Below are 131,839 nucleotides of genomic sequence, written 5' to 3'. Positions count from 1 at the left end.
AAAATCTATTAGCTCTGTCTCCATGCTCTAAGAAACGAACTATGCGCCTTTTTTAGATAATCGCTACTAATTTGGGGTTTGTCACGGACCCTCTTAATTAACTCTTTGATTAAGTAAAGCGTGGCTGGTGGCAGCGTGGTGTGTGCGGCTGGCTAGGCTAGCTGGCAGTACAGACGGGTCTTACATGCTGAATGAGGGGCTGCGGCCACAGCATTGATAATTCCCTTACTGCAGTAGTCTAGTGGCCCGTGCACAACAAGCAGCCCGTCCGGCTACTAATTATCCTAGGTGCAGTTCCCTGACTGACCAGAGGGTAAGGGGGGCGCCAGAGAGCTGCGAGTTCCAAAGTGGAACTGAGTAAGTGGGATATACATAAATCCCCACAGTTCTTGGAAGGTTGTTAGCAGTGGTGGGGCATCCAAAATACCCCCTGCAATAAATTGTTAGAGCAAGATTAGCTTGCTGTATTTTTGTCACGTGGTGCCGGTGGTGGAATAACTAAGATAAGCCCCCACTGTGCCTGTGATAGCCATGTGTTGGCAGTGCGTTACGTCCTTCCGTCCGCTGACAAACCCGTGTCGGTGGTGGGATCGTGACCTATTGGTGGCACCGGGTCCGCTGTCCATCACAATTTGGAGACGGCGGTCCGCTGTTCATCACATATTGGTGGCAGAGCGGTGGGATAATCCTAGGGTCTTAGTGATTTGGTTTGAGCAATCATTCCTCTCACTAAAAACCTGCACGGTTCCTGCGGGAATCCTGAATCATAGGTTTTGGAGGAGAACAGACTCAATGGTTACTAGTCCTGAGACATTTTTGTGTACTTGCAAGTATTCCCTCCCTCCTTCTTCGTTTTCTTTTCTATCTTTTATTTGGCAACCATGGCGGCAAAAGAACACTGGTACAGACAGCAGAGAAAGGAAAACCTTACTGCAGTATGCACGTACCGAGGCATTGATGCCACAAACAAAACCAGAGAACAACTGATCGCGGCTCTGGTGCAGCTGGACAACGACCAGAGCCCAGCGGACGCAGAAGCTGGCCCAAGTGACCATGGGGCTGCAGCAGAGGCTCCACTCCTGAGCGCTGGCCCCACATCCAACCAGAGGGCGCTGGACCCCTACCTGCAAGCGGCCTTGGACGCGATCCCTGCTGAAGACCGTGATGGACGTCTGACACTGATCCAGCAAGCTCGGGAGAGAGCGGAGCAGCGAGCCGAGCGGGAGGCAGAGAGAGCTGAGCGCCAAGCAGAAGCTCTGAGAGCCCATGAACTGGAGCTGCTCCGACAAGGGGGATGGAATGCCCCCACAGCCCGAAGCAGTGGGCCCAGCAGCGTCCAGAGTCCTAAAACCTCGGCCAGAGCATTTTCCCATGATGGAAAAGGACGGGGACTTGGACACGTTTCTGCGAGCCTTTGAGAAATCCTGCCGACAATACCGGCTGGATAAGGTCCAATGGGCCAGGTACTTGATCCCAGGGCTAAAAGTCAAAGCTCTGGAGGCGTTTGCTTCTCTTCCGTCAGAAGACGACGATGACTATGATGCCATAAAGCAGGCTCTGATCGCCAAATACCGGCTGACACCTGAGGTATACCGAAAAAAGTTCCGGAACCTCCAACGTGGCCCACACGATAGCTATAGTGATGTGGTGCAAGGACTCAGGACCCACTTTGACCAGTGGATCCATGGACTGTCCGTTGATTCCTTTCAGCAGCTACGGGACCTGATGATCAAAGACCAGTTCCTGCATCTCTGCCCAGCTGAGGTCCGACAGTTCATCCTGGACCGCGAACCACCGAATGCGGACAAAGCGGCGCAGATCGCCGACAACTATGAGACCAACCAGAAGCCAGAGACGCGGAGGCCAGTCACCGCCAGCTGGAGAGGAGGTAAGCCTGCAACCAACCCCAGTGCCCCAGCTAGCTGTCTCTCCGGAGGCCCTGTCCCTGTTGCCAAAACCAGGCCTACTACTGACAGTTGCCTGTGTTTCAACTGCAATCGGACTGGTTACTTCCATCACGCCTGGCCGGAAAAGCCGAAGAATTCCCCAGCCAAGGCCCCTGGGCCCAATGCCTCTGTTCTTTTGGTGGGAGGTGTGGTTAGGAGGATTGACGACAACGTTCAACCTGTTCAGGTGGGGGCCCGTCTTGCTACAGGCCTCAAGGACACCGGGGCTGAACAAACCCTCATCCGTCCTGGACTGGCGGCCGCTGAAGAGTTTGTTGAGGGGAAAACCCTGACTGTCATCGGGATCGGGGGTACCCGCTGTCCCTTGCCAGTGGCCCGGGTATTCCTTGATTGGGGTGCTGGGAGCGGGTTGAGGAAGGTGGGAGTGTCTGCAAACCTGCCCACTGATGTTTTATTGGGGACTGACTTGGGGCGGATGGTTGCATACTACGTCCCTGACACCCTTCCCCAGTCTGATAATAAGGGTAATGTTAACCCTGATGATGATGATGATGATGATGGGAAACTGAATGTGTTACCTGCTAATGCCTTGATGAGTAATGATGCAACTAACAACCATTCTCTCCCCAGGAATGATGCTGATGGTGATGTAAATGTACCAAAGAAACCTGATAACCATTCTTTTCCTAGGAATGATGATGTATCTGTGCTGATTGAACCTGTTAACCATTTCTTTGAAACGGTAGATGTGTCCACAGGTACCGAAGTGCTCAGCCCCGTCACTCTGCGGAGTGAGACAGCTGAGGAACCCCTGGAAGGAGTAAGCAACGGTGCTCAAGGAAATGGGGAGGTGCATGGGGACCATGAGGAAGGTAATGCCATGCAACTGACCAGTGCAACCGAGGAAGGTAACTGGCCCATAAGTAGCACTGCTCCTGAAATGTTGGGGGTGGATGGGGAGGTAGGGCCCATAGCAGCGCCGATTGGTGGGTCTGTGGAAATCCCCAGGGAGATAGCATACATAGCTGTCACACGCAGTCAGAGTGCCCAGATCGCAGGTAGCGCCCTGTCTTCTGGACCCTCTTCTGCTACAGGAGAGACTGAACCAGAAGTGACCCCAGAGCCGATTCCAGAGGGTCCCAGTAAGGAAGGAACCCTGACGTCACTTCTGGCAGCCTCCAGCAAGGAGTTCCAGGCTGCTCTGCACTCAGATGCCAGTCTGGAGAAATTGAGACACCTCGCTGAGACGCCCACCTCCGAGCCTGATAAGGAGAGGGTGTTCTGGGAACGAGGAAGGTTGTACCGGGAGACAGTACCCGGAGATTCCCAAAAGGAGTGGTTGAGGGAAAGACAGCTAGTCGTCCCCCTACTGTTCAGAACCAAGTTGTTGCGGATTGCCCATGAGATTCCACTCGCTGGACACTTGGGGATCAGCAAAACAAAGGCACGGCTGTCTCAACACTTCTATTGGCCCAAGATGGGGACAGATGTCACGACCTACTGCCGCTCCTGTGCCACCTGTCAAAAGGTGGGTAAGGCGGGGCCTGCTCTTAAGGCTCCCCTTATTCCTTTGCCGGTGATAGAGGAGCCTTTTCCAGAGGATCGCGGTGGTCATTGTAGGCCCTCTGGCCGTCCCCACCAGCTCTGGAAAGTGATACATTCTCACCGTGGTAGACTACGCTACCCGGTACCCAGAGGCAGTAGCTCTGTCTTCAACCAGGGCAGATAAGGTGGCTGACACACTGGTGACCATCTTTTCAAGGGTAGGATTTCCAAGGGAGATGCTTACCGACCAAGGGACCCAATTCATGTCTCGCCTAATGGATGCTCTCTGTGAGAAAATGCAGGTGAAGCACCTGGTATCGAGTGCGTATCACCCACAGACTAATGGATTGTGTGAACGCTTCAACGGTACCCTCAAACAGATGCTCCGCATGCTGGTTGAGACCCAAGGGCGCGACTGGGTGCGGTACCTCCCACACCTGCTGTTCGCTTACAGAGAAGTTCCGCAGGCCTCGACCGGGTTCTCCACCTTCGAGCTCCTGTATGGCAGGCGAGTCCGGGGCCCCCTTGGGTTGATAAGAGAATCCTGGGAAGATGAGACAAACCCCACAGAAGTGTCCATCGTGGATTATGTCATGCGCTTCCGTGACAAGATGCAGACCTTGACGTAGTTGGTGCATGACAACATGACGCAGGCTCAGGCTGACCAGAAGCGCTGGTACGACCAGAACGCCAGGGAGCGGACCTACCAGGTGGGTCAAAAGGTGTGGGTGCTGGTCCCCGTACCAACGGATAAGCTTCAGGCAGCCTGGAAAGGCCCATACGTCGTCCACCAACAGCTCAACCCAGTCACCTACGTGGTCACGCTTGACCATGCTCGGGGTAAGCGCAAGGTCTTTCACGTCAATATGCTGAAGGCGCACCACGAGTGTGAAGCTTGCATCCTACTGGTCTGCAACCTGCCCGAGGATGGGGAGGAAGATCCCCTCCTGGACATGCTGGCCCAAGCCAAGGCCGATGGGTCCATTGAGGACATGGAGATAAGTGGTTTGCTAACCGTATCCCAGCGGTCGCAGTTGGTGGAAACCCTGGAACTCTTCCGGACCGTGTTCACCAACCGACCTGGGAGGACGGAGTTAGCGGTTCATGAGGTGGACACCGGGAATCACGCCCCACTATGGCGAATACCTTATCGGATCTCTAAGGCGGTGCAACACGTCATGCGCCAAGAGATCGAGGAGATGTTAAGGCTGGGGGTGATTCGACGGTCAAAAAGCGCGTGGGCCTCACCTGTAGTCCTCGTGCCTAAAAAGGATCGAACCACCCAGTTCTGCGTGGACTACAGGGGGCTCAACACCATCACAACCTCTGATGCCCACCCGATGCCGCGCATCGAGGATCTGCTTGAGCGGTTGGCAAAAGCAAGGTACATATCAATCATGGATTTGAGTCGGGGATACTGGCAGATTCCCCTGAGCCCTGAGGCGCAGGAGAAATTCGCCTTTATTACCCCCTTTGAACTGTACGAGTCGACAGTAATGCCCTTCAGAATGAAAAATGCCCCTGCCACTTTCCAGCGGATGGTCAACCACCTGCTTCAGGGACTGGAGGAGTACGCGGTGGTGTACTTGGACGACATCGCCATCTTCAGTTCCACCTGGGAGGAACACCTTCAGCATCTCCAGGAGGTGCTCAAGCGTCTTCACCAGGCAGGCCTGACTATCAAGCCGGGAAAGTGCCAGATGGGCATGAGCGATGTCCACTACCTGGGGCACCGGGTAGGCGGGGGTTCCATGAGTCCGGAGCCAGAAAAGGTGGACGCAATCGTGTCCTGGCCCACCCCCAGGACCAAGAAACAGGTGAAGTCCTTCTTGGGCACTGCAGGGTACTATAGGCGATTGTTCAAGACTATAGCGCCCTTGCAAAACCCTTGACTGACCTCAAACAGAGGCTACCCCAAACAGTCAACTGGACAGATGACTGTGAGGTGGCCTTCCAACCTTTGAAAGCAGCCCTGTGCAGCTCTCCAGTGTTGAGAGCAGTCGACAGCAGTCGCCCGTTTCTGGTACAGACTGACGCCAGCGAGTTTGGCCTTGGTGCAGTGCTCAGCCACGTTGACTCGGGGAACCAGGAGCACCCCGTGTTGTACCTGAGCCTGAAATTTTTGCCGAGGGAAGTGGCATACTCGACCATCGAGATGGAGTGTCTGGCCATGGTGTGGGCACTGCAATGTCTGCAGCCCTACCTGTACGGGCGCACATTCACAGTGGTAACCGACCACAACTCTCTGAGCTGGTTGCACACAGTGTCCGGAACCAATGGAAGGTTGCTCCGCTGGAGCCATTCCCTTCAACAGTGCGACTTTACTGTACAGCACAAAAAGGGCAGTGAACATGGTAATGCCGATGGGTTGTCCCGCCGGGGCGAACCCACTGAGGTGCGCATGGCCGATTACCGAGAGGTAATGCCTCCGTAGCGCCCTCTAAAGGGGGAAGGTGTAATGTAAAATGTCTGTAAGGTAGAACTTTCTAGAATCCTCAATTCTTTCCAGAAAATCGCCTTGTCACACAGCAGCATCCCCCCTCCTTATCTCCTCTGTGCATTTGGGAACATGAAACCGTCCATTTCCTCTCGAAGTCCCTCCATCCCCCCTCCCTGCTGCAGCTTAGTGGAAAAGATGTTCCTTTGTTTAAAGCCAGGGGCTTGAATGCAGCTATGGGAAGTATTAAAACAAGTCATATCGTGGAAACCATACACAGCCAAGATATAATAAACATATCACTGTGTAGGCAATGAAGCCAGCTGTCTAAACCCCTAAGTTTCACGATTCTTGGACTTCTAGAAATTGAGATATGCATTGCTCCCAAATGGAGTGTCCTATCTAGTGCATTATTGATGTTTTCTTGTTGGGTTCGTTACACTGGGAAACATGATACCCTTGGTGAGTTCACACGAGCTTCACCCAGTAAGATATGGTTATCATAACTTTTTTAGTTACGTTGTAACTGAGAGAGAAAGGGGGTTGGACCTCACCAGATCGCCCATTTCGGGAGGTTACAGACCCTAGGCTATAAGGTATTCCCCACCAGATTTCGTCAGTGGAAGCTGAGTTCTGATGCTGGCAAGATGTGCAGATGTTTTGGGATGTCTGATTGGCTGCCCATCCCTCTCCAATCCACATGGGATGCCTGAAGAGTCATAAGCAACTGTGAGTGTTACTTTCTGTTCTTTCATCATCTTTGTTTTATACTTGTATTTGTACATATGTAATGTCTCAACTTTATAGCAACTTTATCTATGTAATCACTGCCCTTTTGGGAATAAATGATAAAAAATCTATTAGCTCTGTCTCCATGCTCTAAGAAACGAACTATGCGTGTTTTTTAGATAATCGCTACTAATTTGGGGTTTGTCACGGACCCTCTTAATTAACTCTTTGATTAAGTAAAGCGTGGCTGGTGGCAGCGAGACCTGTGCAGCTGGCTAGGCTAGCTGGCAGTACAGACGGGTCTTACATGCTGAATGAGGGGCTGCGGCCACAGCATTGATAATTCCCTTACTGCAGCAGTCTAGTGGACCGTGCACAACAAGCAGCCCGTCCGGTGACTAATTATCCTAGGTGCAGTTCCCTGACTGACCTGAGGGTAAGGGGGGCGCCGGAGAACTGCGAGTTCCAAAGTGGAACTGAGTAAGTGGGATATAAAGTACATTAATCCCCGCAGTTCTTGGAAGGTTGTTAGCAGTGGTGGGGCACCCAAAATACCCCCCTGCAATAAATTGTAGAGCGAGATTAGCTTGCTGTGTTTTTGTCACATGGTGCCAGTGGTGGGATAACTAAGATAAGCCCCCAGTGTGCCTGTGATAGCCGTGTGCCGGCAGTGTGTCGCGTCCCTCCGTCCGTGACAAACCCGTGTCGGTGGTGGGATCGTGACATATTGGTGGCACAGGGTCCGCTGTCCGTCACAATTTGGCGACGGTGGTCTGTTGTTCCTCACATATTGGTGGCAGCGGTGGGCTGTTCGTCACAAGCCTAGCCTGCTAGCGCCCCGGCTTAGGCGTAGGTAGGTCTGAGGTTGAGTCAGGCATCTGGCCTCACCAGGGACTCGGCACGCCTCAGTGCACGTGCTCCATAGCCAGCGTCTATAGCGGCACTCGCGGCAGCGACGCCGCGCGTTCAGTGGGCCTAGAAGGACTCTAACCCCGTGTCCTTGGGGTAGCGTTCTGTGGCCGTACACTGTGCGCTCTTTTGGCCGGGCTCTGTGAGTGATCAGGCTCCGGCATCTACTTTTAGTAGTGGTGCGGCTCTGTGCAGTAACAGTGTTCGCCCTGTTCACATTGGGTGACGTAACCCGCCATTACCTAGCAGCAGTGTACCACCTCTGCACGGTGGACCCCGGGCTGCGAACGCACCGACTATTATTACAATTGGTGCGTTCCGCCAGCCCTAACACTCGCACACTGGCTCCATTCTTTGGGGAATAAGTTATGTAAATTGACAGATCTTACACCGATCATCCTCGCACCCTGTGACATGGCGTCCGTCCACAGTGCTGTCTGAGGACAGGCGTGCACGTGCCAGGCGCGGGGACAGAGCGCCTCCAACCTTTGTTCTATTGAGAGTTGGCACAAATACGTCTGATGATGCACGACAGCCCCGGCCAGCAAATCTGTGGCATCATTTCATGTCATGGGAAATGGACATTCAGCAAACTTTCCATAACATGATAATACAGGAGAATACGAGAAACCTGACAGAATTCTGCCTCCTTCTCCACTCATGAGCCACTTCTGCTTCCTGATCTTGTCAGTTACCACAGCTCAATCTCTCTCAGAACCATCCGGACTCACTGAGGGGTCGGATTACACCTCTTATTATATTCTCTGGAGGAGGGCAGAGGATCGAGCAGAAGAGGAAGAACGCAAAGAAAGACACAGAAAAACTGTCCTGAGCTTTTATCTTCCTGGGTGCTGGAATCACATCTACTCTGCTCAGTACTGCTGGTAATTGTGCTCCATCCATGCTTCTGTCTGAGTAATGTCTGCGTATGCTGCGCATGAGAGACATCAGAGCACCATGTCTCCTGACACCGGCTCAGAGGGAACCACACATCAAAAGACTGAGTCTGCAGATGAGAAGAGTGTAGAATAATGCAGGATGCACGTGCTGCTGATGTGGCGCCCCTGAGGCTCAGTCGCCACAGAGGTACTGCACCTTCTCCTGAGGTGTGGTGCCCCACCATCCAGGTAAGGTGGGAACTCCCTGCCACACTCCAACACCTGCATCCCACACACAGGATAGTTCAGTAGGTCCGCCTAGCGGCTTCAGGCTGGGGGTAGCAGAGCACCCCTCGTGGAACCCTGCTTCAGAACACGAGATGTGCTGGGAGGTGGGTGGAGTTAGTATAAAGAGACTGGGAAAGGTAGAATTACAGGTCAGTCCCTTAGGCCTCTTTCACACTTCCGTTTTTGACCATCAGTCAAAATCTGCCAGTTTATGAAAAAATGGATCCGCCATTTTTTGTGGCGGATCCGTTTTTTTGCCCATTGAGTTGCATTACCGGCGGATCCTGACGGATGGCCATCCGTTGGATCCGTTTTTTTGTGGATCCGCCAAAATGTTTGCGTCCGCCGATATGCCTGGACGGACCCTGCAACGTTTTTTTTGCTGTAGGATCCGCATTTTTCAGTGCGCATGCCCGGAGAAAGGAAGTCAGCCGGGAATTTAACCCTGAAATCCTTTCTGGCGGTGGAAAAAAAAATTCTCTCTCTCTCTCGAAAATTCTGCATTCAACGGATCCGTCGAAAAAACGGTATGGTGGCATGCGCTTGCATCACTTACAAACGGATCCGCTTTCCGCCATTTTGGCGGATTTTAACTGACAAGCAAAACCGGAAGTGTGAAAGAGGCCTTAGGGGGCCGTCAGAGAGAGAGTTAGGAGAGGCTGACAGGTCAGTCGGGACGGAAGCCACTCAGACAGGAGTGAGGGTCCCTGGAAGAAAGAAAGAGAGACGTAGAACTGTAACCTGCATTTCCAAAAGAGAGAGAAAGACAAGTACGGAACGAAGTGGAAGGAGAACAGAGAGGAGTTGTGGGTTGGATAGGAACCCTGCCTATAGGTTCTCAGCGCACGGCCGGGGCCCGGTCCCCGAGGTTGTATGGACACTTATGGTTCTGCAGCAGACACCGGTGGAGTAGTTGGCTGTAAATTCACTACTCCCATCCAAGACTTGGGACACAACAGCGAAACGGATAGAGAGCCGGGACTCAGGAGAGAGGAGTCCCCGAGAGAGGCTACAGCTGTCTGCCATACGAGTAGAGTTGTTAGGGACATCTGACAGGAGGAACTCCAGAGAACCACGGTACTGGAACGCTTCACACCAATAGGCGCTATAGAGGAGTCGTTCAGCAGAGGCACATGTTGGCGGGGTGCTGGCGGCGAGAGCCCTATCTTGCCTGGAGGTCGGCTGGGCCTCTGTCCCGGAGGACACGGTACCAAAGCGGGCACCTGTGTGCACTGCGAACTGTGAGTAAAGCTTTGAAACTGCAAGCCCTGGTGTCCTCCTTTCATTCCCGCATCAGCACCGCTACATTGGGGGTATCAACATCTACACCATCCTGTGCCCCAACTCCTCCATCGCCCCTATACACTGCCCTGGGAATACAGCTCAACCTGTGGGGAGCTATACCATCTATGCTGCATCACACCATCAGCCCCAGAGGATCTGCACGCAGCGTTGGCTTAACATCTTACTTGCCAAATTCCACGGGTGGCGTCACGAAACTATATTACAACCAAACACCACCGCCATTGATATTGGGGCCCAGGGTCAAGGACCGTGTCACCGCTGCTGTGACACACCATCCCCCTGACACCGGCCCGATACCGAGAACCCCACAGCCCTGGGTGAAGCCAGCAACGGGCTACCCACTGACAACCAGGCTGTGCACCATGTCAGCAGTTGTCAATCCCGCCCCGGTGACGACATCAATGATATCACGTCCTGGCTGCTCCCGCTCGCTCAGGGTCGCGCTTTCTTCCTGCCCCTTATCTGTAGTAAATACTTACATTTTTCAGTTAATTATAAAAAGCCGGTCAAGGTCCAGATCTGATCTGACCGTGTCTCGCAGTCACACGGCCTCCGGCTCGCTGCATGGTGAGTAGATCTGCTCCTCAATAATCGGGGACATCGGGGGATCCTGGGCAGATTACAGAGCAGAGATTAGGGGTCACATCGCCGGTAATGAGAGGATCAAACAGTGAATCACTACTCCCATCATCCCTGACCCCGGAGCTCACAATCTAATCTCCTATCACACAGTGTATCACTACTCCCATCATCCCTGACCCCGGAGCTCACAATCTAATCTCCTATCACACAGAGTATCACTACTCCCATCATCCCTGACCCCGGAGCTCACAATCTAATCTCCTATCACACAGAGTATCACTACTCCCATCATCCCTGACCCCGGAGCTCACAATCTAATCTCCTATCACACAGAGTATCACTACTCCCATCATCCCTGACCCCGGAGCTCACAATCTAATCTCCTATCACACAGTGTATCACTACTCCCATCATCCCTGACCCCAGAGCTCACAATCTAATCTCCTATCACACAGAGTATCACTACTCCCATCATCCCTGACCCCGGAGCTCACAATCTAATCTCCTATCACACAGTGTATCACTACTCCCATCATCCCCGACCCCGGAGCTCACAATCTAATCTCCTATCACACAGTGTATCACTACTCCCATCATCCCCGACCCCGGAGCTCACAATCTAATCTCCTATCACACAGTGTATCACTACTCCCATCATCCCCGACCCCAGAGCTCACAATCTAATCTCCTATCACACAGTGTATCACTACTCCCATCATCCCCGACCCCGGAGCTCACAATCTAATCTCCTATCACACAGTGTATCACTACTCCCATCATCCCCGACCCCAGAGCTCACAATCTAATCTCCTATCACACAGTGTATCACTACTCCCATCATCCCTGACCCCAGAGCTCACAATCTAATCTCCTATCACACAGTGTATCACTACTCCCATCATCCCTGCCCCCAGAGCTCACAATCTAATCTCCTATCACACAGTGTATCACTACTCCCATCATCCCCGACCCCAGAGCTCACAATCTAATCTCCTATCACACAGTGTATCACTACTCCCATCATCCCTGACCCCAGAGCTCACAATCTAATCTCCTATCACACAGTGTATCACTACTCCCATCATCCCTGACCCCGGAGCTCACAATCTAATCTCCTATCACACAGTGTATCACTACTCCCATCATCCCCGACCCCGGAGCTCACAATCTAATCTCCTATCACACAGTGTATCACTACTCCCATCATCCCTGACCCCGGAGCTCACAATCTAATCTCCTATCACACAGTGTATCACTACTCCCATCATCCCTGACCCCAGAGCTCACAATCTAATCTCCTATCACACAGTGTATCACTACTCCCATCATCCCTGACCCCAGAGCTCACAATCTAATCTCCTATCACACAGTGTATCACTACTCCCATCATCCCCGACCCCAGAGCTCACAATCTAATCTCCTATCACACAGTGTATCACTACTCCCATCATCCCCGACCCCAGAGCTCACAATCTAATCTCCTATCACACAGTGTATCACTACCCCCATCATCCCTGACCCCAGAGCTCACAATCTAATCTCCTATCACACAGTGTATCACTACTCCCATCATCCCCGACCCCGGAGCTCACAATCTAATCTCCTATCACACAGTGTATCACTACTCCCATCATCCCTGACCCCGGAGCTCACAATCTAATCTCCTATCACACAGTGTATCACTACCCCCATCATCCCTGACCCCAGAGCTCACAATCTAATCTCCTATCACACAGTGTATCACTACTCCCATCATCCCCGACCCCAGAGCTCACAATCCAATCTCCTATCACACAGTGTATCACTACTCCCATCATCCCTGACCCCAGAGCTCACAATCTAATCTCCTATCACACAGTGTATCACTACTCCCATCATCCCTGACCCCGGAGCTCACAATCTAATCTCCTATCACACAGTGTATCACTACTCCCATCATCCCTGACCCCAGAGCTCACAATCTAATCTCCTATCACACAGTGTATCACTACTCCCATCATCCCTGACCCCAGAGCTCACAATCTAATCTCCTATCACACAGTGTATCACTACTCCCATCATCCCTGACCCCAGAGCTCACAATCTAATCTCCTATCACACAGTGTATCACTACTCCCATCATCCCTGACCCCAGAGCTCACAATCTAATCTCCTATCACACAGAGTATCACTACTCCCATCATCCCTGACCCCGGAGCTCACAATCTAATCTCCTATCACACAGTGTATCACTACTCCCATCATCCCCGACCCCGGAGCTCACAATCTAATCTCCTATCACACAGTGTATCACTACTCCCATCATCCCCGACCCCAGAGCTCACAATCTAATCTCCTATCACACAGTGTATCACTACTCCCATCATCCCCGACCCCGGAGCTCACAATCTAATCTCCTATCACACAGTGTATCACTACTCCCATCATCCCTGACCCGAGCTCACAATCTAATCTCCTATCACACAGTGTATCACTACTCCCATCATCCCTGACCCGAGCTCACAATCTAATCTCCTATCACACAGTGTATCACTACTCCCATCATCCCCGACCCCGGAGCTCACAATCTAATCTCCTATCACACAGTGTATCACTACTCCCATCATCCCCGACCCCAGAGCTCACAATCTAATCTCCTATCACACAGTGTATCACTACTCCCATCATCCCTGACCCCAGAGCTCACAATCTAATCTCCTATCACACAGTGTATCACTACTCCCATCATCCCTGCCCCCAGAGCTCACAATCTAATCTCCTATCACACAGTGTATCACTACTCCCATCATCCCCGACCCCAGAGCTCACAATCTAATCTCCTATCACACAGTGTATCACTACTCCCATCATCCCTGACCCCGGAGCTCACAATCTAATCTCCTATCACACAGTGTATCACTACTCCCATCATCCCTGACCCCGGAGCTCACAATCTAATCTCCTATCACACAGTGTATCACTACTCCCATCATCCCTGACCCCGGAGCTCACAATCTAATCTCCTATCACACAGTGTATCACTACTCCCATCATCCCTGACCCCAGAGCTCACAATCTAATCTCCTATCACACAGTGTATCACTACTCCCATCATCCCTGACCCCAGAGCTCACAATCTAATCTCCTATCACACAGTGTATCACTACTCCCATCATCCCCGACCCCAGAGCTCACAATCTAATCTCCTATCACACAGTGTATCACTACTCCCATCATCCCCGACCCCAGAGCTCACAATCTAATCTCCTATCACACAGTGTATCACTACCCCCATCATCCCTGACCCCAGAGCTCACAATCTAATCTCCTATCACACAGTGTATCACTACTCCCATCATCCCCGACCCCGGAGCTCACAATCTAATCTCCTATCACACAGTGTATCACTACTCCCATCATCCCCGACCCCAGAGCTCACAATCCAATCTCCTATCACACAGTGTATCACTACTCCCATCATCCCTGACCCCAGAGCTCACAATCTAATCTCCTATCACACAGTGTATCACTACTCCCATCATCCCTGACCCCGGAGCTCACAATCTAATCTCCTATCACACAGTGTATCACTACTCCCATCATCCCTGACCCCAGAGCTCACAATCTAATCTCCTATCACACAGTGTATCACTACTCCCATCATCCCTGACCCCAGAGCTCACAATCTAATCTCCTATCACACAGTGTATCACTACTCCCATCATCCCTGACCCCAGAGCTCACAATCTAATCTCCTATCACACAGTGTATCACTACTCCCATCATCCCCGACCCCGGAGCTCACAATCTAATCTCCCATCACACAGTGTATCACTACTCCCATCATCCCCGACCCCAGAGCTCACAATCTAATCTCCCATCACACAGTGTATCACTACTCCCATCATCCCTGACCCCGGAGCTCACAATCTAATCTCCTATCACACAGTGTATCACTACTCCCATCATCCCCGACCCCAGAGCTCACAATCCAATCTCCTATCACACAGTGTATCACTACTCCCATCATCCCGGACCCCAGAGCTCACAATCTAATCTCCTATCACACAGTGTATCACTACTCCCATCATCCCCGACCCCAGAGCTCACAATCTAATCTCCTATCACACAGTGTATCACTACTCCCATCATCCCTGACCCCGGAGCTCACAATCTAATCTCCTATCACACAGTGTATCACTACTCCCATCATCCCTGACCCCGGAGCTCACAATCTAATCTCCTATCACACAGTGTATCACTACTCCCATCATCCCTGACCCCGGAGCTCACAATCTAATCTCCTATCACACAGTGTATCACTACTCCCATCATCCCTGACCCCGGAGCTCACAATCTAATCTCCTATCACACAGTGTATCACTACTCCCATCATCCCTGACCCCAGAGCTCACAATCTAATCTCCTATCACACAGTGTATCACTACTCCCATCATCCCTGACCCCGGAGCTCACAATCTAATCTCCTATCACACAGTGTATCACTACTCCCATCATCCCTGACCCCGGAGCTCACAATCTAATCTCCTATCACACAGTGTATCACTACTCCCATCATCCCTGACCCCAGAGCTCACAATCTAATCTCCTATCACACAATGTATCACTACTCCCATCATCCCTGACCCCGGAGCTCACAATCTAATCTCCTATCACACAGTGTATCACTACTCCCATCATCCCTGACCCCAGACCTCACAATCTAATCTCCTATCACACAGTGTATCACTACTCCCATCATCCCTGACCCCAGAGCTCACAATCTAATCTCCTATCACACAGTGTATCACTACTCCCATCATCCCTGACCCCGGAGCTCACAATCTAATCTCCTATCACACAGTGTATCACTACTCCCATCATCCCTGACCCCGGAGCTCACAATCTAATCTCCTATCACACAGTGTATCACTACTCCCATCATCCCCGACCCCAGAGCTCACAATCTAATCTCCTATCACACAGTGTATCACTACTCCCATCATCCCTGACCCCAGAGCTCACAATCTAATCTCCTATCACACAGTGTATCACTACTCCCATCATCCCCGACCCCGGAGCTCACAATCTAATCTCCTATCACACAGTGTATCACTACTCCCATCATCCCCGACCCCAGAGCTCACAATCTAATCTCCTATCACACAGTGTATCACTACTCCCATCATCCCTGACCCCAGACCTCACAATCTAATCTCCTATCACACAGTGTATCACTACTCCCATCATCCCTGACCCCAGAGCTCACAATCTAATCTCCTATCACACAGTGTATCACTACTCCCATCATCCCTGACCCCGGAGCTCACAATCTAATCTCCTATCACACAGTGTATCACTACTCCCATCATCCCTGACCCCGGAGCTCACAATCTAATCTCCTATCACACAGTGTATCACTACTCCCATCATCCCCGACCCCAGAGCTCACAATCTAATCTCCTATCACACAGTGTATCACTACTCCCATCATCCCTGACCCCAGAGCTCACAATCTAATCTCCTATCACACAGTGTATCACTACTCCCATCATCCCCGACCCCGGAGCTCACAATCTAATCTCCTATCACACAGTGTATCACTACTCCCATCATCCCCGACCCCAGAGCTCACAATCTAATCTCCTATCACACAGTGTATCACTACTCCCATCATCCCTGACCCCAGAGCTCACAATCTAATCTCCTATCACACGGTGTATCACTACTCCCATCATCCCTGACCCCAGAGCTCACAATCTAATCTCCTATCACACAGTGTATCACTACTCCCATCATCCCTGACCCCGGAGCTCACAATCTAATCTCCTATCACACAGTGTATCACTACTCCCATCATCCCTGACCCCAGAGCTCACAATCTAATCTCCTATCACACAGTGTATCACTACTCCCATCATCCCTGACCCTGGAGCTCACAATCTAATCTCCTATCACACAGTGTATCACTACTCCCATCATCCCTGACCCCAGAGCTCACAATCTAATCTCCTATCACACAGTGTATCACTACTCCCATCATCCCCGACCCCGGAGCTCACAATCTAATCTCCTATCACACAGTGTATCACTACTCCCATCATCCCTGACCCCAGAGCTCACAATCTAATCTCCTATCACACAGTGTATCACTACTCCCATCATCCCCGACCCCGGAGCTCACAATCTAATCTCCTATCACACAGTGTATCACTACTCCCATCATCCCCGACCCCAGAGCTCACAATCTAATCTCCTATCACACAGTGTATCACTACTCCCATCATCCCTGACCCCGGAGCTCACAATCTAATCTCCTATCACACAGTGTATCACTACTCCCATCATCCCCGACCCCGGAGCTCACAATCTAATCTCCTATCACACAGTGTATCACTACTCCCATCATCCCCGACCCCAGAGCTCACAATCTAATCTCCTATCACACAGTGTATCACTACTCCCATCATCCCCGACCCCAGAGCTCACAATCTAATCTCCTATCACACAGTGTATCACTACTCCCATCATCCCCGACCCCGGAGATCACAATCTAATCTCTTATCACACAGTGTATCACTACTCCCATCATCCCTGACCCCAGAGCTCACAATCTAATCTCCTATCACACAGTGTATCACTACTTCCATCATCCCCGACCCCAGAGCTCACAATCTAATCTCCTATCACACAGTGTATCACTACTCCCATCATCCCTGACCCCAGAGCTCACAATCTAATCTCCTATCACACAGTGTATCACTACTCCCATCATCCCCGACCCCAGAGCTCACAATCTAATCTCCTATCACACAGTGTATCACTACTCCCATCATCCCTGACCCCAGAGCTCACAATCTAATCTCCTATCACACAGTGTATCACTACTCCCATCATCCCCGACCCCAGAGCTCACAATCTAATCTCCTATCACACAGTGTATCACTACTCCCATCATCCCCGATCCCGGAGCTCACAATCTAATCTCCTATCACACAGTGTATCACTACTCCCATCATCCCCGACCCCAGAGCTCACAATCTAATCTCCTATCACACAGTGTATCACTACTCCCATCATCCCTGACCCCAGAGCTCACAATCTAATCTCCTATCACACAGTGTATCACTACTCCCATCATCCCTGACCCCAGAGCTCACAATCTAATCTCCTATCACACAGTGTATCACTACTCCCATCATCCCTGACCCCGGAGCTCACAATCTAATCTCCTATCACACAGTGTATCACTACTCCCATCATCCCTGACCCCGGAGCTCACAATCTAATCTCCTATCACACAGTGTATCACTACTCCCATCATCCCTGACCCCAGAGCTCACAATCTAATCTCCTATCACACAGTGTATCACTACTCCCATCATCCCTGACCCCGGAGCTCACAATCTAATCTCCTATCACACAGTGTATCACTACTCCCATCATCCCTGACCCCGGAGCTCACAATCTAATCTCCTATCACACAGTGTATCACTACTCCCATCATCCCTGACCCCGGAGCTCACAATCTAATCTCCTATCACACAGTGTATCACTACTCCCATCATCCCTGACCCCAGAGCTCACAATCTAATCTCCTATCACACAGTGTATCACTACTCCCATCATCCCTGACCCCAGAGCTCACAATCTAATCTCCTATCACACAGTGTATCACTACTCCCATCATCCCTGACCCCAGAGCTCACAATCTAATCTCCTATCACACAGTGTATCACTACTCCCATCATCCCTGACCCCAGAGCTCACAATCTAATCTCCTATCACACAGTGTATCACTACTCCCATCATCCCTGACCCCAGAGCTCACAATCTAATCTCCTATCACACAGTGTATCACTACTCCCATCATCCCTGACCCCGGAGCTCACAATCTAATCTCCTATCACACAGTGTATCACTACTCCCATCATCCCCGACCCCGGAGCTCACAATCTAATCTCCTATCACACAGTGTATCACTACTCCCATCATCCCCGACCCCAGAGCTCACAATCTAATCTCCTATCACACAGTGTATCACTACTCCCATCATCCCTGACCCCAGAGCTCACAATCTAATCTCCTATCACACAGTGTATCACAACTCCCATCATCCCTGACCCCGGAGCTCACAATCTAATCTCCTATCACACAGTGTATCACTACTCCCATCATCCCTGACCCCGGAGCTCACAATCTAATCTCCTATCACACAGTGTATCACTACTCCCATCATCCCTGACCCCAGAGCTCACAATCTAATCTCCTATCACACAGTGTATCACTACTCCCATCATCCCTGACCCCAGAGCTCACAATCTAATCTCCTATCACACAGTGTATCACTACTCCCATCATCCCTGACCCCGGAGCTCACAATCTAATCTCCTATCACACAGTGTATCACTACTCCCATCATCCCTGACCCCAGAGCTCACAATCTAATCTCCTATCACACAGTGTATCACTACTCCCATCATCCCTGACCCCAGAGCTCACAATCTAATCTCCTATCACACAGTGTATCACTACTCCCATCATCCCTGACCCCAGAGCTCACAATCTAATCTCCTATCACACAGTGTATCACTACTCCCATCATCCCTGACCCCGGAGCTCACAATCTAATCTCCTATCACACAGTGTATCACTACTCCCATCATCCCTGACCCCAGAGCTCACAATCTAATCTCCTATCACACAGTGTATCACTACTCCCATCATCCCTGACCCCGGAGCTCACAATCTAATCTCCTATCACACAGTGTATCACTACTCCCATCATCCCCGACCCCAGAGCTCACAATCTAATCTCCTATCACACAGTGTATCACTACTCCCATCATCCCTGACCCCAGAGCTCACAATCTAATCTCCTATCACACAGTGTATCACTACTCCCATCATCCCTGACCCCGGAGCTCACAATCTAATCTCCTATCACACAGTGTATCACTACTCCCATCATCCCTGACCCCAGAGCTCACAATCTAATCTCCTATCACACAGTGTATCACTACTCCCATCATCCCTGACCCCAGAGCTCACAATCTAATCTCCTATCACACAGTGTATCACTACTCCCATCATCCCTGACCCCAGAGCTCACAATCTAATCTCCTATCACACAGTGTATCACTACTCCCATCATCCCTGACCCCGGAGCTCACAATCTAATCTCCTATCACACAGTGTATCACTACTCCCATCATCCCTGACCCCGGAGCTCACAATCTAATCTCCTATCACACAGTGTATCACTACTCCCATCATCCCCGACCCCAGAGCTCACAATCTAATCTCCTATCACACAGTGTATCACTACTCCCATCATCCCTGACCCCAGAGCTCACAATCTAATCTCCTATCACACAGTGTATCACTACTCCCATCATCCCTGACCCCGGAGCTCACAATCTAATCTCCTATCACACAGTGTATCACTACTCCCATCATCCCCGACCCCGGAGCTCACAATCTAATCTCCTATCACACAGTGTATCACTACTCCCATCATCCCTGACCCCACAATCTAATTTATCACACAGTGTATCACTACTCCCATCATCCCTGACCCCAGAGCTCACAATCTAATCTCCTATCACACAGTGTATCACTACTCCCATCATCCCTGACCCCAGAGCTCACAATCTAATCTCCTATCACACAGTGTATCACTACTCCCATCATCCCTGACCCCAGAGCTCACAATCTAATCTCCTATCACACAGTGTATCACTACTCCCATCATCCCTGACCCCGGAGCTCACAATCTAATCTCCTATCACACAGTGTATCACTACTCCCATCATCCCTGACCCCGGAGCTCACAATCTAATCTCCTATCACACAGTGTATCACTACTCCCATCATCCCCGACCCCAGAGCTCACAATCTAATCTCCTATCACACAGTGTATCACTACTCCCATCATCCCCGACCCCGGAGCTCACAATCTAATCTCCTATCACACAGTGTATCACTACTCCCATCATCCCTGACCCCGGAGCTCACAATCTAATCTCCTATCACACAGTGTATCACTACTCCCATCATCCCTGACCCCGGAGCTCACAATCTAATCTCCTATCACACAGTGTATCACTACTCCCATCATCCCCGACCCCAGAGTTCACAATCTAATCTCCTATCACACAGTGCATCACTACTCCCATCATCCCTGACCCCGGAGCTCACAATTTAATCTCCTATCACACAGTGTATCACTACTCCCATCATCCCCGACCCCGGAGCTCACAATCTAATCTCCTATCACACAGTGTATCACTACTCCCATCATCCCTGACCCCGGAGCTCACAATCTAATCTCCTATCACACAGTGTATCACTACTCCCATCATCCCTGACCCCGGAGCTCACAATCTAATCTCCTATCACACAGTGCATCACTACTCCCATCATCCCTGACCCCGGAGCTCACAATCTAATCTCCTATCACACAGTGTATCACTACTCCCATCATCCCTGACCCCGGAGCTCACAATCTAATCTCCTATCACACAGTGTATCACTACTCCCATCATCCCTGACCCCAGAGTTCACAATCTAATCTCCTATCACACAGTGTATCACTACTCCCATCATCCCTGACCCCAGAGCTCACAATCTAATCTCCTATCACACAGTGTATCACTACTCCCATCATCCCTGACCCCAGAGCTCACAATCTAATCTCCTATCACACAGTGTATCACTACTCCCATCATCCCCGACCCCAGAGCTCACAATCTAATCTCCTATCACACAGTGTATCACTACTCCCATCATCCCTGACCCCAGAGCTCACAATCTAATCTCCTATCACACAGTGCATCACTACTCCCATCATCCCTGACCCCGGAGCTCACAATCTAATCTCCTATCACACAGTGTATCACTACTCCCATCATCCCTGACCCCAGAGCTCACAATCTAATCTCCTATCACACAGTGTATCACTACTCCCATCATCCCTGACCCCAGAGCTCACAATCTAATCTCCTATCACACAGTGTATCACTACTCCCATCATCCCTGACCCCAGAGCTCACAATCTAATCTCCTATCACACAGTGTATCACTACTCCCATCATCCCTGACCCCGGAGCTCACAATCTAATCTCCTATCACACAGTGTATCACTACTCCCATCATCCCTGACCCCAGAGCTCACAATCTAATCTCCTATCACACAATGTATCACTACTCCCATCATCCCTGACCCCGGAGCTCACAATCTAATCTCCTATCACACAGCGTATCACTACTCCCATCATCCCTGACCCCGGAGCTCACAATCTAATCTCCTATCACACAGTGTATCACTACTCCCATCATCCCTGACCCCAGAGCTCACAATCTAATCTCCTATCACACAGTGTATCACTACTCCCATCATCCCTGACCCCGGAGCTCACAATCTAATCTCCTATCACACAGTGTATCACTACTCCCATCATCCCTGACCTCAGAGCTCACAATCTAATCTCCTATCACACAATGTATCACTACTCCCATCATCCCCGACCCCAGAGCTCACAATCTAATCTCCTATCACACAGTGTATCACTACTCCCATCATCCCCGACCCCAGAGCTCACAATCTAATCTCCTATCACACAATGTATCACTACTCCCATCATCCCTGACCCCAGAGCTCACAATCTAATCTCCTATCACACAGTGTATCACTACTCCCATCATCCCTGACCCCGGAGCTCACAATCTATCTTCCTATCACACAGTGCATCACTACTCCCATCATCCCTGACCCCAGAGCTCACAATCTAATCTCCTATCACACAGTGTATCACTACTCCCATCATCCCTGACCCCAGAGCTCACAATCTAATCTCCTATCACACAGTGTATCACTACTCCCATCATCCCTGACCCCAGAGCTCACAATCTAATCTCCTATCACACAATGTATCACTACTCCCATCATCCCTGACCCCAGAGCTCACAATCTAATCTCCTATCACACAGTGTATCACTACTCCCATCATCCCTGACCCCAGAGCTCACAATCTAATCTCCTATCACACAATGTATCACTACTCCCATCATCCCTGACCCCGGAGCTCACAATCTAATCTCCTATCACACAGTGTATCACTACTCCCATCATCCCTGACCCCGGAGCTCACAATCTATCTTCCTATCACACAGTGTATCACTACTCCCATCATCCCTGACCCCAGAGCTCACAATCTAATCTCCTATCACACAGTGTATCACTACTCCCATCATCCCTGACCCCGGAGCTCACAATCTAATCTCCTATCACACAGTGTATCACTACTCCCATCATCCCTGACCCCAGAGCTCACAATCTAATCTCCTATCACACAATGTATCACTACTCCCATCATCCCTGACCCCAGAGCTCACAATCTAATCTCCTATCACACAGTGTATCACTACTCCCATCATCCCCGACCCCGGAGCTCACAATCTAATCTCCTATCACACAGTGTATCACTACTCCCATCATCCCTGACCCCGGAGCTCACAATCTAATCTCCTATCACACAGTGTATCACTACTCCCATCATCCCTGACCCCAGAGCTCACAATCTAATCTCCTATCGCACAGTGTATCACTGCTCCCATCATCCCTGACCCAGGAGCTCACAATCTAATGTCCTATCACACAGTGTATCACTACTCCCATCATCCCTGACCCCAGAGCTCACAATCTAATCTCCTATCACACAATGTATCACTGCTCCCATCATCCCTGACCCCAGAGCTCACAATCTAATCTCCTATCGCACAGTGTATCACTGCTCCCATCATCCCTGACCCCGGAGCTCACAATCTAATCTCCTATCACACAGTGTATCACTACTCCCATCATCCCCGACCCCAGAGCTCACAATCTAATCTCCTATCACACAGTGTATCACTACTCCCATCATCCCTGACCCCGGAGCTCACAATCTAATCTCCTATCACACAGTGTATCACTACTCCCATCATCCCTGACCCCGGAGCTCACAATCTAATCTCCTATCACACAGTGTATCACTACTCCCATCATCCCTGACCCCGGAGCTCACAATCTAATCTCCTATCACACAGTGTATCACTACTCCCATCATCCCCGACCCCAGAGCTCACAATCTAATCTCCTATCACACAGTGTATCACTACTCCCATCATCCCCGACCCCAGAGCTCACAATCTAATCTCCTATCACACAGTGTATCACTACTCCCATCATCCCTGACCCCGGAGCTCACAATCTAATCTCCTATCACACAGTGTATCACTACTCCCATCATCCCCGATCCCGGAGCTCACAATCTAATCTCCTATCACACAGTGTATCACTACTCCCATCATCCCCGACCCCGGAGCTCACAATCTAATCTCCTATCACACAGTGTATCACTACTCCCATCATCCCTGACCCCAGATCTCACAATCTAATCTCCTATCACACAGTGTATCACTACTCCCATCATCCCTGACCCCAGAGCTCACAATCTAATCTCCTATCACACAGTGTATCACTACTCCCATCATCCCTGACCCCGGAGCTCACAATCTAATCTCCTATCACACAGTGTATCACTACTCCCATCATCCCTGACCCCAGAGCTCACAATCTAATCTCCTATCACACAGTGTATCACTACTCCCATCATCCCCGACCCCGGAGCTCACAATCTAATCTCCTATCACACAGTGTATCACTACTCCCATCATCCCTGACCCCGGAGCTCACAATCTAATCTCCTATCACACAGTGTATCACTACTCCCATCATCCCTGACCCCAGAGCTCACAATCTAATCTCCTATCACACAGTGTATCACTACTCCCATCATCCCCGATCCCGGAGCTCACAATCTAATCTCCTATCACACAGTGTATCACTACTCCCATCATCCCCGACCCCGGAGCTCACAATCTAATCTCCTATCACACAGTGTATCACTACTCCCATCATCCCTGACCCCAGATCTCACAATCTAATCTCCTATCACACAGTGTATCACTACTCCCATCATCCCTGACCCCAGAGCTCACAATCTAATCTCCTATCACACAGTGTATCACTACTCCCATCATCCCTGACCCCGGAGCTCACAATCTAATCTCCTATCACACAGTGTATCACTACTCCCATCATCCCTGACCCCAGAGCTCACAATCTAATCTCCTATCACACAGTGTATCACTACTCCCATCATCCCTGACCCCGGAGCTCACAATCTAATCTCCTATCACACAGTGTATCACTACTCCCATCATCCCTGACCCCAGAGCTCACAATCTAATCTCCTATCACACAGTGTATCACTACTCCCATCATCCCTGACCCCAGAGCTCACAATCTAATCTCCTATCACACAGTGTATCACTACTCCCATCATCCCTGACCCCAGAGCTCACAATCTAATCTCCTATCACACAGTGTATCACTACTCCCATCATCCCTGACCCCAGAGTTCACAATCTAATCTCCTATCACACAGTGTATCACTACTCCCATCATCCCTGACCCCAGAGCTCACAATCTAATCTCCTATCACACAGTGTATCACTACTCCCATCATCCCTGACCCCAGAGCTCACAATCTAATCTCCTATCACACAGTGTATCACTACTCCCATCATCCCTGACCCCAGAGCTCACAATCTAATCTCCTATCACACAGTGTATCACTACTCCCATCATCCCCGACCCCAGAGCTCACAATCTAATCTCCCATCACACAGTGTATCACTACTCCCATCATCCCCGACCCCAGATCTCACAATCTAATCTCCTATCACACAGTGTATCACTACTCCCATCATCCCTGACCCCGGAGCTCACAATCTAATCTCCTATCACACAGTGTATCACTACTCCCATCATCCCTGACCCCAGATCTCACAATCTAATCTCCTATCACACAGTGTATCACTACTCCCATCATCCCTGACCCCAGAGCTCACAATCTAATCTCCTATCACACAGTGTATCACTACTCCCATCATCCCTGACCCCAGAGTTCACAATCTAATCTCCTATCACACAGTGTATCACTACTCCCATCATCCCCGACCCCAGATCTCACAATCTAATCTCCTATCACACAGTGTATCACTACTCCCATCATCCCTGACCCCGGAGCTCACAATCTAATCTCCTATCACACAGTGTATCACTACTCCCATCATCCCTGACCCCAGATCTCACAATCTAATCTCCTATCACACAGTGTATCACTACTCCCATCATCCCCGACCCCAGATCTCACAATCTAATCTCCTATCACACAGTGTATCACTACTCCCATCATCCCTGACCCCGGAGCTCACAATCTATCTTCCTATCACACAGTGTATCACTACTCCCATCATCCCTGACCCCGGAGCTCACAATCTAATCTCCTATCACACAGTGTATCACTACTCCCATCATCCCCGACCCCAGAGCTCACAATCTAATCTCCCATCACACAGTGTATCACTACTCCCATCATCCCTGACCCCAGAGCTCACAATCTAATGTCCTATCACACAGTGTATCACTACTCCCATCATCCCTGACCCCAGAGCTCACAATCTAATCTCCTATCACACAGTGTATCACTACTCCCATCATCCCTGACCCCAGAGCTCACAATCTAATCTCCTATCACACAGTGTATCACTACTCCCATCATCCCTGACCCCAGAGCTCACAATCTAATCTCCTATCACACAGTGTATCACTACTCCCATCATCCCTGACCCCAGAGCTCACAATCTAATCTCCTATCACACAGTGTATCACTACTCCCATCATCCCTGACCCCATAGCTCACAATCTAATCTCCTATCACACAGTGTATCACTACTCCCATCATCCCTGACCCCAGAGCTCACAATCTAATCTCCTATCGCACAGTGTATCACTACTCCCATCATCCCTGACCCCAGAGCTCACAATCTAATCTCCTATCGCACAGTGTATCACTACTCCCATCATCCCTGACCCCAGAGCTCACAATCTAATCTCCTATCGCACAGTGTATCACTACTCCCATCATCCCTGACCCCAGAGCTCACAATCTAATCTCCTATCACACAGTGTATCACTACTCCCATCATCCCTGACCCCAGAGCTCACAATCTAATCTCCTATCACACAGTGTATCACTACTCCCATCATCCCTGACCCCAGAGCTCACAATCTAATCTCCTATCACACAATGTATCACTACTCCCATCATCCCTGACCCCGGAGCTCACAATCTAATCTCCTATCACACAGTGTATCACTACTCCCATCATCCCTGACCCCAGAGCTCACAATCTAATCTCCTATCACACAATGTATCACTACTCCCATCATCCCTGACCCCAGAGCTCACAATCTAATCTCCTATCGCACAGTGTATCACTACTCTCATCATCCCTGACCCCAGAGCTCACAATCTAATCTCCTATCACACAATGTATCACTACTCCCATCATCCCTGACCCCGGAGCTCACAATCTAATCTCCTATCACACAGTGTATCACTACTCCCATCATCCCTGACCCCAGAGCTCACAATCTAATCTCCTATCACACAATGTATCACTACTCCCATCATCCCTGACCCCAGAGCTCACAATCTAATCTCCTATCACACAGTGTATCACTACTCCCATCATCCCCGACCCCAGAGCTCACAATCTAATCTCCTATCACACAGTGTATCACTACTCCCATCATCCCCGACCCCAGAGCTCACAATCTAATCTCCTATCACACAGTGTATCACTACTCCCATCATCCCTGACCCCGGAGATCACAATCTAATCTCCTATCACACAGTGTATCACTACTCCCATCATCCCTGACCCCAGAGCTCACAATCTAATCTACTATCACACAGTGTATCACTACTCCCATCATCTCTGACCCCAGAGCTCACAATCTAATCTATCACACAGTTTATCACTACTCCCATCATCCCTGACCCCAGATCTCACAATCTAATCTCCTATCACACAGTGTATCACTGCTCCCATCATCCCTGACCCCAGAGCTCACAATCTAATCTCCTATCACACAGTGTATCACTACTCCCATCATCCCTGACCCCAGAGCTCACAATCTAATCTCCTATCACACAGTGTATCACTACTCCCATCATCCCCGACCCCAGAGCTCACAATCTAATCTCCTATCACACAGTGTATCACTACTCCCATCATCCCCGACCCCGGAGCTCACAATCTAATCTCCTATCACACAGTGTATCACTACTCCCATCATCCCTGACCCCAGAGCTCACAATCTAATCTCCTATCACACAGTGTATCACTACTCCCATCATCCCCGACCCCAGAGCTCACAATCTAATCTCCTATCACACAATGTATCACTACTCCCATCATCCCTGACCCCGGAGCTCACAATCTAATCTCCTATCACACAGTGTATCACTACTCCCATCATCCCTGACCCCGGAGCTCACAATCTAATCTCCTATCACACAGTGTATCACTACTCCCATCATCTCTGACCCCAGAGCTCACAATCTAATCTATCACACAGTTTATCACTACTCCCATCATCCCTGACCCCAGATCTCACAATCTAATCTCCTATCACACAGTGTATCACTGCTCCCATCATCCCTGACCCCAGAGCTCACAATCTAATCTCCTATCACACAGTGTATCACTACTCCCATCATCCCTGACCCCAGAGCTCACAATCTAATCTCCTATCACACAGTGTATCACTACTCCCATCATCCCCGACCCCAGAGCTCACAATCTAATCTCCTATCACACAGTGTATCACTACTCCCATCATCCCCGACCCCGGAGCTCACAATCTAATCTCCTATCACACAGTGTATCACTACTCCCATCATCCCCGACCCCAGAGCTCACAATCTAATCTCCTATCACACAGTGTATCACTACTCCCATCATCCCTGACCCCGGAGCTCACAATCTAATCTCCTATCACACAGTGTATCACTACTCCCATCATCCCTGACCCCGGAGCTCACAATCTAATCTCCTATCACACAGTGTATCACTACTCCCATCATCCCTGACCCCAGAGCTCACAATCTAATCTCCTATCACACAGTGTATCACTACTCCCATCATCCCTGACCCCAGAGCTCACAATCTAATCTCCTATCACACAGTGTATCACTACTCCCATCATCCCTGACCCCAGAGCTCACAATCTAATCTCCTATCACACAGTGTTTCACTACTCCCATCATCCCTGACCCCGGAACTCACAATCTAATCTCCTATCACACAGTGTATCACTACTCCCATCATCCCTGACCCCAGAGCTCACAATCTAATCTCCTATCACACAGTGTATCACTACTCCCATCATCCCTGACCCCAGAGCTCACAATCTAATCTCCTATCACACAGTGTATCACTACTCCCATCATCCCTGACCCCGGAGCTCACAATCTAATCTCCTATCACACAGTGTATCACTACTCCCATCATCCCTGACCCCAGAGCTCACAATCTAATCTCCTATCACACAGTGTATCACTACTCCCATCATCCCCGACCCCAGAGCTCACAATCTAATCTCCTATCACACAGTGTATCACTACTCCCATCATCCCTGACTCCGGAGCTCACAATCTAATCTCCTATCACACAGTGTATCACTACTCCCATCATCCCTGACCGCAGAGCTCACAATCTAATCTCCTATCACACAGTGTATCACTACTCCCATCATCCCTGACCCCAGAGCTCACAATCTAATCTCCTATCACACAGTGTTTCACTACTCCCATCATCCCTGACCCCGGAGCTCACAATCTAATCTCCTATCACACAGTGTATCACTACTCCCATCATCCCTGACCCCGGAGCTCACAATCTAATCTCCTATCACACAGTGTATCACTACTCTCATCATCCCTGACCCCGGAGCTCACAATCTAATCTCCTATCACACAGTGTATCACTACTCCCATCATCCCTGACCCCGGAGCTCACAATCTAATCTCCTATCACACAGTGTATCACTACTCCCATCATCCCTGACCCCGGAGCTCACAATCTAATCTCCTATCACACAGTGTATCACTACTCCCATCATCCCTGACCCCGGAGCTCACAATCTAATCTCCTATCACACAGTGTATCACTACTCCCATCATCCCTGACCCCGGAGCTCACAATCTAATCTCCTATCACACAGTGTATCACTACTCCCATCATCCCTGACCCCAGAGCTCACAATCTAATCTCCTATCACACAGTGTATCACTACTCCCATCATCCCTGACCCCGGAGCTCACAATCTAATCTCCTATCACATAGTGTATCACTACTCCCATCATCCCTGACCCCAGAGCTCACAATCTAATCTCCTATCACACAGTGTATCACTACTCCCATCATCCCTGACCCCAGAGCTCACAATCTAATCTCCTATCACACAGTGTATCACTACTCCCATCATCCCTGACCCCAGAGCTCACAATCTAATCTCCTATCACACAGTGTATCACTACTCCCATCATCCCTGACCCCGGAGCTCACAATCTAATCTCCTATCACACAGTGTATCACTACTCCCATCATCCCTGACCCCGGAGCTCACAATCTAATCTCCTATCACACAGTGTATCACTACTCCCATCATCCCTGAACCCGGAGCTCACAATCTAATCTCCTATCACACAGTGTATCACTACTCCCATCATCCCTGACCCCGGAGCTCACAATCTAATCTCCTATCACACAGTGTATCACTACTCCCATCATCCCTGAACCCGGAGCTCACAATCTAATCTCCTATCACACAGTGTATCACTACTCCCATCATCCCTGACCCCGGAGCTCACAATCTAATCTCCTATCACACAGTGTATCACTACTCCCATCATCCCTGACCCCGGAGCTCACAATCTAATCTCCTATCACACAGTGTATCACTACTCCCATCATCCCTGACCCCGGAGCTCACAATCTAATCTCCTATCACACAGTGTATCACTACTCCCATCATCCCTGACCCCAGAGCTCACAATCTAATCTCCTATCACACAGTGTATCACTACTCCCATCATCCCCAACCCCGGAGCTCACAATCTAATCTCCTATCACACAGTGTATCACTACTCCCATCATCCCTGACCCCAGAGCTCACAATCTAATCTCCTATCACACAGTGTATCACTACTCCCATCATCCCCGACCCCGGAGCTCACAATCTAATCTCCTATCACACAGTGTATCACTACTCCCATCATCCCTGACCCCAGAGCTCACAATCTAATCTCCTATCACACAGTGTATCACTACTCCCATCATCCCCGACCCCAGAGCTCACAATCTAATCTCCTATCACACAGTGTATCACTACTCCCATCATCCCCGACCCCGGAGCTCACAATCTAATCTCCTATCACACAGTGTATCACTACTCCCATCATCCCTGACCCCAGAGCTCACAATCTAATCTCCTATCACACAGTGTATCACTACTCCCATCATCCCCGACCCCAGAGCTCACAATCTAATCTCCTATCACACAGTGTATCACTACTCCCATCATCCCTGACCCCAGGTGCCCCTCTCTTGCCCAGCGTACCCCTTCCCCTCGTCACATTGTGTCAGCACCTCCATCTGTTCTGTCACATTTAATCTAAATGTTTTCTTCTATTACATCCCGTCGTTCATCCGCAGCACTGAACATGTCACCAAATGCAACTCCGACTGCACGGAATACTAGTCAAGGGTCCAGGCTGAAGGTGAGAACCTATAATGCTAGATCTGCTGACAACCAGCCTGTGTACAGGTGTCAGGATGTCAGCCCCACCCCCACTGATGACGTCACTGATATATCTGACAACCAGCCTGTGTAAAGGTGTGAGGTTGTCGGCGCTACCCTTGCTGATGACGTCACTGTCGCTCCCTCCCTACCTCCAGGTCTTCCTCTTTGCGCTCTCTTTTGCGTACATCACCAAGTCTCTCGCTCTCATGTACTCGCGGAGTATGATCACTCAGATTGAGAGAAGATTCAACATCCCGTCCTCTCTGGTCGGAGTCATCGACGGCAGCTTTGATATTGGTAATGATGGAATGTCCTGTGTGATACAATGTATCAGTGACAGATGTGGGAAGTGTCACAGGGGATTGGTGTATGCAAATTATCTGATGGAATCACATTAACCCTTTAATGTGTCTAAGGCAACTTATTGGTCATCATATTCGTCAGTTACTTTGGGGCAAAGCTTCATCGTCCAAGAATGATTTCCATCGGATGTCTGATCATGTTCCTGGGAAGCTGCCTGACCGCAACACCACACTTCATCATGAAACGGTGAGAAAGAGAATAATGAGCAGGAAATGTGGATATTCTCCCACCTCAGCTAAGTACAGACCTCACTGTATATATATATATATATATATCTGGTAACACTCTGCTGCCTGAGAAACCACTAGGGATAGGAACCTGTATACAGAGGTATATGATAAGATCCTGTCTGAAGCCACCACTAGGGGGAGCTCCCTGTATACAGAGATGCATGATAGGATCCTGTCTGCAGTTACCACTAGGGGGAGCTCCCTGTATACAGAGATACAAGATAAGATCCTGTCTGCAGCCACCACTAGGGGGAGTTCCCTGTATACAGAGATACATGATAAGATCCTGTCTGCAGCCACCACTAGGGGGAGCTCCCTGTATACAGAGATACATGGTAAGATCCTGTCTGCAGCCAACACTAGGGGGAGCTCCCTGTATACATAGATACATGGTAAGATCCTGTCTGTAGCCACCACTAGGGGGAGCTCTCTGTATACAGAGATACATGATAAGATCCTGTCTGCAGTCACCACTAGGGGGAGCTCCCTATACACAAAGATACATAAGATCCTGTCTGCAGCCACCACTAGGGGGAGCTCCCTGTATACAGAGATTCATGATAAGATCCTGTCTGCAGCCACCACTAGGGGGAGCTCCCTGTATACAGAGATACACGATAAGATCCTGTCTGCAGTCACCACTAGGGGGAGCTCCCTGTATACAGAGATACATGATAAGATCCTGTCTGCAGCCACCACTAGGGGGAGCTCCCTGTATACAGAGATACATGATAAGATCCTGTCTGCAGCCACCACTAGGGGGAGCTCCCAGTAAGCAGAGATACATGATAAGGTCCTGTCTGTAGCCACCACTAGGGGGAGCTCCCTGTATACAGAGATACATGATAAGATCCTGTCTCCAGCCACCACTAGGGGGAGCTCCCTGTATACAGAGATACATAAGATCCTGTCTGCAGCCACCAGTAGGGGGAGCTCCCTGTATACAGAGATACATGATAAGGTCCTGTCTGCAGCCACCACTAGGGGGAGCTCCCTGTATACAGAGATACACGATAAGATCCAGTCTGCAGCCACCACTTGGGGGGAGCTCCCTGTATACAGAGATACATGATAAGGTCCTGTCTGCAGCCACCACTAGGGGGAGCTCCCTGTATACAGAGATACATGATAAGATCCTGTCTCCAGCCACCACTAGGGGGAGCTCCCTGTATACAGAGATACATAAGATCCTGTCTGCAGCCACCAGTAGGGGGAGCTCCCTGTATACAGAGATACATGATAAGGTCCTGTCTGCAGCCACCACTATGGGGAGCTCTCTGTATACAGAGATACATGATAAGATCCTGTCTGCAGCCACCACTAGGGGGAGCTCCCTGTATACAGAGATACATGATAAGATCCAGTCTGCAGCCACCACTACGGGGAGCTCCCTGTATACAGAGATATATGATAAGATCCTGTCTGCAGTCACCACTAGGGGGAGCTCCATGTATACAGAGATATGTGATAAGATTCTGTCTGCAGCCACCACTAGGGGGAGCTCCCTGTATACAGAGATGCATGATAAGGTCCTGTCTGCAGTCACCACTAGGGGGAGCTCCCTGTATACTGATCTGCACTGTATACTCTGACATATACACATAATGATGTGATGCTGTTGTGTGATGATGATGACTATTTGCAGGTATCAGTATGAAGGATTGGTCTCGCGCTCCTCAGAGAACTCCTCGTCTTATGTTAACCTTTGTCTGGCCAATCACAGCCGAGCTCCAGCCCCCGAGGTTCCTGAAGGTTCATTTTTAACTGTTTTTTGGGGGCTTTCCTCTTATTCTGTCAATGTCTCCCAGACATCATGCTCATCGACATATACGGATGATATTTAGACGTTACAGCCGCCGTCCACGCATCGGGTCAGGACGCAGTGATCACTGCACTTGGGGGGGGGCTGCGAACCCAGTGCGGAGGGTCAGGGCCACACACAGGTGACAGGGCTGAGAGCAGCTGGAGGGTCAGGGACGCAGGGGTTGAGCATCACAGAGCCCTGCCGAAAATTCTGCGCCCCTGGGGATACAATGTGTCCGTATGCATGAAACCTGGCCATGTGAATGCGGCCTAAGAGGAGCAAAACTCAGAAGGTGTCAGGGAGGACAGCGTAAACCATGAGGGCGCAAACAGGACAAGAGAGGGACTGACCGCTCCTGGGGACTCATTCACCCAAAATCCTGAAGTGGAAACAGGCGCCAATAACCCAACAAACTAAGACACTCGATCATTGGGGGAAATCATTTTTAAGCATGTTAACCCTGTGCGACCAGCATGTGCTGATGAGAAGCGCCGCTGTAGGTGACGCGCCCCAGAGGCCGTGGGGTACTCGGCGCCGGGCCCGTTAACCTCAATGGGAGATGCCACAGTGGCGGCGACCCGGTCCGTGGCCCCAGGCGGTCATGTAAAAGGGGGAGAATTGGATGGGGAAAAAGTTTATGTAGTGTTCGACTGTAGTATATCCGGCACTGCAGATGACCCCTGGGGGGTAGATGGTGACGGCACTGCAGATGACCCCTGGGGGGTAGATGGTGACGGCAGTGCAGATGATCCCTGGGGGGTAGATGGTGACGGCAGTGCAGATGACCCCTGGGGGGTAGATGGTGACGGCACTGCAGATGATCCCTGGGGGGTAGATGGTGACGGCAGTGCAGATGACCCCTGGGGGGTAGATGGTGATGGCAGTGCAGATGATCCCTGGGGGGGTAGATGGTGACGGCAGTGCAGATGACCCCTGGGGGGTAGATGGTGACGGCAGTGCAGATGACCCCTGGGGGGTAGATGGTGACGGCAGTGCAGATGACCCCTGGGGGGTAGATGGTGATGGCAGTGCAGATGACCCCTGGGGGGTAGATGGTGACGGCACTGCAGATGACCCCTGGGGGGTAGATGGTGACGGCAGTGCAGATGACCCCTGGGGGGTAGATGGTGACGGCAGTGCAGATGACCCCTGGGGGGTAGATGGTGACGGCAGTGCAGATGATCCCTGGGGGGTAGATGGTGACGGCAGTGCAGATGACCCCTGGGGGGTAGATGGTGACGGCAGTGCAGATGACCCCTGGGGGGTAGATGGTGACGGCAATGCAGATGATCCCTGGGGGGTTAGATGGTGACGGCAGTGCAGATGACCCCTGGGGGGTAGATGGTGATGGCAGTGCAGATGACCCCTGGGGGGGAAGATGGTGACGGCACTGCAGATGATCCCTGGGGGGGGTAGATGGTGACGGCAGTGCAGATGATCCATGGGGGGTAGATGGTGACGGCAGTGCAGATGTTTAAACCCCTCCAACCAGGGCCGACCCCCAGAGGTTGTGATGGAAGTAGAAGGCCCGGAGTCATAAGGCAGGAGGCAAGTAACGTCACATTATCATTTTCTGTAGTTCAGAGGAGATGTTACAACTCTCACCCGGTTACAGTCGGCTCTGGAGAGTGGGAGTCCTCCTTCGCTCTGCTGCTGTGACTCGGTATAAGCTTCCTGCTAGTCTGATCCCTTCTGGGACCACGGCTTCCCGCAGCCTAAAACTTCCAGTATTGCTTCTACTCACTGTGTATTTCTGAGTGAAAACACTTCTCTGCTGGTTGTATAGTCCCACACAGCCTCTCAGCTTACCACCCTGCTCTGAAAGCTTGGATGGTCTAGGGGCCGACACCCTGATGCTTCTTAGCTCTCATTCCTGGATTGAGCACCTGTCTAATGGCTCCCAAGAGCGTTCTTCTTCTCTTCCTTCTTCTCTTCCTTCTTCTTCTCTTCCTTCTTCTTCACACTGAAAACAACAGCTCTCGACTCCTCCCCCTCTAAGCTTCAGACAAGTGAGGGAGGGAGGTAAATTGTGTGTGTGTTGTGGTCTGTAGCAGAGAAAGTATAACTCCCATTGCTCACAAAACACATACAAAACAGTACATATTTAACCCTTTTGTGGCGGTAAAGAGGCAGGGCGCCACATAGCCATGTCTGAGACCCCACCGTGCTCCATTGCAGGCATGTCTGAAACCCCTCCGTGCTCCACTGTAGACATCACCAAGCTCCTGCTGTGCTTCGCCATAGACAGGCTCCCACCATGCTCCACTGTAGACATCACCAGGCTCCTGCTGTGCTTCACTGTAGACATCACCAGGCTCCTGCTGTGCTTCACTGTAGACATCACCAGGCTCCTGCTGTGCTTCACTGTAGACATCACCAGGCTCCCACCTTGCTCAATTGTAGACATCACCAGGCTTCTGCCTTGCTTCACTGTAGACATCACTGAGCTCCTGTCGTACTCCACTGGAGACATCACCGAGCCCCTGCGATGCCTCACTATAGACATCCCTAAGTTCCTGCCATGCTTCACTGTAGACATCACCGAGCTCCCGCCGTACCTCATTGTAAGTATTGCCAAGCCCCCGCCATGCTTCACTGTAGGTATTGCCGAGCCCCCGCCATGCTTCACTGTAGGTATCGCTGAGCACCCACCTTGCTGCACTGTAGGTATTGCCAAGCCCCTGCCATGCTTCACTGTAGACATTGAGCCTCCGCTGTGCCCCCGCCATTACAGCCTCTTATGGTCTGCATTACACAATCTGATTGCTCTAATTGTAAAAAAAAAAAAACAAAAAAAAAACTTTCTTATTTAGCTGCCAGAAACGCCTTTCTTCCCCCTGTAATGAGCGTCACCTGGTCCTTAGTGCGGTCTTTGGAAGGAGTTAGTCCTGTGCCGTCCTTTGTACTGAACACATGTATATTATACATGTCAATGAGGTCTCCTCTGAGGTGTCTGTATTCTAAGCTAAACAGCCCAACTGCTCCAAAATCACATGAGGTCTCCATCCCGTGTAATATAGGAGAGGTCTCCATCCCGTGTAATATAGGAGAGGCCTCCATCCTGTGTAATATAGGAGAGGCCTCCATCCTGTGTAATATAGGAGAGACCTCCATCCTGTGTAATATAGGAGAGACCTCCATCCCGTGTAATATAGGAGAGGTCTCCATCCTGTGTAATATAGGAGAGGCCTCCATCCCGTGTAATATAGGAGAGGCCTCCATCCCGTGTAATATAGGAGAGACCTCCATCCCGTGTAATATAGGAGAGGCCTCCATCCTGTGTAATATAGGAGAGGTCTCCATCCCGTGTAATATAGGAGAGGCCTCCATCCTGTGTAATATAGGAGAGGCCTCCATCCCTTCTAATATAGGAGAGGCATCCATCCTGTGTAATATAGGAGAGGCCTCCATCCTGTGTAATATAGGAGAGGTCTCCATCCTGTGTAATATAGGAGAGACCTCCATCCTGTGTAATATAGGAGAGGTCTCCATCCAGTGTAATATAGGAGAGACCTCCATCCAGTGTAATATAGGAGAGGCCTCCATCCTGTGTAATATAGGAGAGGCCTCCATCCTGTGTAATATAGGAGAGGCCTCCATCCCTTCTAATATAGGAGAGGCATCCATCCTGTGTAATATAGGAGAGACCTCCATCCTGTGTAATATAGGAGAGGTCTCCATCCTGTGTAATATAGGAGAGACCTCCATCCTGTGTAATATAGGAGAGGTCTCCATCCAGTGTAATATAGGAGAGACCTCCATCCAGTGTAATATAGGAGAGGCCTCCATCCTGTGTAATATAGGAGAGACCTCCATCCTGTGTAATATAGGAGAGACCTTCTTCCTGTGTAATATAGGAGAGGTCTCCATCCAGTGTAATATAGGAGAGGCCTCCATCCAGTGTAATGTAGGAGAGGCCTCCATCCCGTGTAATGTAGGAGAGGCCTCCATCCCGTGTAATATAGGAGAGGCCTCCATCCCATGTAATATAGGAGAGACCTCCATCCTGTGTAATATAGGAGAGACCTCCATCCTGTGTAATATAGGAGAGATCTCCATCCTGTGTAATATAGGAGAGGCCTCCATCCCGTGTAATATAGGAGAGGCCTCCATCCCGTGTAATATAGGAGAGGCCTCCATCTTGTGTAATATAGGAGAGACCTCCATCCTGTGTAATATAGGAGAGACCTCCATCCTGTGTAATATAGGAGAGACCTCTATCCCGTGTAATATAGGAGAGGCCTCCATCCCGTGTAATATAGGAGAGGCCTCCATCCCGTGTAATATAGGAGAGGCCTCCATCCCGTGTAATATAGGAGAGGCCTCCATCCAGTGTAATATAGGAGAGGCCTCCATCCAGTGTAATATAGGAGAGGCCTCCATCCCGTGTAATATAGGAGAGACCTCCATCCCATGTAATATAGGAGAGACCTCCATCCCATGTAATATAGGAGAGACCTCCATCACGTGTAATATAGGAGAGGCCTCCATCCCGTGTAATATAGGAGAGGCCTCCATCCCGTGTAATATAGGAGAGACCTCCATCCCATGTAATATAGGAGAGACCTCCATCCAGTGTAATATAGGAGAGGCCTCCATCCTGTGTAATATAGGAGAGATCTCCATCCTGTGTAATATAGGAGAGATCTCCATCCCGTGTAATATAGGAGAGGCCTCCATCCAGTGTAATATAGGAGAGGCCTCCATCCCGTGTAATATAGGAGAGGCCTCCATCCCCTGTAATATAGGAGAGGCCTCCATCCCGTGTAATATAGGAGAGACCTCATCCCATGTAATATAGGAGAGGCCTCCATCCTGTGTAATATAGGAGAGGCCTCCATCCCTTGTAATATAGGAGAGACCTCCATCCTGTGTAATATAGGAGAGGCCTCCATCCAGTGTAATATAGGAGAGACCTCCATCCAGTGTAATATAGGAGAGACCTCCATCCTGTGTAATATAGGAGAGACCTCCATCCAGTGTAATATAGGAGAGACCTCCATCCAGTGTAATATAGGAGAGACCTCCATCCAGTGTAATATAGGAGAGGCCTCCATCCAGTGTAATATAGGAGAGACCTCCATCCAGTGTAATATAGGAGAGACCTCCATCCTGTGTAATATAGGAGAGACCTCCATCCCCTGTAATATAGGAGAGACCTCCATCCCTTGTAATATAGGAGAGGCCTCCATCCAGTGTAATATAGGAGAGGCCTCCATCCCGTGTAATATAGGAGAGACCTCCATCCTGTGTAATATAGGAGAGGCCTCCATCCCGTGTAATATAGGAGAGACCTCCATCCAGTGTAATATAGGAGAGACCTCCATCCCCTGTAATATAGGAGAGACCTCCATCCCATGTAATATAGGAGAGGCCTCCATCCTGTGTAATATAGGAGAGACCTCCATCCTGTGTAATATAGGAGAGGCCTCCATCCCATGTAATATAGGAGAGACCTCCATCCTGTGTAATATAGGAGAGGCCTCCATCCCGTGTAATATAGGAGAGACCTCCATCCAGTGTAATATAGGAGAGACCTCCATCCCCTGTAATATAGGAGAGACCTCCATCCCATGTAATATAGGAGAGGCCTCCATCCTGTGTAATATAGGAGAGACCTCCATCCTGTGTAATATAGGAGAGGCCTCCATCCCATGTAATATAGGAGAGACCTCTATCCCTTGTAATATAGGAGAGACCTCCATCCCGTGTAATATAGGAGAGACCTCCATCCCCTGTAATATAGGAGAGACCTCCATCCCATGTAATATAGGAGAGACCTCCATCCAGTGTAATATAGGAGAGGCCTCCATCCTGTGTAATATAGGAGAGACCTCCATCCTGTGTAATATAGGAGAGGCCTCCATCCCATGTAATATAGGAGAGACCTCTATCCCTTGTAATATAGGAGAGACCTCCATCCAGTGTAATATAGGAGAGACCTCCATCCCCTGTAATATAGGAGAGACCTCCATCCCATGTAATATAGGAGAGACCTCCATCCAGTGTAATATAGGAGAGGCCTCCATCCTGTGTAATATAGGAGAGACCTCCATCCTGTGTAATATAGGAGAGGCCTCCATCCCATGTAATATAGGAGAGGCCTCTATCCCGTGTAATATAGGAGAGACCTCCATCCTGTGTAATATAGGAGAGACCTCCATCCTGTGTAATATAGGAGAGGCCTCCATCCTGTGTAATATAGGAGAGGCCTCCATCCTGTGTAATATAGGAGAGGCCTCCATCCAGTGTAATATAGGAGAGACCTCCATCCTGTGTAATATAGGAGAGGTCTCCATCCTGTGTAATATAGGAGAGGCCTCCATCCTGTGTAATATAGGAGAGGCCTCCATCCCGTGTAATATAAGGAGAGACCTCCATCCAGTGTAATATAGGAGAGGCCTCCATCCCGTGTAATATAGGAGAGACCTCATCCCATGTAATATAGGAGAGACCTCATCCCATGTAATATAGGAGAGGCCTCTATCCCGTGTAATATAGGAGAGACCTCCATCCCATGTAATATAGGAGAGACCTCCATCCTGTGTAATATAGGAGAGACCTCCATCCAGTGTAATATAGGAGAGACCTCCATCCAGTGTAATATAGGAGATGCCTCCATCCAGTGTAATATAGGAGAGGCCTCCATCCCGTGTAATATAGGAGAGACCTCATCCCATGTAATATAGGAGAGGCCTCTATCCCGTGTAATATAGGAGAGACCTCCATCCTGTGTAATATAGGAGAGGCCTCCATCCCGTGTAATATAGGAGAGACCTCCATCCCATGTAATATAGGAGAGACCTCCATCCAGTGTAATATAGGAGAGGCCTCCATCCCGTGTAATATAGGAGAGACCTCCATCCTGTGTAATATAGGAGAGGCCTCCATCCCGTGTAATATAAGGAGAGACCTCCATCCAGTGTAATATAGGAGAGGCCTCCATCCCGTGTAATATAGGAGAGACCTCATCCCATGTAATATAGGAGAGACCTCATCCCATGTAATATAGGAGAGGCCTCCATCCAGTGTAATATAGGAGAGGCCTCCATCCTGTGTAATATAGGAGAGGCCTCCATCCCCTGTAATATAGGAGAGGCCTCCATCCCATATAATATAGGAGAGACCTCCATCCCATGTAATATAGGAGAGACCTCCATCCCGTGTAATATAGGAGAGACCTCCATCCCATGTAATATAGGAGAGACCTCTATCCCGTGTAATATAGGAGAGACCTCCATCCAGTGTAATATAGGAGAGGCCTCCATCCCGTGTAATATAGGAGAGACCTCCATCCTGTGTAATATAGGAGAGGCCTCCATCCCGTGTAATATAGGAGAGACCTCCATCCAGTGTAATATAGGAGAGACCTCCATCCCCTGTAATATAGGAGAGACCTCCATCCCATGTAATATAGGAGAGGCCTCCATCCTGTGTAATATAGGAGAGACCTCCATCCTGTGTAATATAGGAGAGGCCTCCATCCCATGTAATATAGGAGAGACCTCCATCCTGTGTAATATAGGAGAGGCCTCCATCCCGTGTAATATAGGAGAGACCTCCATCCAGTGTAATATAGGAGAGACCTCCATCCCCTGTAATATAGGAGAGACCTCCATCCCATGTAATATAGGAGAGGCCTCCATCCTGTGTAATATAGGAGAGACCTCCATCCTGTGTAATATAGGAGAGGCCTCCATCCCATGTAATATAGGAGAGACCTCTATCCCTTGTAATATAGGAGAGACCTCCATCCCGTGTAATATAGGAGAGACCTCCATCCCCTGTAATATAGGAGAGACCTCCATCCCATGTAATATAGGAGAGACCTCCATCCAGTGTAATATAGGAGAGGCCTCCATCCTGTGTAATATAGGAGAGACCTCCATCCTGTGTAATATAGGAGAGGCCTCCATCCCATGTAATATAGGAGAGACCTCTATCCCTTGTAATATAGGAGAGACCTCCATCCAGTGTAATATAGGAGAGACCTCCATCCCCTGTAATATAGGAGAGACCTCCATCCCATGTAATATAGGAGAGACCTCCATCCAGTGTAATATAGGAGAGGCCTCCATCCTGTGTAATATAGGAGAGACCTCCATCCTGTGTAATATAGGAGAGGCCTCCATCCCATGTAATATAGGAGAGGCCTCTATCCCGTGTAATATAGGAGAGACCTCCATCCTGTGTAATATAGGAGAGACCTCCATCCTGTGTAATATAGGAGAGGCCTCCATCCTGTGTAATATAGGAGAGGCCTCCATCCTGTGTAATATAGGAGAGGCCTCCATCCAGTGTAATATAGGAGAGACCTCCATCCTGTGTAATATAGGAGAGGTCTCCATCCTGTGTAATATAGGAGAGGCCTCCATCCTGTGTAATATAGGAGAGGCCTCCATCTCGTGTAATATAAGGAGAGACCTCCATCCAGTGTAATATAGGAGAGGCCTCCATCCCGTGTAATATAGGAGAGACCTCATCCCATGTAATATAGGAGAGACCTCATCCCATGTAATATAGGAGAGGCCTCTATCCCGTGTAATATAGGAGAGACCTCCATCCCATGTAATATAGGAGAGACCTCCATCCTGTGTAATATAGGAGAGACCTCCATCCAGTGTAATATAGGAGAGACCTCCATCCAGTGTAATATAGGAGATGCCTCCATCCAGTGTAATATAGGAGAGGCCTCCATCCCGTGTAATATAGGAGAGACCTCATCCCATGTAATATAGGAGAGGCCTCTATCCCGTGTAATATAGGAGAGACCTCCATCCTGTGTAATATAGGAGAGGCCTCCATCCCGTGTAATATAGGAGAGACCTCCATCCCATGTAATATAGGAGAGACCTCCATCCAGTGTAATATAGGAGAGGCCTCCATCCCGTGTAATATAGGAGAGACCTCCATCCTGTGTAATATAGGAGAGGCCTCCATCCCGTGTAATATAAGGAGAGACCTCCATCCAGTGTAATATAGGAGAGGCCTCCATCCCGTGTAATATAGGAGAGACCTCATCCCATGTAATATAGGAGAGACCTCATCCCATGTAATATAGGAGAGGCCTCCATCCAGTGTAATATAGGAGAGGCCTCCATCCTGTGTAATATAGGAGAGGCCTCCATCCCCTGTAATATAGGAGAGGCCTCCATCCCATATAATATAGGAGAGACCTCCATCCCATGTAATATAGGAGAGACCTCCATCCCGTGTAATATAGGAGAGACCTCCATCCCATGTAATATAGGAGAGACCTCTATCCCGTGTAATATAGGAGAGACCTCCATCATGTGTAATATAGGAGAGGCCTCCATCCCATGTAATATAGGAGAGACCTCTATCCCGTGTAATATAGGAGAGACCTCCATCCTGTGTAATATAGGAGAGGCCTCCATCCCATGTAATATAGGAGAGACCTCCATCCCGTGTAATATAGGAGAGACCTCCATCCCATGTAATATAGGAGAGACCTCTATCCCGTGTAATATAGGAGAGACCTCCATCCTGTGTAATATAGGAGAGGCCTCCATCCCATGTAATATAGGAGAGGCCTCTATCCCGTGTAATATAGGAGAGACCTCCATCCTGTGTAATATAGGAGAGACCTCCATCCTGTGTAATATAGGAGAGGCCTCCATCCTGTGTAATATAGGAGAGGCCTCCATCCTGTGTAATATAGGAGAGGCCTCCATCCTGTGTAATATAGGAGAGGTCTCCATCCTGTGTAATATAGGAGAGGCCTCCATCCCGTGTAATATAGGAGAGACCTCATCCCATGTAATATAGGAGAGACCTCATCCCATGTCATATAGGAGAGGCCTCCATCCCAAGTAATATAGGAGAGACCTCATCCCATGTCATATAGGAGAGGCCTCCATCCCAAGTAATATAGGAGAGGCCTCTATCCCGTGTAATATAGGAGAGACCTCCATCCTGTGTAATATAGGAGAGGTCTCCATCCTGTGTAATATAGGAGAGGTCTCCATCCTGTGTAATATAGGAGAGGCCTCCATCCTGTGTAATATAGGAGAGACCTCCATCCTGTGTAATATAGGAGAGGTCTCCATCCTGTGTAATATAGGAGAGGCCTCCATCCCGTGTAATATAGGAGAGACCTCATCCCATGTAATATAGGAGAGACCTCATCCCATGTAATATAGGAGAGGCCTCCATCCCAAGTAATATAGGAGAGGCCTCTATCCCGTGTAATATAGGAGAGACCTCCATCCTGTGTAATATAGGAGAGGTCTCCATCCTGTGTAATATAGGAGAGGTCTCCATCCTGTGTAATATAGGAGAGGCCTCCATCCTGTGTAATATAGGAGAGACCTCCATCCTGTGTAATATATACGTATTGGCAGGGGAGGGGACTGTGGTGTAATATCATATAATATGTATCTGCGAGGGAGGGGCGCCAGGACCGTCTCATGCACCGACTGCGCTCTGTTGATATCTTGACCTCTTACCACCAGTCTGCCAGGCCGGATCCTCCGAGTCTATGATGTGGATATTTGTTTTCATCGGGAATATTCTGCAAGGAATTGGAGAGACCCCAATAGAGCCGCTCGGACTGTCCTACGTGGACGACTACGCTCGAGAGGAAAACTCTCCATTCTATATCGGTAACTAATGACCAACAACATCTTGTACTCCAGAGCTGCACTCACTATTCTGCTGTTACATCATGTGTTATCCACCAGAGCTGCACTCGCTATTCTGCTGTTACATCATGTCTTATCCTCCAACTCTTTTATTTTACAAAATTATCAAAATTACACTCAGAAACAAACCACAATACATAAACTAAAGAAAACCAACATAGACAGACATAAAATGTGCAAAACATGCGCAAACAACTGAAAGTCCAAATCCTTTCCTTGTCCCCCACTGAGCTCGGCAGCTTAGGGTCCCCCAGCAGGAATCCACTGAAAAGAGAATACAAAGAAACATAAACCCCTCTCCCCATTCTCACTCCATTCACCCCCATTCACCCCCATTCACACCTCACCGATTTTACTAGTTTACTATTTACAATTTTACTATTTACAAAAACCAAACGAAAATAACCCTTTCCTGGCCCTCCGCCTTGAAAAAAACAAGAACTCTGCCACTTTGGCCGACAAACCTTACCTCCTATTACACAGCAAAGATTTTTTTTTTTTTTTTTTTTTTTTTTCCTCTCCCACACATGGCAACAAGTTCGCAGCCTTTTTTCCCACCACCTTGCACCGCAGGTCCTACAAGTTTGTAGCCTTGTCACTGCAAAATCTGGTCCACGAAAGTTTATGGCCTTTTGATTCCACACGAAAATTATTTCCAGGGTCCGCAGAGTCTACTTCTCCTGCCCTGCTCCTCTGCTCCTTCATGTTGCTCTTGGCATCTGGTCATCCATCCACCACCCCCCATGCACCCCCCTCCCAACCTGACTACACCCCATCCACACATTCTAACTAAAAAAAAAACAAAAAAAAACGTGTGTTATATGTTTTTCCTTTTACCAAAGCACAACCAAAAGACATTTTCCAAAACTCTCAATACCATCCCATCTACTTACGCATTAATATACAAACTAAACACAGCATTTACATACCCAAGGCCCAAGTTTGGCACCTGTAAGCCCAATATCCATTATATGTCCTGTTTTTAAAACAAAAAGCTAAGGTGGCATGCACCAGCCCACCACCAGGAAAACGGGGTTCTAGAGGCTCCATCCCTCACTAACACATTCATCCTATCCCTCAAGAACTAAGACTGTCCCTACTTCTGTCCCTAAAAAAAAGAAACCTGTCCCTATCTGTCCCTACTCTACCTAACTTATCATAACTAACTCTCTATCTGTCCCTCAGTGCCTGTCCCTCCCTGTCCCTATCTGCCCCTACTTCTGTCCCTAACACACCCAGTGAAACTTATGCTATCCCTACCCTCATTCACACGGAGCTAGCTCTCCCTTGAGTGCGTTTTTAAAAGGAGAGGCCTCTCCAAAGCCAAGAGGCCTTCCTCACACCCAACCTTTCGAACTCCAAAGAACGGACCTTCACCAGGTCACCCAAGATGTTTCCTACCACCTCATCCCTTGGGAGGGTTTTTTTCCGCGTCGTAACTAGGCACCGTGCATTCCAAGTGTGGAACCTAACCGCTGCACTGACTAGGAATAAAGTGCACGGGTCCCGGCCACCCAGGGATCTGAACGCTCCATAGGCCCATTCAGCGTAGGAGAGGGACGCCAGCCGCGGCCAACGTATGGAGGCACCCACCCTGTTGTAAACCTCTGCATTAAAGGGACAATGAAGCAGGAAGTGCTCCATGCTTTCCAGCACGTCGCCACACTCCTCACGAGGGCAACCCCGGTCATCGGAGTTCCTGCACTTCAAGTTGTCCCTTACATACAGCCTCCCGTGGAAGCAACGCCAGGTCAAGTCCCAAAACTTCATGGGGATCCGCTTAGAATTTAAAAGCCCCAGCCCGACCTCCAGATCCCGGCCTGGGCAATCCTTAAGGGCCAGGGGCTTCTGGAAATGGGTCAACAGGACCCTCCTGTCAAGGCACTGCCTCGACATGGTCCTGATTTCCCACATTCCCAGACCCCACCGGCGGATCACCTTCAGAACCGGGGTAGCGTAAGCCGGAAGATGCCCATGAGGTGTGCGTAGGTCCTTCACCCGCCCTCCTGTCTCCCATTCCTGGAAGAAAGGCCAAAGCCAACCCTTGCAGGAGACTACCCACGGAGGAGCCCTCTCTAGCCAGAGGTTAGAGATGTTAGTCTTAAGAAAGGTGTTTACTAGAAACACCACCGGGTTGACCATACCCAACCCGCCTAGTCTCCTCGTACGGTATGTAACCTCCCTCTTGATTAGGTTAAGCCTATTCCCCCATAACAATTGGAAGAACAGGCTATAGACCCGCGTCCAGAGAGGTTCCGGCAAGATGCACACACTGCCCAGGTATATCAATAAAGGTAGCAGATAGCCTTTAGCCAGGGCAACCCTTTCCCTCAGGGTTAAAGACCAACCCTTCCATTGGTCCACCTTTTGGGCGGCGATCTTAAGTCTGCCCTCCCAATTTTGCTGGGGGTAGTCCCCGGGGCCAAATTCGATGCCTAGAATTTTGGCGGTGGCCTGGGGCCCTGGAAGGGTGTCCGGGAGATCAAAACTAGGATCTCCCCCTCCCAGCCAGAGACTTTCACACTTATCCCGGTTGATCATGGACCCGGATGCCTCCGAGTAGCGCACTACCTCCGACATGACCCAGTCCGCCTCCCCTCTCGAGGATACGAACAGGGAAACATCATCGGCGTACGCCACCACCCTCAGAGAGGAGCCAGAGCCCGCCCGGTCCATCCCGACTTCCGCCAACGGTCCACGATCTACCCTCCTTAAGAAGGGATCGATCGCGAACACGTATAAAAGCGGGCTCAGCGGACAGCCCTGACGGACCCCAGAACCCACCTCAAAAGGACGACCTGACCAACCGTTAACCAGCGGAAAAGTCTCAGCCCCTTGGTACAAGATCTCTAACCATTTTACAAACCTCCCAGGCAGACCATACCTCAAAAGGACGGACCAGAGGTACTCGTGGTTGACCCGGTCAAAGGCTTTCGCTTGATCTAATGACAGCAAGTACCCCTTCCAGTGACCTGCCCTACCCTGCTCCACTGCCTCTCGGACACCGAGCACAGCACTAAAAGTACTGCGGCCTGGAACAGAGCAATGCTGGGCCCCTGAAAGGAGCCGGGGTGCAAACTTCACCAGCCGATTAAACAGCACCTTGGCCAGAACCTTCCGGTCCGTATCGAGAAGCGCTATGGGACGCCAGTTCTCGATTCGGGACGGATCCTTACCCTTTGACAGAATAATGAGGGCTGACTTCCTCATTGAGCCGGGAAGAGTGCCCGAGGAGAGACACTCATTAAAGACCCCTGTCAAGAGGGGGACCAAGGAGTCCCTAAAAGTCTTATAGAACTCAGATGTTAAGCCATCCGGACCTGGCGATTTCTTGAGCCGAAGCCCATCAATGGCCAGTCTCACTTCCTCTTCCCTGATTTCTTCTGCCAAAACACCAAGAGAGGGATCACCCCCTGGCTCAGGGACGGCTTCAGCCAGGAAAGCCGACATCCTGTCCCGATCCAGATCCTTCTTTTCCAAGAGGTGTGAGTAGAAGGATCTGACTACCTCCAGGATCCCTGATTTGGATCTGTTCAGGGACCCCGTACTGTCGATCAGTCCTGTCACCATCTTACAATTCACTGACATCTTACAGTTTCTGTAAGGGTCGGGCGAGCGGTACTTCCCGAAGTCCCTCTCAAAAACCAAAGATGTGTGCCTATCATACTGACACCTCTTGAGCAAAGATTTCACTCTGGAGATTACCTCTCGGTCACCTCCAGTCGAGACAAGCTGCTCGAGTTTCCTCCCCAGAGCCTGGTACAAGCGGTGCCTGTTCAGACTCCTGAGGCTCGAGAGCTGACGGAAGAACCCCGCCACCCGCTTTTTGAAGATCTCCCACCACTCTGACTTACTACTACAGAGATCCAACAGCGGTACCTGGCTCTGAAGAAAATCCTCGAAGGATTGTCTCACCTCCGCTTCTTCCAGCAGGGACGAATTGAGCTTCCACAGCCCTCTTCCCATCCGAGGAGTCTCTGCAACATTCAGAGAAAAGAAAATTAGACAGTGATCGGAGAACTCCACCTCAACGGCGGACACAGCAGAAAAGATGGTGTCCTCCTTCAAAAAAAACCTGTCTATTCTAGACCTACAGCTACCCCTATGGTAGGTGAAACCTCCGTGACCTGGGGTGTGCCGGATGTGGGCATCCACCAGGCGAGCTTCACTGGCTATGCTATTCAACGCGACGCTATCATAAGCCAGGCGATCTCCGGGACCCCCCCGGTCACGGGACCTCGTAATGGTGTTGAAGTCCCCACCGAAGACCACCTGTCGGCTCGTAAAAAGAAAGGGCTTGATCCTCAGGAAGAGACATTTGCGGTCCCACTTGGACTGCGGGCCGTAGATGTTGATGAGCCGGAGCTCTTGTCCCCTCATGAAGACATCTAGGATCAGGCACCTCCCCATTTCCAACTCAGTAACCCGTCGGCATTCAACTGCTGCAGTCTTAAAAAGGACTGCCACCCCGCTATACGGCTCGGCCGCAAGAGACCAGTATGAGGGCCCGCACCTCCACTCCCTCCGTGCTTTATAGATGGCCCCCATGTCTGTTAGTCTGGTCTCTTGCAAGAATAAAATTTCTGCCTCAATCCGGGAGAAAAAATCAAAGGCCGTGAAGCGAGCCGCATCTGACTTAATGCTGGCGACATTAATAGACGCCAGCGTCAACGGGGCGAGTTCAGCCATCATGGGTGATCGAGTTGGATGGCTAATTTCTTCCCTACCCCGCTATTACCTCCTCCTGGGGAGGGGTCAGACACCTTCCTTTTCAGGGAAGCTCCCGACGTGTCCATCCCACCCCCCCCGGTGTCCTCGCCCCCGGGTTCCAGGTCTGTCCCCCCCTCAGGAGGAGCAATGCCCCCTGAGGGACGGACTCCGCCATCCCCTGAAGGACCCTCCGGTGTTGCCCCGGGCCCAGTACCCTCGTCTTGCGGTTCATCATCTGAACCCCCGAGGGCGCTGAACCGGTTGGAGAGTCTGATCAGAGGGGGGTCAGCGGGCCCTTCCGTATGCACCCTTGTGGTCGGGGGCGGGGGGGACTTTGAAGGCTTGTCAGCCTTCCTCCCCACCGCTTTGCGCTTGGCACGCCTGGTTTTGCCACCTGGTGCTGTAGGCTGCTCTTGGACATCCTCATCAACACTTTCATACTGAGAGGAATTGTCCGAGTCAGCCGCTTTCTCCTCTCTCTCCATCCTCCTGATCTCCTCACTCACCGCACTCTCCCCCAGGGCCTCAGAGGCTTTGGCCACGGGCCTGGAGGGAGGAGCAGGCATCACCCCGGTTGCCCGAGGCTCCACCTGTCCCTTACCTCCCTGGCGCTTTTCCTGCCTCCGCTGGTACGCGGGGCCCCTTGCAGCATTGCCCTTCCTCACTGGCCCCTCAGCCCTTCCCCCTTCGCCACCACCTGCCACAGCAGAAGCAGCGCCACCGGGGGTTGCCCCCCCGCGGTCTCCCCCCACCGGGCCTGTGGCGGCATTAGAGAAAGAGCGAGGGCAGCGGCTGAGAGGGTGACCCAGGTCACCACACAGGTGGCACCGAATGTCTTTGCACAAGGCAGCCAGGTGACCTACCCCACCACACAACGCGCACTTCTGCACCTTGCAGTTGGCGCTGAAGTGAGTGGGGTCGCCGCACTTGTGGCAGACCTTCGGTTGCCCCTGGTAGAAGACCAGGATCCTGTCCCTTCCCAGGAACGCCGAGGAAGGGATGTGGGTGACCGTGCCGCCGGAAACCTTCAATTTGACCATGAAGGTCCAGCCCCCCGACCAGATGCCAAACTCGTCCCTGTTCTTTTTTGGGACCTCGGTGACCTCCCCGTAACGGGAAAGCTACGTCATGATGTCCACGCCTGCGAGTGACTCGTTACATGTAACCACGGTCACTCGCTTGACGGAATTTTGGCGAGACACCGCTTGAGCCACGAAGTCTCGCCATCCGGGCTCTTCCCGCACCAGCTCGTAGTTTGACCAGAAGAGCTCAAGCCCCTCTGGCCGCACGAAGCTGACGTCGAAGAAGCGGGACGCCGAAGGGTGTATCAGGGCAAAGATGTCATTCTCCCCGAAGCCCATCTTAAGGAGGAGCTCCACCACCTTGCTCCTAGGTGGACAAGCTTCACTGCCCCCCCACCTAAGACGGACCACATTCCTTCTTGGCGGCCCCTGCCCGGCTGTGGGGAGAGACCAAACAGTCCCTCCCTCCCTTTGATTTTGGAAGGCTGCTAGGCCATGTCTCTCTATCCAGAAAGACAGGTCCACTGTCCTCCCCTCTACCATGATCGATCTTTCTCCCCTTTGGAGGGCCTCCAGGAAACGGCGGTACAAAACGGCGTCCCCGGAGCCCGGAGGCGAGGAGACCCCCCCGGAACCACACCGACCCCCAGCCGCGACCCCCGCATAATTACGTTGGGGCCTCGCGGCTGGGGGGGCAGACGGGCCAGCCCTCCCACCACTACCACCACTTGTGCCAGCACCCTCATTCATTCTCCCGTTCACTCTTTTATTATTTCCACTCGCTCCGGCACTCACTCCAGCATTTACTGCCACATTCACACTCGCACTCACTCCCTCATCCATATCGCTCACATCACCATTTATGTCCTCAAACAGCTCTTCAAAAATATCTCCTATCTCACTCCCACTCTCACTTCCAGATAGACCACTATTTACATTAGCAGACTTGGTGTTGCAGTACCCCTGCCTGCCTGCTGGGGGCCCTGACTGGCCAGTGCTCTGCTCCTTGGAGCTGCTGGCACTGCTCCAACTCTTGTCCAGGAGTGCCGCTGCCCCTTTAAATACCTCCGAGCAGAGCGCACTCAGTACGCCCTGCCCGAGCCTGGGAGCAGCAGCTGCTCCTGGGTTCTCTGGCTCCACTTTTTTTTCTTTTTGCGGTGTCTTTGCACTGAGGACAGGGACGGCCACTGCCACCGCACCCTGCCCTCTGCTGTTCGCCCCCGCCGGCTTCCCAAGGAGCGCCAGAGCCCCCGCACCACCAGATGGAGGTAAGCGGGCTGGGGACCCCGACAACTCCCTACCGACTTTTGGGGGCACTATGCTGCTTGAGGGGGTAGGCGGGACAGGAGGCAGTGGGCCCGCCAAGGCCACGCCCCCCCCGCCGGCCACAGCCACCCCGGGCAGAGCAGTGACCCCTTGCGAGGCCACGCCCTCCCCAGGTGACGCGGGCACAGCGGGCGGGACAGCGGCCGAGGAGGACACGCCCCCCCCGCATGCCGCAGCCTTTGCAGGCCGGGCAACACTCGGGGAGGCCACGCCCCCCTCACGGACCGTCACTGCGCCCCTGAACTCACCACTTGATGTTGGCAGGGCTGGCCACTCCGCCTCGTCGCCCAGCGGCGGCGGTGCCCCCAGCACGGACCCCTTTTTGGGTCTACGCGCCGGGGACCCCGCTCTTGCTACGGGCGCCATCAGAGGAGCTACCAGCCCCTTGCATTTTTTTAGCTGCTGCTTCACAGCAGCCTCCACGCCCTTTCTAGGTCTCTGGACCCCCATAAGTGGACCAGACTTAACGGACCCGTGCGTGGGGGATCCAGAGACCCCAGCACTCACCGCCGGAGGTGCGGTCCTGGCTGTACCCGTGCTGAGCGCCAGGCCAGCCCCCCCTGCCACCGGGGACTGAGCCCGGACACCACTACTGCCAATACCGCCAGCGGCTGTTACACCACTGGCACCAGCACCGACCTCCATGTCGCTGCCTGAACCCTCACCGCCACCACCAGATGTGACGGTAAGGTCCAGGCACACATCACTCTCCCCGCGCCCCCGCTGCGGACCCACCACAGGGCCCGAGCCGGGGTGGGCAGCGGGTTCCATACAGCGGGACAGAGGGGCCCCGGAAAGAGGGACAAACATAAGTTTGTCAGCCACGGTGTTTTTTGGCTTGCGCTTGTTTTTTTTCTTTTCCTCTTTCCGGTTGCCCCGTCCTCAGGGCAGACCTCATCCCCAAAGAGCAGTGTGCCAAACCGCTCTGGGGACTCGATCTGCCTCACCTGTTGTAGGACGAGGCAGCCCCCCTCACTACTACTGTCCCCACTCCCACCAGCCTCCCCCTCGCCCCCACTTTCCTCCGAGTAACTGGAGTCCGGTGGGAGAGCCACTTGCTCAGGGGCCACCCCGCTGCATGTTACCTGGGTGTTGTTGCTCACCAGGCCTTCAGGTGGGGCAGGCGTAGATGTTCCACCATCCTCCTCCTCCTCTTGGCCCTCCACCTGGCAGGGGCCTCCCGACCCCCCAGGAGACCCTCCGGTCATGGCTCTAAACCGGTCATCGTTTTTCAGTTTCTCTGCGAAGGGGCCGCTCCCACTCAGGATAGCCGCCCGTATCTCCTCCAAGGCCCTGATAGCCCCCTTCAGCCTCTCCACCGTGGCGGAGACCTCAGCTCGTCTCGAGGCGGGGAGCCGGTTCTTAGCCACCGCTCGTGCTCCCCTTAACTCCTCCCGGAGTTTTCTCAGCTGTTTGGCGGCCTCCTCATATTCGTAGAGGTGCGCATGGATGCGGGAGGCGTAGATGGTAGATGGCTCTCCCTCAGCTCTGGAGCCTCAGATGTTGGGGGGCTCTGCCACTGCACCTCTGCTCTGGGCCGCCACTCCTCTGGGAGGAGGAGCCGCCACGGTACCAGCTTCGGGGGGCCCGGTGTCCCGGGGCTCCTGGGTCCTGCGACCCCCTCTCTCCTGGGTCCGTCTCTTCCCCATCTCCCTGGGACTGGCTGGCTGCACCCTGGCCTCCGGATGGTGCTGAGGCCCCCCACCCCCAGCTGGCTTGCCGGAGGGTGGGAGCCAGGGGCACAGCCCCGGCGCTCAGTCCCAGGGAAAGTCCTCTTTCCTGGGAAGGGGGCAGATGGAATGTCCTTGCAGGAAAAAACCTCCCTTCCCAGGAGCTTAGCAAGGCCCTAGCCTGCAGATGCTCAGCACAGATGCTCCTCCTCTTCCTGGGCGTGCTCTATCCTCCAGTCAACTCCAGAGCTGCAGTTACTATTCTGCTGTTACATCATGTCTTATCCTCCACTACCTTCCAGAGCTGCACTCGCTATTCTGCTGTTACATCATGTCTTATCCTCCAGTCACCTCCAGAGCTGCACTCACTATTCTGCTATTACATCTAGTGTCTTATCCTCCAGAGCTGCACTCACTATTCTGCTGTTACATTGTGTCTTATCCTCCAGAGCTGCACTCACTATTCTGCTGTTACATCATGTCTTATCCTCCAGAGCTGCACTCACTATTCTGCTGTTACATTGTGTCTTATCCTCCAGAGCTGCACTCACTATTCTGCTGTTACATTGTGTCTTATCCTCCAACTCTTTTATTTTACAAAATTATCAAAATTACACTCAGAAACAAACCACAATACATAAACTAAAGAAAACCAACATAGACAGACATAAAATGTGCAAAACATGCGCAAACAACTGAAAGTCCAAATCCTTTCCTTGTCCTCCACTGAGCTCGGCAGCTTAGGGTCCCCCAGCAGGAATCCACTTAAATGAGAATACAAAGAAACATAAACCCCTCTCCCCACTCTCACTCCATTCACCCCCATTCACCCCCATTCACACCTCACCGATTTTACTGGTTTACTAGTTTACTATTTACAATTTTACTATTTACAAAAACCAAACGAAAAGAACCCTTTATCGGTCGTCCATGACAGCACCACCTGAGAGAGGGGATCCACCCTTCAGGAACAGGAAACCTACAGATACAAAAGGGCGGCACCTCTCCCACGCATCAGTTGGTTTCCTGTTCCTATAGGATGGGACTTCCTACAGATGGTCCATCATGGAGTCGTCGAGGGATTCCCAGGCCGGCTGACCGACCCAGGTAGCGGGGGGGTCTCCTACCTCGGTCAAGCTCGGGTCCCTGGATGCGCCACGGTGGGGCCGGGTAGGTCTCCACGACAGTGGTTGGAGCAGGCGGAGCAGAGGGTCCGGTGGACAACCGTCTCCATAGGGCCGGCACGAGGTATGTATGACCCCTGGAACCCCTCCTGTTACATCCACCCGGTCTCCGCTTGGTCCTCTCTCTCTCTCTCTCTCTCCGGGGGGCTGGCGGTCGCGCCTGTGCGGCGGGCGCGGGTCGGCGCATGGGGGGCGGCGGGCATTCCGGAGCCGGGGGCGCCGTGCCGGCTCCTTTCCGCGCGCTCCCGCGCTCTTGATCGCGCTGCGGAAGTGACGCAGCGGAAGGGGCGGGGCCGGGAACGCCGAAACCGGAAGTCGGATGCCGGCCGGCTTTCCAGGTGGCGCCGCCGCTGCTCGGCGGTCTGGGGCGGCGCGCGGTACCCGGGGAGGGGGGGGGGGAGGAACGGAGCATGTGGGGGGGGGGAGTCGCGGGGGGGGAGGACCCGGGGGGGAGGTGCCGCGCCACAGCCCTGCTAATCTGGACACTGATGGGAGGCATTAAAAGACAGGAGGTGACGCTGCTGGGGTGCTTCTGAAGGCCCAGCAATGGATTCGACAGAAGCCCCCACAGAGCAGCAGGACGAGGCGCAGGAGCGCCCAGAGAAACAGGCCACTGTGATTTCACAGGCGAGTGGCCAGCAGAAGAAGAGACGGACGGGCGAACAGAGCCACAGAAGTTCCTCCAGGCTAAAGGACCCTCCTGCCTCCCTCCGTGACCCGGTACCTGCCTCATCTGCATGGGTAAGAGATCTCCGTGAATGTACCCTGATGCAGTGTTTTATTTTTGTTCCTTCGCAGGCAAGGAAAGCTACGGGGAAGCAGAAGCACAGGGAATGTGCCCTCTGTAATTGCCCTTTGCCAGACGGCCACCCTAAAAAGTTGTGTCAGCCATGCGTGCGACAAACGGTAGGGGTTGGATAGGGGTACCCTAGGGGTAGATTGACAGGCCCTTACACTCTTCCCCGTCCATACAGGTGGCGGAAGAAACACCGGACTTCACCACAAGCCTGAGGGAGATAATCAGGACAGAAATGAAGGCCCTATCTAAAAAAGACTCCTCTAAGGGAAGAGATGTTAACCTCTCTGGTTCAGAGTCCTCGGCCGCACCTGGAATCGATATCTCCTCAGATTCCCCGGCCTCCACTTCATCATCTTCAGAGGAAGACTCGAGCCGTTTCTGCTTTCCCTTAGACCAGATGGATAAGTTAGTTAAAGCAGTAAGGTCTACTATGGGGGTAGCAGACACAAAACCGGAACTTTCAGTACAGGATGTGATGTTCGGAGGCCTAGATCCCAGAAAGCGTAGATCCTTCCCGTTGAATGATAAAGTCCAGAACCTAATAAATAGGGAATGGAAAAAGCCTGAAAAAAGAGGTTCCTTGCCACCTGCCTTCAAACGAAGGTACCCGTTTGATGACCCAGTGGTAACCAAATGGGACAAGGCCCCTAAGCTGGACGCGGCAGTGGCCAAAGCCTCCAAAAAATCCTCCATACCTTTCGATGATATGGCCTCCTTAAAAGACCCGCTAGACAAAAAAGCGGATTCTTTTCTGAAAGGAACATGGGAGACGTCAGCGGGTGCATTGAGACCAGCGGTAGCGGCCACATGTAAGGCCAGATCCTTGATGGACTGGCTGGATCAGCTGGATTCCCAGTTGAAAGATGGAACTTCAAGAGCATACATTCGAAAAGCCTTACCAGTTATCCAAAGTGCTGCTGCTTTTCTGGCTGATGCGTCAGCAGATTCTGCGAGGATGGCGGCTAGAACCGCAGGTTTATCCAACGCAGCTCGAAGGGCTCTCTGGTTAAAATGCTGGCCAGGAGACATCCAGGCCAGATCTCGACTCTGTTCCATTCCTTGTGAGGGCGAATACCTGTTTGGGCCCGTCCTGGATGAACTTTTAGAAAAGGCCGGGGACGATAAAAAGAAGTTCCCCAGTCTGCCGAACCCCTCTTTTAGACACCCCTTTACTAGGAAAGGATATTTCCGTAGGAGGCCGTCCAGGGATCAGGGCAGATGGGACGACAAAAGAAGGAAAGGTACTGGATTCATGTTCGGAGGAGGGGGGCGCCAGGAAGGTCCAGCACGGGACACTAAAAAGCCGCCCCAATGACTAGTTGCTCCGGTAGGGGGGAGACTAGCTGCCTTCTACCCGGCCTGGGCATTAATCTCTAATAGCAACTGGATACTTGGGGTGGTAACTGCGGGCCTACGACTAGAATTCTCCCGGGTTCCCCAAGATCGTTTTAAGGTCACTCCTCTTAGGTCATCCTCATCAGAACAGTCTGCCCTGGAAGCTGAAGTTCGGGATCTTTGCCGTAAAAAGGTCCTAACTACAGTTCCAGTTGAAGAAAGGGGGAAAGGTTTCTACTCCCCTTTGTTCCTGGTCCGCAAGCCAGACAGTTCCTTTAGGACCATAATAAATCTTAAATCCCTCAATGATTTCCTGGTCACACGTCCATTTAAGATGGAAACAATTAATTCAACAATAAAATTACTGTTTCAAAACTGCTTCATGGTGGTGTTAGATTTGAAAGATGCTTACTACCATATACCCATTCATGCAGATCATCAGAGTTTTCTCAGAGTGGCAGTGCAGTTAGATGGGTCAGTTCAACATTTCCAATATGCGGCCCTCCCCTTTGGGGTAGCAGTCGCTCCCCGTGTGTTTACGAAAGTAGTAGCGGAAGTTATGGCCCATCTACGTGAATCAGACATTTTAGTAGTCCCCTACTTAGATGACTTCTTGATTGTAGGGAAAACGGCTAACCATTGTTTGGAACAGCTACAAAGGGCAATGTCTGCCCTAGAACGGTTAGGATGGCTGCTTAACATTAAAAAATCTCGATTACAGCCGATGAGAATCCAACAATTCTTGGGCCTCATCCTAGATTCCGTAAAACAGGAATGCCGTCTGCCCCCAGAGAAGCTGTTTCGCCTACACTATCAGGTCCTGAACGCTTCCAATAACCCGACCATGTCCCTCAGGAAAGCCATGTCCCTTCTAGGTTCACTTTCCTCCTGTATCCCGGCGGTCCAGTGGGCCCAGTTTCATTCAAGAACTCTACAGGGCGAGGTCTTAAGGCATCAAAAAATCCTTGGGGGTTACTTAGAGGGCCAGCTAACCTTGTCCCGAAACACAAGGGAGTCCCTAGAATGGTGGCTAGATGAGAATAATTTATCCAGAGGGGTTCCCTGGGAATATGACATATCCCGCATAATCACCACGGATGCTAGCCCTTCCGGTTGGGGGGCTCATATGGGGGAATTTCTGGTCCAGGGCCTATGGGAGCATCATCAGATAGAGATGTCATCCAACTTGAAAGAATTGACAGCAGTAGAGCTGGCAGCTAAAGAACTGCTTGTGTATCTACAGGGCCATCATGTGCGAGTGTTTTCCGACAATCTGGTCACCGTAGCGTATATCAACCACCAAGGCGGGACCCGTTCCAAATCCCTGATGAATGTAGCAGAACGGCTGTTCCAGCTAGCAGAGCAGCATTTCCTATCATTAACAGCTCTACATATAAAGGGGAAAGACAACACCACGGCAGATTTCCTGAGCCGCAATCTCTTAAGGCAAGGAGAATGGTCCCTAAAAAACTCTATCTTCGACCTGATTGCTCAGAGGTGGGGACTGCCAGAGATAGATCTCTTCGCCACCAGAGAAAACAAGAAAGTAAGACAATTTTGCTCACTAAATCCCAGAGAAGACCCCCTGGCGGTAGACTCCTTGCTGATAAAGTGGGATTTCGGGCTAGCCTACGCCTTCCCTCCCCTATCGCTATTACCTCTAGTGGTGAGGAAAATCAGGAGAGACAGAGCGAAAGTTATAGTGATCGCTCCGTTTTGGCCCAGGAGGGCTTGGTTCTCATGCCTCAGGACCATGTCAGTGTCCGATCCTTGGGTCCTCCCGGAGATCCCGGATCTCCTATCCCAGGGCCCAGTCTTTCATCCTCAGGTGGCTGGCCTACATCTGACGGCGTGGAGTTTGAACGGACACTGCTGAAAGATAAAGGCTTCTCCCCAGACCTGGTTGACACTACTTAAAAGTAGAAAGATCACTACTACCAAGATCTATGTCAGAATTTGGAAGAGATTCCTAAAGAACTCTAGAGTAGTCGCTGGGGGTTCGGCTCCTATAAATCAAATCTTAGAATTTCTTCAGAAAGGTCTAGAAATGGGGCTCTCCATTAGTACCCTCAAAGTACAAGCTTCAGCCTTGGGGGCCCTCTTTAGCTGCAACATCGCGGGTAATTACTGGGTCAGTAGATTCATCAAAGCAGCAGGTAGATCCAGGCCAGTGGTGAAGGATAGATTCATGCCTTGGGACTTGAACCTAGTCCTTACGGCCATGACAGAAGCTCCATTCGAACCCATCTCATCAGCCTCTATAAAAAACCTGTCCCTCAAGGTAGCCTTCCTGGTAGCTCTAACCTCAGCTCGTAGAGTAAGCGACATCCAGGCATTATCTAGGCGTCCTCCTTATTTACAGTTTATGGACGATAGGGTAATACTCAGACCTGACCCGGCGTACTTACCGAAAGTAGTTTCTAGCTTTCATAGAACACAGGAAATAGTCCTTCCATCCTTCCTCCCTAATCCAGCTAATGAGAAGGAAAAGAAATTACACACCTTAGACGTTAGAGAATGCCTTAAAGAATATCTAGCGGTTACTGACCCCTGGAAAAAGGAGAATGCCCTATTTATCTCCCATCAGGGTCCCAGGAAAGGCTGTAGAGTGTCAAAAAATACACTAGCTAGGTGGATTAGAGAGGCTATTTCAATTGCATACACCTCAAAGGGCAGACCGGCACCTGCAAACCTGAGGGCGCATTCCACCAGAGCCATGGCGTCCTCGTGGGCCGAGAGATCAGAAGTCTCCATTGACCAGATATGTAAGGCGGCTACTTGGTCCTCTCCGAGCACCTTTTATAATCATTATAGGCTAGACTTGGGTGCTTCCACAGACCTCTCTTTTGGTATAAGGGTGCTGCAGGCTGTAGTCCCTCCCTAAATAGTTATTACTCTCTGTAATTCTCTCAGGTGGTGCTGTCATGGACGACCGATAAAGTCTTAGTTACTCACCGGTTAACGGTGTTTTTCGGAGTCCATGACAGCACCCGTATATTCCCTCCCTTTTTGTAGTTTAATTTTGGATATGCACTTCTTTCTCTTATATGTACACTAGTAAGGAATAGTTGTATAAAAAACACTGTGTATAAATTTTGCTATTAACCATTGTGGTCCTCTTGTGCTCTGTAATCCAACTGATGCGTGGGAGAGGTGCCGCCCTTTTGTATCTGTAGGTTTCCTGTTCCTGAAGGGCGGATCCCCTCTCTCAGGTGGTGCTGTCATGGACTCCGAAAAACACCGTTAACCGGTGAGTAACTAAGACTTTCCTGGCCCTCCGCCTTGAAAAAAAACAAGAACTCTGCCACTTTGGCCGACAAACCTTACCTCCTATTACACAGCAAAGATTATTTGTTTGTTTTTTTTTTGTTTTTTTTCCCCCTCTCCCACACATGGCAACAAGTTCGCAGCCTTTTTTCCCACCACCTTGCACCGCAGGTCCTACAAGTTTGTAGCCTTGTCACTGCAAAATCTGGTCCACGAAAGTTTATGGCCTTTTGATTCCACACGAAAACTATTTCCAGGGTCCGCAGAGTCTACTTCTCCTGCCCTGCTCCTTTGCTCCTTCATGTTGCTCTTGGCATCCGGTCATCCATCCACCACCCCCCATGCACCCCCCTCCCAACCTGACTACACCCCATCCACACATTCTAACTAAAAAAAACAAAAAAAACGTGTGTTATATGTTTTTCCTTTTACCAAAGCACAACCAAAAGACATTTTCCAAAACTCTCAATACCATCCCATCTACTTACGCATTAATATACAAACTAAACACAGCATTTACATACCCAAGGCCCAAGTTTGGCACCTGTAAGCCCAATATCCATTATATGTCCTGTTTTTAAAACAAAAAGCTAAGGTGGCATGCACCAGCCCACCACCAGGAAAACGGGGTTCTAGAGGCTCCATCCCTCACTAACACATTCACCCTATCCCTCAAGAACTAAGACTGTCCCTACTTCTGTCCCTAAAAAAGAAACCTGTCCCTATCTGTCCCTACCTGCCCCTACTCTACCTAACTTATCATAACTAACTCTCTATCTGTCCCTCAGTGCCTGTCCCTCCCTGTCCCTATCTGCCCCTACTTCTGTCCCTAACACACCCAGTGAAACTTATGCTATCCCTACCCTCATTCACACGGAGCTAGCTCTCCCTTGACTGCGTTTTTAAAAGGAGAGGCCTCTCCAAAGCCAAGAGGCCTTCCTCACACCCAACCTTTCGAACTCCAAAGAACGGACCTTCACCAGGTCACCCAAGATGTTTCCTACCACCTCATCCCTTGGGAGGGTTTTTTTCCGCGTCGAAACTAGGCACCGTGCATTCCAAGTGTGGAACCTAACCGCTGCACTGACTAGGAATAAAGTGCACGGGTCCCGGCCACCCAGGGATCTGAATGCTCCATAGGCCCATTCAGCGTAGGAGAGGGACACCAGCCGCGGCCAACGTATGGAGGCACCCACCCTGTTGTAAACCTCTGCATTAAAGGGACAATGAAGCAGGAAGTGCTCCATGCTTTCCAGCACGTCGCCACACTCCTCACGAGGGCAACCCCGGTCATCGGAGTTCCTGCACTTCAAGTTGTCCCTTACATACAGCCTCCCGTGGAAGCAACGCCAGGTCAAGTCCCAAAACTTCATGGGGATCCGCTTAGAATTTAAAAGCCCCAGCCCGACCTCCAGATCCCGGCCTGGGCAATCCTTAAGGGCCAGGGGCTTCCGGAAATGGGTCAACAGGACCCTCCTGTCAAGGCACTGCCTCGACATGGTCCTGATTTCCCACATTCCCAGACCCCACCGGCGGATCACCTTCAGAACCGGGGTAGCATAAGCCGGGAGATGCCCATGAGGTGTGCGTAGGTCCTTCACCCGCCCTCCTGTCTCCCATTCCTGGAAGAGAGGCCAAAGCCAACCCTTGCAGGAGACTACCCACGGAGGAGCCCTCTCTAGCCAGAGGTTGGAGATGTTAGTCTTAAGAAAGGTGTTTACTAGAAACACCACCGGGTTGACCATACCCAACCCGCCTAGTCTCCTCGTACGGTATGTAACCTCCCTCTTGATTAGGTTAAGCCTATTCCCCCATAACAATTGGAAGAACAGGCTATAGACCCGCGTCCAGAGAGGTTCCGGCAAGATGCACACACTGCCCAGGTATATCAATAAAGGTAGCAGATAGCCTTTAGCCAGGGCAACCCTTTCCCTCAGGGTTAAAGACCAACCCTTCCATTGGTCCACCTTTTGGGCGGCGATCTTAAGTCTGCCCTCCCAATTTTGCTGGGGGTAGTCCCCGGGGCCAAATTCGATGCCTAGAATTTTGGCGGTGGCCTGGGGCCCTGGAAGGGTGTCCGGGAGATCAAAACTAAGATCTCCCCCTCCCAGCCAGAGACTTTCACACTTATCCCGGTTGATCATGGACCCGGATGCCTCCGAGTAGCGCACTACCTCCGACATGACCCAGTCCGCCTCACCTCTCGAGGATACGAACAGGGAAACATCATCGGCGTACGCCACCACCCTCAGAGAGGAGCCAGAGCCCGCCCGGTCCATCCCGACTCCCGCCAACGGTCCACGATCTACCCTCCTTAAGAAGGGATCGATCGCGAACACGTATAAAAGCGGGCTCAGCGGACAGCCCTGACGGACCCCAGAACCCACCTCAAAAGGACGACCTGACCAACCGTTAACCAGCGGAAAAGTCTCAGCCCCTTGGTACAAGATCTCTAACCATTTTACAAACCTCCCAGGCAGACCATACCTCAAAAGGACGGACCAGAGGTACTCGTGGTTGACCCGGTCAAAGGCTTTCGCTTGATCTAATGACAGCAAGTACCCCTTCCAGTGACCTGCCCTACCCTGCTCCACTGCCTCTCGGACACCGAGCACAGCACTAAAAGTACTGCGGCCTGGAACAGAGCAATGCTGGGCCCCTGAAAGGAGCCGGGGTGCAAACTTCACCAGCCGATTAAACAGCACCTTGGCCAGAACCTTCCGGTCCGTATCGAGAAGCGCTATGGGACGCCAGTTCTCGATTCGGGACGGATCCTTACCCTTTGACAGAATAATGAGGGCTGACTTCCTCATTGAGCCGGGAAGAGTGCCCGAGGAGAGACACTCATTAAAGACCCCTGTCAAGAGGGGGACCAAGGAGTCCCTAAAAGTCTTATAGAACTCAGATGTTAAGCCATCCGGACCTGGCGATTTCTTGAGCCGAAGCCCATCAATGGCCAGTCTCACTTCCTCTTCCCTGATTTCTTCTGCCAAAACACCAAGAGAGGGGTCACCCCCTGGCTCAGGGACGGCTTCAGCCAGGAAAGCCGACATCCTGTCCCGATCCAGATCCTTCTTTTCCAAGAGGTGTGAGTAGAAGGATCTGACCACCTCCAGGATCCCTGATTTGGATCTGTTCAGGGACCCCGTACTGTCGATCAGTCCTGTCACCATCTTACAATTCACTGACATCTTACAGTTTCTGTAAGGGTCGGGCGAGCGGTACTTCCCGAAGTCCCTCTCAAAAACCAAGGATGTGTGCCTATCATACTGACACCTCTTGAGCAAAGATTTCACTCTGGAGATTTCCTCTCGGTCACCTCCAGTCGAGACAAGCTGCTCGAGTTTCCTCCCCAGAGCCTGGTACAAGCGGTGCCTGTTCAGACTCCTGAGGCTCGAGAGCTGACGGAAGAACCCCGCCACCCGCTTTTTGAAGATCTCCCACCACTCTGACTTACTACTACAGAGATCCAACAGCGGTACCTGGCTCTGAAGAAAATCCTCGAAGGATTGTCTCACCTCCGCTTCTTCCAGCAGGGATGAATTGAGCTTCCACAGCCCTCTTCCCATCCGAGGAGTCTCTGCAACATTCAGAGAAAAGAAAATTAGACAGTGATCGGAGAACTCCACCTCAACGGCGGACACAGCAGAAAAGATGGCGTCCTCCTTCAAAAAAAACCTGTCTATTCTAGACCTACAGCTACCCCTATGGTAGGTGAAACCTCCGTGACCTGGGGTGTGCCGGATGTGGGCATCCACCAGGCGAGCTTCACTGGCTATGCTATTCAACGTGACGCTATCATAAGCCAGGCGATCTCCGGGACCCCCCCGGTCACGGGACCTCGTAATGGTGTTGAAGTCCCCACCGAAGACCACCTGTCGGCTCGTAAAAAGAAAGGGCTTGATCCTCAGGAAGAGACATTTGCGGTCCCACTTGGACTGCGGGCCGTAGATGTTGATGAGCCGCAGCTCTTGTCCCCTCATGAAGACATCTTGGATCAGGCACCTCCCCATTTCCAACTCAGTAACCCGTCGGCATTCAACTGCTGCAGTCTTAAAAAGGACTGCCACCCCGCTATACGGCTCGGCCGCAAGAGACCAGTATGAGGGCCCGCACCTCCACTCCCTCCGTGCTTTATAGATGGCCCCCATGTCTGTTAGTCTGGTCTCTTGCAAGAATAAAATTTCTGCCTCAATCCGGGAGAAAAAATCAAAGGCCGTGAAGCGAGCCGCATCTGACTTAATGCTGGCGACATTAATAGACGCCAGCGTCAACGGGGCGAGTTCAGCCATCATGGGTGATCGAGTTGGATGGCCAATTTCTTCCCTACCCCGCTATTACCTCCTCCTGGGGAGGGGTCAGACACCTTCCTTTTCAGGGAAGCTCCCGACGTGTCCATCCCACCCCCCCCGGTGTCCTCGCCCCCGGGTTCCAGGTCTGTCCCCCCCTCAGGAGGAGCAATGCCCCCTGAGGGACGGACTCCGCCATCCCCTGAAGGACCCTCCGGTGTTGCCCCTGGCCCAGTACCCTCGTCTTGCGGTTCATCATCTGAACCCCCGAGGGCGCTGAACCGGTTGGAGAGTCTGATCAGAGGGGGGTCAGCGGGCCCTTCCGTATGCACCCTTGTGGTCGGGGGCGGGGGGGACTTTGAAGGCTTGTCAGCCTTCCTCCCCACCGCTTTGCGCTTGGCACGCCTGGTTTTGCCACCTGGTGCTGTAGGCTGCTCTTGGACATCCTCATCAACACTTTCATACTGAGAGGAATTGTCCGAGTCAGCCGCTTTCTCCTCTCTCTCCATCCTCCTGATCTCCTCACTCACCGCACTCTCCCCCAGGGCCTCAGAGGCTTTGGCCACGGGCCTGGAGGGAGGAGCAGGCATCACCCCGGTTGCCCGAGGCTCCACCTGTCCCTTACCTCCCTGGCGCTTTTCCTGCCTCCGCTGGTACGCGGGGCCCCTTGCAGCATTGCCCTTCCTCACTGGCCCCTCAGCCCTTCCCCCTTCGCCACCACCTGCCACAGCAGAAGCAGCGCCACTGGGGGTTGCCCCCCCGCGGTCTCCCCCCACCGGGCCTGTGGCGGCATTAGAGAAAGAGCGAGGGCAGCGGCTGAGAGGGTGACCCAGGTCACCACACAGGTGGCACCGAATGTCTTTGCACAAGGCAGCCAGGTGACCTACCCCACCACACAACGCGCACTTCTGCACCTTGCAGTTGGCGCTGAAGTGAGTGGGGTCGCCGCACTTGTGGCAGACCTTCGGTTGCCCCTGGTAGAAGACCAGGATCCTGTCCCTTCCCAGGAACGCCGAGGAAGGGATGTGGGTGACCGTGCCGCCGGAAACCTTCAATTTGACCATGAAGGTCCAGCCCCCCGACCAGATGCCAAACTCGTCCCTGTTCTTTTTTGGGACCTCGGTGACCTCCCCGTAACGGGAAAGCCACGTCATGATGTCCACGCCTGCGAGTGACTCGTTACATGTAACCACGGTCACTCGCTTGACGGAATTTTGGCGAGACACCGCTTGAGCCACGAAGTCTCGCCATCCGGGCTCTTCTCGCACCAGCTCGTAGTTTGACCAGAAGAGCTCAAGCCCCTCTGGCCGCACGAAGCTGACGTCGAAGAATCGGGACGCCGAAGGGTGTATCAGGGCAAAGATGTCATTCGCCCCGAAGCCCATCTTAAGGAGGAGCTCCACCACCTTGCTCCTAGGTGGACAAGCTTCACTGCCCCCCCACCTAAGACGGACCACATTCCTTCTTGGCGGCCCCTGCCCGGCTGTGGGGAGAGACCAAACAGTCCCTCCCTCCCTTTGATTTTGGAAGGCTGCTAGGCCATGTCTCTCTATCCAGAAAGACAGGTCCACTGTCCTCCCCTCTACCATGATCGATCTTTCTCCCCTTTGGAGGGCCTCCAGGAAACGGCGGTGCAAACCGCCGTCCCCGGAGCCCGGAGGCGAGGAGACCCCCCCGGAACCACCCCGACCCCCAGCCGCGACCCCCGCATAATTACGTTGGGGCCTCGCGGCTGGGGGGGCAGACGGGCCAGCCCTCCCACCACTACCACCACTTGTGCCAGCACCCTCATTCATTCTCCCGTTCACTCTTTTATTATTTCCACTCGCTCCGGCACTCACTCCAGCATTTACTGCCACATTCACACTCGCACTCACTCCCTCATCCATATCGCTCACATCACCATTTATGTCCTCAAACAGCTCTTCAAAAATATCTCCTATCTCACTCCCACTCTCACTTCCAGATAGACCACTATTTACATTAGCAGACTTGGTGTTGCAGTACCCCTGCCTGCCTGCTGGGGGCCCTGACTGGCCAGTGCTCTGCTCCTTGGAGCTGCTGGCACTGCTCCAACTCTTGTCCAAGAGTGCCGCTGCCCCTTTAAATACCTCCGAGCAGAGCGCACTCAGTACGCCCTGCCCGAGCCTGGGAGCAGCAGCAGCTCCTGGGTTCTCTGGCTCCACTTTTTTTTCTTTTTGCGGTGTCTTTGCACTGAGGACAGGGACGGCCACTGCCACCGCACCCTGCCCTCTGCTGTTCGCCCCCGCCGGCTTCCCAAGGAGCGCCAGAGCCCCCGCACCACCAGATGGAGGTAAGCGGGCTGGGGACCCCGACAATTCCCTACCGACTTTTGGGGGCACTATGCTGCTTGAGGGGGTAGGCGGGACAGGAGGCAGTGGGCCCGCCAAGGCCACGCCCCCCCCGCTGGCCGCAGCCACCCCGGGCAGAGCAGTGACCCCTTGCGAGGCCACGCCCTCCCCAGGTGACGCGGGCACAGCGGGCGGGACAGCGGCCGAGGAGGACACGCCCCCCCCGCATGCCGCAGCCTTTGCAGGCTGGGCAACACTCGGGGAGGCCACGCCCCCCTCACGGACTGTCACTGCGCCCCTGAACCCACCACTTGATGTTGGCAGGGCTGGCCACTCCCCCCCGTCGCCCAGCGACGGCGGTGCCCCCAGCACGGACCCCTTTTTGGGTCTACGCGCCGGGGACCCCGCTCTTGCCACGGGCGCCGTCAGAGGAGCTACCAGCCCCTTGCATTTTTTTAGCTGCTGCTTCACAGCAGCCTCCACGCCCTTTCTAGGTCTCTGGACCCCCATAAGTGGACCAGACTTAACGGACCCGTGCGTGGGGGATCCAGAGACCCCAGCACTCACCGCCGGAGGTGCGGTCCTGGCTGTACCCGTGCTGAGCGCCAGGCCAGCCCCCCCTGCCACCGGGGACTGAGCCCGGACACCACTACTGCCAATACCGCCAGCGGCTGTTACACCACTGGCACCAGCACCGACCTCCATGTCGCTGCCTGAACCCTCACCGCCACCACCAGATGTGACGGTAAGGTCCAGGCACACATCACTCTCCCCGCGCCCCCGCTGCGGACCCACCACAGGGCCCAAGCCGGGGTGGGCAGCGGGTTCCATACAGCGGGACAGAGGGGCCCCGGAAAGAGGGACAAACATAAGTTTGTCAGCCACGGTGTTTTTTGGCTTGCGCTTGTTTTTTTTCTTTTTCCTCTTTCCGGTTGCCTCGTCCTCAGGGCAGACCTCATCCCCAAAGAGCAGTGTGCCAAACCGCTCTGGGGACTCGATCTGCCTCACCTGTTGTAGGACGAGGCAGCCCCCCTCACTACTACTGTCCCCACTCCCACCAGCCTCCCCCTCGCCCCCACTTTCCTCCGAGTAACTGGAGTCCGGTGGGAGAGCCACTTGCTCAGGGGCCACCCCGCTGCATGTTACCTGGGTGTTGTTGCTCACCAGGCCTCCAGGTGGGGCAGGCGTAGATGTTCCGCCATCCTCCTCCTCCTCCTCTTGGCCCTCCACCTGGCAGGGGCCTCCCGACCCCCCAGGAGACCCACCGGTCATGGCTCTAAACCGGTCATCGTTTTTCAGTTTCTCTGCAAAGGGGCCGCTCCCACTCAGGATATCCGCTCGTATCTCCTCCAAGGCCCTGATAGCCCCCTTCAGCCTCTCCACCGTGGCGGAGACCTCAGCTCGTCTCGAGGCGGGGAGCCGGTTCTTAGCCACCGCTCGTGCTCCCCTTAACTCCTCCCGGAGTTTTCTCAGCTGTTTGGCGGCCTCCTCATATTCGCAGAGGTGCGCATGGATGCGGGAGGCGTAGATGGTGGATGGCTCTCCCTCAGCTCTGGAGCCCCAGATGTTGGGGGGCTCTGCCACTGCACCTCTGCTCTGGGCCGCCACTCCTCCGGGAGGAGGAGCCGCCACGGTACCAGCTTCGGGGGGCCCGGTGTCCCGGGGCTCCTGGGTCCTGCGACCCCCTCTCTCCTGGCTCCGTCTCTTCCCCATCTCCCTGGGACTGGCTGGCTGCACCCTGGCCTCTGGATGGTGCTGAGGCCCCCCACCCCCAGCTGGCTTGCCGGAGGGTGGGAGCCAGGGGCACAGCCCCGGCGCTCAGTCCCAGGGAAAGTCCTCTTTCCTGGGAAGGGGGCAGATGGAAAGTCCTTGCAGGAAAAAACCTCCCTTCCCAGGAGCTTAGCAAGGCCCTAGCCTGCAGATGCTCAGCACAGATGCTCCTCCTCTTCCTGGGCGTGCTCTATCCTCCAATCACCTCCAGAGCTGCACTCACTGTTCTGCTGTTATATCAAGTCTTATCCTCCAGTCACCTCCAGAGCAGCAGTCACTATTCTGCTGTTACATGTAGTGTCTTATTCTCCAGTCACTTCCAGAGCTGCACTCACTATTCTGCTGTTACATTGTGTCTTATCCTCCAGAGCTGCACTCACTATTCTGCTGTTACATCATGTCTTATCCTCCAGAGCTGCACTCACTATTCTGCTGTTACATTGTGTCTTATCCTCCAGAGCTGCACTCACTATTCTGCTGTTACATTGTGTCTTATCCTCCAGAGCTGCACTCACTATTCTGCTGTTACATTGTGTCTTATCCTCCAGAGCTGCACTCACTATTCTGCTGTTACATTGTGTCTTATCCTCCAGAGCTGCACTCACTATTCTGCTGTTACATCGTGTCTTATCCTCCAGTCACCTCCAGAGCTGCACTTACTATTCTGCTGTTACATCGTGTCTTATCCTCCAGTCACCTCCAGAGCTGCACACACTATTCTGCTGTTACTTCAGGGAAATGCTGTAGATATAGTATATCTTGACTTCAGCAAAGCATTTGACAAAATATCTCATACAATCCTTATTGAAAAAATGACTAAGTATGGAATGGACAAGGCAACTGTTAGGTGGATTCATAACTGGCTTAGTGATCGGACACAAAGAGTGGTCGTAAATGGCTGCACATCCAGTTGGAAGAATGTCTCAAGTGGGGTACCACAGGGCTCTGTCCTGGGCCCTGTATTGTTCAACATCTTTATCAACAATTTAGATGAAGGAATTGAGGGTAAACTGATTAAATTTGCTGATGACACAAAGCTAGGAGGGATAGCTAATACTAGAGAAGAGAGAGAGAGGATTCAAAAAGATTTAAATAAACTGGAGCAGTGGGCAGCAACTAACAGAATGGTTTTTAACAGGGAGAAATGCAAAGTACTACATCTGGGCAATAAAAATGAAAAAAGCATATACAGAATGGGAGGAATAGGGCTAAGCAACAGCACATGTGAGAAAGACTTGGGCATTGTAAGGATTGTACTCACTCCGGGGCGTAGGAGGAAACAGGAGGCACGCGCTCTTCAACATCCCTGTGAGATTATTTGCTTCATAAACCATCAAGTCAGCAACAAAAAGGGAAACAGTCCTTACATCAGGCGGACATAGCATCGCTGTCCATAGTGGGGCTCTGCTCTCCCCAGTCTGTGGGCGCACAGGCTGTGCAATGTCCAGCACGCAGGCTCGGTCTGGAGCCACACACACAGGAGGGCTTCTTCCTCTCTGCACATAGACCGCTCTGTAGTGACCAGCCTGGACACATGGAAAGCTGTCCACACTGGCAGACTCCCAAACACACTGCCATGTGCCAAACACACCTTCATTATGTAAGCTGTAACCACACCCACAGGTGAGGTATGGATCACATGGGCTGGTCACATGGTCATGACCTCACGGCAGGACCTCAAACCCCTGCAGGTCCTGAAGGAAAACAGGGGTACAGTGAGCACCCTCACTCAGAGGTGACGCAATATGGGTAGCCTGACCCTCCCATCTCTCAGAGCTACCCGCAACCCGGACCCAGGTGCACTAAAGACAAAATACTCTGGATTGCATCACAGGGAGCATCCATCCCTGTGACATATACCTCCCTTTAACCATGCGCCCACCCATCACATCACAGTATACTACAAGATCACAGACTGAACATGAGTCAACAGTGTGATGCAGCAGCAAAAAAGGCAAATGCAATTCTAGGATGTATTAACAGAAGCATACAGTCTAGATCACGTGAAGTCATTATTTCCCTCTACTCCTCTTTAGTCAGACCTCATCTGGAATATTGTGTCCAGTTTTGGGCACCACATTTTAAAAAAGACATCAACAAACTGGAACAAGTTCAGAAAAGAGCGACCAGAATGGAGACCAGTCTGCAAACCCTGTCTTATGAGGAAAGGTTGCAGGATTTGGGAATGTTTAGCTGCAAAAGAGAAGACATCATGTGATATTCTTCAGTCACCTCAGGAGCTGCGCTCACTATTCTGCTGTTACATCAAGTCTTATCCTCCAGTCACCTCCAGAGCTGCAGTCACTATTCTGTTGTTACATCGTGTCTTATCCTCCAGTCACCTCCAGAGCTGCAGTCACTATTCTGTTGTTACATCGTGTCTTATCTTCCAGTCACCTCCAGAGCTGCTGTCACTATTCTGTTGTTACATCATGTCTTATCCTCCAGTCACCTCAGGAGCTGCACTCACTATTCTGCTGTTACATCATGTCTTATCCTCCAGTCACCTCCAGAGCTGCACTCACTATTCTGCTGTTACATTGTGTCTTATCCTCCAGTCACCTCCAGAGCTGCAGTCACTGTTCTGCTGTTACATCAGGTCTTATCCTCCAGTCTCCTCCAGAGCTGCACTCACTGTTCTGCTGTTATATCAAGTCTTTTCTCCAGTCACCTCCAGAGCAGCAGTCACTATTCTGCTGTTACATCTGGTGTCTTATCCTCCAGTCACCTCCAGAGCTGCACTCACTGTTCTGCTCTTATATCAAGTCTTATCCTCCAGTCACCTCCAGAGCAGCAGTCACTATTCTGCTGTTACATGTAGTGTCTTATTCTCCAGTCACTTCCAGAGCTGCAGTCACTATTCTGCTGTTACATCTAGTGTCTTATTATCCAGTCACCTCCAGAGCTGCACTCACTGTTCTGCTTTTACATCTGGTGTCTTATCCTCCAGTCACCTCCAGAGCTGCACTCACTATTCTGCTGTTACATCATGTGTTATTGTTTAGTCACCTCCAGAGCTGTGCTCTGTGTTCTGCTGTTATTAGTTGATTCTTCCACCGTATATAATAACCTCACACTTCGCAGTGCTCTGAGCATTCTCCTGCAGGTGATTATTTATATACAATCAGGGGAACAGTCTTGAGGAGATCATTTGCATATTCCCAGTGCCTTCTGGGATAAGTGAAGAGTCTCCGTGAGCTCATCTTTCATCGTTTTTAAGAAATCTCAAGATGGAAGAGGCCAGGAGCCATTTGGTGAGCTGCATTTCTTGCTACATGTTCACAGATTTACCAGTGGAAAAGCCAAACTTCACATGCCACAAATGCAGCTTGTGTCCCTGTTGGAGGAAGAGAGGTTAGCTACGCTGAAGATCATTAAGGAAGGTGAAGAGTTCTTGGACAGAGCAGAATTATCTCTTCATGTTACAGAAAGAGAAGAAATTCGAAGAGCACCTGAAGAAACAGAGGAATGGAGACATGTGACCCAGAGAAGCAGGAGGATCAGGAGGCAGTCAGCACCCATACTGCTCAGAAACCAGTACCAGGCTCTCACGCAGGAAAACGATGAAGAAATACAACAGGATAAGACTTTGCCCACAAACAGCAACCTTGTACTCCTTCAGAGTCCTCCTGGATGGAGAAGAAAAATGTTGTGAAGAAGAAGCGGAGAGTGGTGGTCATGGGGGATTCCCTAATGAGAGGAACAGAGGCCGCTATCTGCAGACCGGATATAACTTCAAGAGAAATGTGCTGTCTTCCAGGTGCAAAAATTAAAGATGTGTCTGACAGGATATCAGGACTCTTCAGACCTACAGATGACTACCCATTCCTGCTACTACATGTGGGGACAAATGACACCGCAAGAAACGACCTGGAAACCATCTGCAGAGACTTTGAAGACTTAGGCAAGAAAGTGAAAGAACTGGGAGCGCAGGTGGTCTTCTCTTCCATCCTCCCAGTGGATGGCCATGGAACAAGGAGGTGGAATAAGATTCTGCAGGTGAACAACTGGCTACGTCGATGGTGCCGTCAGCAACGATTTGTATTTCTGGATCACGGAGTGAACTACTTATACGATGGACTACTTGCTAGAGATGGGGTGCACCTTACGAAGACTGGAAAGCAGGTATTTGGAAGTCGCCTTGCTACACTTGTAAGTAGGGATGGGTGAGTCTACTCGCTGGACTCGTTACTCGGCGAGTCTCCCAGTGATTACTCGCACAGTAACGAGTCCAATGCAAGTCAATGGCAATCCTAGTTTTCTCAGAGTTTTTTTTTCTCACTCGCTAGACTCGCTATATCACATCGCTGTCAACAGCGAGTCTGAGCGAGTCTACGATTCCGAGTCCTGTATACTGGATTCGGGACTCGCAAATATAGAATCTGTTATGTTCCTACAAAGCTTCCGAGACAGCCTAGCTGTTAGGTCAGAAAACTTTTTTAGATGGACAAGCATGTTAGCCAATCATATTCAGTAATGTTGGTTGTGGCAGGACTATGATTGGCTTCTGTCCATCGTGATGCCTATGTCATGTATGAGAGGCGAGGCTGTATATAAGCCTTTTCCACCGCCATTTCCTCTACATTCCTGAGAGATCTGAGATAGAGCAGGGTGAGGTAGATGCTTGAGCAGATCATAGGGATTGTTAGTTAGTGTAGGGAAACTTCAAGATTCCTTATATTAAACCCAAACAGCTCTTCTGAGAGCTACCAGGAGGACAGAGGAGTACTGTGTAGACTGTAGGCAGGCAGGGAGGATCAAGCCTTACAGTGCAGTGCACAGTGCAGGGACTAGTGTGCAGCTTCACTGCTAGGTGTCAGCACACACACTTACCCCGCCAGCAAGTGACGCCTACAGCACCACCTAACTCCATCTCGGTGACTGTGCGTTTGTCAACAATGTCACAAAACCCACAATTTCCCAAAAAAGAGGTTGCAAAGGGACGAGGTCGTGGCCGTAGCAGTGCAGGGAACATCACTTGAGCGATCTCCCTCCAGGCTGTAGTCCGCTGGATGTTATGCCCATAGGCAGGGTCAGTGGGGAGCCAAAGCAGGGGCCGAGCCTCCACCAGATCAATCAACTGCAGCGTGTTGACAGTGACACGGGCCATGATTGCTCTGTATTGCTCTGTGTGTGCGTATGTCAACTCGACTCGGATTATTTCCTGTTTGCTCAAAGCATGGTGTGTGCTAGAGAAAATCGCTTCCCTCGCCTCATCGGCGCTAAATAAGACAAACAAATGCGAGTTTGGACTCGGACACAGCAGCAACAAACTGTTGCGAGTGGGGTTTACAAATCGCCAATGCAAGCGCTTTCCGAGACACATCTGTGATTTGTAAATCGCACATTACTCGCTAAGACTCGCTTCCCCATACATTAACATTGGACTCGCTAGACTCGCAACGAGTAGCGAGTCCCGGGCTCGGACTCGCTAGAGTCAAGCGATTCCGAGTAATTTTGGACTCGCCCATCACTACTTGTAAGGAGAGCTTTACACTAGAACAACATGGGAAGGGAAGCAAAAGACCAGAAAAAGCCATACACCTGACAAATGCTATTGAGAACTCTGCTATTAGAAGTGGAAAGGAAGAACAAAGACGAAAGAATCTAATTAATAAAAATATTGGAGAAAGAGAAACCAATCACAAACTAAAATGTTTCTATACTAATGCACAAAGCATGGGCAACAAACAAGGAGAATTGGAACTACTAACACAGGAAAAGAAATATGATGTCATTGGAATCACTGAAACTTGGTGGGACGATACACATGATTGGAATACAAGACTAGAAGGATACAACTTATTTGCAAGAAACAGACTTGATAAACGAGGGGGGGGTGTCGCATTGTATGTTAGAAACGCGTATATCTGCACAGAGATCCAAGCTTCAGAGACTGGGAGTTCTGTGGAAACTGTTTGGGTAAGAATACAAGGACAGAACAATGGGAAGGACACCATTGTAGGCATTTACTACAGGCCGCCTGTGCAAGCTGAAGATATGGATGAACTCTTTATGCATCAAATGGCCAAGTTCTCCAAAAAATATGACATAGTTATCATGGGAGATTTCAACTATCCACACATTTGATGGGAATCTCTCTCAGGCAAAACTAACAGGTCAAGGAAATTCTTATCCTCTCTTGCTGACAACTTTATCTTCCAAAAGGTAGGGGAGAAAACAAGGGGAACTGCTACCTTGGATCTAATCCTTATAAACAGGGAGGAAATGGTTGAGGAGGTAAAAGTGGCTGGGACCCTAGGAGGTAGCGACCATGCTATTTTAGAATTTTGGATAACTAGAGGCGGAAGACCTGTGAAGACTCAGACGTCAAGGTTAGATTTCAGAAAGGCAGATTTTAAGGGATTCAGAAAGAGAATTGGAGGGATCCAATGGCTGGATATCCTTAAAGACTAAAATGTCCAGGAGGGATGGGAAATCTTGAAAAATGAAATTCTCAAAGCACAGTTGTTAACAATTCCGAAAAGAGGGAAGAATAGGAAGCATTTAAGGAAACCAGGATGGATGAACACAGAACTTAAGCACATGCTAAAAAGGAAGAAAAAATGTTTATAAAATGGAAAGAGGGAGGCATATCTAAAGAAGAATATAATGCTGTCTGCAGAACCTGCAGGGCACAAATCAGATTATCTAAAGCTGACAATGAGTTGAGGCTTGCAAGACATGTCAAAAGCAATAATAAAGGATTTTGGGGATATGTCAAAAGTCAAAGAAAAGTCAAAGATGCTATAGGATTTTTACAGGATGAAAATGATGAAATGGTAAGACAGGATGTTGGGAAGGCCAAACTTTTAAATTCCTATTTTGCATCTATTTTCTCTCAGAAAGGAAATGTAACATCAACTGTTCTTCACTGTCCTATTAAGGGAATAGAAGAATCCAGGATATCTATAAACAGAAAGATAGTGAGGAAACACTTAGCTAACCTAAATGAATTCAAGTCTCCGGGTCCAGATGGATTACACTCCCAGAGTACTGAAGGAGATAGCAGAAGAAATTTTTGAACCCCTCTCCAAAATCTTTGAAAATTCTTGGAGAACAGGAGATGTCCCAGAAGACTGGAGAAGAGCAAATGTTGTTCCTATCTTCAAAAAGGGGAAGAAGGTGGACCCAGGCAACTATAGGCCGGTGAGAATGACTTCTATACCAGAAAAGATCTTTGAACAAATTATTAAACAACATGTATGTCAGTACCTGGATAAGAATGAAGTGATTAAACAGAGTCAGCATGGGTTTGTAACTAATAAGTCATGTCAGACTAACTTAATTTCCTTCTATGATGGTATCACTGATTGGGTGGATCAAGGAAATGGTGTAGATATAGTATATCTTGACTTCAGCAAAGCATTTGACAAAGTCTCTCATACAATCCTTATTGAAAAAATGACTAAGTATGGAATGGACAAGGCAACTGTTTGGTGGATTCATAACTGGCTTAGTGATCGGACCCAAAGAGTGGTCGTAAATGGCTGCACATCCAGTTGGAAGAATGTCTCAAGTGGGGTACCACAGGGCTCTGTCCTGGGCCCTGTATTGTTCAACACCTTTATCAACGATTTAGATGAAGGAATTGAGGGTAAACTGATTAAATTTGCTGATGACACAAAGCTAGGAGGGATAGCTAATACTAGAGAAGAGAGAGAGAGGATTCAAAAAGATTTAAATAAACTGGAGAAGTGGGCAGCAACTAACAATAGTTTTTAACAGGGAGAAATGCAAAGTACTACATCTGGGCAATAAAAATGAAAAAAGCATATATAGAATGGGAGGAATAGGGCTAAGCAACAGCACATGTGAAAAAGACTTGGGTATACTAATAGATCACAGACTGAATATGAGTCAACAGTGTGATGCAGCAGCAAAAAAGGCAAATGCAATTCTAGGATGTATTAACAGAAGCATACAGTCTAGATCACGTGAAGTCATTATTTCCCTCTACTCCTCATTGGTCAGACCTCATCTGGAATATTGTGTCCAGTTTTGGGCGCCACATTTTAAAAAAGACATCAACAAACTGGAGCAAGTTCAGAAAAGAGCGACCAGAATGGTGACCGGTCTGCAAACCCTGTCTTATGAGGAAAGGTTGCAGGGTTTGGGAATGTTTAGTTTGCAAAAGAGAAGACTGAGAGGAGACTTAATAGCTGTCTACAAATATCTAAAGGGCTGTCACATTGTAGAAGGATCAACTTTATTCTCATTTGCACAAGGAAAGACTAGAAGCAATGGGATGAAACTGAATGGGAGGAGACACAGATTAAATATTAGAAAAAAAATTTTGACAGAGTGATCAATGAGTGGAACAAGCTGCCACGAGAAGTGGTGAGTTCTCCTTCAATGGAAGTCTTCAAACAGAGGCTGGACAGACATCTGACTGGGATGATTTAGTGAATCCTGCTTTGAGCAGGGGGTTGGACCAGATGGCCCAGGAGGTCCCTTCCAACTCTACCATTCTATGATTCTATGTATCACTGTGCCTAGTCCACTATATTCTCCATTTTCGTAATCTCTGAGTATAGAAGGAATAACCAATCACCATCATCCATCGGCCTCTGCTGTGATCTCTGGGAGGACAGTCATGGAAGGCAAAAAGGGTGGGGGAACAAGAGGTGCAATAGTGCCCTATCACTAGTGACACTACGATGTGAGTGGTGTAATGCAGTTCCACTCACCTATTCCGGTTGTGTGACCCACAACTGGCTTGAAGACATAACACAGTATCAGCTGCTGCAGGACCTCCACCGACCACTCCAAAGTGGAAAAACTGCCAGAGAATATGGGAAGCAAGATGTGCCACAGTCCGCGCTGCTGAATCCACAAAATCACCTGGGATGCAAGATGTAGTAACAAAGTACTGCTTTATTCCTTCCTACGCGTTTCGGCGCCCTTCCTGGCACCTTCCTCAGGGATATTACACCAGCCATAGGAGCAGGGAATTTATAGCCCCTTCCATTAGCAATTATGGGTGTGTTCTGTTTACATATGATGTCATAATGGTCATCACTGGGGGAGGGGCCAGCATTTTTGGCACAATTTCACACAAATAACATAATAAAACAAGAAAATCCTTCAAAATACTTGCTAAAATGTACATAAAAATCCTACCAGTAAAATGATATAAAGACCTTCATAAAAATTGCAGCGGAAACATTGCCAAAGTATCCAGACTGTCAATGCAAAAACAAAAAAAATTTTTTTAAAAAATATTATCTCCCGACTTTCAGGGTAGTAGAACCCATGTGTTTACTGGTTTCATTTTTTTCTCTTGTGACTTATGTTGAGCGCCACCGTTCTGCTGGTATCAGTGCCTTTGGAACATAGGTTCTATGAACTATTTTGTCACAAAACTATCCTGTTAAATATGTGATACTATGGTTTGTTAAAAAATTATTATAAAAAATTGCAATGAACAATTTTCTTTATTTTTGTTTTGTAGGAGGGAATCAAGGAGCGATGCCACTATTAAATAAAATGGATTATTTCTAAAATTAACTGCTTTTAAAAAACTTATTTTTATTTTCATTTTTATTTTTATTATTTATTATCAATAAAGAATTATCTAAAAATTACTATTGTATAATCGTATTATTAAAAATGGCCTGAAGAAAGTATCTATCATCTTCCGTATAGTTATGGTCACTATTTTATATATTAATTGTGGTGGTGTCACCCATGAAACGTGTGTCTTTTGGTCTAGCACACCTGGGTTCAAGTCACAGGTCTCCATGCAGGCATAAATGACATTGTCTTTTGTAATATCAGGAAAAATTATAAATTGTTATGAGCTTATGCATATTAAATTAGGGAATTGTGAAATTCTAGATAGGATACCAACTTTGATATATATTTAAACAAAATAAATGTGTCATTAGGTGTATGTGAGACATTAAGTGTTTAGATATACCCGTGCGATCAAAAAAGTAGTCAGATGAAAAAATAAATAAAATGAAAAAAGATAGAATGAAAAAATAAAGTGAGGTTTGCTTAAGTGTGTGTGCATCCTTATGTCACACACTTAAGCAAACCTCACTTTATTTTTTCATTCTATCTTTTTTCATTTTATTTATTTTTTCATCTGACTACTTTTTTGATCGCACGGGTATATCTAAACACTTAATGTCTCACATACACCTAATGACACATTTATTTTGTTTAAATATATATCAAAGTTGGTATCCTATCTAGAATTTCACAATTCCCTAATTTAATATGCATAAGCTCATAACAATTTATAATTTTTCCTGATATTACAAAAGACAATGTCATTTATGCCTGCATGGAGACCTGTGACTTGAACCCAGGTGTGCTAGACCAAAAGACACACGTTTCATGGGTGACACCACCACAATTAATATATAAAATAGTGACCATAACTATACGGAAGATGATAGATACTTTCTTCAGGCCATTTTTAATAATACGATTATACAATAGTAATTTTTAGATAATTCTTTATTGATAATAAATAATAAAAATAAAAATGAAAATAAAAATAAGTTTTTTAAAAGCAGTTAATTTTAGAAATAATCCATTTTATTTAATAGTGGCATCGCTCCTTGATTCCCTCCTACAAAACAAAAATAAAGAAAATTGTTCATTGCAATTTTTTATAATAATTTTTTAACAAACCATAGTATCACATATTTAACAGGATAGTTTTGTGACAAAATAGTTCATAGAACCTATGTTCCAAAGGCACTGCTACCAGCAGAACGGTGGCGCTCAACATAAGTCACAAGAGAAAAAAATGAAACCAGTAAACACATGGGTTCTACTACCCTGAAAGTCGGGAGATAATATTTTTTAAAAAAATTTTTTTTGTTTTTGCATTGACAGTCTGGATACTTTGGCAATGTTTCCGCTGCAATTTTTATGAAGGTCTTTATATCATTTTACTGGTAGGATTTTTATGTACATTTTAGCAAGTATTTTGAAGGATTTTATTATGTTATTTGTGTGAAATTGTGCCAAAAATGCTGGCCCCTCCCCCAGTGATGACCATTATGACATCATATGTAAACAGAACACACCCATAATTGCTAATGGAAGGGGCTATAAATTCCCTGCTCCTATGGCTGGTGTAATATCCCTGAGGAAGGTGCCAGGAAGGGCGCCGAAACGCGTAGGAAGGAATAAAGCAGTACTTTGTTACTACATCTTGCATCCCAGGTGATTTTGTGGATTCAGCAGCGCGGACTGTGGCACATCTTGCTTCCCATATTCTCTGGCAGTCATGGAAGGCGACATTCCCATATAAGACAGACAGTACGAAGCTGATGCACTTGGTTCCCACCATGTCGTCGCTCGGCTGCAGGTTTCGCTCCTCTCTGGTGATTTCTCTGCGGCTTTTCCTGATTCTTGCTTGAATATTGTGAGGAAAAGTCACATGAGAACAGGAACACAGAAAGGGACAAAAAGATGGTGGTGATGGTGATGACGGTCGTGATGCTGATGACGGTGGTGATGGTGATGACGGTGGGGATGATGATGACGGTGGTGATGGTGAAGACGGTCGTGATGCTGATGACGGTGGTGATGGTGATGGTGATGACGGTGGTGATGGTGATGACGGTGGTGATGCTGATGACGGTGGTAATAACAATGATGTTGATGACGGTGGTGATGATGACGTTGGTGATGATGATGACGGTCATGATGGTGATGACGGTGGTGATGGTGATGATGGTGATGACGGTGGGGATGGTGATGAGGGTGGGGATGGTGATGACAGTGGTGATGGTGATGACAGTGGTTATGGTGATGACTGTCGTGATGGTGATGACGGTGGGGATGGTGATGACGGTGGTGATGGTGATGAGGGTGGTGATGACGGTGGGGATGGTGATGATGGTGGTGATGGTGATGACGGTGGGGATGGTGATGACAGTGGGGATGGATGGTGATGACAGTGGGGATGGATGGTGATGACGGTGGGGATGGTGATGACAGTGGTGATGGTGATGAAGGTGGGGATGATGATGACGGTCGTGATGGTGATGACAGTGGTGAGGGTGATGACGGTCGCGATGGTGATGACGGTGGCGATGGTGATGACGGTGGGGATGGTGATGACGGTGGGGATGGTGATGACGGTGGGGATGGTGATGACGGTGGTGATGGTGATGACGGTGGTGATGGCGATGACGGTGGTGATGGTGATGAAGGTGGGGATGATGATGACGGTCGTGATGGTGATGACAGTGGTGAGGGTGATGACGGTCGCGATGGTGATGACGGTGGCGATGGTGATGACGGTGGGGATGGTGATGACGGTGGGGATGGTGATGACAGTGGGGATGGTGATGACGGTGGTGATGGCGATGATAGTGGTGATGGTGATGACGGTGGGGATGATGATGACGGTTGTGATGGTGATGACAGTGGTGATGGTGATGACGGTGGGGATGGTGATGACGGTGGGGATGGGGATGACGGTGGTGATGATGAAGACAATGTTGTTGATGAGGGAGGTGATGATGACACTACTGAGGTTGATGCCGTTGTCTCCTCTGCAGGAATCATCCAGACGCTGTCCATCCTGGGGCCGCTCCTCGGTTCGCTCCTCGCCTCCTTCTTTGCGAAGATCTACGTGGACATCGGTTTTGTAGATCTTGGTAATTGTTTTGTTGCAATCTTAAAGGGTAACTAACCCACAACTGTAGGACTTGCTGTAACAGTTTAGACTTCACCCTCTGCAGTCTCTTCCCTCTGTCTAGGCTCCACACTCTAAGGAGGCTCTTCCCTCTCTGTAAACCTTTTCTTCTCTTCCTGCACACCCCTCCCTCCCTATAGCCCCCCACCTGCAGCCCCCTCCTTTTTTAGGATCCACCCTCCCCTTCTGTAGACCCTTCCCTGTCTGAAAGCCCCTCCTCTTCCATAGATCCCTTTCCCTTACTAGTAGCCTCCCCTCTGTGGATGCCTTCACCCTTCCTGTAGGCTTCTTTCTTTCTGTAGAACAGGGTTCCCCAACTCCAGTCCTCAAGGCCCACCAACGGGTCATGTTTTCAGGATTTCCTTAGTATTGCCCAGGTGATAATTGCATCACCTTACAATACGAGGGAAATCCTGAAAACATGACCTGTTGGTGGGCCTTGAGGACTGGAGTTGGGGAACTCTGCTGTAGAACATTCATTTTCTGTAAGCCCCTCCTCCTGTGTAAGCCCCTCCTCCTCTGTAAGCCCATCCTCCTCTGTAAGCCTCTCTCTCCACCCTCCCTGTAGATCTGTAGACTCCTCTCTATAGATCCCTGACTGTCATCTCCTTCCTCCCTGTAAACTCCTCCCTCTTTCTAGCCCCTCCCTGTAGACCCCTCCTTCCCTGTCGGCTCCTGCCTCCCTGTAGACCCCTCCCTCCCTGTCAGCTCCTCCCTCCCTGTCAGCTCCTCCCTCCCTGTAGACCCCTCCCTCCCTGTAGACCCCTCACTCCCTGTCAGCTCCTCCCTCCCTGTAGACCCCTCCCTCCCTGTAGAGCCCTCCCTCCCTGTCAGCTCCTCCCTCCCTGTAGACCCCTCACTCCCTGTCAGCTCCTCCCTCCCTGTCGGCTCCTCCCTCCCTGTTGGCTCCTCCCTCCCTGTAGACCCCTCACTCACTGTCGGCTCCTCCCTCCCAGTAGACCCTTCCCTCCCTGTAGACCCCTCACTCCCTGTCAGCTCCTCCCTCCCTGTAGACCCCTCACTCACTGTCAGCTCCTCCCTCCCAGTAGACCCCTCCCTCCCTGTAGACCTCTCCCTCCCTGTAGACCCCTCACTCCCTGTCAGATCCTCCCTCCCTGTAGACCCCTCCCTCCCTATAGACCCCTCCCTCCCTGTCGGCTCCTCCCTCCCTGTAGACCCCTCCCTCCCTGTAGACCCCTCCCTCCCTGTCGGCTCCTCCCTCCCTGTAGACCCCTCTCTCTGTAGACCCCTCCCTCCCTGTAGATCCCTCTCTCTGTAGACCCCGCCCTCCCTGTAGACCCCGCCCTCCCTGTAGATCCTCCAATCTCTGTCAGCTCCATCCTGCCTGTAGATCTGTAGACTCCTCCCTCTTTGTAGCCCCTTCCTCCCTGTAGACCCTCGGGGTTATGTAGTGGATGGTAATTTCTCTGTTCTGGTTCTCACAGATGACGTTTTCCTCACTGCGTCAGACGCCCGTTGGGTTGGGGCCTGGTGGATGGGCTTCCTGGTTAGTGGGGTCTTGAACCTCCTTGCTGCTGTCCCCTTCTTCTTCCTTCCAAGGTCTCTGCCCAAAGAAGGACAAGAGGATCAGAAAGATGAGAGTGAGCTGAGGGAGACGCTACACCCCCCAATAACAGAGGACAGCACAGAGAGCGGCAAGAAGACAGAAATACCGGCACAAGGTGGGGAGGGTCTACAGGGTGGTCAAATGACCCAGAAATACATCCTACATTTGTAACGTCCCCTAGAGAATCACCCTGCCTAACTGAGGGGCAGTGAGGAGAAGCAGAGAGAGGGAGAGGAGGTGGAAGAAGGACAAAAAGAGGAAGTGTGAGAAGTACAGAGAGAGGGAGAGGAGGTGTGCGAATCAGAGAGAGGGAGAGGAGGTGGAAGAAGGACAAAAAGAGGAAGAGGAGGTGTGAGAAGTACAGAGAGAGGGAGAGGAGGTGTGAGAAGGAGAGAGAGGGAGAGGAGGTGGAAGAAGGACAAAAAGAGGAAGAGGAGGTGTGAGAAGGAGAGAGAGGGAGAGGAGGTGGAAGAAGGACAAAAAGAGGAAGAGGAGGTGTGAGAAGGAGAGAGGGAGAGGAGGTGGAAGAAGGACAGAAAGAGGAAGAGGAGGTGTGAGAAGTACAGAGAGAGGGAGAGGAGGTGTGAGAAGGAGAGAGAGGGAGAGGAGGTGGAAGAAGGACAAAAAGAGGAAGAGGAGGTGTGAGAAGTACAGAGAGAGGGAGAGGAGGTGGAAGAAGGAAAAAAAGAGGAAGAGGAGGTGTGAGAAGTACAGAGAGAGGGAGAGGAGGTGTGAGAAGGAGAGAGAGGGAGAGGAGGTGGAAGAAGGACAAAAAGAGGAAGAGGAGGTGTGAGAAGTACAGAGAGGGAGAGGAGGTGGAAGAAGGACAAAAAGAGGAAGAGGAGGTGTGAGAAGTACAGAGAGAGGGAGAGGAGGTGTGAGAAGGAGAGAGAGGGAGAGGAGGTGGAAGAAGGACAGAAAGAGGAAGGGGAGGTGTGAGAAGTACAGAGAGAGGGAGAGGAGGTGTGAGAAGGAGAGAGAGGGAGAGGAGGTGGAAGGACAGAAAGAGGAAGAAAAGGTGTGAGAAGGAGAGAGAGGGAGAGGAGGTGGAAGAAGGACAGCAAGAGGAAGAGGAGGTGTGAGGAGAGAGAGGGAGAGGAGGTATGAGAAGGAGAGAGAGGGAGAGGAGGTATGAGGAGAGAGAGGGAGAGGAGGTGGAAGGACAAAAAGAGGAAGAGGAGGTGTGAGAAGTACAGAGAGGGAGAGGAGGTGGAAGAAGGACAGAAAGAGGAAGAGGAGGTGTGAGAAGGAGAGAGAGAGGGAGAGGAGGTATGAGAAGGAGAGAGAGGGAAAGGAGGTGTGAGAAGGAGAGAGAGGGAGAGGAGGTGGAAGAAGGACAGAAAGAGGAAGGGGAGGTGTGAGAAGTACAGAGAGAGGGAGAGGAGGTGTGAGAAGGAGAGAGAGGGAGAGGAGGTGGAAGAAGGACAGAAAGAGGAAGGGGAGGTGTGAGAAGTACAGAGAGAGGGAGAGGAGGTGTGAGGAGAGAGAGAGAGAGAGAGGAGGTGGAAGAAGGACAAAAAGAGGAAGAGGAGGTGTGAGAAGTACAGAGAGAGGGAGAGGAGGTGTGAGAAGGAGAGAGAGGAAGAGAAGGTGGAAGAAGGACAGAAAGAGGAAGGGGAGGTGTGAGAAGGAGCCAGAGGGAGAGGAGGTATGAGAAGGAGAGAGAGGGAGAGGAGGTGTGAGAAGGAGAGAGAGGGAGAGTAAGTGGAAGAAAGACAGAAAGAGGAAGAGGAGGTGTGAGGAGAGGGAGAGAGAGGAGGTGTGAGAAGGACAAAAAGGGGACGAGGAGGTGTGAGGAGAGAGGGAGAGGAAGTGGAAGGACTAAAAGAGGAAGAGGAGGTATGAGAAGTACAGAGAGAGGGAGTGGAGGTGGAAGAAGGACAAAAAGAGGAAGATGAGGTGTGAGAAGTACAGAGAGAGGGAGAGGAGAGGAAGAAGGACAAAAAGAGGTAGAGGAGGTGTAAGGGGAGAAAGAGGAGATGGTAGAAAAATGGAAAGAGAGAGAGAAAGGAAAAGGGAAGTGGGAGAAGGAGAGGAAGAGTAGATGGGATGTGGTAGTATTCGGTCACTATGTGATGGTAATATATGGTTTGGCCTTGGTGTGACGGTTTTGTCCCTTGCATGTGGTATTATTCGGTCACTATGTGATGGTAATATGTGGTCTGGCCATGGTATGATGGTATTTGTCCCTTGCATGTGGTATTATTCGGTCACTATGTGATGGTAATATGTGGTCTGGCCATGGTGCAACGGTATTTGTCCCTTGCATGTGGTATTATTATTTGCCTCGTCGTGGTGGCGGATTAAAAAATCTTTTGGCCAAAACAAAGGCTGCCAGCTATGTGTGTGATCTGGTGATCGATGGGAACTGATAATGTGTGATTGTTGTGGATGTGGTGCAGAAGTGGAGTTTTTCTATGAGTGGGCAGTGGGACTGTGGGAGTTTCGAGGGGTGGAGGTGGAGATGGCGTGCACCCTGGGTGGGAACTCAAGAGTGCCCGAAAATTTTGCAAGTATGGGGTCCCGAAATTCCTGGTGGCAGCCTTGACTAGGACCATAGGTCCTAGTTCTTTAGTAGTCTTCCCTATCTGCCTACACCTAGTTACCTATAGGCACTTATCTCCTCCGTTCATGGGCAGCTCCAAGTAGTTGGTCCTGCAGGCCCCAAACCCGATAAAACAGCATATAAAGCGGTATATTGCATTGTATAGGCGTCTGGTCTTCTCGAGGCGTCCACAGCTTCTCCTCCCTCTACACCTCCTCTGTAGTCCGGGTACAATCTAGGACTTTTCAGTTTTTTGGCCATTTTGCCTGAGCCAGACGAGCTGCTGATAATTGTGTACACGGCGTATACAGCGAGAATATAGTAGTGTATCCACAGTGTGCCGCCATATGGCACCCTCACAGGGCCTAGCGGTGCTCTCCATGGACATAAGGGTGATGAGGGAGGTTTGTTCTTCGTGGTTTCACTGACATGTTTTCTTTTTTTTCCTCCCAGGATTCCTGACGCTGCTGCAGAACCTCCTGAAGAACCGCGTGTACATGCTGTACCTGCTGGTGACAGTGCTGCAGTTCAGCGCCTTTGTGGGGTTCATGACTTTCCTGCCCAAATACCTGGAGCAGCAGTATGGGAAGCCTGCTTCTGAGGCCATCTTCATGATCGGTGAGAGCGGAGCACAAGATGGCGGTGATGGTGGATGGGCGGCCTCACATCTCCTCTCTCCGCAGGAGTCTACAGTCTCCCCGTTATTGCGGTCGGCTACTTCCTGGGTGGATTCCTCATGAAAAAATACAAAACATCAATATTCATGGCCGCAAAGTTGGGGTTCGGCACCTCGGTCACCGAATATCTGCTGTACCTGCTGGCGTTCACCATGGTGTGTAAGAACGCAGCCATGGCCGGGCTGACCGTGACCTACGACGGGTGAGAGGGCAAAGCACCCCATTATCTGTAGTCTGTACCCCGAGTGTCAGTGTCATTATCCTGTACCCCGAGTGTCAGTGTCACTATTCTGTACCCAGAGTGTCAGTGTCATTATCCTGTACCCCAAGTGTCAGTGTCATTATCCTGTACCCCAAGTGTCAGTGTCATTATCCTGTACCCCAAGTGTCAGTGTCATTATCCTGTACCCCGAGTGTCAGTGTCAATATCCTGTACCCCGAGTGTCAGTGTCACTATTCTGTACCCAGAGTGTGTTCGTCATTATCCTGTACCCCCAGTGTCAGCGTCATTATCCTGTACCCCCAGTGTCAGCGTCATTATCCTGTACCCCCAGTGTCAGTGTCATTATCCTGTACCCCCAGTGTCAGCGTCATTATCCTGTACCCCAAGTGTCAGCGTCATTATCCTGTACCCCCAGTGTCAGCGTCATTATCCTGTACCCCCAGTGTCAGCGTCATTATCCTGTACCCCGAGTGTCAGCGTCATTATCCTGTACCCCGAGTGTCAGCGTCATTATCCTGTACCCCCAGTGTCAGCGTCATTATCCTGTACCCCGAGTGTCAGTGTCATTATCCTGTACCCCGAGTGTCAGTGTCATTATCCTGTACCCCGAGTGTCAGTGTCATTATCCTGTACCCCAAGTGTCAGTGTCATTATCCTGTACCCCCAGTGTCAGCGTCATTATCCTGTACCCCGAGTGTCAGCGTCATTATCCTGTACCCCAAGTGTCAGTGTCATTATCCTGTACCCCCAGTGTCAGTGTCATTATCCTGTACCCCAAGTGTCAGTGTCATTATCCTGTACCCCGAGTGTCAGTGTCAATATCCTGTACCCCGAGTGTCAGTGTCACTATTCTGTACCCAGAGTGTGTTCGTCATTATCCTGTACCCCCAGTGTCAGCGTCATTATCCTGTACCCCAAGTGTCAGTGTCATTATCCTGTACCCCAAGTGTCAGTGTCATTATCCTGTACCCCAAGTGTCAGTGTCATTATCCTGTACCCCGAGTGTCAGTGTCAATATCCTGTACCCCGAGTGTCAGTGTCACTATTCTGTACCCAGAGTGTGTTCGTCATTATCCTGTACCCCCAGTGTCAGCGTCATTATCCTGTACCCCCAGTGTCAGCGTCATTATCCTGTACCCCCAGTGTCAGCGTCATTATCCTGTACCCCGAGTGTCAGCGTCATTATCCTGTACCCCGAGTGTCAGTGTCATTATCCTGTACCCCGAGTGTCAGTGTCAATATCCTGTACCCCGAGTGTCAGTGTCATTATCCTGTACCCCAAGTGTCAGTGTCATTATCCTGTACCCCCAGTGTCAGCGTCATTATCCTGTACCCCGAGTGTCAGCGTCATTATCCTGTACCCCAAGTGTCAGTGTCATTATCCTGTACCCCCAGTGTCAGCGTCATTATCCTGTACCCCGAGTGTCAGCGTCATTATCCTGTACCCCAAGTGTCAGTGTCATTATCCTGTACCCCCAGTGTCAGCGTCATTATCCTGTACCCCGAGTGTCAGCGTCATTATCCTGTACCCCCAGTGTCAGCGTCATTATCCTGTACCCCGAGTGTCAGTGTCATTATTCTGTACCCCGAGTGTCAGGGTCATTATCCTGTACCCCCAGTGTCAGCGTCATTATCCTGTACCCCGAGTGTCAGCGTCCTTATCCTGTACCCCGAGTGTCAGCGTCATTATCCTGTACCCCGAGTGTCAGCGTCATTATCCTGTACCACGAGTGTCAGCGTCATTATCCTGTACCCCGAGTGTCAGCGTCATTATCCTGTACCCCGAGTGTCAGTGTCATTATCCTGTATCCCGAGTGTCAGTGTCATTATCCTGTACCCCAAGTGTCAGCGTCATTATCCTGTACCTAGAGTGTCAGCGTCATTATCCTGTACCCCGAGTGTCAGCGTCATTATCCTGTACCCCAAGTGTCAGCGTCATTATCCTGTACCCCGAGTGTCAGTGTCATTATCCTGTACCCCGAGTGTCAGAGTCATCATCCTGTACCCCGAGTGTCAGCGTCATTATCCTGTACCACGAGTGTCAGTGTCATTATCCTGTACACCGAGTGTCAGTGTCATTATCCTGTACCCGAGTGTCAGTGTCAATATCCTGTACCCCGAGTGTCAGTGTCATTATCCTGTACCCCGAGTGTCAGTGTCAATATCCTGTACACCGAGTGTCAGTGTCATTATCCTGTACCCTGAGTGTCAGTGTCATTATCCTGTACCCCGAGTGTCAGTGTCAATATCCTGTACACCGAGTGTCAGTGTCATTATCCTGCACCCCGAGTGTCAGTGTCATTATCCTGTACCCCGAGTTTCAGTGTCATTATCCTGTACCCTGAGTGTCAGTGTCATTATCCTGTACCCCGAGTGTCAGTGTCACTATTCTGTACCCAGAGTGTGTTCGTCATTATCCTGTACCCCCAGTGTCAGCGTCATTATCCTGTACCCCGAGTGTCAGCGTCATTATCCTGTACCCCGAGTGTCAGTGTCATTATCCTGTACCCCGAGTGTCAGTGTCAATATCCTGTACCCCGAGTGTCAGTGTCATTATCCTGTACCCCGAGTGTCAGCGTCATTATCCTGTACCCCAAGTGTCAGTGTCATTATCCTGTACCCCCAGTGTCAGCGTCATTATCCTGTACCCCGAGTGTCAGCGTCATTATCCTGTACCCCCAGTGTCAGCGTCATTATCCTGTACCCCGAGTGTCAGTGTCATTATCCTGTACCCCGAGTGTCAGGGTCATTATCCTGTACCCCCAGTGTCAGCGTCATTATCCTGTACCCCGAGTGTCAGCGTCCTTATCCTGTACCCCGAGTGTCAGCGTCATTATCCTGTACCCCGAGTGTCAGCGTCATTATCCTGTACCACGAGTGTCAGCGTCATTATCCTGTACCCCGAGTGTCAGCGTCATTATCCTGTACCCCGAGTGTCAGTGTCATTATCCTGTATCCCGAGTGTCAGTGTCATTATCCTGTACCCCAAGTGTCAGCGTCATTATCCTGTACCTAGAGTGTCAGCGTCATTATCCTGTACCCCGAGTGTCAGCGTCATTATCCTGTACCCCAAGTGTCAGCGTCATTATCCTGTACCCCGAGTGTCAGTGTCATTATCCTGTACCCCGAGTGTCAGAGTCATCATCCTGTACCCCGAGTGTCAGCGTCATTATCCTGTACCACGAGTGTCAGTGTCATTATCCTGTACACCGAGTGTCAGTGTCATTATCCTGTACCCGAGTGTCAGTGTCAATATCCTGTACCCCGAGTGTCAGTGTCATTATCCTGTACCCCGAGTGTCAGTGTCAATATCCTGTACACCGAGTGTCAGTGTCATTATCCTGTACCCTGAGTGTCAGTGTCATTATCCTGTACCCCGAGTGTCAGTGTCAATATCCTGTACACCGAGTGTCAGTGTCATTATCCTGTACCCCGAGTGTCAGTGTCATTATCCTGTACCCTGAGTGTCAGTGTCATTATCCTGTACCCCGAGTGTCAGTGTCACTATTCTGTACCCAGAGTGTGTTCGTCATTATCCTGTACCCCCAGTGTCAGCGTCATTATCCTGTACCCCGAGTGTCAGCGTCATTATCCTGTACCCCGAGTGTCAGTGTCATTATCCTGTACCCCGAGTGTCAGTGTCAATATCCTGTACCCCGAGTGTCAGTGTCATTATCCTGTACCCCAAGTGTCAGTGTCATTATCCTGTACCCCCAGTGTCAGCGTCATTATCCTGTACCCAGAGTGTCAGTGTCATTATCCTGTACCCCAAGTGTCAGTGTCATTATCCTGTACCCCCAGTGTCAGCGTCATTATCCTGTACCCCGAGTGTCAGTGTCATTATCCTGTACCCCAAGTGTCAGTGTCATTATCCTGTACCCCCAGTGTCAGCGTCATTATCCTGTACCCCGAGTGTCAGCGTCATTATCCTGTACCCCCAGTGTCAGCGTCATTATCCTGTACCCCGAGTGTCAGTGTCATTATTCTGTACCCCGAGTGTCAGGGTCATTATCCTGTACCCCCAGTGTCAGCGTCATTATCCTGTACCCCGAGTGTCAGTGTCATTATCCTGTACCCCAAGTGTCAGTGTCATTATCCTGTACCCCAAGTGTCAGTGTCATTATCCTGTACCCCCAGTGTCAGCGTCATTATCCTGTACCCCGAGTGTCAGCGTCATTATCCTGTACCCCGAGTGTCAGTGTCCTTATCCTGTACCCCGAGTGTCAGCGTCATTATCCTGTACCCCGAGTGTCAGCGTCATTATCCTGTACCCCGAGTGTCAGCGTCATTATCCTGTACCCCGAGTGTCAGCGTCATTATCCTGTACCCCGAGTGTCAGCGTCATTATCCTGTATCCCGAGTGTCAGTGTCATTATCCTGTACCCCAAGTGTCAGCGTCATTATCCTGTACCTAGAGTGTCAGCGTCATTATCCTGTACCCCGAGTGTCAGCGTCATTATCCTGTACCCCAAGTGTCAGCGTCATTATCCTGTACCCCGAGTGTCAGTGTCATTATCCTGTACCCCGAGTGTCAGTGTCAATATCCTGTACACCGAGTGTCAGTGTCATTATCCTGTACCCCGAGTGTCAGTGTCATTATCCTGTACCCCGAGTTTCAGTGTCATTATCCTGTACCCTGAGTGTCAGTGTCATTATCCTGTACCCCGAGTGTCAGTGTCATTATCCTGTACCCCCAGTGTCAGTGTTATTACCCTATACCCCCAGTGTCAGTGTCATTATCCTGTACCCCGAGTGTCAGTGTCATTATCCTGTACCCCGAGTGTCAGTGTCCTTATCCTGTACCCCGAGTGTCAGCGTCATTATCCTGTACCCCGAGTGTCAGCGTCATTATCCTGTACCCCGAGTGTCAGCGTCATTATCCTGTACCCCGAGTGTCAGCGTCATTATCCTGTATTCCGAGTGTCAGTGTCATTATCCTGTACCCCAAGTGTCAGCGTCATTATCCTGTACCTAGAGTGTCAGTGTCATTATCCTGTACCCCGAGTGTCAGCGTCATTATCCTGTACCCCAAGTGTCAGCGTCATTATCCTGTACCCCGAGTGTCAGTGTCATTATCCTGTACCCTGAGTCAGTGTGATTATCCTGTACCCCGAGTGTCAGAGTCATCATCCTGTACCCCGAGTGTCAGCGTCATTATCCTGTACCCCGAGTGTCAGTGTCATTATCCTGTACCCCGAGTGTCAGTGTCATTATCCTGTACCCCGAGTGTCAGTGTCAATATCCTGTACACCGAGTGTCAGTGTCATTATCCTGTACCCGAGTGTCAGTGTCAATATCCTGTACCCCGAGTGTCAGCGTCATTATCCTGTACCCCGAGTGTCAGTGTCAATATCCTGTACACCGAGTGTCAGTGTCATTATCCTGTACCCGAGTGTCAGTGTCAATATCCTGTACCCCGATTGTCAGTGTCATTATCCTGTACCCCGAGTGTCAGTGTCAATATCCTGTACCCCGAGTGTCAGTGTCATTATCCTGTACCCCGAGTGTCAGTGTCATTATCCTGTACCCCGAGTGTCAGTGTCATTATCCTGTACCCCGAGTGTCAGTGTCATTATCCTGTATCCCCAGTGTCAGTGTCATTACCCTATACCCCCAGTGTCAGTGTCATTATCCTGTACCCCGAGTGTCAGTGTCAATATCCTGTACACCGAGTGTCAGTGTCATTATCCTGTACCCCGAGTGTCAGTGTCATTATCCTGTACCCCGAGTTTCAGTGTCATTATCCTGTACCCTGAGTGTCAGTGTCATTATCCTGTACCCCGAGTGTCAGTGTCATTATCCTGTACCCCCAGTGTCAGTGTCATTACCCTATACCCCCAGTGTCAGTGTCATTATCCTGTACCCCGAGTGTCAGTGTCATTATCCTGTACCCCGAGTGTCAGTGTCATTATCCTGTACCCCCAGTGTCAGCGTCATTATCCTGTACCCCGAATGTCAGCACCATTATCCTGTACCCCGAGTGTCAGTGTCATTATCCTGTACCCCGAGTGTCAGTGTCATTATCCTGTACCCCGAGTGTCAGTGTCATTATCCTGTACCCCGAGTGTCAGTGTCATTATCCCTGTCAGGGATTTATCTTTCTATCCCACTGTTCCCCCCAGTTCCCCCCAGTTGTCAGGAATTTATATACTGTATACTGTATTTGGTTGGGTGATATATAAATCCCCCCAACTTATTTTTCCACTTTCAGTTCCGGTTCGTAATTTGCAGCTCTCTGGCGCCCCCTTACTCTCAGGTCAGTCAGGGAATTACACCTAGGATAAGTAGTCGCCAGAAAGGCTGCTTGGTCGCGTACTGGCTATCGGGCACTCTGCAGTGAGGGCGGTATATATAGCACCAGTCTCAGGCAGGAAATACACACATAAACCTCCGATCCGTCCCTGCCTTGGTTCCCCAATACCACCAGGCCGTTACGCTGCCACCAGTTCCTCGTTTGATACTAAAGCCTATATCAGGTCAGATACCAACCCACCAGGTGGCGTAATTTAGCGCAGAGGACATGTCGGTTCGGTCATAGAGCAAGGAGAACGAAACTAGTAAATTTATAAGTTTGCTCCAGAAAAGATAGGCAGTGTTTACAAAAATACAAAAGATATTACAAAAGGAGACAAAATACAGTATATACAGACAGTTACAAATAAAAGGGATTAAAATAGGAAACTTACTCTATCTCAGTCACAGATATGACTTGTCGATCAAGGGTTAGGAGAATCGTCCCAAGGTTAATGGTACATCAGTGCAGCCTCATGTTATCTGGCTCTCCATGCAAATGACACCCTCCCAGTTTTATGCTTTTCTCCTGCTGACCTCACTTGGGTCTGTCAGAAAATGTATGCACTTTTTTCAAGAGTTATTAAAAACCTTCTTGTCAGGAACATCGTACTGCACTTGCTCACTGAGCCAGAGCGCGTGTCCTGAGTACAAAGACTGTGCACAAAGAAACCTGCGGAGCGGGCAGCAGTGGTGACAATGCATGCTCCAGGACCTGAACCACGTGACTGCTGGGGGCGTGGCCTAAGCTCCACAGATCTAGGACCTGCAGGGAAACTCCTAGAAAGTTAACTACAGGACAATGTTACCAAGGGGCATAGACAGAGACAGAAACCAGATCAAGTCGAGGTCAAAGCACGAGATAGCAATACAGTACCAAAGGGTTAGACAGAATGGATAGTCAGGACGTAGCAATAGATCAGAAAACCAGAACAGGCATTAGAAGGTACAATAGGGGCAAACTGTCATGGAATAACGATAGCCAAGCCAGGAGGTCAGAACCGGAAAAGACAATAGTACAAAAACGAGAGACGGAATACAGAGTGAGGGAACAAGCCGGGTCATACACGGGAAGCAAACAAGCAACAGAGAATACACACACACCAGAGGTCAGACACACCAGAACAGCAGTATAACTGACAGAGAACCCTGGTAAAGAGTGAGTATAAATACCCCTCCCAGATCCAAAGAGAGGCCGGCAAAAGTTAACCCTGTGAGAACAGGACATTAACCATGTCCTAACCATGACACTTCTATGTGCCATATCTCTGGCTGTGGGGCTCATAGAGTGACAGCAGGGGGATTATATTTTCTCTTACAAAATGATCTTTCATTCAAGACCAAACATGATGTCTCTGTGTGGTACGGCAGGGCAGAAACCCTTTCCTCGGTTTCTGGTGACTCTAGAAGTTGCAAAATAATGTTGGGCATAGCTTTATTTATACAGATTCTGAAAATATATGTTTACTGCCTCTAGGATTATTGTGTGTTTTTAAATTTGAGTTTGAATAGACAAAGGAGAGTTTAAATCCCTGGCGGGAAGAACTGCTTTTAACTAGTCAGGGCCGTAAAATGACCATGTGCTGTAGGAAAGGGGGGAGGGAGAGTATCTCACAGAGCAGAGTGAGGGAGGGGGGAAGCTGCTGCCAGGGGGATCATTGTGAAGCATGTCATTCACAAACTAAGGAGATACAACAGGCAGCTCTGGGTGGGTGCTTCAGTTATTTAGGCAATAACTCATATTTTTCTGACAATCCTGTACCCCGAGTATCAGTGTCATTATCCTATACCCCAAGTGGCAGTGTCATTATCCTGTACCCCAAGTGTCAATATCCTGTACCCCAAGTATAAATATTCTGTACCCCGAGTGTCAGCGTTATTATTCTGTTCCCAGAGTGTCAGCGTCATTATCCTGTACCCCAAGTGTCAGCGTCATTATCCGCACCCCTAGTGTTAGCGTCAATATCTTGTACCCCCGGTGTCAGTGTCATTATCCTGGAGCCCGAGTGTTAGTTTCATTGTCCTGTAGCCTGAGTGTCAGTGTCTCATCCACCCCAGTCTCAGTTTCCCTTTCCTCCCCCAGTGTCGTTGTCCCTTCCCACCCCCAGCATTAGTGTCCCTTTCCTCCCCCAGTGTCGGTATCCCTTTCCTCCCCCAGTGTCGGTGTCCCTTCCCTCCCCCAGTGTCGGTGTCCCTTCCCTCCCCCAGTGTCGGTGTCCCTTCCCTCCCCCAGTGTCATTGTCCCTTCCCTCCCCCAGTGTTGTTGTTGCTTCCCTCCCCCAGTGTTGGTGTCCTTCCCTCCCCCAGTGTCATTGTCCCTTCCTCCCCCAGTGTCGGTGTCCCTTCCCTCCCCCAGTGTTGGTGTCCCTTCCCTCCCCCAGTGATGGTGTCCTTCCCTCCCCCAGTGTCGGTGTCCTTCCCTCCCCCAGTGTTGGTGTCCCTTCCCTCCCCCAGTGTCGGTGTCCCTTCCCTCCCCCAGCGTTGTTGTTGCTTCCCTCCCCCAGTGTTGGTGTCCTTCCCTCCCCCAGTGTCATTGTCCCGTCCTCCCCCAGTGTCGTTGTCCCTTCCTTCCCCAGTGTTGGTGTACCTTCCCTCCCCCCGTGTCGGTGTCCCTTCCCTCCCCCAGTGTCGGTGTCCCTTCCCTCCCCCAGTGTCGTTGTCGCTTCCCTCCCCCAGTGTCGGTGTCCCTTCCCTCCACCAGTGTCGGTGTCCCTTCCTCCACCAGTGTTGGTGTCCCTCCCCCAGTGTTGGTGTCCTTTCCTCCCCCAGTGTTGGTGTCCCTCCCCCAGTGTTGGTGTCCTTTCCTCCCCCAGTGTTGGTGTCCTTTCCTCCCCCAGTGTTGGTGTCCCTCCCCCAGTGTTGGTGTCCTTTCCTCCCCCAGTGTTGGTGTCCCTCCCCCAGTGTTGGTGTCCTTTCCTCCCCCAGTGTTGGTGTCCTTTCCTCCCCCAGTGTTGGTGTCCCTTCCCTCCCCCCGTGTCGGTGTCCTTTCCTCCCCCCAGTGTCGGTGTCCCTTCCCTCCCCCAGTGTTGGTGTCCTTTCCTCCCCCAGTGTTGGTGTCCTTTCCTCCCCCAGTGTTGGTGTCCCTTCCTCCCCCAGTGTTGGTGTCCCTTCCCTCCCCCCAGTGTCGGTGTCCCTTCCCTCCCCCAGTGTCGGTGTCCCTTCCCTCCCCCAGTGTTGGTGTCCCTTTCCTCCCCCTGTCATGTGGTATACAGTCTATCTAGAGTCTAACGCATGGGTATAATAAGACACATGAGACATAAGCTTCTTAAGCATTTCTTGTATTACTCCATACAAGTAGTGCAGTAGCAGGATAGTTGCAGAGTTAGGCAAACAACCAACGATATTCAGAGTCTATTACTTTCCTGTCAGAAGTAGCTGGCAAGCAGAAGGGTTCTGTGTCCACAAATGGTTCCAAGCAGAGGAGATCCAGGCTTCACAGACCAAGTCACAAACTGGGAATAGAGCTGATTCAGGAGCACAGGTGAATCAGCTGGAGCTGATTAAAAGGACAATTGGCAGGGACATCATAGCTGAGTACTCCATGTTATTTGAGGGCAAAGTCACTGCACATGCCAGGAAACAAGATGGCCAACGACAAGCTGAGGACTCCATATTGGTTGAGGGCAAAAGTCAATGCACAGTCCAGGAAACAAGATGGCCGACACACTAAATGCGAAGATAACGGATCTAGCATAAAAGTCCGAAAACATTACATTACTCCCCCCTTAAGGACAGCCTCCGGATGGCCCCAGTCCAGGCTTTCCCGGGTACCTCTGATGGAACTGGCGGAGTAAACGAGGCGCATGGAGATTGGAGGCTGGTTCCCATGAGTTGTCCTCAGAAGAATAGCCTTGCCACTGTACCAGGTATTGCACCCCGTCTCTACGCAACCTGGAGTCCAGGATCCTTTCCACGACAAACTCCTCCTGGCCATCGATGAGGACCGGAGCAGGAGGGGAAGAAGAACGACCAGGGAAAGAATTGGGAGTTGCAGCCTTCAGTAGAGAAACATGAAACACAGGGTGAATCCTCATAGATCTCGGCAGTTGAAGGCGACAGGCAACGTTACTGACAAGCTTAGTAATCTTATAAGGCCCGATGTACTTATGACCCAATTTGGATGATGGTACTCTCATCTTAAGGTTCTTAGTTGACAGCCAAACCAAATCTCCTACCTTGAAGGTTGGTGCAGGTTTACGAAACCTATCTGCCGATTTTTTATACCTGTCCTGAGCGGATTCCAGATTCCTCTTAAGTAGATCAAGGTTCTGTTGTAGAGATGTGATTCTGTCGGCTACAGCTGGGAGAGGTGTGTCTATGGGAAATCGAGGAAGGATGTTAGGATGATAACCCAAATTGGCATAAAAGGGTGACAGCTTAGTGGAAGTGCTCTGCGAATTGTTGTAAGAGAATTCAGCCAGTGGGAGCAAATCCACCCAGTCATCTTGTAGGTGGCAGATAAAACAGCGGAGATACTGTTCTAAGGTCTGGTTAGTCCGCTCAGTCTGTCCATTTGTCTGCGGATGAAAGGCAGAAGATAGATTAACTTTGATGTTTAACGCAGCACAGAAGTGTTGCCAAAACTTTGAAGTGAATTGCACCCCTCGATCAGATACAACCTCATCCGGTACGCCATGCAGACGAAACACATTTTGGATGATCAAGTCCGATGTGTGTTTCGCAGTGGGTAAACCCACACACGGAATAAAATGGGCTGCCTTTGTTAACCGATCCACCACCACTAGAACTGTGTTCTTCCCTTGAGAGGTTGGCAGCTCCACAATGAAGTCCATTGATATGGATCCCCATGGACGGGTGGGAATGGGTAGGGGTTGTAAAAGACCTGTAGGCGACGAACGTGGAGTCTTGCATCTAGCACAGACTTCACAAGAAGTGACATAATCCAGAACGTCTCTTCTGTACGTGGGCCACCAAAAGAAGCGAGACAGGAATTCTTGAGTCTTCAGAACTCCTCTATGCCCCGCTATTTTAGAATCGTGGACGAGTTGCAGTACTTTCCCTCTGGCCGCTTCAGGAATATACAGGCGTTGCCCCTGAATCCACACACCATTCTTATATACAAGACTTACTTCACAAGATGGTTGTGCCAACCAGGGATCCGTATGGTATGCTTCCTTGATATCGTTAAGCAAGTCTTGATTATGGATCACCCCCAGGAACCTGGAATCAGAGATAACAGTCTTATGAAACGTGAGTGGGATAGTTTCATCTGAGTAGAGTCTAGACAACGCATCGGCCTTTCCATTACGCGATCCTGGTCTATAAGAGATAACAAAACTGAATTGGTTTAAGAAAAGACTCCAACGAGCCTGGCGAGGAGTCAAACACTTAGCCGATCTGATAAACTCGAGATTGCGGTGGTCAGTCAAGACGATTATCTGCTGTGCAGCTCCCTGAAGGTGGTGTCTCCATTCTTTGAAGGCTGCGATGATGGCCAACAATTCTCTATTACCCACGTCATAGTTTCGTTCTGCAGGAGACAACCGCCGAGAAAAGAAAGGACAGGGATTTAAGACTTCTTTCTCGCCTGTCCTCTGGGAGAGGATAGCTCCAATGGCACTGTCTGAGGCATCCACCTCTATTATGAAGGCACGTTCAGGGTTAGGATGCACCAGAATAGGTGCCGTGGTGAATTTCTGTTTCAGGCGGGAAAATGCTTCTTGAGCCTGGGGGGTCCAGGTAAAAGCAGAGTTCTTGCGGGTAAGCCGTGTGATGGGAGACACTACCTCAGAAAGGTTCCTGATAAAACGCCTATAAAAATTAGCAAACCCTATAAAGCGCTGGACCTCCTTTACATTCTTGGGGACCGGCCAGTCCTTAATGGCTTGGATCTTACTCTCATCCATACTAATTCCTCGTGACGTCATTACATACCCCAGAAATTGGATCTTCGTCCGATGGAATTCGCACTTTTCTAGTTTGATATACAGATGGTTTTGTCGAAGGCGTTCTAAGACCATCTTCACATGTCTGTGATGTTCCTCTGTGGAGTTAGAAAAAAAATCAAGATATCATCCAAATAAATTACAATGAATGTATCCAGGAGATCTCTAAAAATGTCATTCACCAAATGTTGGAAAGTTGCTGGGGCATTACATAAACCGAATGGCATTACCAGGTATTCAAAGTGTCCGTAGCGTGACCTGAAAGCAGTCTTCCATTCATCCCCAGGTCTAATGCGGACCAAGTTATAGGCCCCACGGAGATCCAACTTAGTAAAGAGCTTTGCATGCCGTACTCTCTCCAATAATTCCGGAATCAAAGGTAGTGGGTAACGGTTTCTGATCGTGATCTTATTGAGCTCCCGATAATCTATGCAGGGCCTAAGAGATCCGTCTTTCTTCTTCACAAAGAAGATTGGTGCACCAGCGGGAGATGAAGAATGGCGTATGAAGCCCTTGGCTAGCTGTTCATCTATATAGTCCTTTAGCGCCTTTAGCTCTGGCCCTGCCAAAGGGTAAATCTTGCCAAACGGTATCCCTGCACCTGGTAATAGGTCTATTGGACAGTCATATGGACGGTGAGGGGGTAGTAGGTCTGCGTTCTTTTTGTCGCACACATCAGCATACTCACGGTATATTGCTGGTAGCTCTGAGACTGATGGTGGTCCCTTAGGGATGGAGCAGACTGAAGCTTCTGGACTTATCTGTGTCTTCGGAAAGTGCAGTTCTTTAGTCTCCCAATTAATCGTAGGATTCTGAGCCTGCAGCCAAGGCAGTCCTAGAATAATAGGGAAATGAGGAGAAGAGATGAGCATAAAGGACAGACTCTCTTGATGGTCATTGCCCATGAGGACCTTCAGGGGTTCCGTCTCCTGGTCCACTGGTCCCGAGTTTAACAGTGAGCCATCCACGGTCTCCATCTGTACAGGAGTAGCCTTCTTTACTGAATGTACGTTATGTCTCTGGGCAAAGGAGATGTCCATAAAATTGCCGCTTGCCCCTGAATCAATCATAGCGGAGGTAGATACCCAAACGGAGTGAACCCTGAGTTTGAGGGGAATGAAGCAATGAGAATTGTTGTTCTTGCAGCTCAGCTGGGAAACCGCTGAGAGGACCGGAAAAACTGCTGCAGTAACACCTGCATCGGGCTCAGAGATAACGGAGTTCAAGTCCGAGTAATCAATGTCTGTATCTTCTACTCCCTCTGGGGTCTGTAGTGCGGACCTGACAGAACCCCTCTCACAGCACTCGCAGTGTATGATGGCTGCAGTTGTCTTACGAGAACGACTGGGGCAGTTGATGATGAAATGTCCTGACTTACCGCAATAGAAACAGATTTTCCTTTAGTCGCTGTTCCTTACGTGCATCACTGACCCGTCTCTGTAAAGAGTCCACCTGCATAGGCTCGGGTTTTGGTTCTCGTATAATCCTGCTCAAGGACTCCTTGGCTGGAGAGGGAGAGAATAAATGATTAGAGTGCCTTAGCTCCGACCACCTCTCCTGTCTGCGTTCAGTAAGCCGAGCATCGATCCGAATACAGTAGTTGATAAAATCTCCTAATGCTGTAGGTGGGTCGACACGAGCAAGTTCGTCCTTAATTACAGAGGATAATCCTCTCCGAAAAACCGATCTTTTAGCGGAGCTATCCCAAGTGGTGTCGAGGGCCCATCTCCGGAAATCCAGAGCATATTCTGCTACTGAGCGCTTACCTTGGCTTAAAGTCAACATAGCTGATTCCGCTGTAGCACCGCGGTTCGGATCATCGAATGCCTTCCCCATAGCTGAAATGAAAGCATCAAGGTTATTTAGACAGTCGTCGTCAGTCTCAATTAGAGGGTTTGCCCATGCGAGAGCTTTGTTGGAGAGTAGCATAATTATTGTTAATACTTTAGATCGCTCAGTAAGGAACTGAGGCGCATGAGCCGCAAAGAACAGTTTGCATTGATTAATGAATCCTCTGAATCTTTCCCGTTCACCGCCAAAGCGGAATGGTGGTAGCTTGGGGATTCCCATTGCCGGGGTGGAAGTTTGGGTTTGGACTTGTCGCTCCAGAACCTCAATCCGGGTTCGTAAGTCCTGAGTGGTTTGTCCGAACACCTGTAGATTATGATCACTCCGATCCCGCAGACTTGCAAAGCTGTCCTTTACTGCCTGTAGATCGGCAAGGATTGAATTGGTTACTTCGCACAGATGTTTAACAGAGTCCTCCATATTCCCCGAAGATGTATGGCAGAGAGGCTGGAAAGAAAGAAAAGGAGCACAATAGTGTTTACCTGTGGTAACACTCCTGACTTAAAAGAAGGGAATGTGCTCACCTGGAAAGGTTGTGAGAAGCCACAACCACTATCACATATATCGATATCTTGGATCCACAGCCTGCAGCGGCTCCCCAACGGCAAAGATCCAAAAAAAAAAAATAAAAAAAAAATCTCTATACAGGTTGCAGCGGTGTCTCAGACCCAGCAGACTCTATCATGGCTCCTGAATCTGTCATGTGGTATACAGTCTATCTAGAGTCTAACGCATGGGTATAATAAGACACATGAGACATAAGCTTCTTAAGCATTTCTTGTATTACTTCATACAAGTAGTGCAGTAGCAGGATAGTTGCAGAGTTAGGCAAACAACCAACGATATTCAGAGTCTATTACTTTCCTGTCAGAAGTAGCTGGCAAGCAGAAGGGTTCTGTGTCCACAAATGGTTCCAAGCAGAGGAGATCCAGGCTTCACAGACCAAGTCACAAACTGGGAATAGAGCTGATTCAGGAGCACAGGTGAATCAGCTGGAGCTGATTAAAAGGACAATTGGCAGGAAACAGGGCAGGGACATCATAGCTGAGTACTCCATGTTCTTTGAGGGCAAAGTCACTGCACATGCCAGGAAACAAGATGGCCAACGACAAGCTGAGGACTCCATATTGGTTGAGGGCAAAAGTCAATGCACAGTCCAGGAAACAAGATGGCCGACACACTAAATGCGAAGATAACGGATCTAGCATAAAAGTCCGAAAACATTACACCCCCAGTGTTGGTGTCCTTTCCTCCCCCAGTGTCGGTGTCCCTTCCCTGCCCCAGTGTCATTGTCCCTTCCCTCACCCAGTGTCATTGTCCTGTCCTCCCCCAGTGTCGTTGTCCCTTCCTTCCCCAGTGTTGGTGTCCTTTCCTCCCCCAGTGTTGGTGTCCTTTCCTCCCCCAGTGTTGGTGTCTCTTTCCTCCCCCAGGGTTGGTGTCCTTTCCTCACCCAGTGTTGGCGTCCCTTTCCTCCCCCAGTGTTGGTGTCCTTTCCTCCCCCAGTGTTGGTGTCCCTTTCCTCCCCCAGTGTTGGTGTCCCTTTCCTCCCCCAGTGTTGGTGTCCCTTCCCTCCCCCAGTGTCGTTGTCGCTTCCCTCCCCCAGTGTCGTTGTCGCTTCCCTCCCCCAGTGTCGTTGTCGCTTCCCTCCCCTAGTGTCGTTGTCGCTTCCCTCCCCCAGTGTCGTTGTCGCTTCCCTCCCCCAGTGTCCCTTCCCCACACTGTAGGTGTCCCTTTCCTCCCCCAGTGTTGGTGTCCTTTCCTCCCCCAGTGTTGGTGTCCTTTCCTCCCCCAGTGTTGGTGTCCTTTCCTCCTCCAGTGTTGGTGTCCCTTTCCTCCCCCAGTGTTGGTGTCCCTTTCCTCCCCCAGTGTTTGTGTCCCTTCCCTCCCCCTGTGTTGGGGTCCATTCCTCCCCCAGTGTTGGTGTCCCTTTCCTCCCCCAGTGTTGGTGTCCCTTTCCTCCCCCAGTGTTGGTGTCCCTTCCCTCCCCCTGTGTTGGTGTCCATTCCTCCCCCAGTGTTGGTGTCCCTTCCCTCCCCCTGTGTTGGTGTCCTTTCCTCCCCCAGTGTTGGTGTCCCTTTCCTCCCCCAGTGTTGGTGTCCTTTCCTCCCCCAGTGTCGGTGTCCTTTCCTCCCCCAGTGTCGGTGTCCTTTCCTCCCCCAGTGTCGGTGTCCCTTTCCTCCCCCAGTGTCGGTGTCCCTTCCCTCCCCCAGTGTCGTTGTCGCTTCCCTCCCCCAGTGTCGTTGTTGCTTCCCTCCCCCAGTGTCGGTGTCCCTACCCTCCCCCAGTGTTGGTGTCCCTTTCCTCCCCCTGTGTCGGTGTCCCTTTCCTCCCCCTGTGTCGGTGTCCCATCCCTCCCCCTGTGTTGGTGTCCTTTCCTCCCCCAGTGTCGTTGTCCCTTCCCTCCCCCAGTGTCGGTGTCCCTTCTCTCCCCCAGTGTTGGTGTCCTTTCCTCCCCCAGTGTTTGTGTCCCTTCCCTCCCCCTGTGTTGGGGTCCATTCCTCCCCCAGTGTTGGTGTCCCTTTCCTCCCCCAGTGTTGGTGTCCCTTTCCTCCCCCAGTGTTGGTGTCCCTTCCCTCCCCCTGTGTTGGTGTCCATTCCTCCCCCAGTGTTGGTGTCCCTTCCCTCCCCCTGTGTTGGTGTCCTTTCCTCCCCCAGTGTTGGTGTCCCTTTCCTCCCCCAGTGTTGGTGTCCTTTCCTCCCCCAGAGTTGATGTCCCTTTCCTCCCCAAGTGTTGGTGTCCCTTTCCTCCCCCAATGTTGGTGTCCCTTCCCTCCCCCTGTGTTGGTGTCCTTTCCTCCCCCAGTGTTGGTGTCCCTTCCCTCCCCCTGTGTCGGTGTCCTGTCCTCCCCCAGTGTCGGTGTCCCTTCCCTCCCCCAGTGTTGGTGTCCTTTCCTCCCCCAGTGCTGGTGTCCTTTCCTCCCCCAGTGTTGGTGTCCTTTCCTCCCCCAGTGTTGGTGTCCCTTCTCTCCCCCAGTGTCGTTGTCGCTTCCCTCCCCCAGAGTCGTTGTTGCTTCCCTCCCCCAGTGTTGGTGTCCCTTTCCTCCCCCAGTGTTGGTGACCCTTCCCTCCCCCTGTGTTGGTGTCCTTTCCTCCCCCAGTGTTGGTGTCCCTTTCCTCCCCTTGTGTTGGTGTCCTTTCCTCCCCCAGTGTCATTGTCGCTTCCTCCCCCAGTGTCGGTGTCCCTTTCCTCCCCCAGTGTTGGTGTCCCTTCCCTCCCCCAGTGATGGTGTCCTTCCCTCCCCCAGTGTCGGTGTCCTTCCCTCCCCCAGTGTCGGTGTCCCTTCCCTCCCCCAGTGTCGGTGTCCCTTCCCTCCCCCAGTGTTGTTGTTGCTTCCCTCCCCCAGTGTTGGTGTCCTTCCCTCCCCCCAGTGTCGTTGTCCCTTCCCTCCCCCAGTGTTGGTGTCCCTTCCCTCCCCCAGTGTTGGTGTCCTTCCCTCCCCCAGTGTCGGTGTCCCTTCCCTCCCCCAGTGTCATTGTCCCTTCCTTCCCCAGTGTCGGTGTCCCTTCCCTCCCCCAGTGTCATTGTCCCGTCCTCCCCCAGTGTCGTTGTCCCTTCCTTCCCCAGTGTTGGTGTCCCTTCCCTCCCCCAGTGTCAGTGTCCTTCCCTCCCCCAGTGTCGGTGTCCCTTCCCTCCCCCAGTGTTGGTGTCCTTTCCTCCCCCAGTGTCGGTGTCCCTTCCCTGCCCCAGTGTCGGTGTCCCTTCCCTGCCCCAGTGTCATTGTCCCTTCCCTCACCCAGTGTCGTTGTCCTGTCCTCCCCCAGTGTCGTTGTCCCTTCCTTCCCCAGTGTTGGTGCCCCTTCCATCCCCCAGTGTTGGTGTCCTTCCCTCCCCCAGTGTCGGTGTCACTTCCTTCCCCCGGTGTTGGTGTCCTTCTCTCACCCGGTGTTGTTGTCCTGTCCTCCCCCAGTGTTGTTGGCCCTTCCTTCCCCAGTGTTGGTGTCCCTTCCCTCACCCGATGTCGTCCCGTCCTCCCCCAGTGTCGTTGTCCCTTCCTTCCCCAGTGTCGTTGTCCCTTCCTTCCCCAGTGTTGGTGTCCCTTCCATCCCCCAGTGTTGGTGTCCTTCCCTCCCCCAGTGTTGGTGTCCCTTCCATCCCCCAGTGTCGGTGTCCCTTCCCTCCCCCAGTGTTGGTGTCCTTTCCTCCTCCAGTGTTGGTGTCCCTTCCCTCCCCCAGTGTCATTGTCCCTTCCCTCCCCCCCAGTGTTGTTGTCGCTTTCCTCCCCCAGTGTTGGTGTCCCTTCCCTCCCCCAGTGTTGTTGTCGCTTTCCTCCCCCATTGTTGGTGTACTTCCCTCACCCAGTGTCGTTGTCCCGTCCTCCCCCAGTGTCGTTGTCCCTTCCTTCCCCAGTGTTGGTGCCCCTTCCATCCCCCAGTGTTGGTGTCCTTCCCTCCCCCAGTGTTGGTGTCACTTCCTTCCCCCGGTGTTGGTGTCCTTCCCTCACCCGGTGTTGTTGTCCCGTCCTCCCCCAGTGTTGTTGTCCCTTCCTTCCCCAGTGTTGGTGTCCCATCCCTCACCCAGTGTCGTCCCGTCCTCCCCCAGTGTCGTTGTCCCTTCCTTCCCCAGTGTTGGTGTCCCTTCCATCCCCCAGTGTTGGTGTCCTTCCCTCCCCCAGTGTTGGTGTCCCTTCCATCCCCCAGTGTCGGTGTCCTTCCCTCCCCCAGTGTCGGTGTCCCTTCCCTCCCCCAGTGTTGGTGTCCTTTCCTCCCCCAGTATTGGTGTCCTTTCCTCCCCCAGTGTTGATGTCCCTTCCCTCCCCCAGTGTCGTTGTCGCTTCCCTCCCCCAGTGTCGTTGCTTCCCTCCCCCAGTGTTGGTGTCCCTTTCCTCCCCCAGTGTTGGTGTCCCTTCCCTCCCCCTGTGTTGGTGTCCTTTCCTCCCCCAGTGTTGGTGTCCCTTTCCTCCCCCTGTGTTGGTGTCCTTTCCTCCCCCAGTGTTGGTGTCCCTTCCCTCCCCCTGTGTCGGTGTCCTTTCCTCCCCCAGTGTCGGTGTCCCTTCCCTCCCCCAGTGTTGGTTTCCTTTCCTCCCCCAGTGTTGGTGTCCCTTTCCTCCCCCAGTGTTGGTGTCCTTTCCTCCCCCAGTGTCGGTGTCCCTTCCCTGCCCCAGTGTCATTGTCCCTTCCCTCACCCAGTGTCGTTGTCCTGTCCTCCCCCAGTGTCGTTGTCCCTTCCTTCCCCAGTGTTGGTGTCCTTTCCTACCCCAGTGTTGGTGTCCCTTCCCTCCCCCTGTGTCAGTGTCCTTTCCTCCCCCAGTGTCGGTGTCCCTTCCCTCCCCCAGTGTTGGTTTCCTTTCCTCCCCCAGTGTTGGTGTCCCTTTCCTCCCCCAGTGTTGGTGTCCTTTCCTCCCCCAGTGTCGGTGTCCCTTCCCTGCCCCAGTGTCATTGTCCCTTCCCTCACCCAGTGTCGTTGTCCTGTCCTCCCCCAGTGTCGTTGTCCCTTCCTTCCCCAGTGTTGGTGTCCTTTCCTCCCCCAGTGTTGGTGTCCTTTCATCCCCCAGTGTTGGTGTCTCTTTCCTCCCCCAGGGTTGGTGTCCTTTCCTCCCCCAGTGGTGGCGTCCCTTTACTCCCCCAGTGTTGGTGTCCTTTCCTCCCCCAGTTTTGGTGTCCCTTTCCTCCCCCAGTGTTGGTGTCCCTTTCCTCCCCCAGTGTTGGTGTCCCTTCCCTCCCCCAGTGTCGTTGTCGCTTCCCTCCCCCAGTGTCGTTGTCGCTTCCCTCCCCTAGTGTCGTTGTCGCTTCCCTCCCCCAGTGTCGTTGTCGCTTCCCTCCCCCAGTGTCCCTTCCCCACACTGTAGGTGTCCCTTTCCTCCCCCAGTGTTGGTGTCCTTTCCTCCCCCAGTGTTGGTGTCCTTTCCTCCCCCCAGTGTTGGTGTCCTTTCCTCCTCCAGTGTTGGTGTCCCTTTCCTCCCCCAGTGTTGGTGTCCCTTTCCTCCCCCAGTGTTTGTGTCCCTTCCCTCCCCCTGTGTTGGGGTCCATTCCTCCCCCAGTGTTGGTGTCCCTTTCCTCCCCCAGTGTTGGTGTCCCTTTCCTCCCCCAGTGTTGGTGTCCCTTCCCTCCCCCTGTGTTGGTGTCCATTCCTCCCCCAGTGTTGGTGTCCCTTCCCTCCCCCTGTGTTGGTGTCCTTTCCTCCCCCAGTGTTGGTGTCCCTTTCCTCCCCCAGTGTTGGTGTCCTTTCCTCCCCCAGTGTTGGTGTCCTTTCCTCCCCCCAGTGTCGGTGTCCCTTTCCTCCCCCAGTGTCGGTGTCCCTTTCCTCCCCCAGTGTCGGTGTCCCTTTCCTCCCCCAGTGTCGGTGTCCCTTCCCTCCCCCAGTGTCATTGTGGATTCCCTCCCCCAGTCTCATTGTTGCTTCCCTCCCCCAGTGTCGGTGTCCCTACCCTCCCCCAGTGTTGGTGTCCCTTTCCTCCCCCTGTGTCGGTGTCCCTTCCTTCCCCCAGTGTCGTCGTCGCTTCCCTCCCCCAGTGTCGTCGTCGCTTCCCTCCCCCAGTGTCGGTGTCCCTTCCCTCCCCCAGTGTCGGTGTCCCTTTCCTCCCCCAGTGTTGGTGTCCCTTTCCTCCCCCAGTGTTGGTGTCCCTTTCCTCCCCCAGTGTTGGTGTCCCTTCCCTCCCCCAGTGTCGTTGTCGCTTCCCTCCCCCAGTGTCGTTGTCGCTTCCCTCCCCTAGTGTCGTTGTCGCTTCCCTCCCCCAGTGTCCCTTCCCCACACTGTAGGTGTCCCTTTCCTCCCCCAGTGTTGGTGTCCTTTCCTCCCCCAGTGTTGGTGTCCTTTCCTCCCCCAGTGTTGGTGTCCTTTCCTCCTCCAGTGTTGGTGTCCCTTTCCTCCCCCAGTGTTGGTGTCCCTTTCGTCCCCCAGTGTTGGTGTCCCTTCCCTCCCCCTGTGTTGGGGTCCATTCCTCCCCCAGTGTTGTTGTCCCTTTCCTCCCCCAGTGTTGGTGTCCCTTTCCTCCCCCAGTGTTGGTGTCCCTTCCCTCCCCCTGTGTTGGTGTCCATTCCTCCCCCAGTGTTGGTGTCCCTTCCCTCCCCCTGTGTTGGTGTCCTTTCCTCCCCCAGTGTTGGTGTCCCTTTCCTCCCCCAGTGTTGGTGTCCTTTCCTCCCCCAGTGTCGGTGTCCCTTTCCTCCCCCAGTGTCGGTGTCCCTTTCCTCCCCCAGTGTCGGTGTCCCTTCCCTCCCCCAGTGTCGTTGTCGCTTCCCTCCCCCAGTGTCGTTGTTGCTTCCCTCCCCCAGTGTCGGTGTCCCTACCCTCCCCCAGTGTTGGTGTCCCTTTCCTCCCCCTGTGTCGGTGTCCCTTCCTTCCCCCAGTGTCGTTGTCGCTTCCCTCCCCCAGTGTCGTTGTCGCTTCCCTCCCCCAGTGTCGGTGTCCCTTCCCTCCCCCAGTGTTGGTGTCCCTTTCCTCCCCCAGTGTTGGTGTCCTTTCCTCCCCCAGTGTTGGTGTCCCTTCCCTCCCCCAGTGTCGTTGTCGCTTCCCTCCCCCAGAGTCGTTGTTGCTTCCCTCCCCCAGTGTTGGTGTCCCTTTCCTCCCCCAGTGTTGGTGTCCCTTCCCTCCCCCTGTGTTGGTGTCCTTTCCTTCCCCAGTGTTGGTGTCCCTTTCCTCCCCCTGTGTTGGTGTCCTTTCCTCCCCCAGTGTTGGTGTCCCTTTCCTCCCCTAGTGTCGGTGTCCCTTCCCTCCCCCTGTGTCGGTGTCCTTTCCTCCCCCAATGTCGGTGTCCCTTCCCTCCCCCAGTGTTGGTTTCCTTTCCTCCCCAAATGTTGGTGTCCTTTCCCTCCCCCTGTGTCGGTGTCCTTTCCTCCCCCAGTGTCGGTGTCCCTTTCCTCCCCCAGTGTTGGTGTCCTTTCCTCCCCCAGTGTCGGTGTCCCTTCCCTCCCCCAGTGTTGGTTTCCTTTCCTCCCCCAGTGTTGGTGTCCTTTCCCTCCCCCTGTGTCGGTGTCCTTTCCTCCCCCAGTGTCGGTGTCCCTTTCCTCCCCCAGTGTTGGTGTCCTTTCCTCCCCCAGTGTCGGTGTCCCTTCCCTCCCCCTGTGTTGGTGTCCTTTCCTCCCCCAGTGTCGGTGTCCCTTTCCTCCCCCAGTGTTGGTGTCTCTTTCCTCCCCCAGTGTTGGTGTCCTTTCCTCCCCCAGTGTTGGTGTCCTTTCCTCCCCCAGTGTTGGTGTCCTTTCCTCCCCCAGTGTTGGCGTCCCTTTCCTCACCCAGTGTTGGTGTCCTTTCCTCCCCCAGTGTTGGTGTCCCTTTCCTCCCCCAGTGTTGGTGTCCCTTTCCTCCCCCAGTGTTGGTGTCCTTTCCTCACCCAGTGTTGGTGTCCTTTCCTCCCCCAGTGTTGGTGTCCCTTTCCTCCCCCAGTGTTGGTGTCCCTTCCCTCCCCCAGTGTCGTCGCTTCCCTCCCCCAGTGTCGTTGTCGCTTCCCTCCCCTAGTGTCGTTGTCGCTTCCCTCCCCCAGTGTCGTTGTCGCTTCCCTCCCCCAGTGTCCCTTCCCCACACTGTAGGTGTCCCTTTCCTCCCCCTGTGTTGGTGTCCTTTCCTCCCCCAGTGTTGGTGTCCCTTTCCTCCCCCAGTGTTGGTGTCCCTTCCCTCCCCCAGTGTTGTTGTCGCTTTCTTCCCCCAGTGTTGGTGTACTTCCCTCACCCAGTGTCGTTGTCCTGTCCTCCTCCAGTGTCGTTGTCCCTTCCTTCCCCAATGTTGGTGCCCCTTCCATCCCCCAGTGTTGGTGTCCTTCCCTCCCCCAGTGTCGGTGTCACTTCCTTCCCCCGGTGTTGGTGTCCCTTTTTCTCCCCCTGTGTTGGTGTCCTTTCCTCCCCCAGTGTTGGTGTCCTTCCCTCCCCCAGTGTCGGTGTCACTTCATTCCCCCAGTGTTGGTGTCCCTTCCCTCACCCGGTGTCGTCCCGTCCTCCCCCAGTGTCGTTGTCCCGTCCTTCCCCAGTGTCGTTGTCCCTTCCTTCCCCAATGTTGGTGCCCCTTCCATCCCCCAGTGTTGGTGTCCTTCCCTCCCCCAGTGTCGGTGTCACTTCCTTCCCCCGGTGTTGGTGTCCCTTTTTCTCCCCCTGTGTTGGTGTCCTTTCCTCCCCCAGTGTTGGTGTCCTTCCCTCCCCCAGTGTCGGTGTCACTTCATTCCCCCAGTGTTGGTGTCCCTTCCCTCACCCGGTGTCGTCCCGTCCTCCCCCAGTGTCGTTGTCCCTTCCTTCCCCAGTGTTGGTGTCCCTTTCCTCCCCCAGTGTTGGTGTCCCTTTCCTCCCCCAGTGTTGGTGTCCTTTCCTCCCCCAGTGTCGTTGTCGCTTCCCTCCTCCAGTGTCGGTGTCCCTTCCCTCCCCCAGTGTTGGTGTCCCTTTCCTCCCCCAGTGTTGATGTCCTTTCCTCCCCCAGTGTTGGTGTCCTTCCCTCCCCCAGTGTCGGTGTCACTTCATTCCCCCAGTGTTGGTGTCCCTTCCCTCACCCGGTGTCGTCCCGTCCTCCCCCAGTGTCGTTGTCCCTTCCTTCCCCAGTGTTGGTGTCCCTTTCCTCCCCCAGTGTTGGTGTCCCTTTCCTCCCCCAGTGTTGGTGTCCTTTCCTCCCCCAGTGTCGTTGTCGCTTCCCTCCTCCAGTGTCGGTGTCCCTTCCCTCCCCCAGTGTTGGTGTCCCTTTCCTCCCCCAGTGTTGATGTCCTTTCCTCCCCCAGTGTTGGTGTCCCTTCCCTCCCCCAGTGTCGTTGTCGCTTCCCTCCCCCAGTGTCGTTGTCGCTTCCCTCCCCCAGTGTCCCTTCCCCACACTGTAGGTGTCCCCTCCCCCGCGATCTGGGCTTCTCTTCATGCTGCGACTGTGGGTCTGGTGGGCTTCACCCTTTCTGACTTGTTGATCTCTTTGTCAGGGTGGAGGCCGTTTCGTACCTGAACAATGTGACATCGGGGTGTAACGTGAACTGCGGCTGCGCCACTGACGTGTGGGACCCCGTGTGTGGGGATGACGGGGTGGGCTATGTGTCCGCCTGCCTGGCCGGCTGCTCGTCGACGTCAGGGACCGGGGTGGACATGGTGAGAGCGGCGGCGCGCGCCCAGGTGTTGGGATCGGACTCTCCTCTGTGGTTTCCGTGCAGGTTTTCCAGGACTGCGGCTGCGTGCGCTCGGTGAACGGCACGGCTACGCGGGGGCAGTGTCCGCGGGAGGAGGCCTGTGACGTCATGCTGATCTACTTCATGCTGCTGAACCTGGCTTGCTGCTTAATCTACTCGCTGGGGGCCATGCCCGGGTACATGGTGCTCGTCAGGTGCGGACACCGCCCCCATCACCCGCCCATGCTCGACCCCGCGCTGCCACTGGCTCATCCTCTCATTGTGTCCCCCTACTGTAGGAGTCTGACCCCGGAGGAGAAGTCCTTCGGTCTTGGTCTCCATCTCCTGGCGGCTCGAGCTCTCGGTAAGTGATGAAGGGGAACAGATGGAGACCCCCCAAAAGGCGGACGGTCCGACCCCGAGTCGAGAGGCTGACAGATCCCCTCTGCATTTCAGGCGGAATCCCCTCCCCCATTCATTACGGAGCTGCCATAGACACCACCTGTATAAGGTGGGGGACCAACAGCTGCGGAGACCCCGGGGCCTGCCGCATGTACGACAGTGACATGTACAGGTGAGAGCCAAGTGGATGAGGCAGCCATAATGTAACAGCAGAATTGTGAGTGCAGCTCTGGAGGTGAGCGGAGGATAAGACTCGATGGAACAGCAGAATAGTGCGCGCAGCTCTGGAGGTGAGCGGAGGATAAGACACGATGGAACAGCAGAATAGTGAGTGCAGCTCTGGAGGTGAGCGGAGGATAAGACACGATGGAACAGCAGAATAGTGAGTGCAGCTCTGGAGGTGACTGGAGGATAAGACACGATGGAACAGCAGAATAGTGACTGCAGCTCTGGAGGTGACTGGAGGATAAGACACGATGGAACAGCAGAATAGTGAGTGCAGCTCTGGAGGTGAGCGGAGGATAAGACACGATGTAACAGCAGAAGAGTGAGTGCAGCTCTGGAGGTGACCGGAGGATAAGACACTATGTAACAGCAGAATAGTGAGTGCAGCTCTGGAGATGACTGGAGGGTAAGACATGATGTAACAGCAGAATAGTGAGTGCAGCTCTGGAGGTGAGCGGAGGATAAGACATGATGGAACAGCAGAATAGTGAGTGCAGCTCTGGAGGTGACTGGAGGATAAGACACGATGTAACAGCAGAATAGTGAGTGCAGCTCTGGAGGTGAGCGGACGATAAGACACGATGTAACAGCAGAATAGTGACTGCAGCTCTGGAGGTGACTGGAGGGTAAGACACGATGGAACAGCAGAATAGTGAGTGCAGCTCTGGAGGTGAGCGGAGGATAAGACACGATGGAACAGCAGAATAGTGACTGCAGCTCTGGAGGTGACTGGAGGATAAGACACGATGGAACAGCAGAATAGTGAGTGCAGCTCTGGAGGTGAGCGGAGGATAAGACACGATGGAACAGCAGAATAGTGACTGCAGCTCTGGAGGTGACTGGAGGATAAGGCATGATGTAACAGTAGAATAGTGAGTGCAGCTCTGGAGGTGACTGGAGGATAAGACGCGATATACCAGCAGAATAGTGAGTGCAGCTCTGGAGGTGAGCGGACGATAATACACGATGTAACAGCAGAATAGTGAGTGCAGCTCTGGAGGTGACTGGAGGATAAGACGTGATGTAACAGCAGAACAGTGAGCGCAGCTCTGGAGGTGACTGGAGGATAAGACGTGATATACCAGCAGAATAGTGAGCGCAGCTCTGGAGGTGACTGTAGGCAGCTCTGTGATTGATGTCTGCTTCTCCTTTTCAGATACTTCTATGTTGGGATCCCCACGCTTCTGCGCTTTGTCTCCTACATCCCGTGCATCTTCATCCTTCTCGCCCTCAGACGGGCGTCCGCTCACACACAGGGCGGCACGTAGTGACCAGGGCTCGAGGTCGCTGTGATACTTTGGACCGCATCGCGTCCTCAATGGTCACATGATTCGTTATCCTCATACATTTCTATAGAAAGATGAATTTTCTGAACCACAAATCCATATGATGGAGAACTGAGAATGGGGCAGATGACTGCATCATCAGTGCAGGACTCCCGGAAACAGCGCCGCACCCCAGTATATGTGGGAATAAAGGCCACTTGTGGGTGTTGTCCTGAATTACTGGTAGTAGAATCCTTCATCTCAAGAAACGGATGATTCTACAAGTCACCGCTAGGAGGCGCCATCACTCCTCAATAAGAAACTGCAGAATAAAGCATCACTCAAACACCTATCTGCAAAACTCTGACTCCACTGCGGTGTCCACCAAGGAGAGGACCGAGCACACTGAAATACTGACAGCAACATGTATCTCTGTATACAGGGAGCTCCCCCTAGTGGTGGCTGCAGACAGGATCTTATCATGTATCTCTGTATACAGGGAGCTCCCCCTAGTGGTGACTGCAGACAGGATCTTATCATGTATCTCTGTATACAGGGAGCTCCCCCTAATGGTGGCTGCAGACAGGATCTTATCATGTATCTCTGTACACAGGGAGCTCCCCCTAGTGGTGGCTGCAGACAGGATCATATCATGTATCTCTGTATACAGGGAGCTCCCCCTAGTGGTGACTGCAGACAGGATCTTATCATGTATCTCTGTATACAGGGAGCTCCCCCTAGTGGTAACTGCAGACAGGATCTTATCATGTATCTCTGTATACAGGGAGCTCCCCCTAATGGTGGCTGCAGACAGGATCTTATCATGTATCTCTGTACACAGGGAGCTCCCCCTAGTGGTGGCTGCAGACAGGATCATATCATGTATCTCTGTATACAGGGAGCTCCCCCTAGTGGTGACTGCAGACAGGATCTTATCATGTATCTCTGTATACAGGGAGCTCCCCCTAGTGGTAACTGCAGACAGGATCTTATCATGTATCTCTGTATACAGGGAGCTCCCCCTAGTGGTGACTGCAGACAGGATCTTATCATGTATCTCTGTATACAGGGAGCTCCCCCTAGTGGTGGCTGCAGACAGGATCTTATCATGTATCTCTGTATACAGGGAGCTCCCCCTAGTGGTGACTGCAGACAGGATCTTATCATGTATCTCTGTATACAGGGAGCTCCCCCTAGTGTTGGCTGCAGACAGGATCTTATCATGTATCTCTGTATACAGGGAGCTCCCCCTAGTGGTGACTGCAGACAGGATCTTATCATGTATCTCTGTATACAGAGAGCTTCCCCTAGTGGTGGCTGCAGACAGGATCTTATCATGTATCTCTGTATACAGGGAGCTCCCCTTAGTGGTGACTGCAGACAGGATATTATCATGTATTTCTGTATACAGGGAGCTCCCCCTAGTGGTGACTGCAGACAGGATCTTATCATGTATCTTTGTATACAGGGAGCTCCCCCTAGTGGTGACTGCAGACAGGATCTTATCATGTATCTCTGTATACAGGGAGCTCCCCCTAGTGGTGACTGCAGACAGGATCTTATCATGTATCTCTGTATACAGGGAGCTCCCCCTAGTGGTGACTGCAGACAGGATCTTATCATGTATCTCTATACAGGGAGCTCCCCCTAGTGGTGGCTGCAGACAGGATCTTATCATGTATCTCTGCATACAGGGAGCTCCGCCTAGTGGTGGCTGCAGACGGGATCTCTTGCTTCCCCTATATTCCTTCCTCTTTGCTATATCTTCTATTTGTCAGATTTGACTTACGTTGCTGACTGTCTCTGTCTGAGCTGCAGTATTGGTAGGCAGGATATACGACTTGATAGAGATTTTTGGGAATGTTTTTTATTGCAGAGTTATCATTAAAACCCTAATGATTTTGCTCCCATTTATCGCTATATGATATTTTGGGATTGTCGCTTCAGCGGTCGCATTATTTTCAGCAAATTTCACTTGCGGTGCCACAACGCCTATATGAAAGGATGTATTCCAATAGAAGAAATATGACGCTTTTCCTTTAAGGTCTCAAAAGTGGTCTTCCTGTGTCTGTGCTGGGATTGACTGCGGGTTCCTTCTACATCCCCCAATGCTGGACTGCCTGACCCCAGTGCATGATGGAGGTCCGGTGATTGATTTCGATTTCATTGTGGATATTAGCGGCCGCAGATTGAATTATGAGCGGAGAAATGCGTCACCTCGGACTCATCTCATCCGACACATTCTGGACTCCGGGGGAAGAAGCGCTTCATTACTGGAGACGTCCGGCGATCACTGATCAATGACCCCATTATCACAGAGCGAGAGATGAGGAGCCTGATGGAGAGAAGCGCCGACATCACATGCAATGTATCTCCAAGACACGCACTTATCTGAAATCCTCTGTGCTGCTGGCTCTGCTTCTTCCACGGTGTGACCTCCTCCAGATTAGCACAATCCCCTTCTAAAATCCTCTATGCTGCTGGCTCTGCTTCTTCCATGTGTGACCTCCTCCAGATTAGCACAATCCCCTTCTAAAATCCTCTGTGCTGCTGGCCCTGCTTCTTCCACTGTGTGACCTCCTCCAGATTAGCACAATCCCCTTCGGAAATCCTCTGTGCTGCTGGCCCTGCTTCTTCCACTGTGTGACCTCCTCCCGATTAGCACAGTCCTCTCCTGAAATCCTCTGTGCTGCTGGCTCTGCTTCTACCATGTGTGACCTCCTCCAGATTAGCACAGTCCTCTCCTGAAATCCTCTGTGCTGTTGGCCCTGCTTCTTCCACTGTGTGACCCCCTCCAGATTAGCACAGTCCTCTCCTGAAATCCTCTGGGCTGCTGGCCCTGCTTCTTCCACTGTGTGACCTCCTCCAGATTAGCACAGTCCTCTCCTGAAATCCTCTGGGCTGCTGGCTCTGCTTCTTCCACTGTGTGACCTCCTCCAGATTAGCACAGTCCTCTCCTGAAATCCTCTGTTCTGCTGGCCCTGCTTCTTCCACTGTGTGACTTCCTCCAGATTAGCACTATCCCCTTCTGAAATCCTCTGTGCTGCTGGCTCTGCTTCTTCCACTGTGTGACCTCCTCCAGATTAGCACAGTCCTCTCCTGAAATCCTCTGTGCTGCTGGCCCTGCTTCTTCCACTGTGTGACCTCCTCCAGATTAGCACAGTCCTCTCCTGAAATCCTCTGTGCTGCTGGCCCTGCTTCTTCCACTGTGTGACCTCCTCCAGATTAGCACAGTCCTCTCCTGAAATCCTCTTTGCTGCTGGCCCTGCTTCTTCCACTGTGTGACCCCCTCCAGATTAGCACAATTCTCTCCTGAAATCCTCTGTGCTGCTGGCCCTGCTTCTTCCACTGTGTGACTTCCTCCAGATTAGCACCATCCCCTTCTGAAATCCTCTGTGCTGCTGGCTCTGCTTCTTCCACTGTGTGACCTCCTCCAGATTAGCACAGTCCTCTCCTGAAATCCTCTGTGCTGCTGGCCCTGCTTCTTCCACTGTGTGACCCCCTCCAGATTAGCACAATTCTCTCCTGAAATCCTCTGTGCTGCTGGCCCTGCTTCTTCCACTGTGTGACCTCCTCCAGATTAGCACAGTCCTCTCCTGAAATCCTCTGTGCTGCTGGCCCTGCTTCTTCCATTGTGTGACCTCCTCCAGATTAGCACAATCCCCTCCTGAAATCCTCTGTGCTGCTGGCTCTGCTTCTTCCACTGTGTTACCTCCTCCGGATAAGCACAGTCCTCTCCTGAAATCCTCTGTGCTGCTGGCTCTGCTTCTTCCACTGTGTGACCTCCTCCAGATTAGCACAATCCTCTCCTGAAATCCTCTGTGGTGCTGGCTCTGCTTCTTCCACTGTGTGACCTCCTCCAGATTAGCACAGTCCTCTCCTGAAATCTTCTGTGCTGCTGGCCCCCTCCGGATTAGCACAATCCTCTCCTGAAATCCTCTGTGCTGTTGGCCCTGCTTCTTCCACTGTGTTACCTCCTCCAGATTAGCACAGTCCTCTCCTGAAATCCTCTGTGCTGCTGGCCCTGCTTCTTCCACTGTGTGACCCCCTCCAGATTAGCACAGTCCTCTCCTGAAATCCTCTGTGCTTCTGGCCCTGCTTCTTCCACTGTGTGACCTCCCCCGGATTAGCACAATCCTCTCCTGAAATCCTCTGTTCTGCTGGCCCTTCTTCTTCCACTGTGTGACATCCTCCAGATTAGCACAATCCCCTCCTGAAATCCTCTGTGCTGCTGGCTCTGCTTCTACCATGTGTGACCTCCTCCAGATTAGCACAGTCCTCTCCTGAAATCCTCTGTGCTGCTGGCTCTTCTTCTTCCACTGTGTGACCCCCTCCAGATTAGCACAGTCCTCTCCTGAAATCCTCTGTTCTGCTGGCCCTTCTTCTTCCACTGTGTGACATCCTCCAGATTAGCACAATCCCCTCCTGAAATCCTCTGTGCTGCTGGCTCTGCTTCTACCATGTGTGACCTCCTCCAGATTAGCACAGTCCTCTCCTGAAATCCTCTGTGCTGCTGGCTCTTCTTCTTCCACTGTGTGACCCCCTCCAGATTAGCACAGTCCTCTCCTGAAATCCTCTGTGCTGCTGGCCCCCTCCGGATCAGCACAGTCCTCTCCTGAAATCCTCTGTGCTGCTGGCCCCCTCCAGATTAGCACAGTCCTCTCCTGAAATCCTCTGTGCTGCTGGCCCCCTCCGGATTAGCACAGTCCTCTCTTCTGTCCCATGCAGTCGGAGGTGGGGGGTCCGCAGCAGCCTGTTCACACACGGCCCTTGTGACCGCTCGATGACGCTAGTGTCCGTATAATGCGCTCAGACAGGGCGTTGCGGCAGATTCTATTTATGGAGACGCCGGTTTCATCCGTCACCGAGGATTTATCGCAGCGACCTCTCGTGAATTAGGAAATCTTCAGAATGAACGTCTTATCCAGACTGCGGTGAATGTTCATCCGTCTCCCCGCACCAGGTCCCCCAGCATCGTCCAATCAGGCTCAGGCTGTGTGCCCACGCGGCTTTTTTCATGCAGAATCTTCCCGGGAAAACGCATGCGTTCTATGAAGCGCTTTTGTGAAGTGTTTTCCTATGCGTTATGGCAATACAATTCTATGTATGCGGAACATAAATGACCGTGCTGCGCTTTATTCTGCTTAGCGTTTCCGCAGCGTAAAAACCGCACCATTAGCACGACATGTGCGGATTCCACTATGACTACACGGGATGCTTTTCTTAAGCGTTTCCACAGCAGAAACGCGCGTATAAAAGCGCTGCGGAAACGCATAAAGAACGCAACGTGGCCACACAGCCTCAAAAAGGAAAAACTGGAATTTCCAAATGGATTCATGAGAATGGCGGCAGCAGCTCTGGATGTGACTAGAGACATAACTCCCCTCCATTTACTATAGATTTAAAAATATAAACTTTACATCTTTTACCTAAATCAAATCTCATAGAAACTAAAGATTTCCTGTAAAATGGAAAGAAAAATAAGATAACGTTATTGGTGTAAAGTTACAGATCCACTGATTGCAGCCAATGAGCTATAAAATCCAATTATCCACAGTCACCACTAGGAGGAGCTCACAGCACACAGTGTATACAGCTCCCATAGAGATGCATTATACATTCTACCTGAAGTCACCACTAGGAGGAGCTCACAGCACACAGTGTATACAGCTCCCATAGAGATACATTATACATTCTACCTGCAGTCACCACTAGGAGAAGCTCACAGCACACAGTGTATACAGCTCCCATAGAGATACATTATACACTCTACCTGCAGTGACCACTAGGGGGAGCTCACAGCACACAGTGTATACAGCTCCCATAGAGATACATTATACCCGCAGTCACCACTAGGGGGAGCTCACAGCACACAGTGTACACAGCATCCATAGAGATACATTATACATCCTAGCTGCAGTCACCACTAGGGGGAGCTCACAGCACACAGTGTATACAGCTCCCATAGAGATACATTATACATCCTAGCTGCAGTCACCACTAGGAGGAGCTCACAGCACACAGTGTACACAGCTCCCATACAGATACATTATACACTCTACCTGCAGTCACCACTAGGAGGAGCTCACCGCACACAGTGTATACAGCTCCCATAGAGATACATTATACATTCTACCCACAGTCACCACTAGGAGGAGCTCACAGCACACAGTGTATACAGCTCCCATAGAGATACATTGTACATTCTACCTGCAGTCACCACTAGGAGGAGCTCACAGCACACAGTGCATACAGCTCCCATAGAGATACATTACACATTCTACCTGCAGTCACCACTAGGGGGAGCTCACAGCACACAGTGTATACAGCTCCCATAGAGATACATTATACATTCTACCTGCAGTCACCACTAGGAGGAGCTCACAGCACACAGTGTATACAGCTCCCATAGAGACACATTATACGTTTTACCTGCAGTCACCACTAGGGGGAGCTCACAGCACACAGTGTATACAGCTCCCATAGAGACACATTATACATTCTACCTGAAGTCACCACTAGGAGGACCTCACAGCACACAGTGTATATAGCTTGTAGAGATACATTATACATTCTACCTGCAGTCACCACTAGGAGGAGCTCACAGCACACAGTGTATACAGCTCCCATAGAGATACATTATACATTCTACTTGCAGTCACCACTAGGGGGAGCTCACAGCACACAGTGTTTACTGCTCCCATAGAGATACATTATACATTCTGCCTGCAGTCACCACTAGGAGGACCTCACAGCACACAGTGTATACAGCTCCTATAGAGATACATTATACATTCTACCTGCAGTCACCACTAGGAGGAGCTCACAGCACACAGTGTATACAGCTCCCATAGAGATACATTATACATTCTACTTGCAGTCACCACTAGGGGGAGCTCACAACACACAGTGTTTACTGCTCCCATAGAGATATATTATACATTCTACCTTCAGTCACCACAAGGGGGAGCTCACAGCACACAGTGTATACAGCTCCCATAGAGATACATTATACACTCTACCTGCAGTTACCACTAGGAGGAGCTCACCGCACACAGTGTATACAGATCCCATAGAGATACATTATACACTCTACTTGCAGTCACCACTAGGGGGAGCTCACAGCACACAGTGTATACAGCTCCCATAGAGATACATTATACATTCTACCTTCAGTCACCACAAGGGGATCTCACAGCTTACACTATTATAGGGTTAATCTGCAGTGTTCAGACACCTTGAGGCCTCTGCTTAACTACTGGAAGGAAAATATCTTTATTCCTTCTGGTCGTTTGTGGCTTTTAGTCACAGATGCGTGGCTGGTTCAGTCCTCGCTCAGTAGTGACCGCGCCCCGGCTCTGACTGACAGCCAGCACAGCAGAGCAGCAGTGCAGGTGTAAGGGGAGGCCAGGACTGTAGTTGTGGCCAGAGAGGCTGAAGCATCTGTGTCCTGACCTTCTCTCACAGAAAACTGTATCCCGCTTCTCAGCGTACCTGCGTCTCCAGTTTCAGGTCCCCCTGAGCACTTCCCAGGCGGCGACAGCCCCTCTTCCAGGTGACCCCCAGTAATGGAGATACAGTCCAGGATAACTTGAATATTTTCTTTACTTAGAAAACACACATTATATCCACAGTTGACATATCATGGAATTCACATTCAACGTCACTTGTTTCCTCATCTTTCCCTTCTTCACGGACGCTTCTGTGCGGCACACGTCCGGACCGGATCGTCTTAAACCCCTCCCCACATTCTTCCTGGTCTAACCTCACCATGATGACAATTCCTTTTGCCTGTTTCGCCCCAGACTCGAAATCATCAGTCACCCGGTTTGGTTGCCTCTGGTAAAGCATCCATCCTGCCTGTACCATTCCTTTCGAAGCTTCAACTTCCTTCAGTTCCTCACTCCAATCAACTCCAGCCCTAAAGGCATCCGCCCAGGCTATGAGTCACCACATCTTCCTTCTCCTGTACTGGCCCACTGCAATGATGCCCAGTGGCCGTGGATAACGTGGGCTGCCGCTGCTTAATGTTGCTGCCGAGCCGTCCTGGGTCTATAGCCCATGCGGACACTTCGGGCACCCTGGCCCTGTCTGACTAACTTCCCTTCTGCTCTAACCTTATATCTCGGCAGCCCCTCCTACACTTAACCCTATACTACCTACTAACTGTTCTGTATACTAGAGTGCCCCCCTCTAGTGTCCAGCTTAGAATACTACGCTTTCCCTATACTATACATGAAACATTACTACACTGTATACAATCAGGAACATGAAAACACAGTAATGGTAATACCCAGAAGGGGTAACAGTACCATACATAAATCAGGTAGTACATGAATCATGTAGCAATACCAGTAAGCAAAGAAGACCTAAATACAGCAATGAACATTACCAACCGCTTTACACAGGAAGCTGTCACTATAGAGGGAACGTCTCACCAGGATCGCTTATTTGTGACACGTTCTCTAAAGTGCAAAGAAGAAGCAAAACGACTTGTGAGGAGTTTAATGGAGAAACTTGTGAGTCAAATCCTGGAAGACGTTGGTGGTTTCAGGAGTAAATTGGATCAATGAGATATTTTTAACTCTCAGGAAACAAGATGCTCGTTCCAGAAATGATGCTCCTCCATCACTCCACGAATGAACTGCGCTCCTGGGCTGAAAGGTGTCTGCAGATCCCCCCAATGCAACGGCCCCGATCATTAAGGTGGATGTGGAATTCTGCTCTGTTTCCCTGATTTCGAGCACAGGAGCAGAGCGGCACTGTGAATGGTGAATCAGGGCCGTGGGGAGAGGAGCCGTTACTCTCTTCTTCCCATTTGCTCTCTCCTGTAATGTGGCTCACCCTGTGATGCCTCTTTTCCTGTGATGCTGCCTCTCCTGTGTTGCAGCCAGCTCCTGTGATGCAGCCCCTCCTGTGTTGCAGCCTCCTCCTGTGATGCGACCCTTCCTGTGATGCGTCCTCTTCATGTGATGCAGCCCTTCCTGTAATGCGGCCCCCTCCTGTGATGCTCTATAGATATGGGAGACATATTTTCGGCATGGTGGTGCAGTGCTGAGTGCAGCAAATTCACTTCCATTGCTCTGCAGTCTGCACATTAGCCCAGAATTAATATCGGACAGGTGGATAACATTGTATATGCCATGTCTCATGTATAGAAACCTAAAGTCATGATACAAATATGGGGTTAATATCCCCCGCCTGGGACCTCCAGGGGGGCAAATATCCTGAACATTGGGGATTTCATCATTTTTGGCACTTGAACCCCGATCTCATTTACCGGCCCCCTATCTGAGGTCACCGGGGGAGGTCGGTGGGAGCGGCTGGTACCTGGTAAAAGCTGGTTCTGGCCTAGACCCCATGAGCAGTGCTGGGGGATACAGCTGCTGTAAGGACGGTGCAGTTTCCTATTTGGAGTGCCCCCTCCTGCAGATCTGCGCCATTCCTGTGACATCAGGTCTGGTACGTTTCTTGTGCTTCTCCTGGTTATTTATGCGCCTGTACACACTGTGTTATCTCGTCCCCTCTAACATCTCTTGTGTATTTATCAGTGCGGCCGAATTGTGGGATTAATGATAGAAAATGTAACAGCTTCATTCCTCTTAAGGCCCCTGTACACTTAGTGATGCACCAGCGATCCCGATCACGATACGACCCGGTCAGGATCGCTGGTGCATCGCTAAATGGTCGCTAGTGAGCTGTCACACAGGCAGATCTCACCAGCGATGCTCGGCGGTCGTACTTACCTTTCAGACGAAGCGATGACCGCCATCTTCCGCCCGCATCCATAGCTCACTCGTCAGCGCCAGCAGGAAGCCGACAACGAGAAATGAACGTGGAGGATCTCGCGCGATCAGCGATAGCCAGCGGGGAGCCGGTCGGAGGTAAGTATCACATGTAGCGATATCCCTAAGTGTAAAGCCACCTTTACTCTATAAACCGCACCCTGAAGCCTCGCGAGGCCCCCCAGTAACGGGGGTCCAATCGGCCTGTAATAAATGATCGGTGGCAGCTGGATTCTCTCTGGTCATTGTGGAGCTCAGCGGTGACTGTACCGGAGTATATATACAGTGGGTACGGAAAGTATTCATGCCCCTTTAAGTTTTTCACTCTTTGCTTCATTGCAGACATTTGGTAAATTCAAAAAAGTTCATTTTTTTCTCATTAATGTGCACTCTGCTCCCCATCCAGACTGAAAAGAAACAGAAACGTAGAGATTTTTGCAAATTTGTAAGAAAAAGAAAAGCTGAAATATCCCATGGTCATAAGTATTCAGCCCCTTTGCTCAGACACTCATACGTAAGTCACCTGCTGTCCATTTCCTTTTGATCCTCCTTGAGATGGTTCTACTCCTTCATTGGAGTCCAGCTGTGTGTAATTACACTGATAGGACTTGATGTGTAAAGGCGCACACCTGTCTATATAAGACCTCACAGTGCATGTCAGACCAAATGAGAATCATGAAGCCAAAGGAACCGGCCAAGGAGCTCAGAGACAGAATTGTGGCAAGGCACAGATCTGGCCAAGGTTACAGAAGAATGTCTGCAGTACTCAAGGTTCCTAAGAGCACAGTGGCCTCCATAATCCTTAAATGGAAGAAGTTTGGGACCACCAGAAGTCTTTCTAGACCTGGCCGTCCAGCCAAACTGAGCAATCGTGGGAGAAGAGCCTTGGTGAGAGCGGTAAAGAAGAACCCCAAGATCACTGTGGCCGAGCTCCACAGATGCAGTAGGGAGATGGGAGAAAGTTCCACAAAGTCAACTATCACTACAGCCCTCCACCAGTCAGGCCTTTATGGCAGAGTTGCCCGACGGAAGCCTCTCCTCAGTGCCAGACACATGAAGGCCCACATAGAGTTTGCTAAAAAACACATGAAGGACTCCCAGACTATGAGAAATAAGATTCTCTGGTCTGATGAGACGAAGATAGAACTTTTTGGTGATAATTCTAAGCGGTATGTGTGGAGAAAACCAGGCACTGCTCATCACCTGCCCAATACAATCCCAACAGTGAAACATGGTGGAGGCAGCATCATGCTATGGGGGTGTTTTCCAGCTGCAGGGACAGGACGACTGGTTGCCATTGAAGGAAACATGAATGTGGCCAAGTACAGAGATGTCCTGGATGAAAACCTCTTCCAGAGTGCTCTGGACCTCAGACTTGGCAGAAGGTTTACCTTCCAACAAGACAATGACTCTAAGCACACAGCTAAAATAACAAAGGAGTGGCTTCAGAACAACTCTGTGACCATTCCTGCTCTTTCTTATCCTCAGTACCAGTCAGTGTGATCAGCAGTGCTAAATGGGCGAGGTAGGGGCATGGATATGGGTGTGACTAGTTGTGAAATGGGTGAGGTCATGGACGTGGCTTAAAATTTACAGCGGTGCGCTGCGCATGCAGCACCCTTTGTCCTTCTTTCCCTTCTTTAAAAGTTGGGAGGCATGGTTAAGGCGCCAGCCAATCAGAGGCTGGCAGCTGACGATAGCACACAACTCGCCGGCGGATGACATCATTGTCATTCACCGGCGAATGCGTGCTTGAAAAGCCTGGAGGCCGGAAGTATCGCCAAAGGAGCATGGCAAGGTAAGGAAAAAGCTTTTTTTTTTAATTGAAAGCGATAGATCACAATGTGTTTCACCGGCAGGATGGCGACACATGGACCATGTGTCTCCATCCTGCGTGGGGCAGAATGGAGCACAGGGGCAAAATGGAGACATTGGGCAGGATGGAGACACAGGGCAGGATTAGAGACAGATGGGGCATGATTGGAAACGCAGGGGGCAGGATTGGAGGTGCAGGGGGCAGGATTGGAGGCGCAGGGGGCAGGATCATGGGGCACGATGGAGACAGATGGGGTAGGATCATGGGACAGATGGGGCAGGATTGGACATCACACAGGGCAGAATGAATAGTCATGATGGCAGGATGGGAGAACATATGGCTGGAGCCAGGAATTTGACACATGGGGGCCAGGATGAGGGATATTATTACCATAGGGGCTAAATGACTATAATTGCCCATAGGATGAATAGTATATACATAATCTCATTTACATGGTAGTACAAATAAGTGGTGCTTATAAGAAAAGGATGTTATACCCATACATGTTATTGTGACTTCGGCAAGTGGATGACATGGGCAACTATAGCCATTTTGCTATCAGGTCAGATTAATATTGAGGATCTGAGAGGCCAGTAGGACCTTTTTAACAACTCCCCTTTTTTCTGTTCGTTGGTTATAGGGCACTTCCTTCACTGTGGTAAACTTTGTTTAATTGTTGTTTGACTAATTTGGCTTTTTACAATTTTACCTAATAAAGGTTAAGTTTTAATATCCACCTTGCTACACAGATAATCTATTTTGTGGATTGTTCTATTCCTGCTTTACATGCTAATTAAGGGATATTATTACTGGAGTGATGTATTTATTTTATTTCTTGAGGATACTGTTTTAAATGGGGGAGGGGGTTCTGTTACTGTGCAGAGCGACACTGTCGCTTTATTTCTTCATCTGGTGTAGTTTACAATTTGGGATAAAATTAAGAAATGTGTTCTGGAAGTGGAGCTCTAGATAACTGTGTTATTTTCTGCAGAGACGAGCCCTGGCTGGAAGACGTGATGGTGGTCTGTGCTGGATGAAAGATGAGAAGCAAAGATGAAGGACTTCACCTAGAGACGTCACTGTGTTACATGTACACTGACACTATACACTGCATACAATATACAGCGGTCCGGTGTATAATGTCACTGGTGATCACTGTATTACCTGTACACTGACACTATATACAGAGCTCCTGTGTATAATGTCACTGGTGATCACTGTATTACCTGTACACTGACACTATATACAGAGCTCCTGTGTATAATGTCACTGGTGATCACTGTATTACCTGTACAGTATACACTATATGCAGAGCTCCTGTGTATAATGTCACTGGTGATCACTGTATTACCTGTACAGTATACACTATATGCAGAGCTCCTGTGTATAATGTCACTGGTGATCACTGTATTACCTGTACACTGACACTATATACAGAGCTCCTGTGTATAATGTCACTGGTGATCACTGTATTACCTGTACACTGACACTATATACAGAGCTCCTGTGTATAATGTCACCGGTGATCACTGTATTACCTGTACACTATACACTATATACAGAGCTCCTGTGTATAATGTCACTGGTGATCACTGTATTACCTGTACACTATACACTATATACAGAGCTCCTGTGTGTAATGTCACCGGTGATCACTGTATTACCTGTACACTATAAACTATATACAGAGCTCCTGTGTATAATGTCACTGGTGATCACTGTATTACCTGTACAGTATACACTATATACAGAGCTCCTGTGTATAATGTCACTGGTGATCACTGTATTACCTGTACACTATACACTATATACAGAGCTCCTGTGTATAATGTCACCGGTGATCACTGTATTACCTGTACACTATACACTATATACAGAGCTCCTGTGTATAATGTCACTGGTGATCACTATATTACCTGTACACTATACACTATATACAGAGCTCCTGTGTATAATGTCACTGGTGATCACTGTATTACCTGTTCACTATATACAGAGCTCCTGTGTATAATGTCACTGGTGATCACTGTATTACCTGTACAGTATACACTATATACAGAGCTCCTGTGTATAATCTCACTGGTGATCACTGTATTACCTGTACACTATATACAGAGCTCCTGTGTATAATGTCACTGGTGATCACTGTATTACCTGTACAGTTAACACTATATACAGAGCTCCTGTGTATAATGTCACTCGTGATCACTGTATTACCTGTACACTATACACTATATACAGAGCTCCTGTGTATAATGTCACCGGTGATCACTGTATTACCTGTACACAGACACTGCATACTAAGTACAGATCACCTGTGTATAATAATTATTATTATTATTATAGCACCATTTATTCTATGGCGCTTTACATGTGAGGAGGGGTATAATGGCACTTATGGTGATATTAGTATTGTTTTTTTTGTTAAGGATCAGCATTGTAGTATTCAGTCTCTAGTTGGTGGTAATATGTTGTCCGGCCATGGTGTGGCAATATTTTTCCTTGTATGTGCTATTATTTAGTCACCATGTGGTGGTAATATGTTGTCTGGACATGGTGTAGTGGTATTTGTTTCTTGTATGTGGTATTAAAGGTCACTATGTGGTGGTAATATATGGTTTGATCATAGTGTGGTGGTATTTGTCCACCGTATGTTATATTATTGATCATTTTAAAAATTGAAAAATAAATAAAAATATACCTAAATTGTATTGGATATTTTAACAAATGTTTATTAGGTTAGAGTAGAGTAGGGCCCAGCCAAAAGTGTCTACCTTGTCGTGGTGGTGGCGGCTTAAAGAATCTTTTGGCCAAAACAAGAGCTGCTGGCTAGATGTGTGATCTGGAGATGGGAACTGTTAATGTGTGATTGGTGAGAAGTGGAGTTTTTCCAAGAGAGAGCGGTGGGGCTGTGGACAGTTCGAGGGGTGGAGGCGGGGCTGGGGTGGAGCCTGGGTGGAGTCTCAAGGGGGCCCCAAAAATTTGCCAGTATATGGCCCAGAAATAACTAGTGGCAGCTCTGCCTGTGTGCACACGGGCAATGTTTGCTCCCAGGAAGGTGTGGAGCTGGGACAAAGCAGGAGGAATCTCCATTGTTCTTACAGCATTTGTTACACTATTACTAACAATCACTAATTTATAAGATTTATCACCAGTTTTATTCACGAGTAACTTGTGTCAGCAAAATGGCCCCAAATCCTACACTGCGTTTTTCCACATTTCGTCTTTAATATGTATATATATTTTGTTGTTAACAATCTGCTCTGATTATTGGGTCTTTGCTGTATTTTTTAGGTTTCCCAGTGTATGTATTTAGGTGTAGATTTAATGCTGGGCTTCTGAACTCTAAGCACCACTGTTTTTTTTAGGAGGGGGGGCTGCCCTGGAGTGGTGCTTCTAACCTATACTCCCTGCTGCCGTCTCCACCTTTTATCGGCGCCATTTTGTGACTGCAACTTCTGTCTGCGGGAGGTCAGAAGTAGCAGAAACCCTCTATCAAGCCACGTTCACACGGTCAGTATGTTCCCCCAGTATTTGTAGCCAAAACCAGGAGAGGAACAATCAGAGGAAAAGTATAATAGAAACACGTCACCACTTCTGGATTTCTCACCCACTCCTGATTTGGCCTTACGAATACTGAGGTGAAATACTGACCGTGTGAATGTGGCCTTGGGCTGGTTTCACACATCCTGATATTTCCGATACCGGAAAAACCGGTACTGAAGATATCCGTGACCGTGTGTGTAATACGTGTGCCGCCCAAGTGCCGCATCAGTACCACACGGACGGCCGCCGGGGAAGAAGCGCCGCAGTAAGCACTGTTCCCCGGCCTGGGGCGCACCTAAAATGAAGCAAGTTGATCACTTCCCCTCAGGCGGCATTGAGTCCCTGAAGAAGAGTAAAGATCGATGTTTCAAATATATTCCTATTTAAAAGGTATCTTACATGTGCGTCAGGTTAGGCTAGTAGAGAGTAAACCAGATTTATTTGTACTGGTTTTACTACGGGGGGGCGTTATTTTGCATTTCGCCTCGGCAGCGGAGAGGCTAGGCTCACCCCTGGCTTGAAGCCATAATCACCACTAACAGAAATAAACATGTGAAATAGATCACTCTGTAATTCCGGACTCTGAAGCTGACTCTCCGGACTGGAGCGCTGAACCTGGAGGACTTTTCTTTTCTTGTTCTGCCACTTTCTGATGCTTTTGGGATTACTGTGGTAAGTGCTACAAGCTCCGGTCATTGACTGGTCATCTAACCAGGTCGCCCAGTGAGGATCATATTGTGATAATTGCTTCCAATTTCTGCCTCAGTCATCTTCTCAGAATCTCTGCTCTGCATCTTGACCTCCAATATTCCTGCCTCCTAACAGGACTTCATAGATGTCTTCTCCAATCATGAGGCCAAAGAGCACCACAAGGTAGACGTGATTGAGCCTGAGTGTGTCCCTCTTTCTGCCTCTTCGTTTCCACCTCTCCATCTGCAGCTCGCCCTCTGGTACAAAACAGGTCAAAACAGTTCCCATTTCTGATCCAAACACAGAGCATGAAAGCAACCAAGTTCTGGACCATGAGATGACTCGTGGTCCTGAGGAGAGATGCCGGGTGTCTAAGAAGGACATAGATGCCCCAATCCTGCTCAAGAGATGTCATGCCAAGCTTCCTCTGATACCTGTCACTGACTCCTCTGTGAGAGACCCTATTACACACCTGTCCCAGATATCCCAGGCTCCGCTTCGTTCCCCTAGGCCCACTGCCCTCTGATTTGCTCCACGTTGTGTTTTGCAGGTTGCCCGGCCTGGATCAATGGCATCATCTCCCCAGTCCTATGTATTACAACACACACCTGTCTTGGGAGTGAGATTCCAGACCTCTATGGTTGGTGTGCTCCAATTTCTGTGCTTTAACTTGCTTGCATACCTGCCGGGTTCTACTGCTTCCGTTCTGCTGCTCTTGACGCAGATGGACACAAGGGGCCAGAGGCAGGCAGACGGACAGAGGGAGACATGGAGACAGATGGACAGAGGGAGACATGGAGACTGATGGACAGAGGGAGACATGGAGACAGATGGACAGAGGGAGACATGGAGACAGATGGACAGAGGGAGACATGGAGACAGATGGAGACACACGGACAGAGAGAGACGGACATAGAAAGACATGGAGACAGATGGACAGAGGGAGAAATGGAGACAGATGGAGACACACGGACAGAGAGAGACATGGAGACAGATGGACAGAGGGAGACATGGAGACAGATGGACAGAGGGAGAAATGGAGACTGATGGACAGAGGGAGACATGGAGACAGATGGACAGAGGGAGAAATGGAGACTGATGGACAGAGGGAGACATGGAGACAGATGGACAGAGGGAGACATGGAGACAGATGGAGACACACGGACAGAGAGAGACGGACATAGAAAGACATGGAGACAGATGGACAGAGGGAGAAATGGAGACAGATGGAGACACACGGACAGAGAGAGACATGGAGACAGATGGACAGAGGGAGACATGGAGACAGACAGACAGAGAGAGACATGGAGACAGATGGACAGAGGGAGACATGGAGACAGATGGACAGAGGGAGAAATGGAGACTGATGGACAGAGGGAGACATGGAGACAGATGGATACACACGGACAGAGAGAGACATGGAGACAGATGGACAGAGGGAGACATGGAGACAGACAGACAGAGAGAGACATGGAGACAGATGGACAGAGGGAGACATGGAGACAGATGGACAGAGGGAGAAATGGAGACTGATGGACAGAGGGAGACATGGAGACAGATGGAGACACACGGACAGAGAGAGACGGACATAGAAAGACATGGAGACAGATGGACAGAGGGAGAAATGGAGACAGATGGAGACACACGGACAGAGAGAGACATGGAGACAGATGGACAGAGGGAGACATGGAGACAGATGGACAGAGGGAGAAATGGAGACTGATGGACAGAGGGAGACATGGAGACAGATGGACAGAGGGAGAACTGGAGACTGATGGACAGAGGGAGACATGGAGACAGATGGAGACACACGGACAGAGAGAGACGGACATAGAAAGACATGGAGACAGATGGACAGAGGGAGAAATGGAGACAGATGGAGACACACGGACAGAGAGAGACATGGAGACAGATGGACAGAGGGAGACATGGAGACAGACAGACAGAGAGAGACATGGAGACAGATGGACAGAGGGAGACATGGAGACAGATGGACAGAGGGAGAAATGGAGACTGATGGACAGAGGGAGACATGGAGAAAGATGGATACACACGGACAGAGAGAGACATGGAGACAGATGGACAGAGGGAGACATGGAGACAGATGGACAGAGGGAGACATGGAGACAGATGGACAGAGGGAGACATGGAGACAGATGGACAGAGAGAGACATGGAGACAGATGGACAGAGGGAGACAGACAGAGAGAGACATGGAGACAGATGGACAGAGGGAGACAGACAGAGAGAGACATGGAGACAGATGGACAGAGAGAGACATGGAGACAGACGGACATAGGGAGACAGACGGACATAGAAAGACATGGAGACAGACAGAGAGAGATGGAGACAGACGGACAGAGAGAGACAGACAGACATAGAAAGACATGGAGACAGATGGACAGAGGGAGACATGGAGACAGACAGACAGAGAGACATGAGGGGGACAGATGGACAGAGGGAGACGGACATAGAAAGACATGGAGACAGATGGACAGAGGGAGACATGGAGACAGATGGACAGAGAGAGACATGAAGACAGATGGACAGAGGGAGACAGACAGAGAGAGACATGGAGACAGATGGACAGAGGGAGACATGGAGACAGATGGACAGAGGGAGACATGGAGACAGATGGACAGAGGGAGACATGGAGACAGACAGAGAGAGACATGGAGACAGATGGACAGAGAGAGACATGGAGACAGATGGACAGAGAGAGACATGGAGACAGATGGACAGAGAGAGACATGGAGACAGATGGACAGAGGGAGACATGGAGACAGATGGACAGAGGGAGACATGGAGACAGATGGACAGAGGGAGACATGGAGACAGATGGACAGAGGGAGACATGGAGACAGATGGACAGAGGGAGACATGGAGACAGATGGACAGAGGGAGACATGGAGACAGACAGAGAGCGACATGGAGACAGATGGACAGAGGGAGACATGGAGACAGATGGACAGAGAGAGACATGGAGACAGATGGACAGAGGGAGACATGGAGACAGATGGACAGAGGGAGACATGGAGACAGACAGAGAGCGACATGGAGACAGATGGACAGAGGGAGACATGGAGACAGATGGACAGAGAGAGACATGGAGACAGATGGACAGAGAGAGACATGGAGACAGATGGACAGAGAGAGACATGGAGACAGATGGACAGAGGGAGACATGGAGACAGACAGAGAGAGACAAGGAGACAGATGGACAGAGGGAGACAGATGGACATGGGGAGACAGACAGAGGGAGACATCGAGACAGAGGGGGACAGATGGACAGAGAGAGACATGGAGACAGATGGACAGAGGGAGGCAGACGGACACCAGAGGCAGACAGCCAGAGACAGACCTATAGAGGGAGGCAGATGTAAGGTTTCTGGCAGGAACGCGGGATGCAGTGACGAGCAGGAGATAACGGGTATTTTATGTAGAGATTAATCGGCGATCAGTACTCCACGCAGGGAGATCGCAGGAACACAATAATAAAAAATACAGGAAAGATGAACAGTGTAGATAAAACGTTGCTAACGATCAGTAAAGGTACGGATCAACTTATCAGTCTGTAGCTCCCGGAACATCAGGGCTACACGATCCCACGATGGCGACGTAGGTGTCACGAGAAGTCTCTGAAGCGATCCCGGATGAAGTCAAATGTCTCTTGAACAAAACGGCGGTTCCTGGCTTTTCCAGGCGCGGGCTTCCGGTTCTGATACACGGAGTTGCACGGGGAGTAGAAGATGGAAAAACAAGTGGGCCACAACGTTCCGGAGAGGAGGCCGCAGAGGGGCCTACGGAGTCACCGTGCTGCGCGTGGTCCGTCTGGTAATGACCGTCAGGCACTGCGAAGGGTGCTGTCAAATCAGAGCTCTCAGGTATGGAAGTCTGCCTGGAGCTCGGCTGTATCTCCACGCAGGCAGTGCACGTAGAGGCAGTTAAGCTGCGGCGTAGGCCAGCTGATTGGCGGGGAACTGTGGAGACGGAGTCAACCTTCTTGCATGTCAGCCGTCTTCCCGCCAGAAGTCTCCCTTTCGCACTCAGCTCCTTATCCCTACCCCGCCCCCTGCAGTCAGGTGCAAAGGTCTGCTCCGGTCAGAAAGTGCTTCCACCCGCAACAGTGGTGACAGCCCCGATGGTTCCAGCCCGGAAACACAAGAAGCTGCCCCAGCCCGGTCCATCTCCCTACACAGACAGACAGACAGACAGACAGAGACAGAGAGATGGACAGAGGCGACAGACAGAGATAGATAGACCAACAGAGGAAGTGAGACAGACAGCCCAAGCGAGACAGACAGAGGGAGACATACAGATG

At 50.9% G+C, this 131,839-nt stretch overlaps 1 protein-coding gene across 2 annotated transcripts; it reads left to right on the top strand.

The window, feature by feature from the left end:
• The first annotated feature begins 10,455 nt into the window (after positions 1-10,455).
• Positions 10,456-112,032, top strand: LOC141075024 (solute carrier organic anion transporter family member 1A2-like). Of its 2 annotated transcripts, XM_073562344.1 has the most exons (15): positions 10,489-10,565; positions 31,236-31,300; positions 31,479-31,620; positions 31,740-31,872; positions 33,562-33,668; positions 44,196-44,345; positions 80,602-80,700; positions 82,184-82,420; positions 85,304-85,468; positions 85,534-85,729; positions 109,611-109,773; positions 109,836-110,005; positions 110,090-110,154; positions 110,247-110,364; positions 111,574-112,032. In XM_073562344.1, exons 2-15 carry the CDS (start codon positions 31,244-31,246, stop codon positions 111,683-111,685), a joined length of 1,914 nt encoding a protein of 637 aa, XP_073418445.1. In that variant the 5' UTR covers positions 10,489-10,565; positions 31,236-31,243; the 3' UTR covers positions 111,686-112,032. The 2 variants fall into 2 exon arrangements, with proteins under 2 accessions (XP_073418446.1, XP_073418445.1); XM_073562345.1 differs by lacking the exon at positions 44,196-44,345 and having other exon boundaries at positions 10,456-10,565.
• Positions 112,033-131,839: the final 19,807 nt, after the last annotated feature.

This window comes from Dendrobates tinctorius, unplaced genomic scaffold, assembly GCF_039654945.1.
Source record: "Dendrobates tinctorius isolate UK_male_01 unplaced genomic scaffold, ASM3965494v1 ptg000348l, whole genome shotgun sequence".
In the NCBI taxonomy this organism is placed as follows: domain Eukaryota; kingdom Metazoa; phylum Chordata; class Amphibia; order Anura; family Dendrobatidae; genus Dendrobates; species Dendrobates tinctorius.
The sequence above is the reverse complement of the archived record's forward strand: the minus strand, read 5'-3'. Positions and strand labels throughout refer to the sequence as shown.

Bases quoted from the DNA above. Each gene is read 5' to 3' on its own strand.
- LOC141075024 (XM_073562344.1), top strand. From the start codon at position 31,244: ATGTCACCAAATGCAACTCCGACTGCACGGAATACTAGTCAAGGGTCC. The intron at 82,421-85,303 runs GTGGGGAGGGTC...TTTTCCTCCCAG, and splicing joins GACAGAAATACCGGCACAAG to GATTCCTGACGCTGCTGCAG. The intron at 85,469-85,533 runs GTGAGAGCGGAG...CTCTCTCCGCAG, and splicing joins TGAGGCCATCTTCATGATCG to GAGTCTACAGTCTCCCCGTT.